This window comes from Apteryx rowi, unplaced genomic scaffold, assembly GCF_003343035.1.
Source record: "Apteryx rowi isolate R43461 unplaced genomic scaffold, aptRow1 scaffold_182, whole genome shotgun sequence".
Lineage (NCBI taxonomy): Eukaryota > Metazoa > Chordata > Aves > Apterygiformes > Apterygidae > Apteryx > Apteryx rowi.
The window spans coordinates 387,429-497,374 of NW_020448108.1; the positions used below are offsets into that span (position 1 = coordinate 387,429).

General features: G+C 42.2%; 1 protein-coding gene across 1 annotated transcript; it reads right to left on the reverse strand.

The window, feature by feature from the left end:
- Nucleotides 1-4,960: 4,960 nt before the first annotated feature.
- MUSK (muscle associated receptor tyrosine kinase) lies at nucleotides 4,961-62,134 on the reverse strand. The gene is made up of 15 exons (XM_026061555.1): nucleotides 62,056-62,134; nucleotides 57,658-57,784; nucleotides 54,074-54,225; nucleotides 51,642-51,769; nucleotides 50,968-51,109; nucleotides 35,201-35,325; nucleotides 30,194-30,353; nucleotides 28,945-28,951; nucleotides 25,799-26,065; nucleotides 20,938-21,113; nucleotides 20,008-20,031; nucleotides 14,300-14,489; nucleotides 13,748-13,939; nucleotides 7,922-8,070; nucleotides 4,961-5,637 (listed from the first exon to the last, which is right to left on the reverse strand). The coding sequence occupies exons 1-15, from the start codon at nucleotides 62,132-62,134 to the stop codon at nucleotides 4,961-4,963; spliced, it is 2,595 nt and encodes an 864-aa protein (XP_025917340.1).
- Between the last annotated feature and the right edge of the window lie 47,812 nt (nucleotides 62,135-109,946).

The following is a 109,946-nucleotide window of genomic DNA, read 5'->3' on the forward strand; positions in this document are numbered from 1 at the left end:
CATTGCTCTGTCAAGGGAAAGTGGTCAAGAGAATGACACCAGTGTTGCTTTCGTAACACCATGCTTTCTATTCTCTAAAWGTCATTTGGTACAGGACAAGGACTATGAGCATAGAAAACAGGCTAGTTTTGCCACATACCTTGATCTGAAAAGTCTGTGTGAATTTTTAACTGCAGTTGCATACAATATAACCATTCTGATAGTAAAGCTGTAATAAAGCTTTGCTACTAACACATAATATGACCATTTTCAGTAGTAAATGCAGTGTTGGAGAAGGAAGGAAACAGAGAGCCAAGAATCAGTTTCATCCTTTCCTGATATCTCTTTATTTTATAAAATATTACACACATGAGTTACACAGGTTGGGATAATGTAAAATGTACATCTCTGCTTGGGATGCCGTTCAGAACCATCATTCATGAAATATGTATCAAAATAATCACAGAATAATAGGTATATATAGCCTTGGAGTTCAGACTATTGGGTTTAGTCCCCAATGGGTCTGAAAGGTAATTCTTTTAAACCAAATCTGCATCATGTTGCAGGCAGTATCCAATACAGATAGGAATTTATAGTTTAAAATGCACTTTAAATGCAGCCATTAAATATATCCATGAAAACATCAATGGATTTCTCTGCTGTTTGGTTGATGAGATTGTCATCATTTGTCATCTAGGTTAAAGCTTTATATATGCTACAAACGCTCTAGGCAGGACACTTGCAGAGGGAATGGTTACACCAAATGTGCTGTGAATCTGCTTCTTCTCTTTGGGATTCTCGCCCAGTGCCAGTGACTGCCAGGCTCCCTTTGCCTTCAATGGAAATGGGAACTGAATTTCCAAAAATGCTTATTTTTGCTTCATCCACTTTCTCTGTATGAGCATGTAAATGCAAACCAGAGACTGCAAAATAGTTTTACTTCCAAACAGATTTTTGAATAACAAACTTTGCTTTCCTCTTCCACCTTCTGACAGTCCCACTGTTTACTCCCATTCAAAACAACTTGAGTTATGTAATTGTTATACAGAACATCATATAAATCTCTTGACTAGCACATTGTATAACATATACATTTATGAAAACAGAACTCTCAAGCAAAAGTGGGGGGACTGTGAAAGAAGGCAAATTTTGAAAGCAATTTGACTTTCAGCTTTCAGCAAGCTGAAAAACATACAACTGGAGGCAACTCTCAGGGTAAAATCCAGACATATGTCAAAGCAAGAGAAGATCCACCTACCGTTTAATCCTCAAAGGAAAGCACCATTTAGGTGCTAAGCCCTTCTGCTGGATCATGACACAGGAGTGATTATTATCTTTGGAGGGCATGTTACAGAGAGCTGCTCTATGAGATGATCTTGAGATGATCCTTTCCCCATGTAGCACAGGAACCATTTTCCATCCCTGGCTACAGTCACTAACTACTGCACATCTCAATGCATGCTTACAATGCAAAGACCGGAATGCTGGGCAAGGAAAGCCAAATTTTCCACTCTTTAGTAACTACCGGCCCATGTCAACTGGCCAGGGCCTGAATTGCCATCACCAAGAGGAAGCTTTGGTGAGGAAAGTGCAATGAAAAGGGCAATTCTTCCAAGTTTGTGGGAATCCCTTGAGCACAGAGGAAGCAAGGGGAACTTTATAGCATGTACTGTTACAGGTGTTCAACATCAGAAGCTGCATCCAACATTTAAACAAGGAAGCTGTGATCAGGGTTCAAAGCCATCTAGCTGGGGAAAATGAAGATCAAGTGACTGCAGCCAGCACTGGGATCTTAGAAGGCAGAAATGTGAACTGTCCTTCAGGCTTTAAAGGGGTTGATTTGTTCAGATTAGCATATTACATAGGTTCTCCACAAATCTGTTCTCGGGACTGTCAGTGTAACTTTTCAGGTTAGGAGAAGGTGCTGGTTTCCTAGGAGTATTTATGCTGGACCCACACTGCTGTTTCACATTCAAGGCCTGAGCCTGTCCTTTCTAAAGAGAATGACAAAATCCTTGCTGCCCTGAGCACTTCAATTTACAAGACAGACCAGGAGCCGCTGTGGCAAGTGCAATAGAGATGCACAGGCTGAGAAAATCCCTGCTCCAAAGCTGTTCAGGTCTAACTTGGTAAAACAGGCAAAAAGTGGAAGGCAGGAAGCAGCAGCCTCTTTCTTTTAGCCATGGGAAAACTAAATTGCACAAAGGTGTTGTGACTTGTGTACAGTCACCCAAAAAGTGGGTGGCAGATGAAACAAAACTAACTAAAGCCAACTCTTACGATCTTAAGTGCACCCTTGTTTACAGTGATGAAGATGGAGCACCCCCTTGGCCAAACACCTGGGGTTCAGCTCAGCAGCAGAGCCCTCCTGTCCTTGGGCAGCCGCTGCAGGCACATCTGCCTGATCTGGGACATCGTTCCCAGCGACAACAGTGCATGTGAGGAGTCGAAGAACGTGCAAGGCACAACTTTTTAGGCATTGGCACATCTCAAAGGCTTTTGGATCAGTGTTGATTCATGTGCGGTGAGAAGGGACGGGGTAGCCTGTGACTCTCTGCAGGAAACCCCAACCCAGAGTCTACGTTGCTCATTCCTACTACTGTACTGCAAGGATGACAGTACATCTTTGACAGGTAGGTGACAAAATGTAACATGCTGAAGACTATGAGGTGCTCAGAAAGTGGTAACAGGAACTACGTAAGGAGCTGCAATAATTATTTTATTTGAATAGGGGGTGTTGGGCTTCTTGGGCTTTGTTTTTTTTAGCATTCAGACCTCAGTAAGATGTTCTGTAATGGAAGGACTTCTAAATGAGTAAGATAGCACTGGTCATTTTGTGTTCAGTGTGCACATATCCAAACATTTTTAGTATTTCAATGTTTTACAATGCAAGTAGAGCTTCCTCTTGTTCTTCCCACTATTTGGTTAATCACAAGCTCTTTGGTTTSAGTGAAATAGATGCCAGTGGTCTGAAAACACTAAACTGTGCTCTTGTGGCCACAACCAAAATGCTCAGAATGATGGTTATTTAAAAAAAAAAACCCATAAGGTTATGATATGTAGAAGAGATGATTAACTCACATTACAGAAAAACATAGCAGAGAGTGCATGTTTTTCAGTTTCATTCTTCATAACGCTTTTCAAATCTACCTTTCAAAAACCAAGTCTGTTCCTGATAGCCCTATAAATGGCCACTGTCTCTTGGATGAACACAACCAGTGCGTCAAAATGACAAAAGCCACACAGACCATGCACTCGCTAGAGCTCCTATCCTGTGAGGATAATGAACAACCCAGGCTCTAACTCTACTTCATATTAGTGATGAGGTTGTGTCTACTGTTCCTCTCTGCCCAAGGAAGCAAAAGGTAAAATCTGTCCTGCAAGGAACTAATTTTACTAAGGCAGTGAAGTATCCATTGTGATTTAGAGAACTTTTAGCAGAGAGCCAACAGCTGATGTTTGCAAGTGGGTTTTGGACCACCTGTAACCAAGGTAGTGTCATCCTTGCCCTATGTTTGTTCCAGTCTGCAACACTTATTGTGTTAGGTGTGGACTCCCATTTTTGTCCACGCTCCTCTAACTGGCATGTTAATTCTGAAGGCCACTGATAACACACATCAGCCTTAATTACTTTCATGATATAGCACAAGGAAAGGTAGTCAGTGAATGCTGCAACAGGACATGCAGGGCTTAGGAGCTGTTGTAAGAAAGTAGAAAATGGAATTGAGACAGAATCAGAACAGAGAAAGGAGAAAAATAAAGAACAGGACCTGCCATGTTCTCTAAAAAGAAAGCATGTTTTCTTACTAAGCGACATGGATGTGACAACCAGTTGCGTGTGACTGATGCTTCACACATTTGGGCAAGTTTTGAATATAGAAGCTGCATTTTGCGCAGCTCTTGGTGCAGGGAGAACTGTGCTGCAATCAGAGGGAATGAAATATGCCTGAGAGAATACACGGGTCCAGGGACCAGACCCTCATGCTGAATTTCTCCCTTAGCACCAAATGGCTTTGTGCAAGGAGGAGGCAGGGAAAATTTATCTTAAGTTATGCTTGAGATAAACTTTTGGGTGAAATCTTGGCAAAATTCAAATAAGTTATCTCTGAACTTCACTGTGGGCTTCCCTCTTTTGAAAATATAAGGCTTTACATTTCGTGGGACTTTGCTCATCTCTGTAACATGTTATACTGGCCGCTGTTGGTGGTCCTTTGGTGTCCTGTTTCTTTCTGTTAGTCATGTTCATGAGAGCCAAAGAGAAGGAGGAAGTCAAAAGGAAAAAGCAAGTGGCCTATAGCTTCAGAAACATCCTTTTTTTTATAAAAGGAAGTGAATATGCAAAAAGAAAACAGTAAAAAAAATCCAAAAAAGGCTTGTCTTCTGTGATTTATTTTTTTTTAAGATGATGGTTGAAAATGTATGAGGAAGGGTAAAAGCCAAATGCATAAATGCAAAAGTACATGGAGACAATTGCTAGGAAGGGAAGTGCAGACACCAAAATGTTGGTTTGTTTTGCTGGGAGAACTGTTTGCTCCCGGACATTCCAAATATAAGTACTGAGTTAGCAAGGCCAGGATCATCTCTAACCTGATGGAGACAAGGCATTGTGACGGGAAATTAGTCCTACGGTATGGAAGGTATAGTCCACCTTAGGGAGATACAATCTAAACTTTTTGCTCGCCAGAGGAACAACCTGTTTCTGCTCTCCCTAAAGCACTCTTCCCTTAATGTAGCCATGGCTCATAGATGCCCCTTCAAGCACAGACAGTTTCTTCCCTTTCCCTTTGGCAGATCAAGTATGTTGGGCCCGGCCCTGCAGCAGGAGCTCCTTGTGCAGAGCTGCACCTTGGGAATTCACTCTGCCACAGGTCGAATTGCGTCCGACCACGGGGGTCGATTCGCACTGCTCGCACTGACGGCTGCTCACGYGGCACCACCGAGGCAGGGGACACGGGAGAAAGGGCCCTCTGGAGCGCACCCCTCAGACCTGCGCGGCAGCCACTGCCCTCTCGTACATGCGCTCCAAGATGCGGTGGATGCTGGCAAAGCTCGGCCGGTCRGAGGGCAGCTTGCTCCAGCACAGGCACATCAGGTTGTAGAGCTCCAGGGGACAGTTGTCAGGGCAGGAGAGGACGTTGCCATCCCTCACRTAGTAGATGACCTCCTCATGAGCCATCCCATAGTAGGGCTGCATGCCATAGGAGAAGATCTCCCACAGCACCACCCCGTAGGCCCACACATCGGACTCCGTGGTGTAGCGGTTGTAGAAAATGGACTCGGGGGGCATCCAGCGAATGGGAATGGCATCGTTCTCGTTCGCCTTGTAATAGTCTGCCGAATACATGTTCCTCGAGAGACCAAAATCGGCAATTTTGACTACCATGTTCTCCCCCACCAAGCAGTTCCTGGTGGCCAAATCCCGATGCACAAACTTGCGCTCGGAGAGGTAGGCCATGCCGGCAGCCACCTGCTTGGCAATGCAGAGCTGGCTGGTGCAGCACAGGGCCAGGGGGTTGGAGAGACGGAGCCGCGTGTCCAGGCTGCCGTGCACCAGGCTGCAGAGGTTGCGCGGGGAGCGGTCACGCAGGTATTCGTTAAGATCCCCGTAGGCCATGTATTCAAACAGCAGGCACATCGGTTTCCCAACAGCACACACACCTGAAAGGAAACAGATGCACCACACAGGACTTTTGGGGAGCAAAGAAGGTTCCAAAAAAAAAAAAAAAGCCTTACACTAAGGGGAGATTTTCAAGGAATGCATGGGGGGGCAGAAGGAAAGGTGAAGCATGCAAACACCTTTAACCTCTATCAGGTCCCTTTGTGCCTTTGAAACTCCCTCAGCCAGTGACCCAAAGCTGAGCTCTGTAAGAGATGTTAATCAAGTCAATGTAGCTGCCTGGTTTGCCTGGACATCCAAAGAGGAGGATACATATTTGGAGCTGTATCTAATTAAGAGCCCAGTCCTGGTTAAATTGGCATTACCAGGAGTCTCACGTTTTCCCAGATGCAACTGGAAGGTCATGCTTTCAAGAAACAATCTCTTCAGTCCTGCCTACTGTATTTTTTAATAGCTTTGTTACTGTAATTAGTGTGTTCATACTGCTATGGGTATAGCAGCTATACATACATAGGTAGACTTCAGGGATAATCAGGAAAAACATTTTCAGGCACATGTTCAAGAGTTCAATGGTATACTTGAAAAACAAAGACACCCCTACCCCAAATTCCTCTGTGTTTTTGAAAACAGCACATGCAAAAATGTGCTTTGCAGAAATTACTTTTGTATAACAGATACTCAAAGAAAGAAAGAAAGAAAGAAAGAAAAAAACCCAGGCATCAGAAAGGAGAGATTTCCCCATGCGACAGGTGCAGAACACACACCCACTAGTGGGCACATGCTGGTTTATCTTTGTCCCTACACCAGCTTTACTGGGTGTCTGCATCAGTACAAGGCTCCACTCTCACCATGCAGTAGGACTACTGTGACTCAGTTGCAGCTGATGAGAGTGTATTAGTCTGTAGGAAACTGTTTGGCTTGCTTTTTTCTAAGTTTTCTAATGACTTACTCATGTGTTTCAGACCAGGACCACCAGTTAGATGCATGTAATAAACGTATCTTATATGAGAGCATTGGAACAGAAGAGCCTCTTTTCATTGCATTAATTTTTTGGGTGTGTGCAAAGATCACCAACTGAATACATAACTTTCCAAACCCAATTTTTAACCAGTTGTAGTAAGCACACAGTAATATTAAATCAGTTTTAGAGGCAGGCAAAAATACTGTGTTATTAACATGCCTGTTACTAACTTGCCTACTGCCAAAAGCCAGCATTTAAAGTGTATGTGTTTTCCTTTCTTAGGGCCATCATTTAGTAACTGGTGATCCAACTTGTTGTGAAATACAAAATTCTTTTTGATGATCTACCACTTGAATCTTTGAGAAAAAACAGGCAGCTGTTCCCAGTGTGATAACATCAGATCCTGACAAGCATGAGGAACGTATGCAAAAGCTTTATTGTCTAAGTTGTGTTCAACAACGTTGCTATTTCCCCACACCCCCACAATATGAAACTAGTTTATTGCTGTTCCTTTGCCCTTTCTTGATTTAAAATGTGTTGACAATAAACAGGATGTTTATTACAGTTTGGGGTATTTCCTGCTTTTCTTTTCAGTTGCTGAAAAACTTATATTAATCCAGCTTTCCCAAAACTGGGATTTATATATTTCCAAACTTTGTGGAGCTTCCTACTGAAATAAATAAAGACCTCAACTGCTTGTTCACAAGGATCAGATCTGCCTACAACAACTTACATCAGGATTGCTAGGTGAAGATGGCTAATGACATCTGCTTCAGTCAGAAACTGAAAATCTACTGAAACAAAACCTGGTAAGCAGCTTTCTTAACAGAAGAATGGCCTATTAGCAGAGCAATGGAGCCAAGACTTTCTAAAAAGCCCAATAAACTAGGGTTTCCTTTCGGCTGGGAAGGGAGGGGAAAGAAGATGCTGTTTTTGTGGCTGGGGTTTTATTTTTCGTTTGTGTTGTTACGATTTTTAATGCTGGTGAGTATTCAGACATCACAATAGTAAGTGGGACCCATAAAGCTAACAAGACTTGTTCCTTTTTTTAAAAAATATCTACAAAATAAATCACAGCTCCAACAAGCTTGTGTGTTTCCTGTAAGACATTTGTGCCAATGCTATTAAACTGGAAGCAGAGCTATGTGGCAGCATGGTCAGGGGTATATTCTGACACAAGAAAAAGAGGGTTTATTATAACGCCCCTTCCTGTTAAGGCARTAGCATCAAATCTACATTTTGAGACTTGGGCCAGTAGAGAATTTAACACAGCATGCAGTGGCACATAGAAAAGTTTGTCTCTTTTGCAAAAGGCATTTTTTCCTGTAAAAGAGATCTGCATTGCCTTTTGCATTAAGCCTTACCTAAAAGTTTGACAATATTCGGATTGTCAAATTCTGCCATGAGGGCTGCCTCCCTCTGAAAGTCAGCTTGCATGTCTGCAGATGCTTCTTCCTTTAGCATTTTCACTGCCACCATTGTGAAAGGCTCATAAGGCAGCAGTCCTGGAGCCCTAGAGGGATGGTGGAAAAAAAAGGAAAGGTATCAGTGAGAGATGCATGCAAAAAAAAGTTTTCTGTTTGTGTTAAATATCACAGGCTGACAGGAAAAAAAAGTTGGAAGTCCTCAGCACTAACTGAAGGAACATGAAAGACCAACCTTCCCTCTTAGACCTGTCTACATTGCACAGTACAGAGATATTTAGCTTAGTTCAGGGAGAACTAAATCCAGTATAGCTGTTTCTGATTACTACTCTTTTTGTTTAGAGGCTCTTTACCAAGACTGGCTACAAACAGGCTTAGATAAATAACTGCTAGCTTGAGTTGGAGGACATACCAGAAATCTGATGGAAGGCAGCATGGACAGCATTGAACCAAAGCAGTTATGTCATTCATTTGGGGGGTGTAATAATGGAGCCTTCTGAGAGTCAAAAATAAATGTATTTTGTATGAAAATGTTGAAGTAGAAGAGCCATCTTTCACTGGATCTTGTCCCACATCTGGCACAATGGTGGCACTGGTACATCTACTATGAGAGTATAAAAGTAACAATTATAGAAAATATGTTCCCCTGGTTTTGTAAGGAAAATGACTTATACAATTGTTCTTTGTGTGTCTATGTTTGTGTGTGTCTGCACTCTAATGATTTTCAAACTCATTGGATAATTTCAGCTGAGTTTAACAGGATGAGGCAGAAGTCTGGGAAACAGCTATGTTCCTGCAAGTTTTATGGAAACAGGTGGCTGGACAGAAGAGGCAAACCATATACTTGCCCTGTCTGAGGAACAACTTAATACGTGAATGCACCCTTGTTAGATGCTGGCAAATCTTTACTTAGTGCTTAGTTATCTCCTGACACAAATCCATAGGAAACGGAGCTTCCTGACTTAGAGCAATCACAGACTCATTTTGCTTTCTTATCCAAAGGTCACTCTGCCCTAAACACATTTAATTAGACAGACTTGCCAAAGATTTAGGGATAGCTGTTCCCAGAGCACATTAGCTTTCCACTCTGCAAACATGTGTCAAACCTCTGACAAGCATTTTTGTTGCCCAAACTCTTCCCAGGGGTCCTGCAGAAGTCATCCCCTTGTAGTTAAAACACTCTCCTTACAGGTAACCAGCCAAAACCCATAGAAAGTGGCACCTATTTAAGTTTCATGTTACTACACTGGCCTGACTGCCTTCCCATTGCTTAAATGCCAGGTTATTTTACTGTTCAGTAGCCCCAAGAGGAGGTTCCGATTTCCAAAGCAAACTTCCAGTTTCCCTGTCATCTACTCCAGACATATGGCAGTTGCAACAGATGCACTTGGATACTATAAATGTCAAATGTCAGAAGATGGCAGGATGCCCATCTGGAAAGGAATCTCGCCAGCAGCCAGATTGCTGCTGAGACGTTTGGGTGAGGAGGTCCAGCATGAGGGAGCAGAGCAACAGACTCCACATTTGTTTGCTACTGCCCCATTAAAGCAAAATGTCTTTTGTTTTTCCCCTCTGCTGGGAGTGAGCTTCCAGTCTAGCAAGAGGGGAGAAGTCTTCTCATGTACCAACTGCTGCTAAATCTCTGTGCTTGAGAAAGTCAGCAGCAATACTCTGAAGCACCCAGCAGAGTATTTAAAAATGAAAAGATGTGAAAGTTTATCTCTTCCATGCAGCCTCATTGTAGATTACAACTCATCACTAGCTAGCAGAGTTAGTGCTATGCCAAAACAAGGGACAGGCACAGCTTCATATTGCATGCTTTGGAGGGAGAAATTCACCCTAGGCCAAAGCTTGAAGTACATCCATCCATCTATCCATCACTGAAATCAAGTAGCATAAACCAACCTAAGTGGAATCTAAATGAGAATAAGCTGCACACAGTCTTTTGCTGAGCCTTAGGCAACAGTGAAAGATTTCACCCGCAAGAACTGATATCCTAACTTCAATCCAGTTATTAGCAGATGTGGGAAAATCACACTGAACTGGAACAGAGAGAGTCTTTGTTAGCAGTCTTGGCAGAGAGCTGTTGAAGTTGAGCCCTTTGGTGCCCAAAAGACAGTCTTTGCAGAATGTGCTAGAGATACATTTGCAGGGGAGTAATGCAAAGCTGCTACAGCTGAAATTAAACAGGAGAATTCATGCTCCAAGCCAGAACATGGACTATTTTGTAGACAATAGATAATTTTATTCTAGAACTAGGAAACATCAACAGAAATGACATTAGGTTTCCTCTCTAATGATTTCCTAAATGCTTAGGCAAAATACTTACACTGTTTTTGCATGGCAGTGGACAGGACAGAGGACCTGTCCTTGCCTTCTGCCCCATTGATGGATTTGTGCAACACTGACAGCATTTGGCTTTTAGGTACCTGCAGTTCAAAGAACTAACCAGTGGTGAAAGTAGAGATTTAAACACCCATTCTATCAACAAAAGAGTACCTGACTTCTAATTTCTGGTTAGACTTTCTTTCCAGAGCAGTAACTGCAAAAAATTGAGGAGCAGCATGAATCTGCATTTTAGATTTTGTTCTGTCTCCCATCTTCCTCAGCATCATAGCTGGGTAGCTTATGTTAGACTGTTAAATGATGCAGTTAACATCTATTGAGGCTGATAGAGACCTACGCTTACCCTCTCCCTTACAGAAAATTGTATATGCAGGAAAATACTCTGAATTGGCAGGGGATTTTCTGTGGGACTTTTTAAAATAAACATCCACACTGTTTTTCAGTTATATTTGAGACAGCAGGTCAAAGAAATACCCTTTGCACTTGAAAAGAAAATGAGGACATCTATGGTAGAGAAACCCCTGCCATCCTGACCTTTGACTGTCTTTCCATGCCCTAGTTGGGCCCTAGGGACATCCTTGCCTCTCACGTGGATGAAGAGCTGTGACTTTGCAGAAGGGTCCCAGCAGGCCTGCGGAGCTGAATTGCTGACAAAGACCTCACCTCCAGGGTTTTAGGCAGTCTTGGGCTTCAGGCTTGGGCTAGATCACACAGATTCAGCTCTGGGAGAAATCTGCTTGTTGACCTGCACAGGGCTTGAAAGCTACTCATTGTGCACTGATGGTGCATGAGGGTAAAGGCAGTTTCCCCCCTAGTAGAAGATCTTGAACTGGCGACCACAACCCAATTGGGACTGACTTGAGCCAGGTCCCTAATCTTGTTTCAAAGACATCTGTTAAGGTAACTGGTTACTTCCTCATCCTTTCCAGTGGGAATTAGTTCTTAGTGAAAATGGCAGCCTTTCAGAAGTAGCTAGTAAATAATAGCCAGTCACTTCCTGTCCTAACATGTTGCTTGACCCAGGAGTAAGTAAACACTGAATCAGGATTCAAAGCAAGCCAACTGGCAAAGCATTGCTGGCACTATGTGCAGAGCTATGTTTACAGGGATGAAACATTATACTAGGAGAAGTAAAAAAGGGTTGCTAAACTTAGTCTGAGATGTCCATTTAACACACGTAGATGAGTACATTTTATTCATCTGAGGTGAAAAGGCAACAATTTAAGTTGTGATAGCTTCAGTGACCTAGAGGGATGCACAGCTGGTGCTACTAGGTTTTAGCGTAGCAGTCTCTTCTGATGTGCCAGCCATGCACAGAAATGCCAGTGACTTAAATTTTCCCTGGAAATAGGAGGCTCCACAGGTACTTTCAATGGAGATATTAATAACAAAAAAGAAGCTCCTGAGAAGCAATGCTTCTGTAGCTCATTCCCTGAGCCACAGAGAACACATGATCCCAAGGTATAGTACTCTCCAGTGTGCAAAAGCTGGCTGATAAGATGTGTTGCTTTTTTTTTTTCTTTTTCTCCAGGTTTCCATTAATAATAGCAAAAAGGTTTCTTTAAAAGGAAAAGCAGAATTGGGGTAGTTTAAACCCACACGAAAGGTCTCTACACAACTTTAACACTTGCTTAACTCAAAGCTTTAATGACATCTGAATGGCCTTTGAGGGGTTCTGTTCAATATGGGTGAGAGTCATTAGAGTCATTTCCATACAGAGGCCAGTTCAGAAAGGTCTGTGCAGCACCTAAATTCTATTTAAATTCCTGATGTAGCATTTGGCACAAAGACTGTGTGTCCTGCTTGCATTTCTGCAGTGTGGTGAAGATACCCATTGTGACAGGCAGAAGCCAACATTCAGCAGAGTGTACCAAATGCCCTTTTTAGATCTTAGATAGTCAGATAACCTGGGATGAAGGCTGTTTTGCATCCCTGGAGTGGCTCACATACAGTGTCCAGAGCACAGCTGTGACACCATACCAGCATGCTTTGTTCTTGATTCAACTTCAAGTGCATTCAACTTAGCCATCCAAGTTAACAATCAATCATGGGCTAAGCATCTGTGATTTTCCCACTGTGTGCCCTTTAAACTTTGTTATTTTTAGCTCTCTCTATATTAAAGAAAAGTATGCCTGCATTTCTTCCATATCCCTTCATTAAAAAAAAAATCTGTCACATCTATTGAAATTGTTCCCCCCTCTAACAGATTTAACCTGTGTATAATTCACTTCCTAATAGATATGTCAACAGTATAACTATAAACATTGAAAGTATCTGCTCTGGTGACTGCTCCTTGCAAGAAAAGTCCCTTGACGTTGAAGTCAATGGGAGCTGTTCCACCAAGTAGGTCCTGGCCCATGTTAGGGCCATATAACTCATACCAGAGTCCATGTTAGGACTCTGATATTTCCCTGTATTTTCTTTGTTATCACACACTACTCCAGATATGGTGAAAAAATCAGCCATGCTACATTCTGGATACATCACATACTCATCAGCTACGAAAGGACAAAGAAAAGACAAACCAACCCAGCAAAAACTAAACGGTACAGCCTGTCCACCTTCTTTCACTAATTTTAGGATGGGATTTTTCATGAATGCCAGTGTTGGCCTAAGGCTATCCTGCTGAAATTACAGACTCTGTTGAGACTAACAAGAGTCCCTCCATCCACATCAGTCTAAGCAGGACTGAGCTCTTCTCTGGGTTTTCACCTTTGAAGAAGGGAATGATCTCAACTCCTATGAGATTCAACAGAACCGGGATCACATCTAAGTCCTTAAACTTAAAACAGGCAACAACGGCTGTGAATTCCAAAAATGCAGATTGAGTAAGTAACAAGGGCAGAAAAAGAGGTTGGCCTAAGCGGGCTGGGTTTTTAGGGGATTTTTTGGTTTGGTTGGATTTGGTTTTGCCACTGAATTAAATGGAAACTGTGTCAGGACCTAACTGCAGCATGATACATTGACCTCTGTGGTAATTATTGGCCAGTGTTGACTTTGTAATGTAGGACAGTACACACTGACAATTTGCAAATACTGGAAAATATAAGAATTTCCCAATAGGTGACATTTTACAGGCAATACTCTTGGCAAAAACAGGCATGACAAACTTAGCTGAGTATTTACTCCAGACTTTGGTATGTGAGTGAGACACTGTATCTACTAGACAGAAGAACAGGGCATCTGTGACAAAAGCTTAGCAATTATCAATGGAAAGCAGTGAACAACAGAAACAATTAAGTCTGAGTTTTACCAAATGGTCCTTCTACCATATGTGTCTGATTTTTGTTTGAATAGTTTGTTTCTCTGCGTAGTTCAAGTAAAAGAACAGAAGATTTCTGGTTTTCAGAAAACAGCTGGTCAACTGCTGTTTTTCCCCAGTACCTCTAGGTAGGGAGGACTCCCACACAGGCCCCTTACCTTGCTTGGAAGACTCTGCCAAATGCTCCTTCACCAATATCTCTCACGTATTCAATATTGTTCCGTGGATACTCCAGGCTGAGTAATTTTGGATTGAGCAGAAGGGGCATCCGCTGGTACATAGGGTTGGGGTGCAGTCTGTCCAACAGGAGTTCAGAGGGCAGAGTGGTGAGTGTTGGCGTTTCTGACTCCCTGAAATGATGGAGCAGTTGCTAGGTCAGTGTGCACACACTCCCCTGCCAGGAGATAGCTTTTTGCATCTCCTCTGGGGTTGGTTTCTTCCAGAATGGAAAAAGGAGCTGCAGTGGGGCTGCTGACAAAGCCTTGGCCCAGGGTGTCACGCTATACCCCCAAAATAGCCACCAGGTCAACTTCTGCTCTGATACAGGAGCAACTTACAAGCGCTTGCTCTGGCATTGCAACAGACGAAGGGAGGGCTGCTCACCTAACCAAGAGCTAGTTGGACTATGCTCTCAGTCAGTAGTCTAGGTCTGCAGGCAAACTCCATTTCAAAACAGAATCTGTAGCCTTGAATTAAGTCCTGACCCTTACCTCTTTTTGTTTTTCCATTGCTTTCGCCTACGGCAGCAAATCAGGGTGACAATAGCAAGGATCACTATCAGGGCAAAGCTGGAGATGATCGAAATGATAACAGTCATGGAGTAGGTAGGGGAAAAGGGAGGAGGAAGGGGGAAATCTGGAGTCTCTCCGTTTGGTTTTCTTGTTCCTAATGATAATGATGCTGTAATGAAAACAAAATCAGGTTATTCTTCTTTTAGTCTACAGGGCTTTCCCTAAAGAGGTGCTTAGGGAATCAGTCTGTTGCCCTGAGATTACTGTAACTTTATAGATATAACAGTATGACCTCGCAAGAGGATCATAGTTGGGTGGCGGGGGGGAGGTGCGCAGGGAAAGGCGCTAGGTTTAAAGGAAGCAAAATCCCTGCTTGCCTGCCGAACATGAAAATCCAGGATCTGGTAATGACCAAGACACAATTCCCAAGACAAGGCTTTAATCCCCATGATTTGATAAGGAATCAGACAGTTTGTAAGAATTACAAGTGGGAGATCACACTTGATGGTCTCGAAAAATGTTCAGATATAACAACGTTTGCATGGGGAAGGATCAGAGATCCGCACCACACAGTATCATGCATCCCACAAGGAACGTGCAGGGAGGATTGTAAAAGCAAGGTAAGTCCACAGTGATAATATCCTGGAATACCACCCTGCCTCCAACAATTTGCACCTCAATGCCTTCATGGGTCCAAATATGGTAAATTACTGTAAAATAGTAAATTTGACTGAATACCTTTAGAAAAAAATCATTATTCAAGTCAGCCACCATTCAGCCACCTGCTGAGTATTTTTGACCCATCCTAGAAACTGCTAATTTGTGTATGCAATCACTGAAAATAGAAAGAAATTTTATTAAATTATTCTTTTTTAAGGTCTGCTAAACTGGTGCTGACTTGTGTTCCCTTAAGCCCACAACACCTCTATTCTCTGTCCAGGTGGAATTGTCTTATTTCCAAGTCTTGAGATCCTAAAAATGCATATTTTAATGAAATATGTTTTGAAACAATTGTTCTTTGAAAAAGAAATAATAGAAAGGCTTGGTTTCAACATCACAAAAAGAAAATGTTYCCATCTTTTTCAAAAATTTTTTTAGTTAGGATTTGTTTTTATTGAGAAAATCATCAAAAGGCAAAACAACTTTACAAAATATTTCAGGTGCCTTAAATCTTGCCTTTTCCTTAAAACACGTTTGGGGCCAATTCATTTCTCACAATGCAAAATGCACAGCAAATTTAAATTGATCCTTTGGCCTTAATGTAATCAGGGGCAAGTTATTCAATTTCTCCGTCTTCCTTTCCCCAACTGTAAAATGAGTATTACACCTCCCGGTTAAAGATGCTGGGTGGCTCTTTGAGAAGAAACAGTGTTGACCAAATCCAGCAGTCAGAATAAATTAGTATGGCCTTGAAGTTCATGGTGTGACACTGAGGACGCCAAGACCCTACGTGGTCCCAAAACAACAACTGTGGTACCTAYCACAAATTAGAGATTCTTACCATCTCCACAAGGAGACACGCTGCAGTATTCCCAGTTCACAGATGGGTCTTTTGTATAACACCAGGGACGTTCGTTTTCACCTCCGGGATTACGGCAGTAATTCTCTGCATCAGACAGCTCAGGGAAGACCTGAGGAGTCCTTCTGTGTAAGTGAGGAACCTTGTGGGAGGAAATAAATTGCATTGGTATCTGACCATAATTTTTCCTGCTGGTATTAAAAGAAAAAAAGGAACAAAGAAAGAAAGGAAGAAGCAAAACAGCTTTGTAGTAGCTTGCAAGAATCACTGAGAATGCATCTTGTGATGGGAAGGGGTAACTCTCAGTTCAAACTACTGAGACTGTGAAACACCAGTCAATGCAAGCATGAAGGCAGCCTGCTGTTAACCCAGTTCTGTCAATGGGACTGGACTGCCCAGCTCTGGTAAGCTCTTTAGAAAAGCAGATCTCGAGCACAGCACTCCATTTGGTGGGTCACACACTGTTGCGCACCTGGTCACTCCATTTCTGGCAGGGGATGCCGGAGGCTGTGACGTTGGCCATGCCCTGGTAGAACCGGCCATTGCCGCTGTAGCAAGTCCCTGGGGAGAAACAACATGCGGACAAGCCACCTGAGACCTCATCCTGCAGCAGGGACTCGCAAGTGTAAATGTCGTGTCATTACATGAGAACAAGTGACAATTAGCAGCAGATTTGACATGCAGAAAAGACAACAGCAGTCAAGAGACTATTTAGCCTTCTGTTCACACTTAAATGATTCTGAGCTCAATACCGAAGATTAAATCTGATAAAACTCCAAAGAGGGAAGTGGAGCTCTTGCAGACTAACCAAGCTGTGTGCTTGTGACAATCACTGTGTCTACCCAGTTCACTGTGCTTTCATGCACAAAATGCAGCACAGACCCACATTTAATGCAGCCAGTGCCAAAGCAAGCCAAAGACAGCAGGCATATTGCAACATTAGTTTCACAATTCACATCCTGCACATTTACAGGACAGTAGCAAGAAGCTACCTAAACTCCTGGGGTAGGTAGCAGGGGGCAGGAAATAATCAGGTCCTATTGTGATACTCCTCTATCAGCACTTGTCTTCTTAGCCTGAATATCTGGAGACACACTGTGGTTTTTGGCATGTATGGAAAACGCTACTACAAAATGAACTACAACTCTGAAGGGATAGTATAAGCATAAAATAATGTTATTTATAATGAAGGATGTTCACATAGTTCACATTCCATATCCAAATCTTACAAAGGCTGCAAAAAAGGCAAGCAGGAAGTCTTGAGAGGATTTTTATTGCAAGAATATGCTCCCAAGACAAAAATGTAGACATGATCTGCCCTTACAGGAGAGTTTAATGCATGCTGGCATAATTTATGCAGCAGGAGTGACAACAGAGGAGATACAGCCTCACACACTTAAACATGTGCTAGTAAATTTTATGGAAATTCTGTTGATCTTGGGCTAACATTCTGGTTGTTGTCATGCATTACAGTCCATATATTCAGTGTTGCATTATTAACCTTGTTAGATAAATTAGTAAGCCAGCAAGCACTGTCACATAACTTTTTTTTGCACTTTATATATATTCTTAAACTTGCAGCTCAGAAAATGGAAAACAGGATGGTATCTGTTCTGTTCTAAACTAAAGTTTTGAATTTTAAGCACATCTTTTTAAGCTTCAAAAAAGATTTGTCCAAGGCGTGATCCAAGTTTCAGACAAAAGCTGTGGGTACACTTTATTTTATCTGAGCAGATTGTACAGTTTCTTCTGTAGGAGGGACATGGTTGATTTATTTTTTGTAGGGCTGTAGTTGTAATGAGATGCTTGTTTAGAGTAGCTGAACATTCCTTTAAGGACCAGTGTAAAAGGCGATGCTAGAATAAATCAAAATGCAGTATGATGACTACCTGCTCTTTTCATCTTGAAGCATTCACTGCATTCATTATTGCAGTTATAGGTCTTCTACAGACCCATAGCTTTCTGCATTTCCATCAGGCCCAGTCACTGCCCATGAGTATGTAGAAACATCACCATGATGATGTCTGCACTGTGCAACTGAGCTCAAACACAGGATCAAGTAAGTCCTTGTAGTCCAACAAGCGGAAGCACGTCAGTTTAGGAACAACAGCAAACACCATGAGCATGCTTAGCCCCTCACAAATGCAAGGTGACATTAACTTGGGCTACTCTGACTGGCATTTAAGCTACTGTGTTGTACCTCACACACACAACGAGCTAACAGCACACATGTGGCCAGCGACCCTAGCTCCACAAAGCTTGTTAGGCTGCCTGAAAACACTTGTGTCTGAGCCAAGCATTTTAAATGTCTCCCATTCAAAGGCAAGGAGAGCAATACTTGAAACCTGTCTCTTCACTCAGCTGGTAGCCAACATGGAAAAATTTTAACCTTCCATTATGATCATGAACTCTGATTTGGTGCTTCTGCCACAAGACTGAAACAAGCATCAGTGTGACTTCTTTGAGGAGCAATGTGGAGGGCTTTAGGGGCAAAAGCAACACTAGGAAAGCATCCCTGTGTCCATAGAGGGCAGGGAAATAAAGGTGCTTTCATATTGACGCTTATTACAATGAGGAGAAAGGGAATAATAAAGATTCTTTAACTGGGCTTTAATGAATAACTTCAATGTGCAAGCTGGCAAACAACTCAGCTCTTGTGTCCCAGAGCTTTGTGCACCTAACAGTGGTTCTCAAGTAAAACAGAGAGGAGAAGAATCACTAAAATGTTATTATTATAATGTCCTTCTGGTTCATCACTGAGCAGTACCTATCTGTGAGATGCCAACCTGAGAGCATACTGCTAAAGCTGAGCAAAAAGTACACGGCACTTAGAAGCGAAAACCCAAGAGTTTATAACTGTTTCAGGAAAGTACCATTCACAGCATCCTTCCTTTGTGTTTTTTTCCCCAGAGAGAGGACTGACTACTGCTATTGGCTTTTAGCAGAGGGACAGTTGGGCTAGTGAGGCTGGAGCATCTGCAAGATGTTAAAACACTGGTCTCTGATGTGTACAGTGCAGGGTGCCTGGGGTTTGGGCAATGGGTTGAGTGTGGCAGCCAAGCCTTGAAGAATGGAGGCCTCCCATAAAAGAAACTTCTCAAAAATTCTCAGTTTTATCTTCTTCATGTTCTCTTTCTATATAGAGGGTACGTAATGCTGTAGAATCTCAAGAAATTCCCTGCTCAAAAACATAACAGAAGAGAGATACTGTTCTTCATTTTTTTGAAACGACAAATTCAATGGTCAAGCTTTAAAATGCAGTTTGAAGAGCTGAATGTGCACGCTTCAGCCAACGCAAAAGACAGGCCCTTGCAGTATGTCAGATCAAAATACCAATAAAAGGATAAAACTGCAAAAGCAAAATAAGCCAGTCTTTAAYGTGAAATGCCTTCAGTATAGGCAGTCCTTGTGCATTCAGCAAAACCACAAATTCGCAAGGGTAACTTCATGATCCTTTCAAGGTCTGAAACTGGCTTTGTTCTGTCCATGTGCTCTCTAGTTCAGATGGTTTTCATTTGGGCTGCCAGCAGGTGACGAGGCCCTGGCCAGGGATTTATCTATGTCAACAGGACATGGAAGACTATGGGATTTGACATCWGAAATTGCCAGACATGACCAGTAACAATGAGAGAGGCTGACAAAAGTTACAGACAGTGCTGTGAGGGACGGCTGGATCTCACAGGTGGTGAAGGGGGAGTCACGCGAGAAATGGCCAAACTTCAGAGATAACTAGAGTATACTGCTGGGGTCTTTGGGGGAATAAAGCCTTGTAAGGCCAGCTGCACCTAAGTAATAGCATATTATATGTTCAGTAAGAGCACATAAGACCTAAATGACCAAGGTAACAGTATCAGAGATATCAAATGGGTATAGCAACACTAGAACCAGTGGTTGGAAAGATGGGAGAACAGCCAAGGGGTACTAGGTAAAAATATCGTTCCTCCATAACTGCCTTCAACGCTTAGCAGGCCATGTTTTCCCCAAACACCAGGGAGCTGGAAATTTATTTCACCATGCCTTAGATGTGAAAGCTCAGGCATTCTCTGGTGAAAATCTGAATCCAGCCAGCCAGGCCCAGAACAAAACACAAAAATGCTATCAATATTAGCAATATTGCACCTTAAACAAAAATATCAGACCCAAACTCTAGATCTAACATCCTACTTACTGGTTATATTCTCCTTCTTAAAATCTGTAAAAAGAAAAAACAAGCTGTTAAGAGGTGTCATCCTGAAGGTGATAACTGAGCACTTGTTTAAGGAGCATGGAAGTGGGGAAAAGTTCCCTGCCAGCAGAGCCCCAGTGGCTTGTGTCTTTGTGATGGTACCCAGACAGCAATCTTGCCATTGCTAAAACTGATTTTGGCAACAAGGATGTTATGACCCCAGTTTCTCTCAAGTACAGAGCCAGGTTTAGAAGGGAATTTTGAGGGGTATTTTTTTCCACATCCTCATTGAATCAAATAGGCAAACAGCTGATGATGCTGTTGCAGGGTAATGCACAGATGCTGGCAGGATGGTGTTCACTTTGCGCACCTCTTCCAGCCATAACAACCGCTACTGAGGAATAGGTCAGCTTTTATTTTAGTTGTAAATTTCACCCTTCACAGTCATTGTCTTGCTTATTAGAAGGCAGTGCAGGTGCCACAGTTTAGTACGCAAACACACCCCAGCACAAGTGCAGGGCTGACTCACACCACTCGGATCCCAAATAAAATCTGTCAGGTCTCTTCTTCCCTTGACAGCCTCCATGAGCCAGATCTCCCCTGACAAGGACTCCCCAGGCAGCTCCTGCTCCCAAAGAAGGGATCCCCTCCAGGATCCCTGCAGCCTCCCACTGCACCAGGACTTTCCCCCGGTTGCAGTTGGAGGCAAGGGAAGCAGAGAGAGGTCCCCTGAGCTGGGGGAGCTCCCCCAGGCAGGGCAACGACGGGGACACAGTGGCCACAGAGCCGGCCGACACCAGAGCCACAGAGCTTCATCCCATCCGCCACTTGGGCCTGGTCTCCCAGCAGCATCCACGAGTGCGGTCCCCTCCTTCCTGCTTCCCTTGCTTGGAAAGCCGCTACGCAGAGGAGTGGCAGCGCGTGGCCCGTTACCAAAGAAAGGGATCCTGGTGCAGGCGCTGGGGTCCTGGTGCAGGCTGGGCAGCCTGTTGCATTCAGGAAGAGTGAGCAGCATCAGCCCCGGTTTGTAAATCCCCTTCTGTGAGTTTTCCTCCATTGAGAGCCATTCCTTAAAGCAGTAGAGATCCTTTACAGCAAGGCAATTCTCTCTACATTATTTTGCAAAAAACAGTGAAATACAGCGGTCAATGGCTTGATAACAATTGCTGCATTCAGCAGTGGTGTGCGGGGGTTATGCGGGCTGACAGAAATCCACAAATGGGGCTATGCTTGTCTAAGACAGCTGAGACTCTGTCTGGCTCGTAAACTGCAAAGGAAACTCTGCATAAAATGTAACAGCTTCCTTCAGGAAACCCTCAAAGCTACACTTTTAATGAAGCTGGGTTATGCTCAAAATGCCACACACATCATAGTCTGTGAGGAATATTCATTCCCATCTTTTCCTATGTATTTGTCAGCACCTTCTAGTAATACAACACATCTGGGTGTGAGCTGAGCATTTTTCTGTCCATTCTAAAAATTTCACCTGTCTTCCATAAATTGTACATAAAAGTACTGTGCAATAAAGACAGGAGGTGAGCTGCACTGCTTAATCTTTCTAAGCTAAATATTTGCCCATATTTTTAAACTCACACAAACACCCACCCAAGTTTCTTCTTTTCTCCACAGACATGTTTCTCTTTTTCATCTGTGACCTATCTGCAGCAAAACTTTCTACAGTGCCTGCTAAAATAAGAGACCATACTATCTCCTACCTAATGTAGTACCTCCCTAAAAATGTGAAACATTCATTGAAAAGAGGTTCTCTGCATGTTTAAATGTTTCTTAATAAGAAGCTGCTTTGTGAAGAGAGCAAAGGCAGAAATACCTGCTCTAGAAAAAAACTGAAACTGTTACAATATGGGAAAGTCTGAGTGTTTGTTATATTAGTTAATTTATYAGCTGTTTATGTATTTATTTATTTGTTTTCAAGAGCCTGGGTTGTAAAACCACTTTGAGGTGGCATGTAGGGACAACTTCTGCTGAACTCCTCTGAAGTCCTCAGCAGATGCCTGTCCTTCCCAACGTCCACGCCGGTTGGCCCAATTGGGAGTGGACACACTGATGCAGGAAGATACTATCACAACGAAGGTTTTAACCAAAAATACCACCTGGTGGGCTGATGTAATCTCTCTGCTTGTCTACCAACAGTTTGGCAAGGGCAGATGAAAATGAGCATTAGCGATAGCTGCCAACACTGCAAACATTGACGGCATCATGACCCCTGAAGGACTGAGGCTGTTAGGACTTTCAGCATGGTGAGAGGACAGGAGCTCTTTAGCAGCTGCAATAGATGTCTTCATGTCTGCATACCAAGCAGCCGAAGGCCCAGCTAACCTGCACTGGCTTTGGCCAGTGCTGCTTTCTTCCTTCCTCACTTCTGTAAGAGCCAATACGCAGCCAGATGCATCTCTTTTTTATTACTAAACAACATGTGGAATAAGAACGACCTTCTGAAGTAAAGAGGTGCTTAGCCAGGGAAATGGAAAAACCTTACATTTGAAGTGCTGGCTGATCCCTAGGAGATCTGGATTGTGTTAGCTGCCTTCACTCTAAAAGCCTGAGCATCCTTAAACAAGACACTTATTCAGTGTGCAAATGCAAAATGCAAATGACCATTCCTCTATAATCCTGTCCATTACAGAGGAAAGTGAGTTGATGTTCATCCATGAGCCTTCACTGTCATTAAGGCACTCCAGGAACGTCGTGACAGAGTCATAGGGAGGGACAGTCAGTCTCCTTGACATGAGATCATACCATTGTTATAACACTTAATCCTGCGCAGTGAGAGCTTGATGAGGTCATATGCAAAGGTTACTTCAGATTATTATTAGAAATTTTATGCAATGTAAATGACAGATTGACAAAGATCAGTAGTAAAGGAAGAGGACAGGTGGCCAGTAGCATTTTATGGATGAAAAAGGACTGTTTAAGAAAAGGTAGACACACACACATGGACAAAGTGAATGGTTTTCAAACTGTTCCCTGGAGCCCAATCACTCTATATCAGCAGTAGCTGAAAAAGAAATCCGTGTTTTGTTGGGGTTTTTTTGCTGTCACAGCAGCAGTAAAAGACAATTGACAATTATGAGATGAGACATTATGTTCCCTTAAAAACAGAAAAACTCTAATTTTAATCAATTTGCATCTCAATTTACATGAAGTGAGATTTTTCTCATGATGTTCCTTCTGTTTCACTTCATCTTGTTTTACCAGCTGTTTATTTTTATAAAAGCTTTACTCAGTCTGCTTGTCAGTTACTGTTCGAGCTAACTAGTTTCCAAAACAGAATGAACATGCAAAATGACATAGGGGGAGAGAAAAAAACAGTACAGAGAATAAGTGATAATAGGACAAATAACCTGAAGCAAATGGGAACACGTCAAGGGAAAAATGTCCCTCAAAAACAGGAGAATTTTAGAGCACCTGAGATAATTAAATTCCTACTCAAAGAAGTAGTTCAATGAGATCTGAAAACTGGTGTAGTCTAGCCAGTTTCTGTAGAAAGGTATAAAGTTGTCAGTAAGAGGCAGATAAGATAACTGGAAAATAACCAAGACTGTGTGAAATGCATTTAGGAGCCCTCATGGCTCTTCTGACTGCATATTAGATGTCTAGGTTAGCAAAAGAAGTACTGGGGTAGGATTTTGGAGAAACTGTTGTCCAGCTGATGTGCTGTGGGAACAGAAAATAGGAAGAACACTGTTCCAGGGCTCTGGTCATGAAGTAAGTTACATTCAAATCCACTTTGAAATCATTGGGAAAAATCATTAGAAAAAAAGATGTACATATCCACAGAGTGGATTTGAAGAAACATAGTATCAGATAGGTCCATTAAGATTTAGATACATTTGCAAATGTTAGGCCTGTTAGGTCAAGATCCTCAGCGAGTGCAGACAGGATGTTGATTTATACTACTCTGACTTCAGTCCACAACTTTATGTGCCCCACAAGTGCAGATCCTCTATCGACTCACCAGGAGTTTTGTTCCTGCAGGGCTGTCTACGAGCGAGGGGAGACGAAGTGAGTCTGTTATCCAGACTTTACTGAAATGTTTCATAGATCACCGTGCAAAATCCTTAGCTGACAAATGTGCCGTGAGTGTGTGGCTCAGATATAAATACTGTCACACATCATGAAAATAGGCAGAGAGATCATATACTAAAGGGCATAATAACAAAGAGCAGAACATCAAGGCAGCAGGGAGGTGTCTGCCAAAAACCAGCAAGGCTCAGGACTGGTCTGCAGAATAATCTGTGCATATTTACACATATGTTTCTTAGGATATATTCCATTACTGTGCAGACTGGGGAATACAGCACAAGCGCCAAATGGAGAACACAATGCCCTGTCACGCTTCTCGCTGGGATCTTCCTGTGTGCCTTTGTTTTAGGGATAGTAGAGGAGGAGCGATCAGGGAGGCCAGGATTACAAGACRATGTCCTGTTGATTGTCCTAAAAAGCTCCTCCGTAACTGGAAAAATAATTGCCAGTAGACTACAACTGGCCCAAGTCCAGCTGGCAGAGCAGTGTCTCTGCTCTTGCTGTGTCTGCAGACAAGACTTTTATTTTAGTTGAGACATCAGAATTGGGTCTGCTCTCCTGATAAACACTAATTTGAATAATCTGTTTTAAGATGCAGTTCAAGGAGGACAAGAACTAAGTACTGCACTTAGGCAGGAATGTCAGCTCCCCAAACATAAGATGAGGAATGACCAGACAACAATCCTTCTGAGGATAAAAATGAACATGAATCAGTTGTGTCACATTGCTGTGTTAGAAAAAAAAAGAAAGCTTCTCCCTGGGATGTCTACACAGGACYGTCCTCTGCAAGACATGCCAAGCAATTGTCATTCCTTTCTAGTTAGCACTAACAGATCCTCAGCTGGACTCAGGGCACAATTTGGCTATAGCTCTTCAGGAAAGATGCACAGCAGGGGCTCCAGAGGCCTAAAAAACAAGGCCTAGGAAGATAGCACGGAAAAAGACAGGGTTTTTTCTAGCTTGAGAAAATGAGGAAGACTTGATAAAAGAGAGAGGAAAGAAACTCTCCTCCATGCCCATGGTGGGAGGACAAGAAGCCAAGAAGGAAGGGCTGCTCAGTAGGTTGCATGGGGAGGGAGTGGTGGACTTGGACTCGTTACACAGACACCTGACAGCAATGGATTAGCTGTAGCAGAAGATGCTTTGGACTCTTCAGAGTCCCTGCCAGCCCTGTTTTAATGGACATTTCTCTGAATATGGGATGGCACACATGCCACACAGGAGGTTTGGCTTAGTAGGTACAATTACCCTGGCAGTGTCTCTAGTCCAGTCTTTTTGTTGTTGTTTTGTCGCAATCATGGTGGGAAATATTGAACAATTAGTATATTGCCTTGACCAGATTTTGCTGCATGTAGTCTGTCCATATTTATCCAAAATTCCCAATGACTTGTTGAAAGTAATAATGATTACATACTGATAGCCTTTGTTAACTATTTAAATCAACTGTGTTATTCAAAGGGATACTTCTTTTCAACACCTGCTGTTGAAAGCCCTACACTACACAGACCTCTGGGCCTGAAAGTCACCTTAAATTCTACCGCTGACCTCAGACAGAGCAAGATCAGGCCTTCTTTGTGCATATGACAGAGAAAGCAAAGACTGATGCAAAGGAAAAACCCATGCAAACATAAAGGGTCCATTTTCACTCAGTACTCCTGTGTATCTGGACAAACTCTCCCTCACCACTCCCCTGCTGCCTACACATCCCCGTGAAATGAAAATGAAAGATAAACATTTTTTTTTTCTTTACCTGCACACTGGTTTTGGAGCTGGTCCAGCTCCCGAGGGATTGCACTCCTGGAAGATGTAGTTACACAGCAGAGACTCAGCAGCTGGTTGGCAGAATGAACTCACCATTTTCAGTTCAGTCCAGGCAGTGTGAACAAGCAGCTCTTGGGTCTCCTCTGGGTCAGCATAGGAGGAGTTGAAGAAAACAAGAGCATTCTTCGCCAAGATAGCACTACACACCTCACCTCTGTACGTGCTGCAGTAGCCTGCATCACCCTTGTACAGTTTGCTGTTGAGGGCAAGAACACACACATACAGTAAGCTTACAATCATAAATACCTACGGGAGCAAACAACTAAATGCCTAGGCATTGTTTCTGAATAAAATGGCATCCATAAGGCTGAAGAGGCTACATGATTATAACCACTAAAAYGAGGTAATATCATCCAAAAATAGAACACTGCAAAGAACCCAAGTGTCAGCACAGGGCCCTCCAGGAGATCTCTGAGCGCTGAGTAACTGGCCTTAGTTTCTAGCATTAGAAGTGGGCAAAAAGGCTGAGTGACAACGCACAACCCTGACCTAGCATGCCCCCTCATCCAGTCCCCAGGCCCTGACGGGAAATCATTTCCGTGTTTTGTTCCTCTGCAGAAGAGATCAGAAGTGCTGCTGCACACCTGTAGGAATTCATGTAGTGTTCTGACAAGCAACAGTTTAATTTTGGAGGGGCTTGGTGAGCAGGTGCCAGGTGAGTTCCACTCAACACACTCCAGAAAATCCTTTGCAAGGTAAGATCAGCAAAACTCCTGCCAGGCCCTCCCAGGTTCCTGCACCCCTCATGGCTCTATGTCTCTCCCACACACCCTTCTCATTTGCTCAAAGCAAATGTTTCACTCCGCCTGTGGCTGTCAGAACAGAGAGGACTTTTCAGTGGGAGACATGGGAAGGCAGAAGCCACAAGGCAGTGGAATTTTCCATCCTGTGCTTACCCCTGCAAGGTCTTGCTCTCCCCTCTCTACAGTATCTCCCAGTTTGCAAACCCCTGTCTTCAAGCATGGGGCCAGAAGCTACACTGGAGCAATAAAAAGTTCAGCAGGGTCTGCTCCTTCTAGGCCATTTATTTGTTTTTCCCATGTCTTTGCATGTAGCAGGAGACGGCTGTCATTCCTCCCTCCTTCCCCAAAGCCATGAAAAGAGAGCAGAAGGGCAAGTGCATGCACAGGTCAGCTGCGCTCACAGCAGCTTGCACGGCGGCCCGATAGAGAGCTGGGCAGCAGCAAGGTCTGCGGGCGGAGGATGTGCCCTCAGCTCCAGCAGCTGTGGGAAATAATGCCGTAGGGGCAGGGCAAGAGAGCACCTGGGAAAGCTGCCTCTCCTATATGTGGGGAATGACCGAAACACAGAGGGAGGAGAGCTGGGTGCAGCTGTCCCCATTGCTCATTCAGTCAGTTTAACAGGGGTCATGGAGTTCAATTCACAACACGCCAACCATTTGGAATAGCCAGCAGAGCTATTTGTATCTTTGCCTTTTATTTCTTTCTTCTATCCAAATATCACCCATTGTCAATGTCCTGCGGGTTCTTGTTATTTTTCTTAAGAAAACTTGAGCTACACTGAAAAGGGATTATACAGGATGCCTGAACAAGCTTTTATCCAGCCCAGATTCCTGCTTTTATGACACTGCTCTCAGCAAACAGATTACACTTTCTGGCCCCAGTTTAGCTGCACTGTTTTGGGGTCAATATCAACTTTTTCGCTCTTTGCGGTGGTCTTTTCAGGCTGGCTAAAAAAAAGCAAGAAGGAACTGATTCCTCGTGGTAGTAACACAACGGCAGTGCTCCTGTGACACTCCCCAGAGAGCCCGGGCTCTGCAGACACCCTTCACATGACACCAGCACCTCCCCTGCATCCTGCATTGCTCCGACAGCCACAGGGCAGGTTTCCCAATCAGCACTGCACTGTGCTAGAGCAGACCTTGGGGTAGTAGAGGTCACATTGTTCACATTTTCTTGATGATGTTGGTTTTGGGAGTATGAAAGGTGTGTCTTTCATATGCCCCAGCAGACAAGAGAAGGCACAGACATCCATGGGACAGCTGTGCTACTGAGTTTAGTGGGCCACAGAAGCAGCTTGACAACAGCCACCAGTGCTAATATCATGTTTCCCTGTTTTTTTTAAATCTACAGGGAGATACAGATCAGGCCATGATGGAGAAGAACCGATAACATTTTTATTGCAGTACTTCATCACTGAAAGAGATTTTTAGACAGCAAATGCTGGGAGCAACTGTTGGAGAAACAGGCTGAGCATTTGATAACTGTTTCCAAGCCTTTTACAGTTATATGGGTGCAAGTGTAAAGCACAAGTATGTGTCTGCCATCATCATTCAACGGTCAAAAAAATCCCCTAAAAACTTCCTGAATTAATCTGACAAACCCCAGCGAAGGAGGTGAGGACCTTCACAGGGAGCCTGCGTCAGCAAAGTAGCAAAGCCATTTCCTTGGATTTTCTCAGGCTGTTCTTTTCTCCAAGGACTGATAGAACATATCCTTCCTCCCAGGCTAGCCCTCTCATTTTGCTTCCAGGCTGATCTGCCAGTAGGACATGCAGAAATATGTCAAGACTCTTAAAAAAAGAAGCAACCAAATTCTTCAGTACTCCAGAAAATACCAGGCAAAAGTGCATGCCTGATCATATACAAGTGGCTTTGCTTGTAACAAATATCTGAACTTTGCTTGCCCTAGCCTTGTGATCACTGTACCAAAATACATTTATTGACTCTGTACAGACAGGAACTTATTCTGCAGCTAACTTTTGGCCCGTAAATATATAAGGTCAGAGAAGTCGAAGGTGTGTAAATGTGAACAGAATTTGCGCCAGAGTATTCTGCCCACTACTGTATTTTAAACACTCTTACTGATGTTTGATGCACTGTTTGCTTGATACAGATGCATATTTATCTGACTGGGCCCAGTTTCTACTCATGCCTGTATAAAAGAGCTCAGCATTTCCTGCAGGTGAACCTCACCTGCATTCTTGGGATCCAGAAACATTCTCCTTTCATTTAAGCAAAGTTAACAAAATACCCTTAGTTTTTCATTCTTTTCCTTCTGCAACTTCCCTGGCCCACAGAAATTTCCCAAACAGCCACATAAAAGTAATTCTTACCTCCATTCTGCCGAGTAGGCACCAGATTCAGCAGTTTTAATGAGCAAGGAGAAAGAAGAAATGGAAAAGACATCAGTGACATTTCACCGCCCCCTCTGAGATGGGGACATCAAACGTCCCGTGCTAGGCAATCTGTCCGAAACCTGTAAGCTGTCTGAAAAGGACTTTATACCTTGTAGTGAGGAAGACGAGTTGGACTATGCTGGATGCCTTACAGGCAGAGGAAATAAATTATTGCCTGCAATTCTTGCTGCAGTGGGCTGGTGTGCCCTAACCCCATACCTTTACCCTTACCCTTCAGGTTCAATGTAACTGGCAAACAGCGTCTTCAGCTTAATCCACCTATGTGCCCATTACAGAAACGGTCAGGGGAAGCTGCAGCTGGTGGAGCAGCCTTGCCTTCCAGCCCACCGCATCTCAGGAAGCAGAGCTGCGCTGTGGTGGGCAGGAGACACTGAGCACCTGACCAAGGACCAGCCCAGGCTACTTCTGCCCCGGCCCCCAGGAATTATCATCCCTACAGAGCACAGATTGGAGCTGACATGTCCCAGGTGAATGACAGGGCTGAACCAGCACTGTGTTTCTGGGCTCCCCAGGGACTCCTCTCTCCACTACCCAAAACCCCCTGCCTTCCTCAGGACGGGAGGGACAAACTGCCACCTTTCTGTCTGTGTGGCAAACACATTCAGCCAGCTCAGGCTGTCAGTATTTCTCCTCTTTGGAGCCTCCTTTCCTTGTCTGGGAGATGTCCCCGCAGAAGCAGAGTTCAGGGTGCAGAGAGGCTACCCAAGGTGCAGCAGCTGTGCAGGCCATCCAGTATCGCTTGGTGTGCGGGAGAGCCTCTTCTGACAGAAACCTCCTTGCTTTTCGGATGCAACCCACTGAGACGCTAAAGATCTCATGAAAGCTATTTTCACCTTGCTGTTAGGTGATACTAATGCTGGGCCATGGCCACTACTTCCTCCGCATGGATGAATTTACCAAGGGCTTCTGGGACACAAAGTACAAGACAGCATCAAGCATTCAGGAAATAACAGCTGTGCCCGTCTCTGAAGTGTAAGCATATATGAGGAAATAGCCTGGCGGGGGATGCACTGGTACTCAAATTTAGCCCTCTGCAAACTATTAGCTCTCCAAGGCTTTGAATCCACCTCCACAGCACTTCACACCCCTTTTCTCTCCCCCAGGAAGAAAGCTGGGACTGCAATTGCAAAGGTAAAAAGTAAAAGCCCCTTCTTTTCCAGCATACCTGAAACACTGATGGTTGCTGCAGCTTTTGCGGCACCAAAGGTTTTGCTGTGTTTGTTAGTGGCTAGGCAAGTGAACAGGCCAGGTCGGGTGACGTATACCTGCAGTCTGGAGTCAACCACTCTGTCTTTGACACTTTCCATTATAGACCCTGCAGAAACCTAAGAGAGTGAAAAGCCTACTGCAATGGTGTTTCCAATTAAAAAAAGCAACAACAAAACAACAAGAACAACAAAAGACACCCACCTCCAAGCATTGAAATTGGCAGAGAAGTTGTAGCAAGTAGATGAAAGTGACAGCTAAAGGCTGCTCTTGTTATTTTGGTACTTTCAGAGCAGCTGACTTCAAGAACAAAAGCGAATGTTAAAGATCTCTCCTATTTCGCACTTCAGCAATACTTTTACAATTAATTTTCAGTTCCAGAGGGTGATATTCTCAATTTTACTGACGTAATTGAGCTGGATAATTGTGCCAGGACCTCTACTTATTAAATCATTTGTCTATTTATGTCTTAGGAAGTAAGAACACTGTATGGCTTTGTGGTCCAACCCTGACTGTAAAGAGATAGAAAGAAAGGAAGATATTTTGGAACTCACTGATTTTGGATTAATATATCCACTGGTTTTTTTTAGGGTCATGGTGAACAAAACAGATGTTCTGGCTCCCATATTAGGAAAGATCTGATAGACTTTCTTATCTCACACCTGGAAATGTGGAAGGGGCTGCAGATGTGGTAATTCTGACCTGCCCATTTCTCAGATCAGAAATTCCCAAGAAAATGAGATTGGAGCCTGCTGGGTTTTGCCAGCGTGGCTTAATTTTATCCTCAARTCTCTCCTGCTCATATGACAATCATATGGCATAGGAGGACATGGTACACCAAGTCTCTACCTTCCAAAGGCAATAGCACTGAGTAGCATTGCCTCTTCTACCCTTCACATCAGTAGGAGCATCAGGTATAACTCAGGTGAGATGTGGTCATTCTTGAATCCCACTGGTGCTACCTGGCCCTAAGGATAGTGAGAGTTGTCTCCCAACAAAGCTCTCTGCCTAAGCATCTAGCTTTGAGGTTAGCCAGATTGATCTGACCTCCTTGATGGTTAGTAGAAACATGATTTCAATGGGATCTGCATCTGGTCCCAGAAGTACTAACAGTGATAACAGTGATAACTGAAAAAGCAAGTTGAGGTGCATCGATGTTATATCACTTCTTTAGTAAGCAGACTGGTTTCTCTTTAAAAAGAAAATACAGATACTAATATATTTATTCTACCTCAGTCACACTCAGAATGGAGTTGTGGTGAAGGGACATGTGTGCATCACCAGCTAGACCAACACACTTAAAAGTTATGTTTCAGGGATGGGCAGTATGCTGGTCATCATGCAAAGGTAGGGATGAGGGATATTTTTGGTTTTACTGCCATGAAGTCAGTTCAGATGGGTGGGAACTCAAGGGATATTTTTTCATTAGTTTATCCTTGCTAAGTTATTGATCAGATTTATTTTTATAATTTTTTCTACACAGAAATTTAGTCAGCATTAAAATATCGCTGAGTCCTTCCTGGTGGAAAGGAGAAATTTCTTTAGAGGCTACACCCCGTGTCCTGACAGTCATCCAGGAGAGATGACTGTTAACACTGAGCTATTGTGCTGTTTTAGTCATCTCCTCTCCCCTCCTGCCAGTTTCCCCCCAGGTTCGAAGCTGTTTGATTACCACTGACTGGTGTYGCATGTACTCTGAAGTGTTTCTCCTCCCCTTCATCCTATATTCTTCTTTCTACTAATTCAATTAGAACCTCATAAATAATATTTTAAAGCTGAGGTTCGAGTCTGGGGCCCTCTGGGGGGTTTCACACAGCTGGATGGCCCTCAGATAGGAAATCTGAGCATGGTGAGCCAGGATTGCTCCTCTTAGCTTGGACCACACACTGAAAAACGCTTTGCTTGCCACGTCAGCTGATAGAGCTCACGGGGACAAGGAAATATACTACAGCTGACAATAACTCAAGGGCCAGTTTCAGCCCAAGGTCTCCCTGGGTGAAAACAATCCCTGGCTGACTTGGCTCAGACAGTTGCAAACAGTATGAGCAGTATGTGTTACCATGTACAGTATGGAAAATCACCATGAATTGCATAAGAAAGCCTTACGTAGCTCATGAAAATGGCAGGCAGTTGAATCTTACATCTTCCAAGTTGGCTGTTGTTTTTTTTTCTGCTGGGAACTCAAGACCTTTTCGTTACATTAATTGATCCCTTTTGCTTTTCAAATACGTTCCCTGAGATTTTGTTTCCAGCAGGTCTGTTTTAAACCTTTGAAATTCCATTCCAGCATCTACCAAAGAAGAGACTTTGTCATATCTTCGCACCTAGCTTACTTATCCTTTGTGCTGCAGAAAACTACAGTTTAAGGTCCACAGTGTACTGTAGTGCATACCAGGAAGAAAAGGCATTGTATTTTTGTTTGAGTAGTCAAGACAGCTGCTACTTAGAGGAATTTGCATTTTTCTGTTCAAAGGCAGTTTAATAACCACAGCAGTTTCCCACTCTTTAAAGCTCAGGTCAACATTCAGAGACTATAACACCAAAGGGACATTGCAGGGAGCACATCCTCAAGTGACTGCCTGTCRCTTGCTTGCGAGTCCATCTTCAAATGCATGTGCTCCATTCCACCTGCTTCCTGCTTTAACTTTCCCAAAGACAGACTCTCATTAAACAAAGGTCTCCTTGCCATATTTAAAATGATGTGGTCTGGAACACAACCCTCTTGGGACTGGCTTTCGTCTTGCAGACAGAAATGCCACAGAGCAGATCTGACCAGTTAAGCAATGGCCCTGGGTGAGGGCCAAACATACTGGCAACACACAGCTTTATGCAGGACAGCTGAACCAATCAGAGCAACACAGAGCATCAACCCTCCTAATCCACCAGGTGAAAGAAAGCTGTAAAAAGGAAGGAAGGTGGAGAGCAGGCTCTAACTATCCTGAATTGTGGGTCCCTGATACTTTGAGGCCCCCTCAGAGGCAGGGTGGAAATCCTGCTTTTCAGTGTGCTTCTGAAAAGAGAGTGGTGAACTCTGTGGTTTTGTTGTTTTCTCAGCTGCTCTGCAGCACATGGACAGAAGCATGATCTTTGGCCTAGGAACTAGTAGAGGTGGCTAAAAAAGATCTCAAGGACATGCATTGTCCAGAGGGATATGGCAGGGGCTGATGCAGAAATCTGGAGGATAAACACACAAGAAGGGACCTGCCTGCGAGTCCATGCAAACAGATGTCCTCCCAAAATACCCTTCCCCAGTGGTACTGCCCTTACAGGGGCTGTCAGACTCCCTAAAAAGCTGGCCTTGTGGTACCCTCTTCTATTCATGCCACCAAATAACCAGCCTTTGCTGTTATTTTACTAGTGTAAGCACCTTTTCAGGAGATGGTTGTCTGATATCGGAGATTCGCCTAAGGCTCATGTAAAAGATTGTCTTTCATGCTGCTTGGGGGTGGGTATGCCATGCAATCTAAATAAATTGTACTGGCAAATACCCAGAACCACCTACAATAAGATTTCTTTTCCAGTGGGAAACCATCCTGCAAGGCCTGAATGAACACCTGCAGTTCTCTCAAAATAATTATTACTGAAAACTACTGAGGACCCATGGGACCCATTCTTGCCCTTTACTGCTTTCCCTAGTGACCTCAAGGGAAAATAGAAAATTACCCGTAATAACACTGAAGGATACAATAAGGTTTAGTGGAGATAAGGAAGGCGAGTCAGCCTGCAAAGTAGTCCAGGCTCCTTACTACATATTTTAGTACACGGAAAGAGGGGATACAGACCAGAATGGGAGCAGCATTTTGAAGTAAGGAACTTTAGCAAGAGGATTTATTGATCATATTGGACAAGCAAGTCCACAGGAACTGCCATTGCCAGACTCTGGCTGAAGGACCTGTAGTTTACAGGGGATCAGTAAGAAAGGGCAGAGGCAAATTGTCAGTCTGCACTCAGCGACTGCTCAGACTGATTTCAGAGCATACCCCGGGGCCCACGTCTTTGCAAGGCTGTTGAAAAACCATGAAGAATATAAAACTTGGCCACAATAACCATGTGAAGACCAGAGGCAATCCAGCACAGAGAAGGACTTGAAAACAGTTCAATTGATTCGGGTTCCCAGGAGTGTATTTGAGAGCTGTCTTGACTGTGGTTTACAGTTTCACTTCTGGGGAAGCAATACTGGACATTAAGTGCCTCTTCTGTCTAGCTGAAGGTAAGGCATCGAAATAACCTACACAGGGAACTTAAATAGATATCAAAGCAGATATCTGTTTTAAATGGCCAGGAAAATTAAGCTGCGGAACAATTTCCTGTGAGAACTAGTGAATTCTTCATGTCCTGGTGTCTGCAGTGGAAGAGCACCTGCCTCTCTTGAGGACATGCTTTTAGCCAGGAATAAATCGGTGACATTCTTTAGCGTGCTACACAGGTCAGTCACAAAAATTTCAAATCTATTTATCTGCAAATACACTGTGCATATAGGGTGTCCCAAAGGCATTTTGCCTCAAGACAGTTTGCCCTACTTAACTGCCTCAGTTTGTGTTAAATGTGGTCTTTTGTCAAATGAATAGTTTTTTCATGTTATTGTTATCATTATATTTCATAGACATATCATTAAGAGAAAAGCCAGGAAAGGTGGCTGCAGAAATACTTAAATCCAAGATGAAGTCCTAGACATCCTGGCTCAAAGGAAGTTTGTAAACCTCTAAAGCGTCCTTCATCTCGCATTTCCCAGATATTGACAAATAAAGCTGTGCAAGACCCCGGAGAAAGGGGAAAGATTTTTACAGACGAGAAAACTGCAACACAGCAGCTAGGCATTTTCAATCTGATTGCACAGGAAGGCATGAAATAAGACAGGAATAGAACCCACAGGCCCTGGCTCCCAGCCCTGCGTTTTAATCGTTAGGCTGTGTTTCCGGCTGCGAGCAGATCTCATGGGCCAAAGGCATAAAAAAGAGACACTTACAGTTTTTCCATTTTCAAGCCAGGTGACAGTGGGGACTGGAATGCCTGTTGCCGCGCACCGCAACGTCACCACAGACCCAAAGGTGATATTATGGGACTCGGGAGCCTTCAGGATTCTGGCAAAAACTGTGGGAGAAGACAAAGATACTAGTTGAACAGATATTTAAAGCTGAGACTCAGACACTGTTCTGACATGGGGATGTTTCCTCTTCAACATATCTTGAAATAGTCCATGGCCCCAGCCCTACCAAAAATAACAAGTTTCCTGGTGAATAAGATGACAGTCTTGGGAGAGGGACTACAAGAAGAAAATGAGCAGCATGGTATATTCTGCATATTACAGGTCAAAATTTTACCTCTGGAAATTTATATACAGCCTGAGTTTGATACTTCAGAGGAGGTAATATGCAAAAAACAAGGGTGAATTCATCTAAAATATCAAATGGGACAACTTGCAGTAGATGCAAGGCAAATTATGATACTTGTTTTAAACCAAAATGTGGGGACCACCAGCACAGTCACATACAGTTAAGGTTAAGGGTCAGATAAGCTCCTCAGTATGATCCTATTGATTATGACTTACGACAGAGCACTGTGTAAACCCTGGCATTTTCCATGCCATGACAGCCTTGTCCTAAGGGAAGAACGTCTAAAACCAGACTGTGGGGGAATGGCCTGCAAGCATTTCTGGTAGCTGAGATTCTAGAGGGAAAAGCAGGTTTTTAAAATGTCTTTTCATCTCCAGTGTTCTTGCCTCTTTGTGTCAATATGATTACTCAAGAGTTTGGAGATAAGGTCCCCCCTTCCCCTAGCAGATATTCACTTTTTGGTGAAAAGACAACACTGAATTGCTTTTGCTGAAAATGCATTTCAATCCAGAAACATGACTCTGATGGCCTCCACAAGCTGTATTTCAGCTGCAGTACTTGGACTACATAGAGGAAAGCAGAGAAGAGAGACAGTTCCCACATGGAACATTTGAGTTTTGACCCAAAATTTTTAATGGAGATGCCTGAATGTCTGTACAGAAGCAGGCTGAATAGCTCTGTGTCATTTCGTACTCCAGTTTTTCATGCTTAGTGAGTAATGCTGTCTTTCTACCTTCTGAGCTGCACAGCAATAACTAAAAATCTCCATCAGAAATTTTAGTAGCAAGCAGGGGAGATTCTCTTAGAGGTCTCAGACAGGCTTTATATTTTCTTCACCACTTTTGCTATCCTTATGGTTCCCCTTACCAATTATCTATGTCATAGTCATGGCTCCGTTTGCTCCAACACACCTCTTGGCATTGGCCACTGACTGCCCCATTTTCCAGATGGAGACCTCAAAAGCAGTGTGATAAGAGACCAGCCAAGGGTCTCTTGAGAAACTGAGTATATGTCCCTGCTACCTGGAATGTCTTCTATCAAAATCGGAGAGAGCTTCTCCTGCAAAATTTCAGCTGGAATAAAAATACCTATACTTTCCTTCTATCCAGTCTGGGCCTGGGAAAAGACTGAGCTTTGTATTAACAGAGAATCTAAAAACAGTTTTCATTTCACTTGTGGATAAATAACATTAGGAACACATTTCAGCGTAGAAACTTTTTCATCTTTGGAGCAGAGCCATTCAAGGGAATCCTGGGCAGGGATTTTGTGAAGATTAAATTTAATATCAGTGAAGTGAAAATGATAGGAGGATATGTATTATATTCCTTTTCTTAATTCCTCCATGCGCTCCAAGCAGTCCCTCACTGTCAATGCTCAGTGCTGCTTATTTAAAGTAGAAACTAAGCAGTATCAGGGTTGTCATACCCAACTGCCTTTCAGAGTGGCAGCAGGTACAAAGCTCCATCGCTAATAAGGAAAGCTGCAGTCATTGGCCAAGACTTTTTTCTGAAGAATAATAAGCAAAATGAAACCTTTGCCTGAGATTTCACTTCAGGCCATTAACACCAGATGGTTATGAATTCCACGCCAAGCACCATGGGCCAAGCTCATAATTACTTTTATACTTCATTTGGAGAAATACTAAACTTTTGGGTCTGTCCTCTGGCAGCAGTTATGTGCACATGGCTCCCACTGAAGCCAGCACATTAATTTCCAAAGCCAGAATATGGCCCTTAATGCTTTTCTCATGCTGCCGTTATTTTTACAGTGTGCCACTGGGACTGTACTTGCATGATATTTCTGCTGCTCTGATCCTGTCCAGCTTATTTAATATTGAAGTAATGCATTAATAGCACCCCATTAGCCGGTGCCAGATACAAGCATGTGTTCCATTCTCTGTACCTTCTACTTTCCCCAAATCTGCCAAAAGTTGTTAGCCAGGAAAAAAAAAAGGCACCTTACAAAAATTATCATAGTTTTACAGATGGGGAACAGAACCACCACAAGATTAGGTGTCTTGCTGAGGCTCACACACAGTGCCTATGGGGGGGCCAAAATCCTCGACCCAGCTCCTCCAGTTCCCTCAGACAGTGGTAGTCACTATACTTGCTTTAGTAGCCCCAAGTGCTGTTGGCTCGAGTACTCATTTGCTAACATATGGAAGGCAAGGTATTAGGCCATTCAAGCCTAAAACCCAAATAGGGGGAAAAAAACTTACTAACAGCTAAGCATTCTTGTCTCTCTTGTGTTACCTCCATTTCTGCTAAAGCAAATAAGATATCTGTATTGTTAAAGACGTTTTTTCCCCTGAACAGGTTTTCTGCTCCATATTGCTGATTAGTACCTCCGTGCATGAGAAAGGGCTCTCCATTCTGCCTCCACTGCTGTGTATGCAAAATACTGTAGGTGTGTTATCTAGCATACTTCCTAGTTACGGCTGAGTTTTCAGGGCTGACTAACTAAAAGTCAGCCTACAAAGAAATAAGCTGATCTCCAAAACTGTGGAATACGCAAAGATCTTGCTACTTTCTGTGCCACTGTCTGCATTTTCAGTACTTTTGAAAATGAAGTTACAAATTTAATACTTTAACATCTAAAGTAATATCTAAACTTTAGACATTCTGAGTAGAATAATTTTGTTCTTATACTGTTCACTTCTTAAACCATAAATTCTTTGTGGGAAGGACTGGACTCCCTTGATCCTGACAGGTTTTGAGTGCACCAGTTACTTGTCACTGGTGCAAAGTGGGGTAAGACCACCAGGACAAGGTTGACTTTCTTGTTGGCTCCCATACCAGTGAGGAAACTTGCCTGTATGATAGTTAAATGGAGGAATCCAGCCTCAAAAGCTGTTATTTATGCCTCTTTGATTTTTTTTCGCCATATTACACAAAGAAAGAAAAAAAGAAAGAGGCATGGAGAGAAAGAAAAGGCGATTTTGATGGTGCCAACACAAGCAACCAGGAGGAGAGGTGGGTGAAGGGCAGGAAGAGGTGGGAACAGGAAATGCCAATAAATATTTATACAATTAACACTATTTGTTGGGTTTGGGGTATGTTTTTGTTTTCATTTTGCCTCAGAGTGAAAATTCCCCACAATCTGATGACTTTTAACATCTCTGCTACTTGTCCTCCTTTTCCAGATACTTCTGAATGCAGATTTTGTCAGGATCTTCACCTATTCAGCAACAGAGGCTGTCACAAGGTTAACAACACCCACATTGAGACCCCCAGGGTTTCAGCATGGGATTTACACAAAGATATGCCAAAACGGAGGTAGAGAAGGTGGGAGATGAGGGCTTCATTTATTTATTTATTTAAGTGGAAAATAAAACAGAGTGCCTCACTCATAGGAGCTGGAAATGAAATCTGGCCAGTTAAAAACCAAGCCAGTATGTAAAGTTTCACTCCCAAGCCCCCTAATAAATGTCCTTTCTTTTACAGCCCTGCTAAATGATGTACTGTATACTGCAGGGCTTGCTAGGAGGTATCTGTACTGAGGCCAGCTGCTCTCGTTTCTGAGAATTAGGTAACATCATCCAGTCCAAACAGTAGGGCTTTAATACAGTCACGAAATTTTTATACTATAAAAAGATTAAAGCTGAGTTCCGTCCCCGCCCCCCCCCCAGTTTGAACAGCTAACTCTTTCCAGGTGACTTTGCTTTTCCCTTGCCTTTGACTGAGCTGTGCTGCATCTGGATTTGGCCCTGATCTTGCAATCCAGGCAGATGCCACCCCCCGACTGGGAAAGTCCTGATTTTTGTCAATGGGGGGTTTGACTGGGCCTCTTGCACCTAGGCAGGAACCCGCACAGAGAGGAGCTGCACTGCCCTGTTCGGAAAAGGGCAAAGCGGTGCCCAGAGCTTCCTTCTGCCCCTCTCTTCCCCACACTCCTCCTCTCCTGGGGCCTAGGCAAACCGGGAAGTTGCTCCAGGGCTCTGGCCATGGGAAACAGGACACTTATTAGGTTGTACACGGTAACACCACTGCGCCCCTGTAGAATGATACCCATTTCAACCCAGGGTTTCACAAGTCTTCGCATTGGCTTTGATGGATCAAGCCTAGCCTATCACTGATTTTGGGGTGGGGCTTTTTTTCAGTGAAGATTTTCTGCCGCCGTTGACTTTGGTTGGAACTTGGCTTTCAGGAAACACAACTGACATCTGCCCATGTACGTGACTTAACCCAGTTTTAAAACACCAGTGCATACGCATTGTTGCAGAGTTTGTTGCTAGTCCTGGCTTACCGTAAAGCAAACCTGATAATCCAAACCTAGATGAGGTCACTGAAGTCTGAACTTGTGTTTGCAGCTACTCAGCAATAGTGGATACATGCTCCCTTCTAACAACAGTGCTAGACTGACTGAATATGTGAGCAAAATTTGGCATTTCCATACTGTGAGATCTGATATTTCAACACTGATTATTTTGCTTTTATCATGAACAGTGACCTTTTGGATGATTATGACCAGGTCTTTTGCTGAAAAAAATTGCCATCTAGCCTGCAAGACAGTGTGGGTAAAGGCAACTCCTATGTGCGTTCTTCTCTGGTATAGCTTGTGTCATGCTGAGAACTGATGCAACCACATTGCTGGAAGAATTGGTAAGCTACATATTGCCTCAGAAAATTTCCTGATATAAATACTCTGGCAAAGCATTTGCATTGTGTACTATTCATGTGTAAGCATTTAGGAACTGAACTGTAAGCATTTTTTTTTTAATCCTGTTTGCTGATGTTCTGGTGGTTCTTTCAAACCTGAAGTGTGACAGATTGAAATGACTCCTTCTTAACAGAGGACTTCTCCAGAGTTGGGTTTTGCTTACTAATCCGTACAAAATGGATTTATGCTTGCCACCCATATGTTCTTAAGCACCATAAATTTGTGTCAACTTATTTGCAATCCTTGCCAATAAGAAGTACAGTTTTCCAAATCTTCATTCAGATTCATTCATTTCACATCCATTCATTCTTTCCGAGAAATCTAAATCAAACAGTCAAGGAGGGATAATAGGCAGAGTGGCTAGAATTTCCTTCCCTTTAGTAAGATAAATGGGGATATATGTATGGGAAATGGGATATATATGTATGAAAAAAGTTGCAGCATTTGTATTTTCTGACTTTTCAAATTAATCCGTGCAAAATCCCAACAATTCTTGAAATACCAGGCCTGAAAACCCACTGCACATTACGTTCATTGATCAGCAGTTGCGGAGACAGCCACACTGAACTATGTGCAGCAATTTATCTCGTGCCAAGACCCAGAGCTGAACAAGTGAGGCACAGTCTCTGCAGCTGACACGATGGGACTGAATCCCAACTCAGAGAACAAACAAATTCTTTAGTAAGCACAATCAGCAACCTCTCTCTTGCAGCAGAGACAGACTTTGCATATGGATCACCACTGCTCACCTTACGGAAACTGTTCACGTTGTACTTTCACCACTGCTCACAATGTGCTATCTTTCCACCTCCTTCCAAAATTGCTGGGTTAATAATTAAATCTCATGATAACTGTAGGGTTAATTTTGCTTTGATCTCTGTGTTATTCTTTTCAAAACTGCAATATTTCTCTTTCTGCAAGCCTACCAAGTTATTACAAAGAGGAGCAAAATGCTGCAGGCAAAGCTGATATGAGACACTTCTACTTACCTCTATCGAATTTCTTACTTGTTTTTATTTAATCCCTGTCCAAAATGTTCTCATTGCCAGAGAACCATGTTCATTCAGACTATCAAAAGAAAAAATGATCAGATACTGTAGGAAATGCACACAACCACTATATTATTTCTCAAGGAACAGATCTATTAGGTGTTGACCCTAGAAGATCAGGCTCCAGAACAGCCATAAGCAAGTGGTGCTTCATCATTTGCCTGCCCCCCATTTGTACTGCTGCCTCACAGCGTGGATATCATGCTAATCTGGGAGGAGAATGTATTTTAAATTGCATGTGTTTTAAATTGCACCATATTTTAAATCTCAAATTTTCCAGAAAACTTCCAAGCTCTTTTGGTTCCTGACATGATTTGGGAGGTTTGGGGTTTACAGTAGTTCTAAGATACTCTGCAGCACAGGTCAGACAGCCGGAAAGCACAGCAACACCCACACATGCAGCCTGAAGCTATACAACAACCCTGTGAGATGAACAGCAGAGACAATTCCAGATCTGTGTGGAAGGAAGATGGAGGAAATCACAACATCTCCATCCTGAAGCATATCCCTTCCGATTCTAAGCTGTGGTGTCTAATATCAAAGCAAGCTTTTCTTAGCAAGGCAATAGCTTTACAAAGTAACCTTATTCTAGGGTGAGCTCCAAGATTTATGGATACTGGGATAATCTGCATCAGTGGAAGGACTCCCTGAATGTTAACTGCACTAACTGGCACAGGAGCTTCTCAGCTGTGAAAGACTTTGCATTGCATGTAGATGTCTCTGGAATCCTAAAAACAGAGCCTGCAAATATGTAAAGCTATAATAAACGGGAGTAAAATGTAAATAGATAGCTTATATCCTGTGTAACTATATAAAACCTGTTCAGTACAAGTGTTCATTTCTATATACAGAGCAAACACCAGATTCAAGGACAAGTGAGGATAATGTGTTCAGATTACTTCCCAAGGAAATGAATAAGGAAATTCTTTTCATGTCAGTACTAATCTTATATATGCGTTTGGTTTCTTTGAAGGAAAGACTCCTATAAAGCTCTCCATACTCTAATTTTTCTAGAATATGGAGACACACTGTTTAACACTTCCATTACCCATTACTGTGCGTGAGACTGGAAAAGAGGTTCTTGGTCTGCTGAATCAAAAAGCAACTCTTTTGCTAGCTGCATTTGTGTTTGGCAACCAGCTCAAAGAGGAAAAGAGCCAGGTGAGAAGCAGCACTTGGATTTTGCCTTCCCATTTCCACAACAGCCAGCAAAATTGTCCAGTCCTGCTCCATTACATACCTGGAAGACTTGTCCGAGCTGCTGCAAAGGCCTCCTGAGCACTATATGGGGAGAGGTGGTGGCTTCACCCAGTAATATTCCTAATACATTACTTGTTAAAAAGCTCGTGCTTCTAGAAGGCCTGCCCTGCAATTCTCTGGCACAGGAGGCCCCAGTGTGACCATTACTGGTAGGCAGAGTGCATCTCTCTCGACTGAAGTTGTCATACCTCATGCCTGTGTCACAGCAGAGCAAGCTTCAGGAATAAATTCAATAGTTTGTGCTTGTTTGTACATTTGCTGAAGGTTTGGGGCTGTTTTATTTCTACTGTGACTTGTCCTGTTGTCCTTTAATTAGTTATTGTCATATTTGTAGTATCTTAGAGCCTCTAGATGACTATAGTGACTGCAGTAAGTAGGATGAGATTAACAAGATATTCCTGGCTTTCAGTTATACCAGTGCCAACCTACGAAGGCCAGTCTGTTACTTTAGTGCAACTACATGCAAGCTTGGTACTATTTGCTTTCCCTGTAATGCTCCCCGCCGCCATAGCCCTTTGCAACTTGTAACAACAAACTGCAATATTCTCTATTTACTGTGATAAAACATGACCTGCATACACATACCCCAACACCATTGCAGACAGGAAAGGAATTCCTTTCCCAGAGTTTCTGCTTCTGCTCGTGACAGAAGCAAACACCTTTCCTCAGTTTCGGTATCCAGATTTCACTTGGGAACAGCCCTACACTTAAATACAAAATTGCAAGCTCCCTCTCTCAGGCTGCTTCTTGGCCATAGATTGACTTCCATCTCACCAAAAGGTCCTACCTTAGAGGATGGCACAGATGCCCATTGAGATTTCATTTGATAGTTGTTCTGTGGGCAGGGAAGGAGGAGTCAGTGTACAACATGCTCTAGGTGACCCTGCTTGAGCAGGGGAGTTGGACTACATGATCTCCAGAGGTCCCTTCCAACCTCAACTGTTCTGTGATTCTGTAAGTGTTCTGACAGGCTACTTTGGCGGTGACTTAGTGTCTCCCCTTCTTATTTTGTCTATGCAAAGAATACCATGCAATACAGAAGTGGTGACACAAAATTGTAGAAAACATGGTACATTGGGAGTCAGTTTTCATTCGATATAAGGCCCGTCTCTGGAATGCAGTCTAATCAAATTGACAGATTAGCTAGGTTTAATACACGTTTATTCTTGTTACCTCAATTATTGTGTGACTTTCATGTCTTTTGACTTATCTGTGATGCAAATTTTTCCTAAGACCACATAAAAAGACCACAAAACAGCTGAAGGAAACTAATGATTTACAGATTGTGGCCATAGTGTGTTAACTAAAAAGCCAAAGCACTGCCTTCTATTCTCTCCCAGTCTGCTATGCCCTCACTGTCTCCAATAATTGGAGAAGTGGGGAAACAACAAAAAAATGTAAAAAATCTGGACAGATCTACCCATATGCTTCTGGGATCCTTCACTCTGAATGGATGATTCTCCAAGGAAGCCTTTCCTGTTTTTAAGGGCAAGGCAGTTCTCAAAATGGCTTATAGGGGAACATTTTTGTGGCTTGTGGCAGAGTATTATTTTAGTAGCTAGTAATAAGCAATAAACTATGGGCAGGAAAAGACTTCTGTCTACCAAGGTTGGAACACAAAAACAAACAACATCTAAGTCATTGCTTCTAATCTTGTTTTGATTTGTTTGCTTTTTGTGCTGTCACAGAGTAGCAAAGGAGGAAGCAGAGTAGGAACATTTTGATGGATGGATGAATGAAACTGCCTGGACAAAGGATAAGTAGCCCTCAATCAATACCCACATTCAGCCAATTGGAAACTCCAGAAAGGATTTGATCCAAAAAAGTTATGAAAACCCTGGAGAATCGAGTTAGTTTTCTGATGAACATGCTGGATCTTCCAGCACATGTCCTGGCTGAATTATTTTTTGGGGGGGTTCCTTGCAGACTTCTGATTGATTGCTAATTTCTCAACATGCGTTTGTGCGGTGATGGCTTCAAAACTAAACATTATTGCACAGTATACACCAAAACCCTTCGATTCCACAACTCTCTGGTGCCACAGGCTGGAGATTGGGCTCAACTTCATGCAAATCACAAGATGGAGGTTCACGGAATTATTCAGTATATAACCAATAGTACAACCTTGTACTCCTTCCTTTTCCATTACAGTCCAGGTTTATGGCTTTCTCTTTTATTCAGGATGTCAAACTAAAAATGCATTACTGGGCAAACTGGAAATATTGGAGGTTTCACTAGATAAGTGTGACACCTAGAAAGATGCAGCAGGCAGGTTGTTCTCCACCTTCAGGAAAAGCAAAACTCTTTTTCAGATTTTTACACACCTATTACTAGCATGTAATGCTAGAAAGTAGTGTAGACAAACCAGATGGATTTCCTAAAACAAAGGACTTCCAGGCATCTGCTTTTTTTGGAATGAAAGGACATCTCTGGAAAGCATTCTATCTTGCATTATATTACTACATAATCCACCACAACCCTTTGTACATTTGAACACAAATAAGTCCATTGGTTTTCGGAAAATACACTTCCCATAGTTGGTGCTATAAAAATGATTTAGCCTGATAAAGAAACATCTGGTTCATATTTTTGTACCTCTTTTTAGATAGCTGTCTGTTCCAGATTGTAAAGAAACCCACAGTTAACTTTTCAATTTTGTGACTTTTTTGTTTTGAAGAATGAAGACCATATAGGACATGAGTAAAGTTCTTCATTATTGCTAAAGTGGCTCTTTCCTTCTCCCTGAGGAGAGAACATTCTCCAAGACACAATAAAAAAATCTGCCAGAACATAAGAGCCCAGGCCAGACAATCAAGCCTGTAAGTCATCTCAACATATTGTTTCACTTCTGTTTTGCAGTAGAGGCTTCTTATTTAATGGAGGAATTGTATATACTTTGAATATCCATTCTAAGTACCGCATCTGCAAATGATAGCAAGTGATTAAAGCAAAACCATCCAGTGGAATTTATTTTGCAAGCTAAAAAAAATACAAAAAAATCCTGCTGGACAGTTTCTCTGTTTGCTTGAGTGACAAATGTGCTCACATTTGGAATATCCTCGTTCCTCTTACCAGGCATGAGCTTAGCTCATGGCTTTTAGTTAATCCTTTCAATGTCATGCTTCTTATACATAATGGCTACAAAGAATATAATTATTGCACATGTGAAGCCCTGGGGAATGTAGAGGGCATACAGTTTTAGGCAGTTGGCCCCCAAGTTGAACATGATAAGCACTTGCACGGCTTTTGCTGAACTGGTCCTATCAATGGCCTGGATCGATGTCACTGCAAACACCAATGAACTCTGAAAATTCCTCCTGTTCTAGAGTGTATGTTACATAAAGAGCTGTATAATGCATGAAGGAAAGAACAAACAACTGTCTTGCTAAAACTTTCTATCATGCAAACCCTACTGATTTCAAATGCTCAGACAAGGGCCAAGGACTGCATTCTTGGCACACCCTAAAGTACATACCCTGCCCTCAATTTTCATTGACATCAGTGAGGATTTCTGTACTTGAGGGCAACTCTGATTATTACTGAAGGCAATAGTTGCTCTCCTATTAACGTCCAAAAGAGTAAACTTCAAGTAAAACTGGATGCAACCTCTTAGCCTACATCAAAAAACTTCATCTTTCACACAGTTGCATGATGTACAAATCAGTTAAGCAAGCATGTACATATATTCTCCTGCAGTCCTGAATCTTGGAATCATCTAAGAGCCTTTCAGCCCCAGATTCATTTTGGGCATCAGTACAGCTATCAACAGGAAATGTGTACAAATATTGACTAATCATTTGGCAAGATACTGCTTCACTGAGTACATAAATGCTCTTCTCTCCAAGGTTAGCAGATGTGTTCATTATCAAAACTGATAATGTAGCAATTAAACTGCTAGTTAGCAAAAGGCTTAAGAAAAAAAGAATACTGAACTGCTGGTCAGGAATGTTGTCTCCAGGAAATTAAAAAGACACTTCAAGACAAATAGCCAAGATAACTATATGTTTCTTTATCCCAATGCACATGTTACATGCTATGGACATTACTGGATGTACATGTGTAACAGGAAATCATTCTAACACGTTAATTTTAGCAAAATCAGCAAAATGATCATTGCTTATTTGTTTGGCTTAATCAGTAAAATAAAGTGATCATGGCTCTTTAATCTACCTATTGAAGTGCTGATTAAATTGGAAGATCTATGAAATGTTGCATTTCTTGGTTGTAGTCCTTACATTGCGCTGAACGTGGTAGCATAACAGCCTATTTTAGCAATCCTTCCATAGCTAATAGAATATCCGCCCACACAGAGATGAATTGAAAACTCACCATACTCCTGAAGAAACAGGTGGTTAGGGGGCTCTACCGGGGATCAGCAGGAATCAGAAGAGAGCACATGGGCAGAGCTGTGTGCAGAAGACTTGTTTCTGCTTGTCCTACTCCTTCCTCATGCTAGTACTTTTACTAGTCCTTTCTTCCATAAGTTGCATGGTCTATAACTAATTTGACAAAGGGGACAAAAGGGGAAGAACTGACCCTACACACCCACACAGCTCCTGTATTATCTGTTGAGCCCAGAGATGAAGCCAGCCTAACAGCACAAAGTGTTTAGCCACAGCCCAAAGCTTAGCACTGCTGGAAACCCTAGCTCTGGCGAAGGACCACCTCATACCATTCCCAGCATGCGTCAACAAGAGCAGGCCCCACTGCGTGGAGGCTTCTTCTGAGAGCTAAACCAGAGGTGTTGCTGCAAGCCACTCCCCTCAAAGGATCATTTTACTGCTACAGGACACACTACGACAGTAAAGATAGTATGCAACCTTCCTTTGGCACAACGGCCACTCACCTAACATGGTCACTTACAAAGCGCTCTTGGCACAGGCTTGCTGCTTGTGTCCTCCTCCAGCCCCCACCACCCGCTCCACAGTGTCAGGTCAGTCTGGGCACCTTCTGCTGTGCTCAGTGCTGCAGGATGCCAAAATACCTCCCTCCTCCCTTTAACAGTGTCCAGGCTGCTAAGGAGGCTTTTGATGTGTATAGTAGTGTTCATGGGCTCAGCACAGTGCCCAGAGAAAATCCTGGCTCTTTCTATGGACCCAGCAGTCAGGTCTGCTGCAAACATGTTTCTGCCCCTAATGAACTGGGTCTTTTAGGGAGAGAATCCATCTCACCATCATTTGTCAAATTTTGTATGGATTTGCCCTGAATTTGTTGTGAATGGGAAAAATCACAGTCCAGGAGGAAATTTCAACCCTTTCAGTTAAAATTCTGACCCAGTTCTGGATATTAAAGTTCATTAATTGATTAAAGTCCATTAATTCATCACCTGGACTTTGGGGCCTATATGATTCACCCCAGGAAAGAGGTAGGCTGCTCTGGCTAGGGATGGTTTTATGCAGGGTGTGCTGTATGAGGCAAGGCCCAGAGAATGCTAGCTCCTTTGGATCCTTATCTCTTTCTAATTCACTGAGGAAAATCTGAAAGAATTGAAAAATTATTTCCCGCTAAGAAAGCCCTCCATTACTTTCTGTTTCTTGATAAGAACTGCGCCAGAATCTTCATTTAAAATTGTTGCTCAAATTATTCTGATTTTGCTGCAAAAATAAGTGAATGAGCAGAGTTCAGTATTATAAATGTTAAGGAAAGTAAATGGGGAACAGAGAAAAACATATTTGGGGGAAGAAAAAAAAAAGTAGGATTTTGCAATCTATTTTGTCCTGGACTGTTAAAACCAGACCAGAATGAAGACTGTAAGGCACCTCAGTGATGTAAATGCTCAGGCCAAGCTATCATCAGTTGTTTGAGTTAGTGGATCCAGCACAGAGACTTGTTAGAGACTTGCTGTTGTTTCTGCGCTCAACTTCAGCAAGTCATATAAATATGTGCCTGACCTTTCATTCATTAAAGAGTCTTACTACATTCAGAGGCAGAGGGTTAATCTTTAACGCAGCTGGATACCTCCATACTGTGAACCATGTCTGAAACTAACTGCAGCACTAATGTAGAACCCATTAAAATGAATGCTTATGACAGAAAATTAGAAACCTCTTTCAGAAATCAGGACACGCCTGATCTAGATTTAGCTAGGCATAAATATTTGCATTGCGCTTTGAATAGGCATTTGCTTTGGAATTAAATATTCATAGTTAACCAGCCATGCTCAGTCATTTTATTTTAATATTAAGCCACACTATGCAGGGCAGTAACTCCAGTGAGTGGTAGCACCAAGATTTAAGGAAAAATATTGTAATGTCGTTACACAGAAGCAACAAACAGCATATTTTCATTAGTTATGTGAATACAGGACTCCAGTGAATGCTCAGGCAAGGCTGATTGAAGTGTCATTTTCTTGCATCAAGTCATTTTAGATTATTATTTACTTGGAGGTATTTTAAAACAATGATACTAAGGGGATAGGAGGGGAATACTAAAAATAATGATAACCTGGGTGAACCAGTCTATCCAAGAGGTGTGTGAAGGGGGTGCATGTGTGTGTGCATGCATGTATGAACACGTATATGCATGTGGGTGTATGTTGAATGCTCAGGAGAGTTAATCTAAAGTACTGGGAGGAGAAGTGGTCTGTATGCACTGCAAGTGGTAGTCAGGATTCTTACCTTCGGATTTTGGAAGCCAAAAGGTAAAACAAACATGCATGAGTCTAGTTTGGGTGGCAGCCTGAAATGAGGTATACTATATGGGTGCCCTACCAGAAAAACCAAGGCAAGCCTGAGAACAGCATTGCTTTGTTCACACAACACGTGAATGGAACATGAAGGGAGAGTCTGTGTGTGAGCACTGAGCTCCCATTGATTAATTAAGAGCTAATTTTTCTTGTTTTAAAAAGAGCACACACAGGCTCTCCTTTGCAAGTAGGGTATTTGTGGATTAATTTGCCGTTCCTTGAATTAACAGTCACTGCATAATTTTGGACACAAGGACAAAACAAGATATTAATCTAAGCAACCCTGATTTTGGTGCCATTCCAACCCATTTTTAGATACTCTGAATCTAAAAGTGTCTGGTAGATCCGGAGCAATAAAATTCCAGTGCCTAAGGCCCCTTTGCAGTGATGGGGAATTTGTATGCATAGCATTGAGAATATGCCTCAGTTAATTCTTGATCAGCCTTTGGCCACTGTCTCAACAATGGGGCCAAACCAAAACCCAGGACCTAGACTGTTCAGAGCCAGATCCAAATATCTTCAGTTTGGCTCCTCACTTTGAGCTTAAGAGAAATGCAGCTCTGAATCTACATTAGGAATAGCTGCCTTCCTGTTCTAAAGCTATTTAACAAATGTCTAACATACTTGAAGTCTGTACATGTAAATATTTTTTAAAAATGAAAAATGAATGCATTTTTTTAGGCAAACAACAAACCTACAGTAATTTGCAGTTGGATCTAATACACCTGATCCTGCTCCCAGAATAAAGTCAATGGTCCTCTTAGAAATGGGATTGTACCCTAAATAACCTCTGATATTCTCAGACCAAATGTAACCTGCACTAGTCTTCTGAAGCTTACTCGGCAAATGGAGATCCTTTCCCACTTTTTATAGCACAGATGATTCTATTCTGAATAAGCAATAAAAATGATTCCTTCTGCTCTGCAAAACCTCGCTTAACCCAACTTCTCTTACAGGATCCAGGAACACTGAGTGCTTTAATGCCTACACTCAAGTTCCCCTGCAGCCCACTGGTCTCAGCGTTCTGAAATTGGTGGTGATTTATAACAGAGAGCAAATACTTTGTGTAAATAAAAGAAGGACAGTGAGCAAGTAAAGATCAGAGACAAAAATCAACCCAGTGTTCAGTTTAGCAGGCAGAAAATGCGTAAGTCCTCGAGGAGAAAAGCTCTGTTTAGCTGAAGAATCAACTAATTCAGATGAAAAATCAGAAGGAAGGGGGAGAGACATACACATACTGTAATGTGCTGCACCATTTGGAGCTGCAGCTGTCTCTGATCAGGCTCTTTGCAGCATACTTCTCTCCGAAAAGTTTCCAGAGCCACCAGCTTTGTACTTGTCGATCTCCACAAGCCATACTCTATAACCCAGGGGTATGGTGGGACTTTGCGAACAAGAAACAAGCTAGCCTCTTGGAAATCATCAATCAGAAGAAAAAGCCAATGGACTAAGTACATATTTGGGAGCCCTTATTCAGACAAATTTCATACTAGAGCCAAAGCAGCTGCGGGATATGACCATCCACAGATAGTCCCTTTTGCCATCAACCAGCAAAGGGAATGAGTGTGAACCAACTTTTGTTTCTCGCTCGGCTTTTCTTTCCATTTTCTTCCCCTGCCTTGTGGGTTACCTCTGAGATATTTTTGTCAACATCAAAATGATATTTCAGGTTAATTTAAGTTAACCAGGAAGTATCTGCCTGTGAGGTAGGTATGTAGAGCCAGAGCCAGGTTCAAGGGTTACTCACCTTCCACTACCACTGTAACAGGTTTTGAATAGGCTGTGCCCAGGCTGTTCTTGGCTACGCATCGATACTGCCCAGCATCTTCTCTCTGAACATTGTGGATCCTTAAATTCCCTGAATCAAGAACAGCAATGCGAGCATTTTCCTGCCAAAGAAGGGAGAGATGGAGTTAACAGACAGGAAAGAAAGAACATCCTCTACAGACTACACATAAGCAGTACCAAATTTTCATTTAAAATGATTGGGCTTACATGCATAAAAATGATCTGTGTTGCCCTGTGATGGAAGAACCTGGGGCCAGCTCTTCCTGGTCAGCTTTGTTACAACACACTCACTCATGCTTATTTTTGCAAATCAGTGAATTATATCTTCAAAAAGGTCATGAATCTTAGCAAAGCAGCTGAAAATATCTTATTTAGGAGAATACTCGCAAATGCGTTTTGCAGCATTTGGCCACACCTAGTAGTAAAAAACAAATGAGGTACGGGAACACAGAAATGTTTGATTTTTAGGTAGAATTACTGTGAATGCTGACATTTAGTAGATAAGATCTAGATTTCCTGAAATGCTTTCTTTCTAGAGAGGAGAATTTACAAATAGTATGAATGATGCTTATATTTTATCACAATACCTTTAGCAAACAAGCTAGCAATACTTTAATTTTATTTTCTACTCACCTTTACAACTGTTTCTCCCTTGATCCATGAAACAGAAGGTTTTGGATTCCCCATTGTAGTGCATGGAAGAACAGCCTTTAACCCTTCTATTATTTCCACATTTATAGGAGGGCGGGTTATTTTAGGTTCTAAAATTTAAAAAGGCAAAAATTAAATTTGAACTGGAGGTAAGAAATATTAGAACAGGACAAGTTCTGAAATGTCCTTGTCAACAAAATCTCTTCCTGTTTTTTCTGTACACTTCTGTAGCTGAAAGATAGAGGGGTCTTGGTAGGTCATTGGAAATGCCTTGGAAAGAAAAAACTTTCTCAAGTGAAGCTTTCAGAGTTTCAGTTTACAGATACAAAAACAAGTATGTTGCATAGGTTATTTGTTTTCAGGAGTGCAGTTTGACAGTAATTTGAATTAGGACCTGGGCTAAAATCCAGATCCAGATAAGAGTATTTCCAATAAATAAGAATGTTTACATTCCCAATTTTGGCATTCTTCATTACGTAAACAGTGTCTTGTGTAAAAGCTCAGGTCTGGAGTGAATTGATTTTGAAACAGTTTTAATTCAGGCTTGTCTCTAGCTCAGCAAGAAGGACATGTAAATTCAATGGACATCACTAAGAGAAGGATTTATGACCAAGGCCAGTAAAAAGGAGAAAGGTCCTTAAAGAAAAAACAATTAAACTCACTTGAAATTAATTTGGGGCAAATTTAAATTCATTTTATCTGAAGAGAAATGTGGTCTAGCTTACTCAAACTTAGCAAACCTGGAGGATCATGCTCATTAGCACAAACAAACCCCTTCCTACACACAGATGCTGTAATAGGTATACATCTAGACTCATCGTTTAAGTGCTCGTGTAAATAACTGCAGTCACATGAATTCAGCTTCACTGAGCTAGCCACGTATCTAAACATTTGTGAGAACCAGGCCCCTGTTTTTAAAGTGGGATGACCACATTTATATCATGATGTTCCAGACCTTTCAAGACTGCTATTAAGAAAAGCTGAATAGCATATGCTTGGTTTCATCGTGCTCAGGCATAAATCTGATTAATGAAATATTGTGTTTAAACAGCAAGCATAGGGGATTTTCATAGTATTGCTATGAAGGGATAATCTATCAAACTGTGATGCTTACAAAGTTTCGTACAAAGAGGATTCTTCAAAAGATTTTTTTTTATCCTTGCTATGCAAACAGTCCCTGTGATTCTAGCACAAGTGTTTGTTATTCAAAATGATTAATCATGGGCAAATCAGACCATATTTAGTTAAGATATTGCCTAATATGTCATGATGGAATAGCTTAGGCATACTACTTTAAATTTATATGACCACTACATAATTAATCCGTGGAACTCCACTCCAGAGGACATCCAGGCTCAAGAACAGCAAAGGAACTAAAAATAGAAGTTAAACAAAGCTTCAGCTGGACAGTAACAGACCTGAAGCAAACAGCTGAGTAAATTTGTGAAGGATTAAATTCTTACATGACAAAAATATGGCATCGACACTAATACAGAAGGCAGTCCTTATATAGACGCTATGCACATGTAAGCTTTGGACCCTTTGTCCAGCCCATAGCTGTCTTAAGGTCCCTGAGGTCTTACATAAAACACAGGTCTTTCCTGAAGACAGCACTGCAAGCCAGACCCCTAGAGGACGTGGGCTCCCGTTGTCCTTGTAGGTGCTCCAGTGTTTGCTAAAGCCCTTCTTATTACATTGTTACCTGGTGTCAGGAAGAGATTCCTTCCTGACTGGCTTCTTCTCAGGCATATAAAACTGAACTCCTTATTATGAAGGTTTTGCACAAGCCCTGGAAGTGTCCTGCACTGGTTACTTACAAAAACAAGCGTTTTCCTTTCTGCATGGTCTGGGCCACGTGGTGGGCAGTGTTCCACCTCTGGGGGAGGCCACAGCACCAGGACTGCAAAGGAGCCACAAGGCTGCACCTGTCTAGCATATCGTAGTGCCTCTCATCTGAGCACCGAGCTCTTGCAGGTTCACGTGGCCTGGACACTACACGGCACCTCGCCTGTCTCTGCCTGTCAGACAAAGCCCCTCTGCAGCCAGGCTGCCCCGACATGGGGCACCCTGAGAGAGGGCAGAGGCAGTGGTGCTGCAGGGAGAGGCCAGCAGTGCCGATCGCAGGGCAAGGAAGCAGGGGCTCAGCACACTCGGAAGCAAGTCTTATGCCTAATGCATGAGCCTGGACAGATCTGCAATGATCCTGGCACGTATGCAACCAACCGACCAGACACAGGAACCAAATGCATAACCCAGTGTGCTCAAACAGATGTGCAAAAATAGAGAAAGACAGAAGCTGGGTTGTGGTTGTTTTGTTGTTTTTTTTCCCAGTGGACCGGGAACAGTTAGGCAATTCTGGGGAGAAGGCCACTTTTGGCCCTCATGCAGCTGAGCTTATTTGTTTTCGCACTTACTCATTTTCACTTGCAGAGCCCCACAGCTCTGTGCAGCCACTCCAACCCCATTGTCCGCTGTGCAGCAATACACCCCATCATCGCTGTCCTCCACGCTCAGAATGGTCAGGAGCTGCCCATTCCTCTGTATGCTGTACCTGGTGTCGAACAGCCTGCAAGGCACAGCACAGCACTTGTGAGGAGACAGAGGGAAGGCAGGGAACAAAGAGAGGGAATTGCATGTGTATTTGCAAACTGCCGATGGCACTACAAAAGGCAATTTGATAATTTTTAATTTTAACCTGTAAAGATAGGGAAAGGCACTGAAAATGCCAAGGTGAGCTTTATGATTTGTTCTGGTTCTTACCAAACCACACAATTCCTAACTCCCACTGGTGTGGCAGCACTTCTGCCCCCAATCCGGTATTGACAGAACATGTCTCACAGTAGTATCTTGGGTTCCTGTCTCCAAGAGACAGGCATGAGCACAAGTGATCTTAATCCAGCTGGTTCCTATTTTAGGTATAATCATTCAGTGCAATGGAAGGACTGTCTACATAGGAATGGGAACTGGCTGAAACATTTTAAAGAAACCTTCTTTAGGTAAAAAAATGTTTTTTTCCCTAAATGGATAATTTTCTGGAAATATTTTTTCTTGTTATGAAAAAAGACAGCAACCAAAAGCCAAACATTCTTCTGTCTGCATCTAGAAGTGTTTTTGTTTATTTGTTTGGAACTATAGAAGTGTTGTTTTTATGAAAAAAAATAAAATCGTGCTGAAGAAAACAAGTCATCTAAAGTTTGGAAGATACAAGTGTAGCTATAACTTAATGATAGCAGTAATTAACTCTGGAAAAATATGGTGAAACCTCCTATCAGTTTAGTGGAACAAGATTTGCATAACATTTCATAAATTCCTTAGCATTTGACCTTCACACCTTTTTTGATACCTTCTGGAAGCATGTTCATGCAATTGGCCTTTGATTCTGACAAACATTAGTGAAATAGACCCAATAAGAGGATTGCCTCCCAAGTTGTCACAAATATCCAAAGCCTAAGTATGCGCTTTTTTGTCTTCTATTGTTAAAAATTGTACTGAGTAATCTAAATATGCCCTTTAAGGTGTTATAGGCTCAAATTTCCTTACAAAAGCACCTCATCCGGTCTTAAGTGTTATAGGATTGTATTTCCCTCCCCATTTTTACCCTAGGAAGAGTATAACAAACTTTCACCTGTTTTGTAAAATGTGCAGGTTCTCTTTCTTTTTCTTTTTACAGAGGAAAGTTTATCCAGGATAGCCTATGTCATGACTGGGAGGTCCAATCTCCCAGACAGGTAAGAGAAATCCCTGGACTATTGGGCAGATTATCTTGCCTGTAGTGATCTACACACAGCACAAAATAGCCAAACAGCTTTATTATAGAGGCTTGTAACCTCTCACTGGTTTATCTAGTTTCCAAATAAAAATGACGGAGCAAGTGATTTCCCTATAGTAAACTGTTATATGCCATTAACCATGGCATATTTGTCACAAATTTCAAGACCGAAAGGAACACGGAAAGGTGCTTCCAGAAGAATAATACCGACCATAGCCTGTATCCTGACACTACTTTCACTGAAGCTGAATGTTTACACATTGTTTTGTTTCGAAGGTTAGCCATTCATTTAGAGTGTCTGAACCTTGGCAAGAGAAGAAAATTTCATAAATAAAATAACTGTTATTTATTGCTTGCAATAACTAGTCTCTTTGAAGTTTTCTACACACACACTCACACACATACACGCACACATAAATATATTTATACTCTTTTTAGAAAAAAGTCCACTGTTTTGATCCTTTTCCATTGAGCAAATACTTTCACCCATGCTCTTGGAAAGTAATTGAAATAGTTTCAGCTTATCTATTTCCCTGCCTTTGGTCCAAATTTTTGTATCCAGCAGCATTGACCGTTAATGTCAACACAGCTTTGGGAAAGCAATTTAGCTGCTGCTACTATTGCTGCTTCAGAAGCCCCAGGAAAGGAATAAAGTAGCCAAGTTCTCTGGCCTCATCAGAAGAGCTTTTTGGATTAGTATTTTCTCTTTTGGTTGATGCTGTGAAAAGGGCACTGTGTCTAAAAGAGAATGGGATGCCTTTTAGAAAACTGTGATGGGCTTTTTGAAATGGAGATTGGAACCAAAAAGGGTCTGTTTTCCACATGATTTTAGAGCAGGAGAGTGGATCTTTAAAGTCTGTGGGAAAAGAAAAGCATGCAACCCCTGTGGTCCTACGTGAACGGCTTGCTCAGCCAGCTTTTACCTTCAGGCTTGGTGTCACTTATGGGGAAGGAATTAGGAGAAAGGTGACCTGATTTGGAAAATTAGACCTCCATGTCATATGAAGCCCTGTCAGAGAATTAAGATCGAGGTTTTGCCGGTCTTCTGTTGCAGGCAACGAAATAAGATTTCTGAAGGCAAGCATGCATATGTGTAGACAACTGTTTTTTTCTTATTCTAAAATGGCCTTCCTAGCAACAAGATCTCTTTCTACTGCCAACTTATTTAGAGTCTGCAGAGCCCACAGTTCACAGGCAGTTTGGATGCCCAACCCTAGCAGTAAGAATCATGCTTCAGGAAACCATCTGCACCTGCCTAACACAGAAATTTTGCACTGAGAACCGGCCTTAATTGTACTGCACAAAGATTATTCTGTAAATTTCCATTACGGAGAGAATCACAAACAGAGATCAAGAAGGAGTAAAGCCATTTGGCAGATGCAAAGTGATTTCTAAGTTAAGAGTTTGGGTCTGGTTTACTTTACATCGACAGAGCTGCAGCAATAGTAGCAACTTCCAGAACACACTTCCAAGGTGTCCCTCTTCAGAGGCACTTTGGTACATGGTGACTGACGTTTCACAGTTCATAACACAAAAAAGCCAGTTTCCCTCTGTTAGATCCAGAAGCGAACAATAATGTTTTTGCTCCCTTTCCATGTAAAGTTTCCAAGTGCATTGCAAACACTCAGGCAGCAAGTCTGGCAATGCCTCCTTTAATTATTATATAACATTATCCTGCTTTGTAAATGAGTAAACTGAGGAACAAAGCGAACTGCACCACTTGAGGCCAGAAAGCAAATTCCTTGCATAGCTCACAACAGAAACTGACTCTCTCCAAGCTCAAGTGTGTAAAGTTGTGAAGGACAGCTACTTCTAACATAACCAAAACTGAGACTCAGAGAAAATTCAAGGCCACATACTACTGTTGCCTCCACATGTATATTCAAAACAAGCCCATGTTGCCAAGAAAATGGCTTTCCACATTCATTTAAGAAAGCACATAGCAGAGCCAGAGGTTAGACTCCCCACTCTGCGTATTAGCAATAGCTTTCTGTTTTTGTTACCACCAACCACATGTCTGTACAGTCCCCAGGGTGCTCTTATCACTCCTTAAGGAATACAGATTCCCTAAAAATTACAGCCACTCATTGTCCCTCCAGCCCTAGACCAGTTCTGATTTTTCCAGTTACTGCCTCTACCATGAAGAAAAATAAAGATTTTTTGGAAGCAGAGCCTGCCAGCCTCCTCACACTGGCTGCCTGCATGCCACCAGGCAGGGTTGCTCCTTACCTGATGGGAATGCTGTTGCGTGTCCACGTAATCTCTGGCTCAGGGTACGACTCCACGACACACACAAACTTGGCAACGTCCTCCACCAGTGCGTCCACTGTTTCCAGAGGAGTGCTGATAAAGGGAGCTGCACAGAGGAGAAGAAAATGAGGAAAACCTCCTGCTGCCGTCCGGACAAAGGATGCTGATGGTGCCAGGCTCCTGGCATGGGCAGGCCAAATGCGGACACAGACACATCCCTGCAGGGTCACTCCACAGCCTTTTCCACAGCGTGGATGCAGTTTATGCATCTTCCATGCATTCACTTTAACTGAGGTCACTCAGCGTTTGCTTGCTTCAGCCCGCTGTTGTTTACTCTACATTTTGCATTTTCCCTGGTGCTCTCTGAAGAGTACAAAATAGAGTGACCCAAGTGCAGAGTGGTTAAAACCATCCCAGCGTTTCGCTTGTTTTTAGCCCTCCTCTCACACCAGATGAACTGCACTGGGTGCTGTATTGTGAGGGCTCTCCATGTGCTATGGCCGCTAGGCATGAGCTGGTATTGCAAGAAATGGTACACAAAAGTGAAGGGGCGCTCCCCTGATCCCTGGAGCGGGCAGAGTGCCTTGTTATTAGCACACAAGGTATGAGATTTGGGCTTCTTCTTCACAATTTTTTTGGGGGGGAACTAAAATATAACACTATTTTTTTCAAAGGGAGGCTTGTAAAGGCCCTTCATGTGTCCCGTATTCATAGCCTAATTAGTGCACATGCTCTCTTTTCCTCATCTTCTCTAACCAAATAACACCATAGTTAAAAGTCTAGTAACTGCACCTTATGCTTATTATCACAGACCTATCATCACACATTATTTGAATTTATCTTTAGAAACACATTTTCCATCACAGTGGTAAAGTACTGAAGCATGGATGGAAGGGATCAAAGGGTACTCCTAGTGAATCACTTTCCATGCACATGGTATGCATTGCAGCCATTGCAGCCAAAGACACATGAATGACTTTTAATATATAGCTGTGAGGGACATACATACAATATTTGCTGGACTGGATTTCATTGACAGCTGTGCCTAGATGAACTAGTTTCATACCATGTTCCTTAAACACCACCTTGAAAATGTGCAATGGATGTAAGAATCTTCCTGCTCCTTCACAATACAAAAAAAAAAAAAACGGCCTACCCATCATAAATTATCACAGGATATGTTTTGATTACTGTAGCATTATCTGGCACGTTGTGTGTCTTCACAGAAAAAGCCTGCCTGCATAATATGTGCCGACTCGCCTTTGTGCAATTAGATTTAAATATCTGCAAAAAGTAAACAGCACCAATTTTACCCTTCACTCCTAAAAATTGGCAAAAACAAGATACTCCAAAATAAATTACTGAGGTTAGTTATAAGGCATTTATCTTAATTCTTTTTTAATTTACATGGGAGTAAAAACTAGAACCTCTTTGGAGTGCAGCTGCAATGAAGCTAGGGAAATTAAAAATGGACTTACTCTGTTAACTTCAACTATCAAGTTTATGTAAAAGGTCCAATGCCTTTGAAATGTCATTCAAATAAATCTATGTCAATAACAATTCTGTATTATATGAGTTCAGATTGCATAGTTAATAATTACTATACTTATATGAAAAGAGGATCCTAAAACTACAACTAAGATAGGACTAAGAATTTTACACAAACATTAATTAAAACATGTGTGTGTCAGGATTGTTGTTTGAGATCACTGCTTTAAATTATATCAGGCTTTGATTTATTACTAGATAGAAGGTACTGTCTGTGCATATTGCACCTGGGCTGAATCCCACTTCAGTCAAACTGAATGAAAGTTTTTGATAAAGCCTAAATTTCCCTGGTGAAAACTGTCTTTGGAGGATAACCTCCATTAATGGCTCTGCTGTCTTCTTCAAAGGGGCTGTTATTATTTCATGACAGATTTTATGAGGTTTTGATGGAAGTAAGTCTGATTGAAATAGCATTTTATGGTCTAATTTTATATATGATGTTTTTATTGCTGTGTCAATATTCCTTGATCTCCCTTGAAGGGTGCTCTTTTTACCCTGAGAAATGTAGATTCATACAGTAACCCAAACTGAAAGCAACCAGTTTTATAACTGCGTTGTCACAATAGGAATGGCTACTCTGACAAAGAATAAAGTTAGATTTGTACTAAGAGCCAGGATGCCAGGCGCATAATGACAGCATTTTATTATTTGGGCAAACAAGGAGTGTCAGGTTTATATAGTAAATATATTCATTTGGAACAGTTAAGGAGTTTCCTGGTATCTTTTTAGTTCAACATGACACAATTATCTTTAGCAATATTGTCCACTGGAGGTCTGATCTAGCATCCCCTGAAATCAATCACACAACTCTTCAGACAGAATCAAGCCTATCCTCACAGAAAGCCTGGGAGCCTTGAAGAATAATCACGTTAGCAACAGTAAGGCATCCTGTAATTATTCTCCTACAGCCTTATCTTTTCCCATACTCTAGCTAAATGTTGGGAGAGCAGAGAAGGTCAAGAAAATATTCCTTTTGCTACGGTGAGAGGGAAAAAGGACACAAACCCAGAATACGTGCTATATCGATGCGACACAGTAAGTGGTGCGGTATACCGCCATTTTGTTATAATACAGCGAGGGAGCCCCAAAATGGCCACGATGGTGCTTCTTTATAACGAGCCATCAAAAATGCTCAGCTATTGGTATCAGCCACTGTTCTCCCAGGAAAGAAATCAAAACTTATGGTGCCTATATTGCCAAATTTAAACATGGGAAAATAAAATCAAAATGAAACACTGATATATTTACCTTTTTGTTTAAAGACGGCCCAAGATCTTTGTGCAACAATCATCAGGCTGACAACTGTAGGTTGCACTGTGGCTTTAAATTATATTGAAAATCAAATAACTTACACATCTGTAAAGCCACTCAGGTGCCATTTGCCTGAATGTCTGCTGTAATTTCTGGATATAGCAAAATCACCCCCAGCCAGTTACAGGGCCAAATTGTTCCTCGTCTTTTGGGAGAAAATCAAACCCTATTCTGCTTTCAGCCCACCAGAAAGTACCCGATTATTTTGGTTTTGATTTTTGATTTGTAATTTTAAAATGGGAGAAGCCAAGAGAACAAAACAAAACAAAAAATAGAGCTGATCTGCACTGCAGTGTTACAGATGCTTTGAAATATTGCAACTCCTCTAGTCAAAAACTGCTCGCAAATGTGTTTCCAGCTAACACTGCAGAACCTCTGTAGGATATCTCTTCGTTGTATTTGCATATTCAGCTTCTCTCAAGAAACATGGCAATCCAGCCACACATGATGTTTCAATTGCTGGAGAAATATTCAACACCACTGTTTCAAGGAAGGGTTTGTATCTCTTCATTGTACAGTGCCACCAGGAAAAAATCACTCCCATTCCTCTTTGTTTTTCTTGTCCTTCCAATCCTGTTTTACCAGAGCTTTTAAAAAGAGCATGGTTCACCAGCTTACTTTACTGCCTTTGCAAAAAATCAACATTTGGTTTCAAAAGCTTTTTATAAAGAAGAGATCTTTGTTTTCAGCTCTGAGGGCAGCCTGACTTCCAATTGTAATACAGCAAGGGAATAGCAGGGATGTTGACCTAACAGGTGACTACTGGTCTTCTTGAGATTTTTTTGTTTTTTCCTGATGCTGTACATTTTCTGGCATCCTGATAATCGCTATGTGATGGAACCGTTTGTCCACAGGGTTACATATGGCAAATCCAGAAGAACCCTGCTGCACTTCGTACCTCAAAGACTTTTCTGAACAGACTTTCTTTCAGTTCTTGTATTAGCTGGAAATGGTGTACATCTGTTTGTGTGTGTGCGTGTGTGCACGCGCGTGTGCCTACCAGAGAGGAAGTAGGTATAATAATTATATGTTCTATGCAATAGATATGAAGAACATTTGTATCGATAAACTTACTCACTATAAAGGCATTAAAGCTATTTACTTCATCTTTAAGCTTTATACATTTGTAAGCATACATAAGCATGCAGAATATCATAAATCTTTGGATTCCACAACACTGTGCTTTCAGTAGCTTAAACCTGTAAGATTCCTTTGATGAGAAACATGTCCATCCCACACAGACTGGACCTAAGGTCTTCCCTGTCCTTTAGAATGGGACTAAAAGCTATTCCTGGGCAAACAAGCTTCATTCTATGACACAAACATGAGACTATTTTCATTGATAACCTTCTAAAAACAGCAGTGACCACTAGACAGATGAAGCTGAAAGCACATTTTTGCAGCTTTCAGGAATGATACAACAGTGCCCACCCCACAGTTATCAGAGATGCCTTTCCCTTGTAAAATCTCCTTAGCAAGTGGCAAAAGCAGAGAAAGATGAAAACTCTTTAAACAAACCTTTTGGAAGCTTCTCGGCCAAGCTGAAGGCTGCCAGGGTGAAGATGTGTACAAGGGGAATGTTCAGGAGGTCTTTCATGTTTGATCCAGAAAAATAGACGGCTCCTTCAGGCAACGCGTACGGAGCTCACTGCCTGTTTCATTTTAGACCATGGTGTGTTAACAAAAAGTTCCTGCGCTAAAGACTGAGCGGGGTCTATGGGATCTAAGTATAATCAGGAATTCTCAGACTTGGCTGTGGTGATGGACGTGACCAGCTGGTGTGTATCCACTTAGGTCAGTGTGAAAACGTGGGGCTCATGAAACAAGAGAAAGCAAATCCCTTTAGAATTCCTTTTAAGCAAACAGTGAGGAATACAATGGCCAAATGCTTTTCCAAAACAATACCCTAACCCAATATAGTAAAATCAGCAGGCCATAATTTCAGCACAATGTAAGTACAGCAGTGGAAAAAATTCTTGCCACTGGATTTTCCTTCAGCTTAGTCCTTCTCTCTTTCATTTTTCTCCTCTCTCTCAGACTCCCTCTGTCTTATTATAACCTTTCATGATTGGCTGCAATAAACCACCTGTTCCCCTGCTGATTGCATTTCTTTTCTTAACAGATACATTTGCTAGAGCAGGAGAGGTTGGCATCTGGGAGCTGAAAGCAGTCTTCTTTGCCAAGGAGGCTGCCAGTATTGAAAATTGCTGCAGCAAATTGCAAAAGCAGAGCCTTATCCTGGGAACAGACATCTCATAAGCTCTGTGGAAGGGAAAAGTGAGTAGACACAGTGGGAGTGACATCTATACCCTGGGAGAAAAAAAATATTTCATTTTAATATCAGCAACAGCCCAGGAGATTTTAACATGGGTAGAGGCATTCCTGTAACTATTTTGGATGCTGGATAACAACATTATTACCTCCAAAATATCCTATTATTCACCAAGTCTCTATTTAAAGTGAAAGACTGAAAGTCACATTTTCTAGGAAGCTTTAGAGGAGCATCAGACTTGAGAAGGTCTGACTAACTTGACTCTTGCCCCTTCTTATCACAGCGGTCTATGTTGTATCACCTTTTTTCAAAAAATGTCAAATCATTTGTAGTCCCTGTTTTCCCAGCATTTACAGTGAGCGTTAACAGTGTGGAGTGGCTAATCTGGGAGCAACATTTGCATGAGTAGAAGAGAAAAAAATCAATAATTATGTTAGGGAGAATCTAACCGATGATGATGCCCTGGGAACATGACATAGCGGGTGTGAGTTTTGCTCCCCACAGCACTGAAAGGAGTGGTTCAAGGGAAGAAATTGTGCAGCCATGACATATCACAGTGGAAGGTACTCTGAGATCTTTGGAGTTCCCTTTCCTTGCTGGACCTCTCAGTTTCAACTTCCTATTAGCAATCATTTCTGCAATGAACGTACATATTAAAGTAGTGTTTCCTCTGAGGAGCAAATGGAGAAAAGGTGGCCAGAACTATGTGTGAGAATCCTAGTGGTTTGGAATGGCATAATATCCATGATACTTTGGGGGCTTGCAACATTGACTGGGAGCAAGGACCCATAGGCAAGTGCTCTCTTGAACTTGAATTAAAGGCAGAAGTACTCATCAAACATATATTAAGGATGTTCCAGGAATTCTGGAGCTAGCAATAACAACAAAACATAACGACAAGACAACAACAAATCAACAATAAGTCCAAGAATGACTCTTTGCCTTTTTTCTTGCTGATTACAGCATTTAGAAATGACACTGACAGCAATGGCTGTTAACTGTTAAAGCCTTTTCATTTTTAGGATTGCCAAACAACTGCTAACCTCTCATTTCCTATGACTTTTTCTAAATTTTTACCAAGCCTTGTTGTAAGCTAAGCTGCTCTAAATTGAAGAAATGCAAATTTACATTATAAATATGAACACAAATGAGAGGATATGCTTGACCAAGATGAAGTTACTTTGTTCTGCAGAAACACATCAGATGGCTAGTAGACAAAATACATATGGGAAGCTGGTGATCATCTATGCCAACCACAAAAAGAAGACGTCTCTGTATCTGGACACAGCAAAGGGAGATGAGTCCAACACACGGCTGTACTGAGTGAAATCAGTGGAAGTGAAATACTGGGGACACCAACTTTTCTTTGGTTCCAAAGATATTTTTAGTCGTGAGCTTAAAAAAGTAAAATGGTCCTTTAGCTTTTACTCGAAGTAGTTATTAGTTTGCTGTTTGTTTTTTCCTAACAAAGCTGAAATGCATGCAGTTTACAGCTAATTATAGTTATTGTTTGCAGTTGTGCCTTCAGGCCTCAGCCAAGATGAGGTCCCAGTGGCCTAGACAACTCATAATGAGAAGCAGTCCCTGGCTTGCAGGCGCTGCCGTCCGAAGCTTTGTTCCTGCAAAGGTTTATGCATCAGCTTAGCTCCCTGCACCATGAAGAGCTCCAGGGAAATCAGTGCAGGAAGTTCAGTGCACAGATACATCTCTGAGGTCAGTGCCTACTAAGGCAAGAGAAGTGAGGAATTGCAAGGGATACATCATCTACAAGGTGTGCTGGAGTATTTATTACTTGGTTACCATTTTTTCCCTTCGCAAATTGTTTGCAAAGTTATTTTTAATCATACAAAGAAAGTCAGAATCTTTGAGGATTTGCTGAATAGTTTAGATCAATGTCTTTCAGTTAATGGATTGCTTGCAAACTCCCCATCATGATAAGTAAAAATTTGCTCTTCACTGTTTGCTGGACGGGATCATTCTAGACATTTTCTCTGCACATCTCTCCTTTCCCTCTTTCTTGTAGGTGCTCTGCTGGAGTATGACAATTTTAGACTCTAATACCACATGATGTGATAGCTGGATACTTTGAAAATTGCCTTTCTTCCACATCACCAGCTGGGATATTTTGTCTCTAGATAGTCCAAGATGTACATCCATGCAGACAGACCGGGCCAGATATTTTTGGTGGAAGGTGTCCAGCTTGGGAACAAACTTCCTCTGCAGAGGGACAGAATGAACTTGCTTTGGCAATGGTCCCAGTGAGAGGTGTGGAGGCTATTCATGTAGATATATCCAAGTCAGCACTAATCCAGCCTGCCCAGGTGTCCATTTTAATGCAATGTCATGCATGTCAATGCTGGCAACCTACCTGAGTAAATATAGCACCCACAGGTGCAGCCCTCAACAAACCCAATGTGTCTTATCTTTACTACTACTGGTACTTCATCACATTTCTGACTGCAACATGATTTATTCTCTGATGCCTGAGAGCAGGTTTGAGGCCTTACACAACACAAGCCACACTGACTATTTTTACTTGCTTTTCACCAGCAACAAGAATCCCTAAAGATTACTAGGTCATTATTATTCAGCTCTATTCATATATATAATGATCAAGCCTTCAAAAGAGCGAGTGTTAAACCTGCCAGAGTAATAGATGAGTACAGACACAACAGATCAGTGCTCTTCAAACCTCTTCTATGTGTAGTTCCCTAAAAAATTCCCACCAAGAACAGAGGATCCTGGAGAAATGTACCATGTATATATTAGTGTATAATATGAACAAACTTGTTTTTCTTGGTCTCCTTCTGCAGCTCTTTTAGACTTAGTCATGAGAACCAGACATAATAGACTGAAAGCATGTGACAAAATACCAGCTATTTTATTATCTGGTGTGCAAGCAGTAAGTATTACTACATAAAGGAAAACTCCTGAAAGCAGATGTTTGCTTTTAGTTGAGGGTGGGACTCTAGAATGGATAATAGGTTCGCCCCTGATATAAATAACTGGATATATTTGTATTTGAGAATAAGATTTTCCCCACTGTGGATTCTGGTTTTCTCATCTGCTGCTCCTGCAGTGCAATCAGTAAGTCATGGATGTGGCCAACAAGGCTAAGCATAATCATATTTCCAGCATAGGTCAACCAGAGCCTTGGTTGTCACTGCAGAACCAAAGGCACAAAGAACAGAGGCCAACACAGGTAAAGCTGTCATTAGTGAAGGTGGAAAACAACTGCTAAGACATACTGAGCAACTTCAGGATGAAGTCTGACATAGGTGATTTTTCCATATTGTAAGGGTTTTCCACATGCAAAATCTTGGTTCTTTGAAAATACTGCATTTCATAATGGGCTTACAGATCAGATGATGGCTGGGGGCATGTCTGGTCATTTACAGATTTTCCAGTAGTCAGCAAAGCCTGATTTAGAAATAAATGAACTGGATGTATTTCTGCTACCCTGCCGTACTGCAGCCTACAAGTAAGATAGGCAGCTTAGTCTTCTGCTCAGCAGTGTCCAAACATGTGATGAAACACTTTGGCAGTGCTCTGACACTCCCCCCCTGCTTTGGCTAATGCTGAGTGCTTTTAAAAATTCTACCTTCGAGCATTTGTAGGTGTTAGACTAATTTTTGACTCAGGCAGTAAGCCTCAACTGGAGGCTTCTGACAATGGGTTAAATTAGCAGAAGAAATGGGTCACAGGGCTGGATATTTTTAATGCAGCCACCTTTACACGATGACTGCACCCATTCTGTTTCCCTAAAAATGGCTGGAATCAGAGGGCAAGTGAGTGGCAGCTCCCTGGTCACAGCTCCAAGCCTCTTGCAGCCAAGGCACAACCCAGAAGCACACACACTGCATACACTTTCTCTTAGAAACATTCTCTCCACATTCGCTAAACCTGTGTCCGGTGCTCCCTTGCTGCTTCCATCTTCAAAGCTTATGGTCTCTCTGATACAGGGGTCTTAACAAAATATTTGGCAGTGAAACTCTTCCAACTACTTTGGTCTTCATGTGTGCCTTCCTGTACAGAAACTAATTAGGAACTCATTGCTGAAAAGGTTATGGGGACATCAGTCCTCCCAGTCCCACCTTCACATGCTCCCATCACTGCTTAAATGCAGATCATGCTCCTGGTTGTATGGTACAGAAAGGTATAGTAACATGTGCCAGTGTTTGGGGAGGAGGTGAACAGCGTTTTAGTTCTTTTGTTACACGTCATAACTTGCTTCTTTACACTGACCCTGAGTGAAAGCTGCTGTTACAGCCACCAACTCCAAGGAGATTTAACCCAGCCTGTAACATACATATGGCCCATAGGGTATCATTGCTTGTGTCAGTAATAGCAAACGCTGTATAGACTGAAACATGCAAGGGAGAAAACTATTCTGCTGCTGTGCTGTACTCTGTGCTTGTATTTTTCTTGAACTGTCAAAATGAAGGAAATACATTTATTTCAAGTTTCTCAAGACATTTCTTTAAGGAGCATGGACCCACATCCAAAGACAGCTTCTTCTGCTTCAGTTACAGGGTTTTAGGAGCATGTGGCTTGGCCTTTTCTTTCAGCCATCTGGACCAGTCTCTAATCTCCTCCTAATATTTCAACATTTTCTGAACTCTAAAGCCTCATTTCTAAAACACTCCTTTTTTTTTTTTTTTTTTGTCTTGAGATTTTGTGAATACTGGAAAATCTAAGATTTGCATTATTTTTTTGGAACACTTTTATTGCTATAGTTTTGCTATAAATTTCATGGATTTTTTTAACTTACAGAATCTGCCAAACAGATCAAGACCAGTCTAATCTGGACTCCTGTGATCTGCAGTAGGGCAAAATTATATGGTGTAAGGTAGTATAATTACTGTAGTGAAATAATGCAAATACTGTTATGAAGGAGGAAAGTCCTTTGTGATGCAGCTCGCTAACTGTGCACTGGCATATACAGCACAGGGACTTTCACGCACAGGGGGGTGCATACTTGGGTGTCCCCTCCTTTTGCCCATTACCCCCATGCTCCCTGCACAGTGCCGTGCCTTCGTCTCCTCCTTCACTCCATGCATGGAAGGAGGTGTCCACCTCTGGGAACACAGCTCTGCTGGAAGAGAGTCACGTCAACACTAACATCATTTTGGGCGAGAGAGAGCCCCTGTTTCCAGCGTCCTAGTCATCATCTGGGAGAGGATCTCCTGCCACATTATTCCCCTTGTCTCTCTCCCATGACACACGCAGATGATATGCAATTTAATGTGGAAAATCCTTTCCTGACATGTTTTACACAGGTTCCTGGCCTTTCACCTGGAAAAGGGACCTGATAAAGGTCATTCCCTGCACTGGATGCAACAGTGCTCTATTTCCACAGCATGACAGCAAGTGTTCATTAAATGCTCTACTTTTGCAACATATTAAATTAACCCTTCTCCCTGCTGTGCCCCTCTGAGCTGGGAAGCACATCCCAAGTTCCCCACCTCACTAACCCTCTCATCTTGGTGAGGGTAATGTGGTTGCTGTGCTGAGCTGGGAGGCAGTTGGAGAGGTCTTGGCTTCTCCAAGCAGGGATACCACAGGCAAGTACACCCCTTGTTCCCCTGTCTCTGATTTCAGTCTTTCAGGCTGTGGAAGCCATAAGAAGAGTGAAGGCTATAGGGTCACAGTGCCCACTGACTTACAAAACCTGCTCTCCATCACATAGCACCACAACCTGACAAGTGAGAAATGAGATCCACATTTAAAAAGAGTTAGCAAAGCCCATGTAAAAGCCCTGGAGGAGCTGAACCTTGTGCCTTCAGTTTTGGGGGGGAGAGACAGGATTGAGGGGGTGGAGGAATTTGGTATGCATTTCCTGGCAACAGGGCAAATACAAAAGCGACCAGCTCCATGCACTCTGGTAAAGTTAAGAGAAGCATGTTTTGCCTTGCCCATTATAAAAAGCTAATAAAGTTTTTCTGAAATCAGATTGAAAACTCAAGTAAAACTGGCCATTGTACGTCAGGAAGCCCTTGGGCTCAAAATGCAAGAACACATGCAATCTGTTTCCTGCTTCTTGCTCCATCCTGGAATTCCTGGCTGACACATGCCAGGCTGCTCAGTATTAGATGTTTAAACTTAACTCAGTTTTGCCATCTTGTCTGGGTAGAACAGTGCTTAATTTTGAGAAGTGTTAAGTGCTCATAGCCTGCCTACAAGTCAATGGGGACTAAAGGATGATCAGGGCATAACACCTTATTATAGACTATGAGGAGGTGCTTCAGGGGCTGGAATGCATTAAGGGTAAAATATATCATCTGGATGTACATCCCAGAATACTGCAGCTTGTGAAGTCTCACTGGCACCAAGAAGTGAAGTCAACCTCAACTTGATCAGATGGTAATATTAGATGCTATTGAATGAATACAGGCATCAGGAAATAAAATTTGCTTGTCTCTTACCAGAACTCCTGTGAGTCATATTTTAATTATTGTCAGCACCTCTTTAAAATAATCGGAACTAAAACAAGGAACAGCACAAAAAATAAATTTATGTACTATGATGCCTCATGTGTCAGATTGAAAAATGTTTGTTTTTCACTTTTTGGCTGTTATTCTTTGTTGTTATTGCTTGTTATTTTAAAATACTTAGGAGCCTAAGCTAAGAAGCCAGAATTTATAGATGTGTCATGAATAAATAACAAATCTGATTTCAAACATACAGCCTCTAGCACAACTGGCTGCCAGTTGAGACTTGTGGTCCTGAATACAGTGTAGACATTAGTTTTCCTAAGTGCTTTGTGTTCAGAGGCCTGTTAATACCTTTTCCACCCGTCACTATGGCTTCTCTGAAACACGACAGCCTCTCTCTGGAGCCAAATGGGATCTAGAGAAAGTGTTATGACATATGGGCGTGATATGAGGAAACATCCAAGTTTCAGAAGTATCTGCACCCATGCAATAGTTTGTCTGCCAGTGGAACAGGACACCTGAAATGGAGCTGCCTTGTTCTGCCAGGCAATGGCAGGTTGCCACCACTGGTTGTAGGAGGTGTGCAATACACATGTCCCAAAGGCATCCTGTCCCCTTTCATTTCATTATGCTGCATGCAACATGCTGCAACACGCTAAACAGCTCCTCACAATTTTTCTGGGAAAGCTGGCTCTTTCTGTTGCTATTACAGGAAGCAGGGCTTGGCAGCATGTGTGGCTCAGGAGTAACTGGGGGCATTTTGGGGCAATGTACAATATGCAGCATTCTCAAAAAGTATTTTGAGGGGCTATAGCTATATGCATTAAAAACTAGGCACTAAACTCTGCTTTGTGTTAACCCTAGGCAACCCTACTGACGTCAATGGAGTGTAACTGAGAGCAGAACATTGCCTGTGATCTTTATTTCTTAAGAGGTCACCTGCTGCTCATTTGAAGCCATAATCCGTGGTGACATCCCAATCATTTCTATGGGAGAGAGGCTTGAACTGCAAAGATCAGGTCCTGGTGCAAACTTCACTCAATATGGCATTCTTGTCTATAGTAATTTGGATCGTCCCAGTGTCTACAGCATTATCCTTGGTTGTCATTTAAATACTGCTACTTATAATTTGGAAACACCACAGTTAGCATGGCACTATGTGTAGATACATCTCTTTTGTCAAATCATGTGGCTTTAGCTGAAACACACGTTCCAGCACCTTTAGCAGCAAATGCTATGACAGCGATGGCCACTCAAAAGATTTTGACCTGGCACAAGAAACAAGAGCAGAACCAAAGACCCAAGCCTCAGGAAAACATCCTTAGCAATGCACAGCTCCTCACAGCCAGTGGGAAAAACACCACTTCTGGGCTCTCTGTGCCAGCTATGCAGGGCCCCGTAGTTGTGGCACTGCTTCTTGTACCAGCTGAGAGAGGGCTTGCACAGAGAGTTTCTGTGTCCTAGCACAACAGCCGTACTTGTACACTATCCCTCAGCTTTAACAGTCCTGCAAAGGGCACTGTGGAACACACAAGGTGTTCAGAGAGGAGGGAGCCCAGGAGCACCTGGGGGGCTATGAAAGAGGGATAGGTATGCCATTTTGTACACGCCTGACAAGCCTGGAGAAGACTAGATAGTGAGAAGAAATGTCTGCCAGCTCTGCGTTGCTGATGAAGGAAGTTAAGGGAGGTAAGTTAGCATAAGCTAACTTCCTTCCACCTAAGGAAGCAGCATGGGTGCAATATCTTCAACAATAAAATGGTTGTGTCTATTTTTTTCACTTCACTGGGCACCAAGGTGAACAAATGGGGTGATGGCTAGTAAAAGAATAAAACTCAAAGGCAAGAAAACACCTCCAAAGACAAACAGCTTGTTTGAATAAAAACAAAAGTTGGGAATTTCATGACACGTGTTCTGGCGGCCCTTTTTCTTGTCTTTCAAAAAATAACCATGCAAATGAAAACACACAGCATCAGAGATAAGACTTGTCACCGTATGTGAGACGTTATGCTCTCCTGCCCCATATTCATAAGCGTTGTCCTGATTACAGCATAAATGACCTGATCCAAAACCCCCGCAATTCCACAAGACAAGTTCTTTTAGTTTCAGTGGACTTGTCCTGAGGCTCCCATCCCTGCCTGTTGTCAGCATAGCATCATTAACTCTGTTTGAAGCAATGCCAATGCACACAGGTTGTGAGCCTGGCCCTACAGTCTCAAGTGTTTGGTCAGCATGATGTGCTTCTGACACTTAAGATATTGTGAATTATTAACTAATGATGGATCAGCAATACAGTCGGTAAGAAGAAGATACAACAGGGGGCTGGGAGCGTTCCACCAAAACCTAAACAGGATTTGTCTTGTGTCTACTATTTTGCCATTTAACATCCCTATATTGGGAAGGGAGTAGCAGGGGACAGAATTTGTTTCATGCCCCAAAAATACTGACATAAAGCAAAATATTTTGGCTCAAAAGTAGTACAGTGCAGATGCCACCCTGGGTAACTCTGTGGAAAAGCAGCTGACCCAGAAACCTGCCCTGCCCAGGAGCTATGGCAGCTACTGCATAGGGGCAAATTACTCTCATACTTACACGTGCCCCGACATGCTGTCCTCAGAGTGGGATGTTTGCATGGGCAAGGGTTCTTTCTCCCCTTCACCTTCTCTGTCCTTCCCACTTTGGAGAGGGAGTTTCTGAGCATCACTTCGGCACCTCTCCATCTGGGACCTCCTGCCCCTGGCTGGGGCAGTCTTGCTGCAGTGGGTGGTCTCCAGCAGAGGAGGCCAGGTTAGGGAAATCCATGCCATCCTGCTCTGGTTAAGCAATGCAGATGTTCTCAAGGAGTGGTAAGATAATCGGACGTCTCAGCGGTGACAGTGGAGGCTCCACCCTGTCTCAGCAATCACAGCTGGCAAGCAGCACTGGGCTCTGGTCCCCAAAGCAGCTTGTGATCAATTGGTTGTAAATGTCAGTGCTTCTACTGCAAGCATTTGGCTGGAGCCTTCTCATAATATTTGCCTTTTTTCCATAAGTATCGGTGACAGCTCCATAGTGTCTGGATGAATAAAAAACACACTGGGCCAACTTCATCTCTGAGGTGTCTCCTCTGACTGCAACAGACTTATGCTAGGGCTGGATTTCCCCCTCCCCACCTCTGCGCTTAATGCACCACAGCTGCTGAGTGGTACGTGCGTGCGTGTGTATCCGAAGCAGGCGGGGGATTTCCTAGAGCGGGCTGTTAGTTTCTGGGTCCTCTGGCGCGTAGACCAGATCTGCTGAACTGAAATCCCACCTACCCCTTGCTTGGAGAGGCCGCGCCGCTCGCCGGGGGCTGTGGCTGTGCATGGCTGTGCCAGCTGGAGGCCCTGGTGGCTGCAGTGATACACCAGGAAGACCACCATGGAGCATCAAGGGGACTCAGTGCAAGTCACCAAGGGGGTGGCCACTAGCTGCAGCCCAGGGTCATATCCCAGAGGAAAGACCATAGGAAGCCAAATCCCTGAATCTTACTCTGCCTTTGGGGGCCATATGAGATGGTCCATGAGGGACATGCAAAGACCTGTTTCTCTCGCTGGGCAGAAAAAAGCCCACCTCTGCTGACAACAGTGGTCAAATTCCTACTGCTGCTAATAAGACTGTTGGAGATACAAGTCAGAAAAAGCAGAATGGACTTGAATTTCCACAAAATGCCTGCAGACTTACAGCTGGTGTAAAATGTCAGGAATCACTTGGCAGTAGTGGAGCTATGCCTGTTTATACTAGCTGAAGAACTGGTTTGTATTTCATATTTGATTAGCATCATTGAGACTTCAGCTGTCTGTCATATCTGCACATCAGAGACTCTCTGTGCAGCTTGCTATGTCCTGTATATCATTCCACTCTTCTGTGCCTTATCTCCAGCTAAGAAAGAAGAGTTTTAGCCTGTGGAGACATTTGAAATGAAGCTTCTGTAAAGACTTGTGTCACAGAGGCTATGTAGCATCTAAACTTTAGCAGATGTATCTGCCCATGATAACTAGATTATGCCAGGAGCCAGATTCCTTATTCTGAAGCTTCCATTAAAACTCTCAGTCTCTTAAATTAAGATAGACTCATGCATGAGGCAAAATGTGTCTTCTCTTCAACAAGCCACAGCTGCCTAGAAGAAGATAGGAGAACCAACATAGGCTCCACCTATAGTAGCAAACATTCTGGTCTCCATCACTGAAGCCAAAGGGTATGGAACAGCTCACATCCACACTGTTAAATTCCCCTGTCTTCCAAACAAGGTGGTCAGCCTCCAGTTTGCCTGCTGAGAATGGTCCATTTGAAACCTTAAACTACCACTGCTGAGGATTTTTTTGACATGGACCAAAACTATACCAAAGAACACATAAGCAACGAAATGGTTTGGGCCCTGAGCTTCCAAAATGAAGAGTATTTCCTGCTGCTGTGCAGTCTAAAGGTATATATGTGGCTATGATGTCCAACTGCAATCAGGGAACCCCTTTTAGTGTAGCAAGGACAGCCTAATGTTTTAGCCTAGGCAAAAATGTCTTTGGGACTGTCCAGGAGTAAGGCTCTTCCTCTACATACGTGGACCCCAGAGCTCGTCTCTCCATTCATGCCAGAAGGCTTTTCACACTGGCAGGAAGAGTCTGGACAGCGTTTCACAAATGACTGTCACTTTCCATTCTACACCCAGCCGAGACAGAGAATAATTAGGCAACTGTCTACAGTTTTCTGCTTCCCAGCCTAGCCCTCACTCTGGGGGCTGTTACCACCACTGCCAGCTGGCGAATGGCCCTGCGATGCTTGTCCCATGCCATGCTGCTTCTCCCAGCAAACCCCTCCCAAACACTGCTGCCTATCCCTGTTAGCCTGGAGCCATAGCACAATAATTTGTGGTGTCACACTTGGATGGAGGCAATGTCTTCTCTCCATCCAACTCGCAGCTCTCTCCTTGGCCTCCTATGGGCAGGGAAAAGCATCGCATTGTCCCTTCCGCTCCCCTTCAGAGACTGCATGCAGCAACACCCACCAGCATTGTAAGGGCTCAGACGGCTGGGAAGACTTTTTCTTCCAAGAGCCAACTCAATGTGGATGACTGTTGAAGAGAACATGCTCCTGGGGAGATGAGAGAATTTTCTCTATCCACATGTTGGCCAAGAAAAAGGACGAATTGATTGTGTTTGTAAGGCCACATGTTTTTGTACGGCACATGGGACAGCCGCACACAGAGTCAAGACACACACATGGGTACTTCACAACAGTTGTGTCTATGTTTTCAGACACTGGAAAAAGAAGTATTCCTTCTATCATTGATGGAATTTGCATCCTAAACAAAGTCTCATCATGGAAACTGTGCCAAAAGTGATTTATCTAGCAACAACTTTTTTTGTGGACAAGCATGATTTTGGAACTGTAAACGTGCTGTAGGATATTTGTTAAGGCACCTCTAACACCAGATGCATGACAGAGGTTCCTGGGGGGCTGCTTTTGGAATGCCAGAAATGCATTACAGTATACAGTGTTCAAAACAATCTGGAAAACAAAAATCCCTAAATTAGGCAACACTGTGAGGCTAGGAAAATAAAAAATCAAAGTCAGACACTGAAAAATAGTTGTATTTTTGAAAATACTCTACAATTTCCCTCAGGCATTCAAAAATCATGAGTCAGGTCTCAAAAGAGTCATAGTTGGCTTAAATATAGTAGATATGGGGGTTTTAGTAACCTTTTGTTTTCTGTACTATTAAGGGTCACATTTCTAAGTTCTTCTGGAACAACTAGAAAATGTACTTTATTTTGTAATAAAAGCAGGGAATTTTACATAATCTTACATAACCCTGGAGGCAGGAGCATTAAGCAAAACATCAGTTAATACGATAAAATCCCAATGGCTGGGAATGCTGGAGCAAAATCTAACTTCTATAGCCCTGGTGATAGGTTTGGGACCCACTTCAAGAACACACATCCACAGGAACAGCCCACACTGGTGAAGCGATTCACAGACATAATTGTTCCAGCCTGCAGTTTTTAGATGGTGGCTGTCAGAAATGACCTGGCACATGATAGCACTGTTCCAGTCAATGGAAAAAGTCTTTCTGAATAGAAGAAAAGAAAAGCCCCTGAGGGACAGACTTCTGTAGTGACAAATTTAACCAGAACAACAAAGTGTAGAGTTTCAAAGGGCCTTCTGAGGTTTAGGGGCTTTAATCTGGGAGAATGTGGCCCACTATATTTCAATAGATACATCAGTTTCTCTGAAACTTGTCCCTTGTGTATCCCGTTGTGGTGACATCCATGTGTAGGATAAGATTTGGTTAAAATATACATATATGTTTGGAAACAACTTGGCTTTTAAGAGGACCTAAAGTGTGGTTCAGAAACAAGGAAAAATCTCTGCTTCTGACACTTCCACCCACCCCGGCAGCTGCCTTCCCTGTCCTAGCACAGATCAGAGCTATTCCCACCAATCAGTCACTGGGGCTAGAAAAGAGTCTGGAAGCCCTGGGGACTCCTCTGTGACGCTGAGGATGGAGCTGGGATGAGTTCTCGGTCTTTGAGGATGTCACCATGCACTTTGCACGAGAAGAGATTACCCTGGAACAATTCTAATCACATTATTTCAAATTTTTCTGAAGCATAGATGTTCTGTATTTGAACTGGTTCACCCTGAATGTCACGTCCGGGCTTTTCCAGAATATAGGTAGCTATAAATCTCTGTCAGACCTTTCATTCACCCCCTCCAATCCACCCACTTCCAGTTAATTAGCATATCTCACACAGTGACCATATATATACATCATGTTTTTCAGAAAGTATGTGTCAACATTTCCTGCTAATGTACTTCATTGCAATTTCTTTGCCAAGTGATGCTGTGTCTGGCCATGGCTCTGTTATGAAAGAGGGAATACCACACTCTTTTGCTAAGAAAATGGATAAGGTTCTTCCCCTTCAAACTTTGCCCTCAAAAGCAAAGGTGCCACCAATATGGCACCCTGTGCCAAAGCCATCCTTATCTGCTGCTCACTGCCTGTCAGAAGCATAAAATTATGCCACTTCTTCTGTGCAACTGGTAGTCAAGCAACTGCAAGTTGCTATCCTCTTTGCAGCAGTAGTACCTCTCTGTGCCAACGCACAGTTTTTAGTGGTGACTAATCAGTGTAGAAAACACTCTTTTGCCTCCATCCTGCCACTAGCTGACCCAGACATCAGTGCTGGGGGAACAGGAACATGTAACCACAGTTGATGCTGGGTATTACAGTAGCTACTGCTACTGACAGTGGCATGGTTTACAAGTCTTGCATGGCAAGGAAGGAGATAGTGCAGGCAGCAGTAAAGGAAGTGGCTGAAAAATGAGCCTGGCCATAGGAGATAGAGAATGGGCAGTGGTGGATCCTAAAGGACCTGGAGCTGGCCACACAGATGCCTTGAGAGATCAAGGCACTTGGCATTTTGGAAGTAGGTGTCCTGGCCCCAGGAAGACTGTGCTAATGTCTGGGAGCACTGGTTTGGGGGAGTTTGGCCAAGCCTGGTGTAGCTGCCCTGACTACAGCCAGGCCTGCACCCTGCTTGCCCTGCTCCAAAATGGCCTCCATGTAGCACCAAACAGGCTCACCAAGACCTTCTGCTGAGTGCTTGCACATCTAGCCTTTCCAGTCCTGCCTGCACTGGAAGAGGTCAGAAACCCACACTGAACACCACTGTAAATAAAAGCAGCTTGATTTCTTCCCAACAAATATTCAGAGGGAGATGGAGAGTTGTCCTTTCTTTGTTACACATAAGCCAAAAAGTGTGACCTGGGGATCTCAAACTGAGAAATTAAGATCTGATTAAGGCCCCTTGAAGCCAGTGTAAAGTCCATTAGAGTGCAATTTACAAAGACTGTTGTGCCTCTCTCATCATCCTTTGTGCAGGCAGTCTGACACTCTTTTGCTGCAGTTGGGAAGCTTGATAACACTCTTTGAACCCTTGCACATGTATTGAGACATCAGTCTATAAGTGTTCCTATCAACGACTGAGCACCGGCAGCAGCCAAGTGACTGTGAAGCCAAAGAGACAGTGATCAGATCATGCCTAAAGAATGGCTTCAGACTGCATGAACTCTCCATTTATTAGCTGATGCGCTGTATGTTATGTTGTGAGTTACCACTTCAATGCTTGGTAGAAAGCACGGAATAAGAGATATAGAAGGAAAATCCTTGACTGCTGCCCTCAAAGGCATGAGAGCATTTCCACAGAGCTACACAGCGCTATGCAAGAGCAGAGAGTGGACATGGCAAATGCCTGCCGCTGTTCAGCTTGTCTACTGACTGAAGGCACGAGGCTCGCCCTGATGCCAAATGAGCAGGCACAGCAGCACTGAGCAGGTCAAGTAGATTTTAACCCTGTTGTGACTAACCTGTGACTTGGGAGTAGGCACGGGTGACTCGTGCCTTTTGTAGGATTTCCCAGGGGCCACCCTTCTTCTCAGCAGCATGGTCATAAGGTTTCCAGGATGAGAGGAGTTACACAGCAAACAGTGATACCTGGAGAAAGGGATGAAGTTCTGGATAGTCCTAAAATGGCCATTAAGGTGCCAAAAACTTGTTCTGGTGATGCACCTTCATTTTGGTGACTTTATGCATTGTGAGCATGTTTAAAAAAATATGTAATTACTGTGATTGATTAAAAATGATAAATCACTGTTCAAAAGTGGATTAGAAAGATTTGGTCCACCTCTTTTGCAGAGATATGCATAAATTTCAAAAGGCTTTGAATTACTTCTAAAAATCAGTTAGAGAAGTTTTTCCTAAATAAGTTTTTGTGCACACTAATTACTGGTTCTTTAGGTCCTGATAAAAGGAAATGGCAATGAATGCCATTCATTGTAAGCGAAACTTTCCTAATTTTTAGCTGGATTCACAACTAGTCTTCAGATTATCTTTCGTTAATACTGTGTGAACTGATTTGAACTAAAAGGTATTACTTTTTTCAAGTCCAATAATGAGGATCATTGAGCATTGCCAAGTTAAATTCCCCAGAACACAACGAAGACTTAACTGGAGGTTTTAAAAAGAAAAATGCAGTCTGGGACACGTTTCCAGGAGATTTGTGGCATACAAAGCCACACTTAGACTCAGTGTACAGGTAAGTCATAGGAATATGCCATGGATAATCTTCCTTTGATCTAATTACAGTCTGATACATGGTAGTTCAAATTTAACTGAGTTTGACTATCCATACATCTACACAGGAGTTTCAGGTTTGAGGGAGTGTATGCCTGCTTGTGCGATGTCTGTTTGTCTAATATGAATAATGCCATTGCTTGGTACAAAGTGCAACTTCCTAGATAGCATGACATCCATTTTCCAAAAGAGACAAAATTCCAGCTGGTTGAAGACATTTCTTAGGAAACAGCCAGGCTTGCTCAAATTTTTATTCTTTGGTCTGCATTGGGGAACATAATCCCTAAGAAATACTGTTCTGTGATTTGGAATTACCTACAGTCTGGTGGGTGTTACAAATCTATGTTTCGAACATGCAGTATTAAGACCATAGAGTAGTCCCACACTAAAGCTTCAGCTTTCCCTCCAAAAATATTGCCTAAAAACTGGCATCTGCTGACTAGGTAACAATGGATGTCCAGGATACAGCAAATAAATTGGAATTATTGTGAAAATTGGTCTAAGGATTTTTTTTCTCTCAAAATTGATCATTATTACAAAATTTCATGAAGAAAAATCTGTTTTCCTATGACAATTTCTTTGTCAGCACATGTTCTGTTTAATTTCTTGCTGATTGATCCTGAATGCTATGGTATGAAACCACAAGGGAATCCATCCACAGTCTGCTGCAGATAACACTCTTCCTGGTGACTGAAGAAATATGGCATCAACAGCACACAAAACTATGAGAAAGGACTGCATTTGACATGTGTTACAGGAGGAAAAAAAAATCGTTCCTGCTGAAGCACCAGTTCCTTCCAGGCTCTCATTATAACAAACAAGGTCTCATTAAGAAGATCGCCGAGTAGACTTTGACTGGATGGGACTGCTCTGGTCCTGCTCCTGCACTCTGTGTCTGAAGTATGCCTGGCAAAATAAGACCATAGCCTTTGCTGACACCAAACACAGTGCTTAAAATCCTGCACAAGTCCTTGCTGGGATCTTTCATGAGCTGCTTCCAAGCCTGCCTCCATCTTGATTTCCTTCATAAGGCATGATTCTGTCATGGGCACAGACAGGGAAAAAAAAAGTCCATTCTTTCAAAAGTGAATAATCTGGTTTGTTTCTGTATTGGTGTTTATTTTATGACAGTGTAACAAAGCCTGTAAATGTTAAGCCAGAGTCAGTATTAGCAATGGAAATAATTACTACTGCTTTAACGGACGTTTTGTTAGTGTTACTGTAGCTCTGTCTCATGAGTCATGACAGGATGGAAATTAATTTGTCACTGCTGTAGGTCTCTTTTTCTTTACTATAAAGCCAGTTTCTCCTCTTACATTCATCTGCTCAAGTGTCTGTAATAGAACTAATAAACCAAAAACATGCTTGAACATCCTTGTACGTGCTGCCTTCTCTGTGGCCAAGGCATTTTAAATGTCATCTTGCTTAGGTAATGGAACAAATATGTGAAAACTGAGGCCCTGGTGCAAGCATCACTGAAGTTCATGTAAAGTCTCTAGACTCCTTCAGGCTTTGAAAGGGTATATTTTTACAGTCCTCAGAAATAACTTTGCTTTTGAGAACTTCGTGGTATAAAAGTTCCACCTGTGCAACAGTGGGACTCATTTTCTGTTTTTATATTAATGCATTGCAAAGTTAGCTCTCCTTTGTCAAAATTCACCTGCCGGTATGGTGATGCGTAGAACCTGCGCTAGTCCTCTCAGCCACTGGGAGCAAGCTCTTCATTCCTTTGCCTCCTTTCCAGGATGCCTGCTTCTTGTGATTCAATGCCTTTTTGTTGAAAAACTAGAATACAGCAAGACTAAAGAAGAAGTAAGAATATATATATATATATATATATATATATATATCATATGGTGACCACTGGAGATCACCAAGCTGGTCAAGGGGCTGGGCTTCAAGGAGAGGTGGTCTGATTCTATAGGATATAGGATAGGTGGTTTGATTCAGCCTCAAGAAATGGGGAATGGGAGACCTTATCACCAGTCAGACTGTGTTGGACAGTGATAGGACAAGAGGCAACAGGACACAATTTGCAGGAAGGAAAATTCTGATTACCTGTTAAGAAAAGTTTTTCACTGTGAGAGTGGTCAGCCACTGATACAGGCACTTGGAGAGGCTGTGGGATCTCCAGCCTTGGAGATATTTAAACTTCAGCTGTGGAAGGCACAGTGCAACATGCTCTAACTGGACCTGCTTTGGGCAGGGGGTTGGATGGCCAGCAGTCACTTCCCACCTAAGTTATTCCATGCCTTTATGAAGCCTTTGGAAGGTTTTGTTTGTTTGTGTGTTTATTTGTTTGAAGGACTGGCTTCTGATCTCTGTTTAATTTCTCTGCCTTGGACTTAGCAAACTTAAAATGTTTCAGTCTTTGACTGGCTCTCTATATAAGAGCTTTTAATCTAAAAAATCCAATAGGGGAAACACATAGATTCCTAGACAAAAATATTTAAAGTGAAAATACTCAAAGTGAAAATACCTTTTCACTTTTCCTTTGGCTGTTGAAATGGGAATTTATTCCATTTGTGCACCAATTATTCCATTATTTTTGGATATGTTCAGCCCTACTATCAATACACCCCACATCCAGCAGCCTGTCCAGTCCCTAGACAGTGGCAGAACCTACATTTCCCAGTGTGGACTGTTATTGAACCAGCTGTAAACTTAACTGATTTCATCTGCTACTCTCTAGATCTGCTCTCAAACTCTTTTCTGAAGGTGAATAAGTAAGAGCGCTAATGCTAAACTGTTTCTACTGAAGAGCTGTTTCTGATTTTGAGAGCTCAAAGAAGCCTTTCTCTGCTGTGAAATGAATTTATTTATATATTAAATTTAACCGTTGCTGAAACTTGCAGTTCTAGTAATTTTGGGGAGTCTTCTTGGGTTTTGGGTTGGGGTTTTTTTGGTAACATTTTTAATGTTCAAAAGTGACACAGTCAGAAAAGCTGGAAGAAATTAGACTTCTGGTGAAGAATTACTTTTTTTGAAAACAGACTCCAGCAATGAGGTCTAGGGAAACCTCAGGCTCTCATCCAATGCACAGGAATCTAGCTTTGTGTCTGGGAAAGTATGGCTAATATCTATGACTGATGACGAATCTCAGTCAGTAGAAGTCTTGCCTTGTACATAAGACCTAAGACCAAAGCACACTTTCATCTTTTCCCTTCACTTGGGCTGATGCATTCGCAAGTGGCCATCGTCCCTTTGGGAAGGTGATAATTCACTTTCAGCATCATGCTATACTCTCCGGTCAGCTTGCATATGGGGCAAATGCATCTGTCCCTGAAAAGACCTGTAGAGAGAGGAAATGTCAGTGTTCTTTTCATTGCTTCAAATACATGGTTTAAAACATAAATATTTCACTCTCCTAGGATGCACTTTGACAATATGCAGAGGAAGTAAGAGTGGGCTTTCCATCTCTGCAAACTCAATTTTTCATGTGAAATTTCAGCTCTTGAAACCAGATCCTATTGTGAAACTCCTTCTAAAGGGCTTTCTGTGAGCCTGATGCATATTCCTTAAGTTCTGAAACAATACAATATCCCCCCCATAAAACAGGTAAATTATGCCATTCTTCTCATTTCACTATGGGTGCCTGGTTTTTAGCACTGCAGCTATACATACTTATAGTTAAGACCTGACAAAATGACAGAAAGTTGATAGTCAACAAGGTACCTTGACAGAAAGCAAGGCTCTCTCTTGCATCAGACAGAGCGGTTTTATCAGAGGACTGGAGAAGGAGAACACAGATTACCATGCCAAATACTGGTGCTTGCTTTGGGGGTTAGGAGAGGGTTGGTTTGACTTTCTATCCCAGAGGCAATTTCATTAAATTCAGCCCTGTTGGAAAAGGTTGGACTTGGAGTTTTATAGGTTCATCCTCCCCTCTTGGACATCTCCTGTTTAAAACAAAGCTCTCATTGCTTGTTTTCAGAACTGCACAATGCTTCTCTGGCCCCTGCCTGAGAGAAGTATGACCACAATGTCTGTGTACCATACACAGCTTTCACAGTCCCCATGAATGAAGATCTGAAAGGCATTTTCTCAGGCTGACCAAATAGGATGCCAACTAGTCAGTAATAAACATGAAAAAAGGTGGTTTCTTAGCTGTTTTCTATCTTTTCCTCCATCCCCCAGACCTGCAGTTTCTTGACCCATGACTTTCACAGCATGTGCTAGCATATCATTTCCTGAATGGATGGATCTCATCATTCAGCAGAACAATGCATTGCAGAAGTGGAGGAAAGCAACAAATGTATTTCAGTAAGTGTCGCTTTTTAGCATCTGGACACATCACAGGTCAAATGCCATATGTTAGTGTAGTGATGGAAGCCAACAGTGTACCTCTACCTGCTTAACCAGTAAAATGAGAAAACCTGGGTTCTTCTTGCAGATCACAGATGATTTCTGCTAACTTGGCCTGGGCTGCAACAAAGAGCTTAAAGACAAGCAGGCTTTGGCTCCTAATAAGAGTTTTCCAGAATACAGTCATCACCTTGCCACCTTAAAGTACAGAGAAGTCTAGTCACTCTTACAGAACCAAGCAGTAGTGCTAAGCACAGTCAGCCCAGACAGCTAAAACTCTTGAAACATCTGCTTTTCACTGGGGCTTTACTATTCTGTTGGTGCACAGAAGTTCTCATTCAATGATGCGTGGAAGGCTGTCCAGGGTGTGATTCAGGTCAAGGAGAGATTTCTTGCAAGACTGACTAGGCAAATAAAAAAATCCTAGCTGTTGTCTTTGATCTTATCACCTTAGAAAATGTTCTCCTGGGCAAGAGAGACTGGGAAGACTGGCTAAGACATGAATAACGTATGAAATTGCTTCTATTGCTTCTTTAGGCTGCTTCTAAGTGAGCTGACTGTCCTTTGTGACCATTGCTTCTTGGGTTTTTTTTGTTTTTTTTTTTTTGAAATATTTGCTATGGGTGTTGTTAGGAGACCTGATGTAGAGATGGGGATGCCTGTTCATGAGTAATTGCATGGAGATCATCAACTTCAAGGCCACCAAACACTTGTCAGATGTCAACTACACTCCACCAACAAAATCTGAGACAGGTCGGAGCCAGCAACGTAGAGGTCACAAGCATTATCACTAAAGACATGCTCAGTGTTGCAGAACCTCTTCGGGGTTCTCTTCACATGCAGCACTTTCACTGAGTATGAACTGTGAAGGGGGAACCAACAACTGAATTTTGGAAATAGGATGGCCGCTGTCTGACCTCATCCACGAGTAAAACACAGGTGCAGACTTTCTAATGCCTTTCCCTTGTGAATACTGAACAATTTTAATTCTCTAGAAAGAATCTTTCTGCTAAGCCATGTCATGCATGTAAAATATCACCCAAATATTAACATCTTGAGGGAAGCTAAGCATGTGTTCCTTAGCGTGTCTCGTGCTCTCCTGAAAACCACCTCCAGCACTTTGTTCTTTGTGAGCATACTGACATCTCCTGGTTGCATCTGAAACTGCGCTGCAAGGAAACAAACACGTACAAAAGATGAATTTCTGCAAGGCACACTCTAACATTTTACAAAAAAAAAATGGTGTTTTGGATTACTCCAGGAAGGTAAGCCACTGAGGGAAAAAAATGTGAAACTTGAAGCACATTTTTTTTAAAGTCAGTATTTCCAAAGAGCCCTAACAGACTCTGAAGGCAAGAGTATTGTAGCCTGGGGATTTGCAATTCTTGGCATAGCTACCAATGATAAGATTCAAATCTGTTTCCTCCATTCACTTCACTGTCTCTGGGATGAAGACAAGTGAAGTAATTGTCTGGGAGATATTGAACTAGCATGACCCAGCCTTGTCCTTCCGCCCAAGCCCCCACATTTGCTTACACATGCACTGACCCAACCCATCAGTGTGATCATGCATGCCTAGAAGATCAGTTCTATTCATGCCAGAGTGTGTTTCCAAAAACCTGGCTAAACCAGAGCTAATGACAGCTGAGTTAAGTGTGAAACTCAAGCTATAAATAATCCCTTTTGGCACTGAAAATCTCAACTTCTCCCCAAAAGGAGCTTTTAAAAAACTGTGTTTGGTGTTTGAGATACAAGTTTCATTTTGATTTTGCTTTTATGAGGTTACAGACAAAAACCAAACTCCTGAGTATGAGTACCTGAAATATATTATTCAAAAATAGTGAAAGAAGATGCTCTTTTTGTCCTTTCTTTTTGTATTCCTCAAAGCAGAACTCTTACTGAACTTTAACAGCTTTGCCAATATGCAAAATGACAGGTTTTTTAAGTAGATTTATTATATTGATTTATGGTGTCAGTAAATATACTCAGCTTCTAAGTGAAGCATAGCTCAGGACTAAACCTTCTAGTTATGCCTGACTTAGCTGAATTGCCATCGGTGTTAATTTTCTGGGATTCTAGTCAATGAAATATCATGTTATACAACAATTATTCTGGAAGTGAGAGGGTACTGAGAAATGCTGTTTTTAAAAAGACTTCTCTGCATTTAGGGAAAAGTCACATTCACATAGCTAGTTCCTAGCTAGTCTAGCTAAAAAATAAAAAGTCTGTAGCTGGGACTAAGTCTGAACTCCACCTAGACATACTAAGTGCTGCTGCATGAAGACCACTTTGGAAAATCTGCTTGCATCTAACCTGAGTTAATTAATCTGTTTAGAGTAAATTTAACAATGAACACTGGCCCTTGATCTTATCCCATATGTCCGAGGGGGGAACGCTGTCCCCCTCAGGAGCTGCAGGCCTGTAGTGACAGTGGTATCTGCTCCCACTGGGAAGCCAGAAATAAGCAGAGCCTGGATGCCACTAAGAGCTGTGGAGGGCAGTTTGAAGTGACTCTACAGGCAGCTTGGCATGGGGTTTTTCACCAAACACCTATAAAGGAGGGCTTGGCTAAAAAGCTTTGCAATAAGCAACCCTGAGATTCGGTGAGCTGATTTACTACTGACCCTCATTTAGATCCAGTGCTGAGAGAGGTATTTCCACCAAGAGGTGACACTGAGGAAGAGGGCAGTGGGGCCACAGTAAGAGGATGACCAGGCTTAAATTTCTTCATCCCTTGGCAGAGGATGAACTCCCACACTGACCAGAAAAGCCAACATAGCACCTTCATCAGAGGAAGCTGGCATGAAAGGGAATAGACAGTGGCATGAAGAGGAAAGCTGGCAGGGACAATGCTTGGCTTTGGAGGTCATTCATTCTCTGTTGACTTACCGTGGAGCTACTCCAACTCAGCCAAGTGCTGCAAACTGTCTCTTGCTGGCTTCATGAGAAGAGAAGACTGCACTGTATAGTACTTGTCAGTCTTCTGGGGAAGGCGGACAGCAGGGGTGCATAAGCTACCCTGTTTGTTTTCAGTAGTGCTACAGTTACACGTATTTAAGACTCCGTTTTATAAAAGAAGCCTCACACGGAGCGAGAACAACTCTGAAGTGTAGCTTGTCATCTGCAGCTAAATAAATTGGAAAGGCACTTCAGCAGGCAGGGGAAAATGCTTACTCTCCTAGGTAGGAGACAGGTCTTAAATTGTCCCTCAGTTGGATACCCTGAGAGGGACCAGAGATGCTCTTAACACAAGTGAAGATTATGTGAAAAATTTCTAACTCTATCGAACGGTGAGAGACAGATCAGGTATTCAAAAAACAGTCACACATTACAAATGCTCATCATATAACGACAGCTGGTGTATTTGTACATGCAACGTGTGTGTGGCTGGGCAGCAGAACTTGATAAAAGGTTAGCCCAGAAAACCTGCAGACTTTGGTCGTGGTGCACAGCAGTCGCCCAGAGAACCTGCAGACTTTGGTCGTAGTGCACAGCAGTCTCCATCGTGTCTCCTCCCACAGGCAGGCTGTGCACAGGCAGCATCATTGCTCTTTCCTGAATGACCTCTGTCACTGCAACTCCAGGAAAGCAGCATCCAAAACATATGAGGACAAAAACGGATGTAGAAATTTCTAAAGTCTACCTCTCCTTGAGACAGGAGAAGGTAACCTGAAGGCATGGACGCTAGTCAGTATGATGGGGAGCAGGCCCAGGGGTTACTTTAGTACATATGTGTTAGAAATGCAGTGTGTGGATGCTACTTTTATGTGAAACAATTTTTTAAGCTCCCTATGAACAGCATGTTGGTTATGAGCTCAAAAATGGTGTTGAACGGTATATTCATTCTTATTCTACTCCTCAAAGATGCAAGAATGCCTTGTCTAATGTCAAGCTAGCCTTTGTGACTAGACAGTTAGGGGTGAGGATAGGTCTTGGATTCACGTTTTAATTATAATCCAGGTCCTTGTAGTGATGTCTATTAGAGTGCAACACCATTTCCTGCGAGGACCCTCATAACTTTAGGGGACCTGGTGCAGGAGACAAACTGCATGAGCCAAGATGGTTGTATAATGCCATATAACAGGGTAAGAGTTGTTGCCTACTCACTTCAGCATCTTCTGAGAATAAAAAAAGCAAAGATCCTGACAGGGAGAATATTTCAATTTTCGCTTGAGCTCACTGGTGATATTGCATCAGATGGCTGCACTTCTCATTGCCTAGAGGGCACGCCTTCCCTCCCTCCTCAGAAAAGTGCATTCCAGTCAGACAGAGTTAAAATTGACCGTTCCTGTTTGGACAGCCCTAAGTGTCCATCTCAGAGCAAAAGGCTGAAGAATGTATCTCTGGTCTTTCCTGCTATTACGCAGGGGGTATGTCTCTCACCTCTAGTCTTTCAGTAGTCCCAGGAAGACCCACACTGTAATCCTCAGCTAGATCTGTGTAATGCTTCTGGTCACAGTGGATCTGCTGCCTATTCATTCCTTTGTTACAGGTTTCCCTAAGAGCACAAGAACACGCAGGCTTGGGGAGAAGATCTGAGCAGCTTTTAGAAGACAAGGAGGTTTCTGTCAAAATCGTGTGAGACTTCACTGTTTACAATCTCCATTTATAATGTGTCATAAAATTCATGTCAGCACCTCCTTCTGGCTTTCCTTCCCAACCTGGCAGAACATTAACGTTGCTGACACAGGAGAGGCTCTGGCAGGGTGCATGGCCACCCACAGCAAAGGTTGCCATGTGTGGGCTCTTTTGATCTGGATGACAGGCAGATTTTCTGAAAGCAGAAGAAATAAGCAAATGTCAAGTTGTCAGCTCTGGCCAGAAAGAAGCCCTGTGGTGAACAGAGTGCCTAGCTTGGTGAGGGGGTAACCCTGCAAGTTTTGCTTCTCTCAGATCTCCACGGTGCTCTCCCCAGCTCCATAAAGACTATCTCAAAGGTGTTTGGAGGAAGGGATCAAAGTAAAACTACAGTAAATTGTTGTTTAACGCATAAAGGCCCTGCCAATGGGAAAATAAGAACAGCAAATTGAGATTGCACAAAATTAAGACTGGGGAAGGTTCTTATCTGCTTCAAAGGATTTTGGATCAGCCTTCCAAAGTTTTTCGTAAATAGAGTTTGTCCTCATCTCACTCACAACATCATTCTTTGTCCCTTCACCTTAAATGTTGTGACACCAACATTTTTGAGGAATGTCTTTGCCCATGCGTCTCTCCTGTATCTTCAGTTTATAACACTGTTTATACTTCTACCATCTTGAAAGGTGGTGGAAAAGATCTTGAACTTCAGAAAAACTGTAATTTTGGGATGAAACAGAAACAACATTTTTCTGACCTTTGAACAAAAGTGAGGATGTAGGGAGTCAGAATCCCTCTGGATAAACACCATTTTGAAAGTGTTGAAATGGGTCAGTTTGAAATTTCTAATAACACACATTTCTGAGGAAGTTTCTCTAAACCACCTATTTCTTTGCATTTCCTTGCAGTCTCAAAACAGACCATTCTTTCTGCAAAGGACTTCATTGGAAAACTGCCACTTACCACTACTCCTCCTCACTGCAGTGCTTTTCACTGCCTTCCAAATGACTTGGAGACATAAGACTATCCTTGAAGGCAGAAGTCAGTGGCTCCTTGGCTTATTGACTTCCTTTCCTCATTTGTGCTGCTGGTTTCAAACCACTTCTGCGGTGGAATAAAGATCCTTCAGTATGTCAATAACTAGGAGATACTCAGATTCTGCTTAGAGTCTTTGTACAATAGAACAGTTTCAAATGTTAGTGCATCTATGCTGCATAGATATCTGTTACCTGAATAATTTTAACCATGACTCTTGTATCAACCTCCACACTCTGGGTCTTGGACATGCAAAAATATCACATAATATGATTTTCAGCAGTAGCTGAAAAATGAAGGTTTTTTTGCAAGTATCTTGCAAAACAACACTTAGACTTACTCCTTACTTTTCATCATTCTTCAGCAGTAGGTTCAAGTGTGTTTTGTTCAAAAGAGCCAGATCTGGCCAATCCCAGAAATTGGACCTGTCCTGAAGTGTACTACCAGCTTGTGATCACGTTTGAAGACAAAGATTGTGTTTGATAACATGTAAGAAACTGCTCTTGCTCGTTTTGTGAGCTGTCTGTAGTTTCACCAGAGAATCACTAGAGGGCAGCAGGAAGCTTTGTTGTGGCCTGTGTTCCTAGGGTCTGATACAGCTTTTGCAATGCTGAGGTTGTACCAACACCCTTTTCCTGCTTTTGCTCTCTTGATCCATAAGAGATGTTAATTTCCTGAAAGACTAGAAGTTATCTTCTGTCTTTATTCTTTTGAAAGACTGCATGGAAAACTGGGACTTAAATCCCTGTCAGAACCACCTTAGTTCTTGCTCTTGCATGGGAGTTGTGAGGCACTGCTCAGATTAAGTGGGAAGATTGGACTCAGACTTCCCATAGACCAGGAATAGTAATTACTGGTATCTTCAAGATGTTCTGCAACAGCATAAAGATTCAAGAGCAAAATCAGTGAAACAGGAAATGTGTCTTCTACACATTTTGAAGTTGTTTTTGTGCAAAGCAGTTTCTAAAATGCTAGCTTCCAAGAGGTAGTATGCCGCTGATTTATGCAGTTGCTGCTTGTATGTGAATTTCTGCACACTCCAAGGTGCATGCTTATGCATCAGTGCCGACTTGTTTCTGTCTTGGCAGTGATGGTCTTTGGGGACCTCCCAACCAAGAGCAAAGTGACTTGCTATCTTGAAAAGACAGTAATTCAAGAGAGTAAGCAAGTGAAAAAAAGAAAGTCATATATGTCCCCCCAAGAACCTCAGTGCACTTAAAACACTTTCCACCCATTGGCATTAGAGATCAAACAGCAGTGTTCACAGGTGTCTGACACAGATCTCTTCACTGTTGCTTTTGCAAGCTTAATTTGGGAGGGTCTAGGAACAGCTGATCTAGCAGTTACTAGACTAGCAGTTACAGGCTGAGTTTGGCTTGGCTGGACCAAGTTCTGGGACCTGCTATTCCTCCTTGTTAACCTTTTCTCCCTGGAAGAAAAGGGATAATATTTTCTGCCCCATATGAAAACTGGTATGGCCATGAATTGATGTTTGACAGCTGGGTCATAAAATCACAAGCTGAAGGGTTTTGCTCAGTTTCCACTAGATGATGCTATAGCCACTTCAGAGAAGAGAGGCTGTAACAATTAGCAGGAAAAAAAGATACATCCTTAGTTTTAACTACAGATTTAACTGAAGCACTGTTTCTGCTCATCAGTTTACACCCAGGCCCTACTCCTCAACCTTATCCTCAGGGTACCTTAAGCATGGTGTTTTGCATATGTGACAAGAGAGGTTATAGCCCAGGCAACCACTCAGCTACTTAACACTGAGGATAATCAAGCCTGAGTGGAAGCAGACTTCCAATGTTAGCCTCCAGTTCCAACTATTTTTTGTCTATCTCCTCATTTCTTCTGTATGGGGCATTATCTAGGGTATCCTAACACCACAGCTTGGTGGTCTATTTCTAGCACGTGTCCGCAGCAGCCAAACAAGGCAGATGTCCAACAATCCTGCCTCATTTAACTGGAAACTGAATTGACTTTTCTGGTAAATCTGTGATGTGGTAGCAATGAGGATCATAATTTTAGAAAAACAAACCCAAATTGTTATCTTTTATCTTGTAGTGGTTGAGAGAAAAATGAGAGCCAAATAAGTTGTGCACACGTCCTCTGTGGAGTGAATTTCTTAATGACACTCTCATTAAGAGTTGCTGCTGCCAAATGCTGTTTATTTTTTCCTGTCAGAACTGTCTGAATTAATCACAAGCAACTCTACTTGAAAGTGAGACTTGTTCTCCTGTGCTTGTTGAGTAACATACAGACCAAGCGCGACAAACAGCTTGTCAATAGCTCCATCAGGCAGCCCACTTCAGTACAACGTCTGAAAAATAAAAGATCGCTTGCCAAGACCATCTCAGCCCATGGCCTCTGGTACAGCCCTACCATGGATGCAGTTACATGGCTGGGTCATGGAGAAGGCTTTGCTCTATAGAGTCTCATCTGTGAAGGTGTTCTGCGCTGGTGGCAGGCTCAAAAGAGAAATAAGTCAAGAATCTTACTTCAGCCCAGACTGGCCGCACCCTATTTAGGGCTGACAGAAATCAAGCCCATCTGGCAATAGATAGGAAGATGGGAAGACACAGGAAGCTGAACAGTAGACTGGCAGACTAGAAAGATGGGGTGGGGGGAGAGGTATACCAGATTAAATTAAGTGTTCACTTCCAGAGTCATGAATTCTATTGTAGGCTTTAATGCAAATAGTTCACAGACTAGCTCAGCTCCTGGAAAAAGTCATCCTGTCTCTCACTTTGTGATTACCTCCCTTCTTTACAATAACGTGTTCATTATGCATTGGAAGTATTTATTCTAACTTTATAGATAAATTAAGGAATTCATCTTGCCACACTCACATTTACCTCATAAAATATATCTGCTCTCTGAAAAACAGGCTGTGGCTTTTGTTTGTTCTTCTTTTCCTCAAGGCATCTGATACCAAGTCAAACATGTTTACACTAAAATTAAGATGTCTTGTTTGGCTTTGGCCTCCCAGGGACTTCAGAGGAAGTAGTTAGATCTCTGCTTGACTAAACAGCACAGTCAGTATTGTAACCTACAGGGTATGGTTGTTGAAGCAGTAGTTATTACAGGAGTGACGATCGTGGCTGACCAGACTTGATAAAGTACAAACTCCTTTAGATCATGACCAAAACATGGAGCTTCCTGGTGCTCCAATTCAGGCAGCTGCAAAAAGTGATGAACACAAGTGAAAGTGAAACACCTTCTTTAAGCTAACTGTTCTCAGGTAAACCATAGACAAATGGGAAGGAGAAATATTTTTTAAAAACTGTAACAGGAGAAGATTAACATATTCAAGTGATCTCAGATGCTTCCACAAGAACAGCCAACAGCAATGCTCAGGTTGGTCCTTGACCCCCGCGGTGGGTTATGGATACACCAGTCAACCGCCATCTGCAACTTCCCCCATGCACTTCCTGCAGGACAGAGGCCTGCAGCTGGATGAATGGGAGAAGACAAAAGTTTTGTTCTAACCTCTCTCCACTTGACCCCAACTGGATTACTGTCCATGTGCTGCCTCTTCCCCAGCTGCTTGACTTCTTCCTTTAAAGAGAAAGGAGCAAGGAAAGTTAATAAACCTATGTGCTAAGCCAGGAACATCACCGTTTCCCCAAGTTTTGTCTTTATAGACCACACAAGACCACACACACCCGTAAAATAGCCTCCCAAGGATCTGGTCAAAAAGGAATTCTAATGAGACGGAGCAAACAGAAGGGAAATATCAGTGTATATTTGCCTGCAGTGTTAACTCACACCCTTTATGCTATTGCTTTTATATATTTGTGACTGCTGCTCCGCTTACTAATATTGCAGTGGTGCCTCCAGCAAGCAGCTCTGTGTGTTGAAGAACAGCTTTCCCCATGCTCTGCTCTGTGTCCCCTACAGAGAATCATCAGCACCCAAGAAATGCCAGCTCCAAGCACCATGTGCTTTCTGTGTCAGGGATTTCATGCTGTTTGTGCAATTTCACTTTTCTAGTGTCCAGTAAAGTTTAAGTTTGTAGAGCTGTCTTTTCCTCTTACGTGTCTCCTCTCCAAACGTCTGCTTGTTCTCATGAAACATACAGTAACTTAGTATCTCTAAGGCTCTCTAATACTCTGTCATGAAGAGCTGAAATTGTTCCTCAGGTTCAAAAGGTGTCTGGGATACACCCATTAAGCATTCACCTGCACTTTGCTTCTTTAAGCTGAAAAGGTATTGGATAAAACACTGTGTTAGAATTAATAATTGTGTTGCTTGTAATCAGCCTGTTTGCAGTTCAGTTCCAAGAGCCCCATGATGTATTTATGTGAAAATGACAGCCTGATGGTCAAAGATGCCTAGGGTATGAAAGTTAGTCAGGAGAGCTGATTATTGCTGTTATGGCCTGAGGTGGGATATGGGAACTAAACAGGTATGTGTGGGCAAAGGAAAGCAACTGACAACCAGTAAAATCCTTTGACGTAAGGCCATGATTTTAGGTTTGCATCCACAGTACCTCTGAAGTTTCACTGTACTGAATTGATAAAAAAGGATTTGATTCAAGAAGAGGTTTACAACAGGCTCTAGATCCTTTTCTACAGCCAAAGCAAGCGTTTGCCCCACCAGCTCCATCGTTTGGGTTGCAAATCAAAAGGGCTGAATGCATTACAGCACAGTAGCCCTTATTCTCATCTTGGGTATTAACTGTATCATAGTCTTAGAAACCTAGAGGATTTTGCACAGCCATCCTCAGCCTTAGCACTGCTAATGCTTTGTCTGTGAAATCCTTGCCAGTTTGACTGAAAGAGCTAATTCTATGCAAAGATATTTTATGATTTAACTGACATTAGTGTGGTGAAAATCTGCTTGTTCTCTGGTACCTCAAAATCTCTAAGGCAAGTATCATGGCTGTGATCCAGCCAAGCACAGTATGAATGTGCACTTGAAGCATGTGCATTGTTTCATCAGATGTAAGTACTTGCATAACTAAGAGCTATCATAATGGAAATGTTCTCTGGATTGCATGTATAAGAATTCATTTCTTTAAAAAGGATGTTGTATATCCTCTTTGAGTGTATTTTTGGTTGTCTTCATCTTCAACAGAAAGCTTCTGTAAGGAATATTTTTTGCAATCAATGAACTGGAAGCAAAAGGGAAATAGAAATGCCCCTGAAAACACGAGCAATGCCAGTTTCAAGTTACTGTGAACTTGTATACAGTCTGTACGAACCTTTCGTAAGTTTGCATAGTGAAGTTTGTTTTGCATTATTTTTGGAAGATGGGTGGGGTTTTTCCTATGTCAGACATTTCCAAATCTCTTTTGCTCTCTTTACAGCGTACTCGGATTATCCCTTCTCTTGGGTGATATCTCTAGGCCTGTCTGCTGTTCCAAAGTTCTGACTTAACAATTGTTATGTTTAAACAAAGCCTCTGGAGTGAGCTTTCTCTCTCTGCTCTGTCTTTAAGATGGGTGGGAAACAACGGTTCAGATATGTACTGCGTTGTGTTTGTGCTGACTCCATCCAGGTTAGTAGGACGCACAAACACACTCAAGAACACACTGACCAGCTGGACACTGTTTACAACAGAGCATGCCCTGCCGCATTAGTAAGTGGCTTGTTCTTTGATAAACTGTAAAGCCGCTCTATTATGTGTTTGCTACACTTTGAGCCACCTGAAGGAAACAAGATTTTCCATCTTCCACTGTTAAACAGCCATGATAAAAGTATTGACCTTCCTACAAATGGGGAAAACATTCCAGTTATGTAAACAGAAGAGGAATATTTTTTTCTCTGCATTCCTAGAGTAAGCTGGCTTTAGCTCAGTCCATAGCTTTGCTTCTACATGTTCTTTCCCCATTACTGCCTCCACACGTGTTGGTTTCTCAGAACCACGACCTGCGAGCCACTGATAGAAGAGGCTTCAACAAATTCTTGTAAAAGGCAGCAAAAAGCTTTTGAAAAGACATCTACCAACCAGATCTACAATGCATTTCCAAAAGATGTAAAAACTATCACACTAGGTCAATCCAAATGCTCATTTCATTTCCAGCTCTGGCCATTAGTGACAGCTTAAGGAAATAGCACAACAGGACAAGTTAAAGACTCTTCCTTCTTCTTGCAAAAAATCTCAGCTTCCAGCATCCAACAGTGTAACAGCTTTTTGGCTTGGCAGCTCCTGAATTTGGACCTGAAGAACTGAGTTCAACAGAGTTTAATAGCCATATGTAGCTTTCTTCCTTGAATCCGCTGAATCTATTTTAACCCACTTACATCCTTGTCCTCTAAAATATCCCATGCTAGATGAGTTCCAGAGTCTAACTTGTGCAGTGTTTGTAATGAAGAAGAGGCCAGAAAAGGGGAAATAACTTCTTTTTGTTGGTTTAAATTGGCTGCCTTATATTTCATGTTGCCTTTAGCCCTTGAATTCTGAACAGCAGTAAATTCCCCACCTTCTGCACTTATGATTTCTATAGTTGCATTCTCAATCATCACTTTCCCAAGAGTTGTTTCACACATTTGATTATTTTTCTGTTCTTTTTTTAAGTTCATCTTTGAGATGAGGCAAGAGAAATGACATATGATAATATTGAGGTGGCTATACCATAGGTTTACATAGAGAGCTTTTTATTCTGTATTTGATTTGTACCTATAAGAGGGAGCTGAAAGGATTCCTTTTTTTATGGATTTTTTTTTTTTGGCAACATACATGGGGACTTGAAATTCATGAAGTATAAGAATACTGTCACAATATAATGCACAGTGGGCTCTGATTTTTCTTGATTTAGACTGGATCTCCATCTGGACCGCAGCAGTGGAAGACAGGTGGAAAGTATGCTTGATGTAAAAATACCAGTCTGGTAATTGTCTGGATTTTCACCTCTTCCACAGCTCAAGCTCATTTCTGGGCTCATCCATTCAGGAATGTTGTCTGCAATACGTGGTGTAAGCAGGCCAGTTCTAAATCCTACTAAACTGTTTGCACCCTGTTAGTGAAGCTATTATAAATTTGCTGTTTCATTAGCTTTTGAAACTCAGCATGACTAGCTTTAATGAATAACTGCTGGATTTCTAACCTGGATTACAACAACTGCTTCACCTTGTCTTGATTCTTTCAAATGCATTTCAAACAAAAGAGAGAGAGCAGAACAGACAGCTCAGTTCACCTATTTGCTAACTAGCGTCAGCACGGTCCTCAAAGTAGGGCTGCTCTGGAATGCCAGAGATAGTGAAAGCCCCACATAACTAAACAAACAGCTCAGAATAATAAACTGATCTGCACAACTTCCTGCATCGTCTCTTTGGAGTCACTGAGCTTTTGAGGCTCCTAAGTGAGCAGGAAGAAGACAGCCAGCTCAAACAAAAAAACAGAGGTACTGTCATAAAACAAATACTATGCAAGAGCTGCGTTAGCTGTAGTGGGTGAAATAACACCTTTTCAACCTGCAATCAAAACTGAGGATGCCATAAAAACTGTTGTACAGGAAGCTTGATGGATGTGGGGCTTGGATCATATCTGAAGCACCAGTTCTACTTAGGTTCCAGGATTAATACCTCTACTGCAAATAAATTGCAATCAACACAGGAAAACCTGCTTTTGTGTGCACCAGTTACATATGACATAAATGCATTGAAGTGAGGTCCATGTTCTCAGATGTTGCACATTGCAATCTTTCTAATGAAGGCAGTGATGGGTACATTTCCTCATGTTATGAAGGTATCCATCTGAGCTTATCTGAGTAGCGGATAGTATTGTGAATCCACCTGGTTGCTGTAATTATTGCAAAATAGGTGGATTTGGAATGGCAATGAGATGCTTCCTGCCCATGTCTCTTTTATTCCTGCTGGATTTTCTTTTCAAAACAAGAACATAACCAAAAAAGCCGATCCCTTTTCTAATTTGGAGCTAAAGTCTGTTGTTGGTTTTTTTTTTAATCAACAATAAATGTCCACTTACTACACTGAGTTTGGCATTCGGATATCAGACACTGAACCTCAGCTTAAGCTTACCTTAGAGGACTCTGAACACCCACACAAAGCTGAAGCTTCACTGGGAAGTATATAAACTAAGTTGGAAGAACAGCATGAAGCCAAGAGACCTGTAGCCCCTTGGTCCTGTTTGTGTCAGCAGACATGCTTGGTAAGCCCTTGGTAAGAACTGTAGCAGTACCATTCAAGAAATCCAGTGACGTTTGGATGGAGTAGCTGGCCATGCGAGAGGCGCAGCCTTCCTTCAGACTCATCCGGGTGTGTGCACGTATGGAGAACGCCTCATTATGTCAGCACACCTTATACATGGCACTGCTGCCTTGTTCAGTGCAAACAGTTGTGTCTAAACAGTCAGAAAGGCAACCTAGCTGTGATATTTCCTAGCCTTGGTGTAACTGAGTTGACAACCTGAATGTACCTCTCAAATTTTTTAAATGCTCTTAAATATAGGATTAAGGCAGCAGACAGAGGCTGCATGTTTCCCATGGCTCTCTGGAAAAATGGTGTGGTAGACACAATATAAATTTAAAAATATTTGGAAGGCAAAAGTAACAGAGCTTGCCAGAAGATGACTGTTTCACAACAACTTGCAAGGTTTCAAAACTTGTTTTCAATGTGCGCTAGAGGAAAAACAAAGCTCTTCCAAAGCTTTCAGGAAGTGGAATTATGTCAAAATGGCTCTCCTAGACTGAGAAAGCCAGGATTCAGGCTTTCTGCCTCCCAGCAGCGAATTTGTTGTGTTTGTTTGAAGAATCCTCTTGAATTTCACATAAGACTTTATTAAAATCACACTTTAATAAATGTGAATGGAATTTTTCATATTTTGAAAGTCTTTGGATAAGCCTAATGGACCTATCAGCTTTAAACCAAGTGTCACTCTGTAGATCTGACAGAAGCTGAATGCTCCACCGCGCAAGCCCTGAACCAGATGCCAAATTATGATAGAAACACTCCTAATAATGTTTCCAGTTTATGATTTTTTTTCTAACATTAACTTCCTAATCCAACATTTATTTCCTAAATACAAATCTCTGTTTCTCTCACAAAAAAAAGAATCCAAGTCCTGTGCTGAGGGCATGAGGGCAGCATGAAGAAAAATCATGTCAGAAGAGCAGAGCCATAAACTTCCCAGAAACACACATGGTCTTCATGCTGCTTTAATCTGTGCTCAAAGTGTAGAAGTGCAGTGAATAACACACATATTTTGTGTTTTACATGTTCATACATACTGTGCCAGATCCTTTGCTGGTGAAGTAAGTGTCTTGCCATTTAACCTTTTGCCATAACTATGCAGACTATTGTACATCCAAGGACCAGCTTGGACCAAGGATCAAGTAAAATTTTTGAACATATTGGTGTGGTGATTTTAGCATTTTAATGTGTAAGTGTTCAAATCCTCCTATACTCAAAGCCCAGCAAAATAAATGAGCTTTTCCATTATGATTCATGTAACTATTTAAGATTGTTTTATGAAACAATAACCAATGGTTCCAAGGTCATGGGCATGTTAGTGACAGAATTCAAATATAAAATGTCAATGCACTCTTAATTAGGTCAAGATGTCTGAGCAAAATTCCTTCTACCCAAAGCATCTTTTCTTTCCATATTTAGGATAATTAAAATAAATGATGCCCAAGAGAAAACCCACGTTCCATCATCAAAATCCCATTTATCTAGATAAGCTTCAAATCCCTCCTTGTTTTGTTCAGATAAGGTTCATCTGTCTTTATTTGCAATTGATCTAGCTTTGCTTAAGCTTACTATAGCAATTTCTCTGTAGCTTCCCCACTTAGGTTTACGATGTTGAAAAAAGGAATCTTTAGCCCTTTCTGTTTTCCAGCTGTCTTCATTCTCGTTATTTTAACTTTTTGTTAGTGACCTTATGGGCCTCCATCTTTGGACATCCTTAACAAGCCATCAATGTTGTTTGATAGTTCAATGAGCCATCAGCAGGTCCTTCTTCACCCTGAGGTTATAAGGTGAGGAGGTGGCGAGGCTGCAGGAAACACCACATTTTTCTCATAGATGTTGCAGTGGACAGTCCATTTCCCTCCAGCTGTGCAGTGCGGAGAGGACATGAGGCAATGAGTCCTGCCAAAGACACAGGAAGAGGATGAATGTGATTTGAAATACTCCAGTTTTTATTTTTGCTATAGATACTTTAGTTCATTTTCTTCTTTCCCATATTTACATTAAGAAGTATCTCCAGCCACACTGCTTTCTATGGGACAGTTCATGGGTAGTAATCATATCCAGACATAACAGTGTATCCAACACTGAAAAGGATGGTTGACCCTAGCCTTTTAAAACTGGAAAAGCCGCCTCCCTTCTTTCCCATCATCTGGAGTAAGAAAACTAGCCTTTATACCTAAGGGCAGCTGTTTTCCTTACTCCTTCACAGATTTCCAATACTTCATCATCCTTCTTCTATTCTGTATTTCTCCGAGCTCTTATCTGTGGAGTTTTCCCTCCAAAGTTTTAACGTTCAGCAAGCTGTTCCCTTGTGTGGACTGTAAACTACTAAATGTGCTTACAGCTTTTAAAAGAAGGTAAGAGAAATAAGCAAAACTAAATAATGAAATGGAAAGAACAAAACAAGAAAATTCACTTTCTTCTTTCTATTTAATGGAGAAAAAATTAATACTCAGCTTGCAGCTAAATTTGTTATTTTAAAAGAGTAGCTATTGCTTGGTACTCTGTAAAGTATGCAGTGGTAATAAATTCATAAAACTTAGACTATGAAATTAGTAAGTTTTAAACCTCAGACCATTGTTTTGTGGAAAGGAGCAATTTCACATTTCTTCATCCTTTTATAAGGGCAAGAAGCAATTTCCATTATTACTTCTCCTTCAGTTCTTCAAACTTTACTTTAGGAGTTGAAACTTCAGCATGAATTTGAACTGTCACTGAACTTGGCTTTGATTCAAAAAATTTTTTTTTATCATTCATGTATTTCCTGACCAGGGTTACATACCTGAATTGGAACCCTGAATGGCTGTATGGATATCATTTCCTTCATGGCTTTCTGTAGGCATGCTGGCAACTTTTGAAGCTACCAATTTCAGACTGTATAGGACAGAACAAAGGAAAGAAAAAAAATTGATAATTTTGGTATCTGTAAGTCTGTGGGAGTTTAAGAAACATGTGCCTGAATGTGCCACCGTAGTCTCAGGATTACATAACAAACTCATTATTTCTAAAAATCTCAGTCTTTACAGTTGAAATGTTGTGATGTGATACACCATGTAAACATCTTAATCAGTGGTACCAAATAAGAGAGATCTGTTAGCTGGCACTTGCATATGCACAAACCAAACGTAGCAGCAAAAAGGGAAGTTACAGCTGCTGTACTTCTGGAGGAAAAAATGTGTTCCTTGTGGAATAATTTTGCAAATATGTGCAATTACTTGTAGATAAATAGACAAACTTCGTGTTTATAAACAAAAAGGTCCAACTGTAAAAGATTTAAAAGCTTAAACGGGGATAAAACAAACCATTGTTCTCCATCACAAAGCGAAATTTCAAACCAGTCACATCCTCTTGTGACATTTATGCTAACTCTGAGGACGACTTTGTAGGGATTGCACCTAACAAGGAATTCTGTTACTATTTTGTTGACTTCTGTGAATAGTGGTGTCTTAAACATATATCCATAAATTGTCCACATTTGCCTGATGTGTGTAAGAGAATAGCTTGGGTCTACTCTGACTAGAGGCCTGCAGAGGTGCCACCTGGTATTTGGAGACCTGAAGAAGCTCTTTGAAAGGAGAGAATGCGTTCTGGTTATTCACTACTGTTATCAGGGTATTGCTCTGATATGTTTAAAAGAAAAGGTATAATTAAGAGCATATGTTTTCTGTGTTCTGTGCATGTACAAACAATGAGGAGGGAAAACATAATTATTAAGTTTGGAAAGGGAGTTGAAAGCACGAATGGGTAGGAAATAAAATGACAAAAGAGAGTCAAAATACCTCTTTCTACATAGTGTATGATCCAGGGCCTTCAGTCCCTACCTCATGGCTATTAATAAATTCTGGTATTTCCCTCCCAACACTTCAGTAAGTATTTATAGACTGTAGTTATACTCTGCTGGACATAAAAAAACACTCTGTACCACACTAAGTGATTCCACCCCACATTTCTAATACAAACAGATGCGTAAAGCTTCACTCCTATGATTTTAAGGGGTTTGATCTAAGCAGACTTGAAGTTGACAGATCTCTTAGAAGTCCATGAGACTTTGCTCAGAAGCCACATGGCTGTTATAACTCATCTAGAAACTGGGGCTGTAAAACTCCTGGTGATGGGGACTGCAAAGCTGAAAGTGGCAGTAGGTTCCAGTTGAATCCAAATTTGGTCACGCAGCCAGCGCTTAGCACATGGCCCTGATAACAGATCTGTAACCTGGTACAGCTGAGAATGAGAGATCACGGAAGCTGAAGGAAGATCTGCACTGCTGCCTACCCTCAACTAAGTCTCTTCCCTCTCCCAGCTTCTCTTTCCTTCTCCACAGTGCTTGGTGCAGGGAAAACCTGTCTTCACAGATGGCAAAGATCACATCACAGCAAGATAGTGCAGAGCCTTAGACCAAATCTATCCCCAAAAAGCTGGTTTCTAAAAAAAAAGCAAATTAGGGCTTAAAAAAAGCAAATTAGGGCTCAAAGTCATGCATTTCAGTGGAAACAGTACTGAAGCCCAAAATAAAATCATAAATTCTTAAAAGCATGGTTTCAGTTAAGTGTGACTAGGACAAGAACTGAGCACCGAGGTGCAGTTAAGTAGAACAGCTTCACAAAATGGCATAGTACTAACATTAGGATTGATATGACTTTCCAGCATGGCTTAATTCTTATATAACACTAGTAATTTCAGCGAAAAAGTCTTGGTTTACTCCCAGTGATGACAAAAATAGGCTTTCTACAAGATACAGTAAAATATGTACACCATATTGATTCTTTTTTTTTCCCAGAATTTTTCTATGGATTAGTGATAACTGTGGAATGTACAAGAAATTCTTCAAAGCTGATCATTTAGTATAAGTTGGCTTTTTGCCAAAGCTGCACAGCTAATCTTCTACCATGCACTTTCTAAAAATGTAGTAATCAATTTAGTTGTTTGCTTTCTGGTCATAATCATCCTTGCTTCCTTCCCTATAGTGGGAAGAGATGAGCCTAGTTCGTGGATTAGGAGAAGTTGGGATCATGAAGGAAAAGCAAGACCTGAATGTCACTTTGTGGAAATTATGAGAAACAGGTGAATACGCATACTAATGGCAACATCCATTAACATGCTTCTCTGAAAGTTGGGAATACTCAATGTGTAAACTCTAGGAGAACTTTCCTTTTTGTTTTATTAAACCGTAACAGTTGTAAAACATTATTAAAAATTAATTTCCCACTTACACAAGCATTCATGAAACAGTAACGGAATGGTAATAGAATGTAAAATGTAAAAATGTAAATAAGAATGTAAAAAACAGGTACTGGTGATAGAATATAAAAACACGTGAAGCAGAAAAAACATTGACCAGCTTCTGTTTTTGCTTCAGCTGAGACTCCTGCTTTGTCCCTTGAGAGAGTTCATCAATCAGCAAACGTCGAAAGCAACAGCAGTGAGAGCATGTGGTGACTGAGCTAGGTTCACCTAACTCCCTGTTCCTTTGTGGTCACTCAGTACTGATCTGGTGACACAAGTGCAGGCAAACCTTTGTGGCATGTAGACAAAATGGAAGGCCACAAAGAAGATAAATAGCAGGAGACAGAGACAGAAATAAGTGATTACTGAACCGAGTCCAGACAAGAGGGAGTGCAGGGGAGTGTATGAAGAATCCAGTTTGCCACAGCACTATGGTACCTCTACATGCAACTTGTGGACAGCCTTGGGGCCATCACTTATACATATGTATGTATGTGAAGACAGAAAGACAATTTTTCCTCTACACAACAGAAATAACTTTTAGGTGATTTGCTTCAGAAGCAAATCTGGAATTCTGAAAAGGTGCAAATTGTCACAACTCCATTGATTTCACCCTTTTCCATATTACTCCAAATTTTGGGGCCCGTCTTTCTTATTTAGCCCTTACTCTGGCAAAATTCCCATCAGTAATGAATGGGAATTATGCCTGAATATGCACAGGAGGATTAGGCCAGAACATTCAGTCTCAACTTGAATTTCCTGATGTTTATTTGTTTTTTTGCTGAAATTTTAGTATAATTTAGCTTTCGTTAATCATACAGGAAAGGAGACACTTCAGACCATAGCAGAAAGAGCACATGCTCTGAGGATCATGTTCAGCCAGAAACGGAGAAAGAAGGTACATGAACCAAATGGGTCAGACTGCTAAAAAAATGCTAAGTTTACCTCAAACATCTTTCTGGCTTAACTGCTGCAAACACATGTACTTTTAGTGCGATATCAAGTGGGCGAGGGAGCCAAACCCAAAACACAGCACGTCCTCCTTTCTGTGAGTCTTGACTTCTGACAGGCTGCAGGGGTAGACGTGGAAGGGTTGTGTGAGCCTTAGCAAGTGCAAACTGGGGTTTGTAAGCTGTTGAGGAGGTGACTGTACCTCCCTTCAGGGCAGAAAGGATGCAGCAAATGTTGGTAAAAGGAGACGGTGGAGGCTGATGCCCTATGCTCCTAGTCATCCCAGTATCGTGACTTGGCCGCTGGCTGAGGTGTCCCAATGCTGTCCTTGTCAATGTGTGAAGAGAGAGGTAACTTGGACCTTCCCATCTTTCTTGTTGTCATTTCAGTTTCTCTCACCCCCATTTGGCATCCTGAGCTCAGTGTTTACCATTCCTGCTGTCCTTGAAGTTACTGACAGAACTCAAACTTTTTTCTGCAGGAGCATATTCTCTCTCCAGCCTTGTATATTTTCCTTCTCTTCCTTCTCTTCCTTCACTGGCACAGTGTTTTTGAGAGCTTTTTGTCCTAGATGAGTATCACAGTAATTCTGAAAGCTTTTGCAGCTTTGCTGCTGAGTTGGCTTGATTTCAAAATAATATTTTGAGTAATGTGCATATGAACTCTCATACTGAGAGAGAGTGAGATTATATGAATACAAAATGAGCCACATCAGATTAGATTAGGGGTCTGTTGACATTAAAATCCTCCCCCTGACTGCAGCATTTTAGGGAACAGTTTAAATCCAGGCAAGTGTCATGCATACTCTCCTAAAATCTTGGATATGCAAGTCAGAAGTTTCCTGAGATGGAGGTGGTACCTTTGTGCTGCTTTAAAGCTTTAGATGGATTTTTATTCCAGAGTTTTTTGCACATACAAATTTTTAGTACATATTGTATTGTTATGGAGCTCCACTGCTTAGGTACAGACTCTTGTGTGATATATCACCTCTTGAACCAGGTCCCCACCATTTAATTTAATGCCACTTACTCTTGGCACTGGAAATGATAGTGAAATCACTCCCTACTCATCATCTCTGTTTTTCTCATGACTTACTGTCTATCATATTCTTCTGCCTATCACTTTTCAGTTATCTCTTTTACAGGCTGAAGATCATTTCTTGTATGAAAGCAATAATTTTAATGGGTATCATAGTGTCCTAATGCACATTGAACATACTTGTTATCCATGGGTGATGCTAAAATTGTGTGAATTTTAATGAGGAAGTTATTGCCCTGGAGACTGGAGTGCCTTCTTATCCACAGAGTCACACTTCTGCAAGCCTCAGCTGCCATAAGAAAGAACGACTCCATCTGCCTCTCTCTGATTCCTTAATCTTTGCTACCTCTGGAAATGACAGAATGTAAGTTCTCCATCAGCAAAGCACTTTCCAACGTGTTTTTCAAATCCATTCTGAAAATTCTTTGGGCACTTTTTGATGCAGGGAAGAGAGTTTATATGAAATTATTCTGATTCTGCTAGTGCGCAGTCTTACTTTGCTGGGTCGGGGAAAAATAGCCCTTGAAATACAAATTCACAATGAGCACTAACTGTGCTGTGTAAGTAAGCTGAGTTAAGGACTGTGCCAATGCTTTTGTGTTTCCAGGCTGTAACACACAGGAAGTTTTGAAACAGGAACCTGGAAGAGAGTGTCTACCAAAATTGTTTTCCAATTGTGTCAGCCTAATTACGAAAAAAAAAAAAAACCTTCTCCCTACAGACCTTGCCCATATCTTCTGTCCTGGTATACCAGAGCTTTCAAAGCCTCCAGCCTCCCTGCATTTGAATCTAGCTTTTATGACCAAAGAATCTTCTATAGTTTTATCATATTTAATGTCCGCCAAGCTCTTTACAAAAATCACATGGCACATACTTGGGGGTGTAGAATATTGTAAAATACATTTACTTTAACATGAATGTACTAGGCCAACAACAGACTTTGTGCTTACGGGCAAAATGTTACATGAACTCTCAAGAGCTTAGCTTAAAAGTATATTCAACATCTGCTGTGCAGACGGAGACCAGCAGATGTTTTGATTTTGCCTACCTTTTTTTTTATCTTGGAAGCTAGCCATGCGATATTCTTAGTGTGTGTTGGATTTGACCGCAAGTGAAGATGAAATTCCTATGACTAAACTTTGTGATTGTCTGAATAGTGCAAAGCAATATCAATCTTGTTTTTCTTTTTTTATAGCTTGAACTAATAACCCATAACTTGGAACGTTCAAATGCTTGTTTGCTCTGCTGAAGACTAAAACACCCATCTCCTTTACAGACCTCTGCCTGAAAGTAGAAACTTTTGGCAGACCGACTCCTCTCCTCCTGTAATAATCTTTTCCAAAGTACTGTGGACAGACATTTTGCCCTCATTTAAGGGCCATGTAGTCTCTTCAGTCTGTGTCAGAACTCCCAGAGGTGTCGACGGGATTTGCATGTATCAGTCAAAACTGACTGCCCTCAATCTGTGTGCATTTAAACAATTTATGTGGGAAGTCTGAACTTAAAGTTTCTAGCACTGAACAATTTATTTAGAACTAATTAAAGTCAGTGAACTACTACTATTCAAAAGGATACCAAAGTATTTGTCTTATCTTTTTAATGTTAAAACAAGTGACAATTTATTTACAAGATCAATGCCTTTTTTTCCCTCCTTTTTAAGGGTACTATTACTTTTACAGAAAATTCTTCATTTCCTCTATGCACATTGTTTCATGTTCTGTTTGCACTGAAGCCTAAACCATCAGAAAAAAACCACTCAGTTTCTATGGCTAGTATCTTGAGTGCCTCGCTCTGGTATACCTCAGTATTCAATGTAAAGTACATCCCACTCCCTTCTCCCTCACCACTGCCACCAGAAAAATATTTGCCAGTCAGCGATTGCTGAGGCAGCATGTTCCAGGAACCCGTCCTGCTGCAGGGAGCTCGAAATGGCAGGCTCTGCTCTGCAGCAAGACTGTATTCCTGCCTGGTCTCTGTCACGGTTTGGCAGCACTGAATGAAAAACACAGCCAGAGCTGTAGGTAGGGAAACCACTGACAGCGGTGTGGTCCTCGGAGAAGTTTCTCAGAGATGCAGGGTCAATTCATGCTCCAGCACTTGGGAGCTGTCCTGTTCTTTCTGCCCTACCTTCCAGAAGGAGTAGGAGGAAGGAGGAAGAAACAACTCCCCAAATCCCCTTCTTCCTCTTCCTCATCCCTTCCTGAAATGGTCCGGCCCCTTCCATTTACACCACGCAGACTTTGGACACCACCTAACAGTGTCCGTCCTCAGGGCACTTCTCCCCTAATACTCTATTAATGTTTCTCCAGGAGGCAGATTTCAGAGGTCATTTTCTGGCAATGCAAGTATTTATCTTTCCATCCTATAAATACCGCCCCTGCAAGCTTTACCCCTAATAGCGAGTCCCAAACATCCCCCACTGAAATACTGCCTGACCTGCAAGGAGAAGTGGACAGTAGAGAGTAATCCTCACCATTGCCTAGGGCTGAAATGGAAGGAGGCAGTAGGCTATGTCAGCTTTGTACTGAGTTTTCCCCAGACAGATGCTACCCTGAGCATAAAGAGAGACTCAGAATAAGCTTAAAAAACATTAGACTCATATTTTTGTTCTTAAACTGTCATTTTATCTCTAGTCTAGATAAAATTTGGAATGTAGAAGACAATGTTTCAGTTGTGGCTATGTTACCACTGTGGTACAAAGTCACTAGCAGAACATCTTTACAGTGAACAAAAATGACCTGCATTCCTCCAAAAATTGTAGGGTATGTGATACTGTGGCGTTGTCTCTGCAGGCATGAATTCTGTGTGGGTTGAGCAGAAAGATGCATTCAGTGCAGCTGTATTTGGGGGAACATGAAGGGGGGGAACATAATGCTTTTCTTTCCATATTTGGAGAGATGCTTGGCCATGTTTCATTGAGTAATTCAACCAAAAAGCTATTTGGCTAAAGGACAGCAATCCTCAGACTGTTTGCAGAAGGGCTTTTAACAGGGGGTAAAGATTCCCCTTTTGTTTAGTAAGCACAGTGGTGTTAAATAACCATATGATCTTGTGGGGAGACAGCAAAGAATTACAGGAATTCATGAAGTCTGTGGATTTTATTATGACAATCAAAGAGATAGAGGAATGTGATTGTAAAAGCAGTGGAAGTGCTAGTCTCAAGCTTTCCTTGTCAGGACGAGTCAACCCTGCAGCCCTCTTCTGTCACATGACAGAGACAGTTTATTCACAAGGTCTAGTGTTTTTGTTACCTGCAGTTTTGTAATGGAATAGAGTCACAGACCAACACCGCGTTCTTGTGCACACTGTCACCAGCAGCCACAAGAAACCTGCGTTATCTGTTCAAGTAGTGAAGCCCAGGGCAGATATTTTGACCTTCAAGGATGCTCAAAGTGGGAAAAACTCCTGCTCGCCATTTCCCCATCTGCTACAGATCAGTATGAAGCAAAGTATAAATCATATGCACGAATACAACAGGCAAAAGACTGTCAGAAGCACGGGGCTTAAACCTATCAACACGGAAAGGATTTGTAATGGGCTGGCATACAGGCTTGGAGAAGGCAATTTCATTACAACAGAGATTTCCACTGGAAATGATGCTTTCAGAAAAGCTTAGTGAACAAACAGAACGTACAGCAAACAAAATTCTTGCTGCTTACATGGACACAACTGCCTCCATCGACTCCAATATGACCTTTACTCTTGCAAGCACAACCATGGATAAAATACCTGCCTAAGGATTTCATACACTGAATCCAAGATTGTAGGATTCAGTTTATTCCAGGAATTGTTCTATAGTTCTCTCAGTTCAGATGACAGGAACACACTTGAATACTTTGGATGCTCTTGTCTCACCCTTTCCCCATTGGCATTAGATCATGTTTATTATAGATGTCGATTTCTAACTTTTCATAGTGTTTTATAATCCCTGAATGAGGGTCTCCTGCCTGCATAACTAGGACGACTCCCGTTGCCATTACTGGGAGTTACACCTGTCATACACAAGAAAGTACATGTAAGGAGAGTCATTCACTACTTACAGGTCACTGATCATTTTTGAAGTCTTTTACATGCTGATTATCCGTGGGTTTAATGGAAATTTCCCCTCACCACTTTAATTTTCCTGGATTTTGGTTCATTTCAGTAACGTGCTGTGGTCTTAATCTTGTATGCATCCACAATCAGAGCTTGGTTGATCACCTACTTACTCCTTTTTTACCGTGAACTGTGTGACACACACTTACATCTTGTGCTGATGACTTGACTCTGATGTCCTTAGTCATAAACATACAGCTTCCAGCTGAACCAATAAGGCTTCCGTGCCAAATCACTGCAGGAGTTGGGTGACCTAGGAGAATATGAATTTTCACAAACTGTGTATCAGGGATTAATTTATAATTGCCCTGCCATTTCTTGGGTTTTCAATTCTGACAAGATTACTAGGACTGAAATTAACTGCTGTGTTTACACATTTAGTCACATCTTATTGTTGTTACTCATGCTGGCAGTACAGGAGGCGTATATGAAAATTCACCACCCACATGAATTGTTCTTCCTTTGCTGAAAAAGTTTCTAACACATTCTCCCTTCCTTTGCTTCTTAGTCTGCAAATGTGTGGCATTTTTAAATCTACATATGATTAGTGTTAGGAAAACATACAGGGAAAACAAGGGAACTGACAGTTACCTTTTCCATAAACTAAACTGGCCTACAGGAAATTACCTGTTGAGTACAACCTGGACACTGAGGTTTAACAGAAACAGGGAGTTGCAATTACCCACTTCAGTTAGGAGCAGAAACCTTGCAGAAACCAGACATCTCCTCCATCTCAGCCTCCTCTTCTTGGTTACACTTTCCCATTTCCCTTTTCCCTTGGCTATACGTTTCTTGATTCTGAGCTGTGCAAAAACTGTCATGATCTCTAATTCAGAAGAAAGTAGCTGAAGGCTGTTTTAAGTTATGCCAGTGGTGTTGCTCAGACCATGAGGAGTACGACTGGGGCACCAATTCTTTCATCCTGCAGAGAGCCACTGAACGCATCTATTTGCTGAGGATTTCCATGGTTGTAGCATCTTTCGGCTACCTCTTTTAAGACAGCCTTCTAGTTGCCTGTTACTACAACAGGGAAGGCAGAGTAGCCCAGGTGTGAAGACTGAACCTACTGCAGCCTATGCTTTGCTGTCACAAAGACAAAGCCAGTTTAACTGACCCAACCTGCATCAGCTGCACATCTTTCAGTACCAAAACTCCTCTTCACATATGCTCCTGTAAGAGTGTCTGGTTGCTATCTGCTCTTCATGCACTATGAGGCAAAAGTATACCTAAGAAATGCATTTCTATGAAGCACTTAGACTGCTATATAAATGTAAAAACATGCTGAAACCTCATACCAAATGCATGATATCTCGAATTCAGTAATATCCTTTGTCATTTAGTCTTTTGTCATTTGCAGTGGAATTTGAATGTTGGTGGAAAGTCAAAGGAGCAGTATTGGGTTAATTTCCTATCAGTAGACACCCCAGTGAAGAAAGATGAAATGAATCCGTTTAATTTAAATGTGGGGTTTGACTTGCAAATGTACCGGTGTGCCTATGTATTACACAGCTCTATGAAATGGCAACAGAAAGTAAACAAAAGCAGCGAGCAGTACTGGAAAAGGAATAAAACAATAAAAACAAAAGCACAGATGAACGGCAAACAGTTACAATCGTCAGGTTTACAGGGTTAATCTGTTTCAAGGGAATTTTTCCAAGACGGAGCGACTGCTTGAAATGGACTTATTAGGCGGACTACTGATCAATACCAACCTGGTGGCTAAAATGAGCACGAGTTATTGCCTCGCAAAAGCCTGGGACATGAAATGTGCACGGAGGCTGGGTGCAGGGGGAGCGGGCAGGGGGTCTCTTTGGGAGCGCCTGCGGCTCACGGAGGGATTCACGGAGGGAAAGAGAGTAGGGCACGGTTTCCAAACGCTGGCTGGCGCTTTCGCGCCTCGCTACCGGGAACTCTCCCCACCGGGCACCGAACCAGCTTTGCGGGTCTGTGCGCCTGCAGACACGCGTGTACACGGACCTGCACGTGCGTGCACCGGTGCGCACACACACACACACACACACACAGACACACACACGCGCGCGCGCGCGCGTCCCTGCGCACGCCGGTTGCGGGCATCGCTGCAGGACGGCGCGCAGCGCTCCGGTCTCCTGCGCGGGGAAACGGAGTCACGGGCGGGCGCGGCGACTCCCGCGGGGCAGCGGCGGCGCGGG